The 144179-nt window shown below is 44.6% G+C and overlaps 1 protein-coding gene across 1 annotated transcript; it reads right to left on the minus strand.

Moving 5' to 3' along the window:
- Positions 1-1387: 1387 nt before the first annotated feature.
- On the minus strand, positions 1388-94712 carry LOC138527269 (galectin-1-like). The gene is made up of 6 exons (XM_069638364.1): positions 94646-94712; positions 90711-90734; positions 85839-85860; positions 76531-76607; positions 29477-29660; positions 1388-1804 (listed from the first exon to the last, which is right to left on the minus strand). Coding segments are annotated over exons 2-6 (444 nt in total). The 5' UTR covers positions 90713-90734; positions 94646-94712; the 3' UTR covers positions 1388-1645.
- Between the last annotated feature and the right edge of the window lie 49467 nt (positions 94713-144179).

A 144179-nucleotide genomic window follows, 5' to 3' on the forward strand; every position in this document is an offset into this window, starting at 1 on the left:
CCCTTCCCTCCTGCTTGCAACAACGACCTTATACATGCAGCAACCTGGTGTCAGGCAACTCCTGCTGAATGGGTGTGCTCCTTTGAAACCTGGGCCCAGGACAGATGCTTGCTGTGCGGCAGTCTCTGGGGGAGGGTGCTACTGGCCCTCACAAAGAGAATCAAAAAGAGGCTGAGTCGTCTGGGTTTCTGTCCTGCCGTGTGGCAGTGTCGACCTATCTGACTGAATACACATTCCCTTCCACAGCAAAGTGAGCTCACAGGGGCTGACACGTGTCCAATATCAAATGGGATGTGGGGGCCATGATCGCAAGTAACACCATACACTATGCCTAAAATTGGGATAGCTCATTCTTGGAGATTACCCTGCCACCAGCATGGCGTACTCCTGATCATTGTAGTTTTGTACAGGGGACATATCTTAAATGCCGCCCCTGTGCTGCAGTGACTTTGCTTTCGCTGCAGTGGTCGAGAGGGCGTCTTGTGACTGTGAAACCTGGTCTGCCCCACAAGCAGAGCTGGTACTGTGGATCAGGCTACTGATGCAGCAGGGCACACATACACAATGCTATTGGCATTGAGTTGCCAAATAGGGGGTCAGATTAGCAAATTACACCTTTGGAGAAGTAATTATCTGTGTCATTTTATGTACTAATAAAAATATAAAAAGCCAGGTCTTTGCACCCTTGCCAGATGGTATTTTCGCACAAGAACACTATGCTTCATCCCACAAATAAACAACTTGACAATTAGTGCAAGCTTGACATCAATGAACATATGCTGTTGCACCAACATCAGCAGATCTAATGAATGCACAGGTAATGTTGTGACTATACTGCTTTGACAACAGATACCAACTCCGCCCAACAAAGACTGACACAGCTGAAGCGATTAAGTGTTAAGTGAACAAGCCACATAAATCCTACCTACAGGCCTCTACGCTACTTCTCAGAAGAACAGCGGGCAAACTTCAAGATGTTGTTCCTTGTCCACGTGACACTTGTTCCCAAAGGTTCAAATACCTAAACAATGTGACTCATCTTTAAAAAGGGCAACTGCTCTACAGTGGAACCATTAACTAGAAGCCCTATGGTAGCAGAACACTGCACTGCCCCATAAGCACGACCACTTCAGGTTCAGCAGGAGGATAAAAGAGGCCCACTTCTACCAAGCATTTAGCATCTAAAGCACCTGAAACTGAGCAGTTATGAGAACAAAGGTGGCCGTTCTACAACAATACCTACTTCCTGCAATCGCTTACTCCCTGTTCTTGCACACAGCACCAGAGAAATAATATCATAAATAAAGAAATAAATAATTACCATTATTTGTACTCATTGATGCATAGATACAGACACACGACAGAACACTGTAAATTGGAGGACAAAACACAGCACTTTTTATTTTTTTCAGAAGCTTGTATGTTTATTGATGCAAATTTATTTCATTTAAGAGATCAGGTTTTTTCATTATTGAATTGGATCTCTTATCTTTATGAAACTTTAATGAAGCTTTTTGAAAAGAAAAAAGTGGAGGGGAATCTTTTTTATGTAACATTTTTCCAAATTAAAATCACAGCAATCATGTTCTCTCAACTTCCTCGATGAATATTGCACAGCCGGTCATCATTTTTAAGGGATGACAATTTAAAGCAACTTGACAACTTTAGCCATGCGAACCTCGGCTGTAAAAACTTCAAAATAGTGGATGTCTTGCATCGAAAATGGCGCACGACACTTAAATGTTATGTAGGGACTGTCATTAACAAAGACCACAAACTCGTTATCTCCAAATTCAAAGGCAACCTGAAATCATAATAACAGAGAAAAATATTGCTTTAAGTATATGCATGTTTGCAATTTGGTAGTTAGATATCATTGGTATTATAAATACACGATTCTTCCATTGTTAGTTATGCCATTTTACCACTTCAAGGTATCCAACAACACATTTTAAACAACTATGTACATATTTTAAACTGCAGCTATGTCTCCACATGATCATAACGTCACAACTTCTATTCCTGTCGTTGCCAGTTTGGAACAAGTTTTTACTTCACCTACTACAGGTTGTCAACTTACTTTCTTCATAATGTGCTCCTCCCACAAGTCATCACATCACACCCCTCAGATAATGACATTCTCCTTACAATCTCAGGCATTTATATATGCAAATGTAACTTAATGATTAGAAGAAACACCCTGTTAGCATGTGACCCATGGCATCCAAACAAGTACTCTGCTAGCCTGTGAATGCTCTGCTTGAATCTTGATTCTACTTCAAAGCTCGGATTATGCTTTACTCACAACTTTCCTTCTCTAGCATCAAACATTAAACAATAATATATACAGTAACAAAACATAAAAACTACAACTCCCATTTAGTTTGAGGTAGTTCATATATTGTTGGTCTTTCTCAAAAACACATGATCCTCATGACCAATCACCTCATCACTTGTCCCATAAACACTGACATCATCTTGTTCTTATAGTTAAGTAGACCTTTCATTATTATGGGGGTCATTACGACCTGTGCGCAAAGGGACACGGGGCAACGGTAATGACACCGGTGACAGTAATCCCTTTGCGCCCTATTCCGAGGTCCCTTTGAGGGTCCCTCCTTTAAGGCCTGGTTTTACCAGGCGTTAAGGACAGGACCCGCAAAGCGATACCGGGGTTAATGACGGTACCACAATTTACGGTACCGTTATTGACGCCTTCTCCCTTCCATTTGAGCCCTATGGGGGCTCAAATGGGAATGGGGAATGGCATTTCAAATGGGGACTTACTGGTCCCGCAATGGTCGGAATAGACCGGTAAGTCCCCATACCACCAAGTTGGTGGCGGTACCGGTATTGGTGCTATTCATGGCACTATTAGCGCCATGACTAGCACCAACCTCGGAATGAGGGCCTATGACTGTATTCCTTGTGTGTTTTAATACTTAATGTTTATTGTTTTATGATGAAAGCAGCACTCTCATAGGCAGGATCTGCGCGAGCGCAGCAGGTTCGTTATTGCGGTCACAACGGGGCTCATGCCCTGGCGTCCACAACATAACAGGTCAGCTGGTAGGGGGCGTAATGGTCACAGGAGGTGCTTGAAACGATGCAGGGTGTCGTAGTTCTGGCACTTTTTGGATCACACGTCCGTGACCGTTAGCGACCAGTGCGGGAGCAAGTGATTAAGAGTCTGAAATACAACAAATATATATTTATAAAAACGAACCTGTAGTCACACGTGGCAAGCGTGAGGCATAATACCTCAAGAAGACTGCCAGAAGCTTGCGCTATCGGCAGATCACCCCTGCTACCGATATGTGTGATTTATCATTAAACAGTGATGCGCACAGTCCACAGTAAAAACTGCAATCTAAGAACTCAGCAATACACTGACCCATTGATATACATTACACTGTTATAATATATGTTATTGGGAACAAGCCCAAGACTCCTGTGTTTAAAATTTCCCAATAATCACTGAGCAAAATGATTAGCACTAGTGACGAAGAAAGGGTTCATGTTAGCCAGAAAAAAATACATCCCAGCATGGGCCAAGTCATTGAAAAGGTCATATGGGCCAGTCTGGGACATGGGTCCCAACAATTCTCTCATGGAAGACTGGCTGAAATTCTCCCTCGGGGCATGGACGAGCTCAAGGGAGCAAGTGAACCTGGGAGGGAGAAAAGCGGAACGAAAAATGCCTGTAGGGTACGAGATGCCCAGAACTCCACTGGCACACCACAAAAGGTGAAAGGTGGCAAAAGAAAAGCAGTGAGGTCCAGGGTGAAGGAAAGCAGGTGGCAGGACATATCCTCAAGCAGCTTAGATGAGTAGGAAGATGAGGACTGTCAGGAGCAATCCATCAAGGATGAGGTGGAGATAATATCATTTTCCAGTGAGGGAAAACGCAGGAAAGCTCCCAAGAAAAGGAAAGCCATGGAGAATGAAGACGAGGACACAGATGACTTTTACCCAGGTTCCCTCATTTATCCACGGTCATCGGAGTGGGAGACTCAGACATAAATTGTTGAACTCAGGACACCTCTAGCAAAAGAAGCTAGAAGTAAGCTTAGAACAGAGTGTCCTAGAGCACATCTACCAGATGGGATTGCTAAAACCCCTGATATACATTAATGGATGGCCACCTTCAAAGACATAAAGAAGGGTCTGGATAGATCCTGGCGTTCATTTCAGGATAAAATGCTGGACATTGTGGGGCCGCTTACGAAAATCTTGCAGATGGCAGAAGATGCAAAAGAGAATAACGAGAGCATTGACTCTGTGGTTTTGATGGGGTGGGCTCAGAGGGCCATCTGCCTGTTGGGGAATGGCAGAAGTGCGATCACCGGAGAGAGGTGGAGATCCATCTTAGTTAAGATTGACCCGAAACTAAGCAAGCTGGCTACTTCAGAGACGGCTGCTGCGGCCAAAGGCAAACTTTTTGGAGATTCAATCATGCAGGAACTAATGAGGTTTTCCAACACCTACGCTGCCTTAGACAAGGCCAAGCATCCCTGAAGAGGGTCCTTGGGAAACATGTTTTCAGTTGTACTGGCAGAGGCAGGGGCCACTCTGCCAGCCGCTACGCATGTAGCAGGTCCTTCAATGACAGGTGGCAATGAAAGGAACAGGATGGCCGTAAGCGAAACCCATTCTTCCCCTCTAGGGGAAGAGGCAGAGGAAGAAGTTGGCGGCATGCAGTTCGACAACAGCATAGCACATGTGAGAGCATGCGCAAGGCAGCAAGCGCAAATAGTAAACAAAGTGATACACACAATAGGCGGGAGGCTTGCTCAATGAATAGAGAATTAGAGTCTCATATCCAGAGATTCTTAGGTACTAGACACAGTCCAATGGTTTCACATAGATTTCTATACCCTACCAGTGCAAGTAAAGCTACCAAGGACAATGGTGCAAAGAGAAGAATACCAGCAGTTGCTATACATGGAGGTAAGGGGGCAGAAGCGAAAGGCAACCATTGTTCAAGTAGCAGATACCGCAGCCAACTTTAGAAGCAATATGTTTCTGGTAAAAGGATAGTAAAATCTGAGGCCGGTTATCAATCTAAGGGAGTTGAACGGCTTCATTTTATAAAGACATTTCAAAATGGAGGGGATCCACCTCCTTAGAGACATCTTACAACAAGGGGACTGGTTGGCCCGGATAGAGATCAGGGATGCCTACATAACGGTTCCCATTGCAGTAGAACACCAGAGATATCTGAGGTTCCGCCGGAGGGAACAGACATGGGAGTTCACATGCCTACCATTTGGGCTGACATCGGCGCCGTGGTGCTTTACCAAATTGATGAAACCGGTGGTGAACAACCTGATAGAGCAAGGTATCCGATTGGTCATATATCTGGATGACATATGCATAATGTGCCAGGAGAAGAATTTGATCAGAGATCAAGTGAAAGTCACATTAGAACTGCTACAACATGTAGGGATTTTAAAGAATTGGGAGAAATCCCAGCCACAACCAGAGCAGACCATGGAGTTCCTGGGTTATGTGGTAGACATGAAACAGGGAGCATTAAGATTGCCTTTGAGCAAAGTGAACAGCATCAAAAAGAGATCAGGAACACACTGACAAAGAGGTGATGTCCTTGCAGGAGATAGCCAGACTGGTGGGGCGCTTGGCATCATCAATTTAGCTATATTCCCAGGACCACTAAATTACAGGGCCCTGCAGAGAATGAAGATTCAGCATCTAAGAAGGGGTATATCCTATGAGCAAACAGTTCTGATATTGCAAGAAGCGAGAGTGGAACTCGAGTGGTGGCTACAACTTATGGATGCCTGGAATGAGAGAGCAATAGTTGGCTCATCCCTGGACCTAGTAATAGAGTGCAATGCCAGCAGATAGGGCAGGAGTGCCGGGTGCAGAGAACTGACGACAGGAGGCAGATGGTCACAGCAACAATTGGAGTTGCACATACAATTGCTAGTGGGGTTGTTCATAGTGAGATGTTGGAACCAGAACAGTGCGCAATGTTGTGTGCCCCTCAGGATGGACAATGCGCCTGTTGGCAGATACATTAACAGACTGGACAGTACGAGATCCAAAATGCTGGCAGAGGTGGCAAAGGACTTTTGGCTAGGACCTCTCGCACCACAAGGTGAAAGTCCAAGCTGCGCCCTTCTAAGCCACCCCCCAACCAGCAGGCACCCTACCCAACCCACACAGCCTGCTCACCACAATGTACCACGCTCAGGGAGACGGACAGTAAAGAGAGCCACCGATAACAGCCAACTTTATAACCCTTACCACCTCCTTTACCCACCTAGGACAGCTACTGAACGAGTCCCCAACTCCAGCCGGAATACCACCTACAGGCAGAGCCCAAACTCGTAGCAGACACCCCTCACCCGCCACTACACCACAAGACCACAAGAGAACCAGACCAAAGCAGGACCAACTTGATGTCACCAAACGAAGGCTAAACAACACTCAATCTCACAATGCCGCGCAAATGACCCATCCCAAGGAAAAGACGAAGAGATAAAAGAACAAACACTTCAGAACAGCAACTTAGAACAACAACCATAGAGTGGACCCTCACAGATAAGAACACAAACCAAAGCAACTCTGAGCGAAGAGAAAAATCCCTCTACCTAACTCCATACCTCAAAGACAACCGGCCACCACGGCAACCCAATCCAACTCTAGAAGCAGCAACATCAAACAATATAACACAAGCAAGGAGAAGAAGGATGACCAACACAAACAACAAACAGACGACTGACGCAATAACCCCCTACATCACCAAAGCAAGAAAAACTTCCAATCAACAACCACAACTCCCGAAAGACGAACCCGATGAAAACACAAAGAACCCAAGACAAAACCTAGAAGAACTCTTCGAAGACGCTGACACCCTGAATCCCACAGCCCAACAAGTTACCGACCAGGAAGGAAACCTCAACACCGAGCAGAAGAAGACCGCGACAAAGCCCAAACCAAACAACACCTCCAAACTTCACTGCAATCTAATAAACTCAAGATCCATGTCAAAACACTCAACAGAGATCTTCGACCTACTCAATGACAACAGCATGGACATCCTGTTCATCACAGAAACATGGCTGGATGACAATTACAAAATCACACTCCAAAGCTGCCTTCCGACCGACTTAAAATGCCTACAAATAAACAGAAAAAACAAAAAAGGAGGAAGCATCGCTTTAGCATTCAAAGAACACCTGAAAATAAAAACTGACGAACCACTCAACATCCTCAACTGTGAAACCATGGTCATACACCTAACAGTGAGCCCGTAAACCAACATCACATTCATCCTGGTATACAGACCGCCAACATATGATGCAACATTCGTCGATAACTTCATAGAAGCCATAACCAACTTAGCCATCAACCACGAACACCTAATCATCCTGGGGGACTTCAACATCTGGTTTGAAGACAGCCACGCCAACTCCCAAAACTCACTAATTGAACAACTCAGCACCATGAAACTACGACAACTAGTCAAAGGAGCAAAGCACTCAGCAGGACACACCCTAGACGCAATTTTCGCCAAAGAAAAACACATCACCACGGCACCTCCTATACAAATACTGTGGAGCGACCATCTCATCATCCCATTCGTGATCACTCTGCCTATGCCTACCCAAGCCTACATTCAACATCTGAAACTCACAACCACCACAAAAAGAAACTGGAAACACGTCAAAGAAAGCAATCTATTCGAACAACTGGAATTAAAAAAACCCTCAACTACAGAACTGGAACTTGCGGACCTAGACGGGAAAGCAGAGATTCTCCACAAATGGATCACGGATACAATAGACAAGATCGCCCCAGAAAAAACGTTCACCCCATCAAAAAAAAGATCAACGGCAAAATGGTTCACCCCACTATTAAACGACATGAAAAAGGAAAACAAAAAGACGGAATTAGAATGGAGGAAAGAATACAACCCAAAAAAAAACTGTACCAGAAACAAATCCGTGCATACAAAAAGGAAATTCAAAAGGCAAAGAGAAGACATTATGATGACAAAATCAACAATGCCACCAACACTCAAAAAGAAATGTTTAGCATCATCGAAGAAATGAGAAACCCCCCAGGCAGCGATAACACCCCAAACCCCTCAGAAAAACTATGCAACGACCTGGCGGTCCACTTCAAAAAGAAAATCAATCACATCAGTCAAACCATATAAAAGCGACCAACCAACCACAACATACAACCCAACGAACCTAACACGGAACCACAGCACAAACTGCAAAGCTTTCCTGATATATCAGCAGAGGCATTCGCAATTATGGTAAAACAAAGCAAGAAAGCGGGATCACCCATGTCTCCCAGACATCTACAAATCGATCCTCGCGCTAGGATCGCTAGCAGAACACTACAGAAACCTTCTAAATCTATCACTATCAACAGGGACTGTACCAAAGATCTTCAAATCAGCATACATCAAGCCACTCTTGAAAAACACAAGTGGTGATGTAGATGACTTTTCCAACTACAGGCCGATCTCTAACATCCCCTACCCAGCAAAACTTCTAGAAACCTACGTATATAAACTAACCCAAGAACACATATAAAAACACCACCTCCTGGACCCAGCTCAAATCGGTTTCACACCAGAGAGAGGAACGGAAACAGCACTACTATCCATCTGGGACGACCTCAAAACTAACGCAAACTCGAACACTACCTCAGCCCTTATTCTGCTCGACCTCTCCGCAGCCTTTGACACAGTTAGCCACGACACCCTGACCAAAAGACTAGAAGACATAGGCATAACTGACACAGCACTACGCTGGACCAAATCATTCCTAGCAGACAGGACAGAAACCGTATGGGTCAAACCTTTCAAATCCACTCCACGAGTTAACGACGGTGGAGTGCCCCAAGGATCCTCACTATCCCCACTATATTTCAACATCTATCAGACTCCGGTCATCAGAATCTTCAAAAAATACATTACATGTTACAACTACGCGGACGACACTACGATCATCTACAAAATCGAAGACACCGATGCCGATCATTCAACCCTAATCGACTGTCTAAAAGAAGTCTTCATCTGGATGGATGCCAACAACCTGAAAATCAACCCAGGAAAGACAGAAATCATGATCGTATCTAAAGACCAAGAGAACGAAACCACCATCCCATGGCCTATGGAAATGGGAAACACACCAACACCATCGAAGGTAGTAAAAAATTTGGGAGTCCTAATGGACAATACTCTAACCCTGGAACCACAAATAAATGCAACAGTGAAGAAATGCTTTTTTCTCCTCCACACGGCAAGAAGAATTCTACCTTTCCTCTCCTTCACGCACAAAACACTCACTATTGTCGCCCTAATCATGTCAAAAATCAACTATGCAAACAGCCTCTACCTCGGAATACCAGAATACCTCCTAAAAAAAACTGTAACAGGTCCAAAATGCGGCAGCAAGACTACTCCTCAAACTATCCAGAAGAGACCACATCACTCCATCCCTAAAAACACTACACTGGCTCTCAGTAAAACAACGCATCACCTTCAAAACAATGTGCATAACGCATAGGGCAATCAGCGGACAAGGAGTGGAATTCCTATAAAGGAAAATAACATTCTGCAAACCAACAAGACCCCTCCGATCAAGCAACGAAACCCGCTTGGAACTAAAACCATACCTGAAGAAAAAACTTGGAGGCACCTCCTTCTACCACTTAGCCGCAAAAACTTGGAACAACATCCCAAAAGAAATAAGAAACACTGAAGATCACCTAAAATTCAGGAAATCACTAAAAACCTGGCTCTTCAACACCGTAGACTAAATCTGGAACCCAAAACCGGAAAAAGGATGACTAAGCCGGAAAGGACACGGACATCCCCGACCCGAGAGAGTAGCTCCCACAACACCTTAACGGGTGACTCCAGATAGATTGGAACACAAGCGGCACGCATAGAGACTGAGTGAACTATCCCAGACAATCCCACCAACACTTTCGCCCGCCCCCTTAGTTATCGACAGGTACCACAGTAGCGTGGAATTGTCAGATATTGGCTGTCACCACACTACCTGAGAGGCTGACATAGGCAGGTGCACTGGCCACAGGAGTAGGAAGGGAGGATAAGGGGAGCTATGAGAGAGCATGTTAGAGGTGCGGGCCAGAGGAGTAAGGAACCCTGCCTACCAATTGGACCCAGATCAGGACAGAGCCGCATCAGGGGAGACTACGCAAGCTGAGCGCCTCAATTCAGGATAGAGACGCAAACTAACCAACCCTACTAACAATCTTCCTTTCTGCATACACCTCTCAAACTCCAAACCAAACACAACCAAAACCTACAGCACAACAAACGGCACAAACTTTACTACATTGCAACAACAAAACAAAAACACATAGTCTTGCACAACAGTACACGACGACTGCCGGCTGCAAACACCCCAGGCCCAGCCAACGGACCCACCGGGCTGAGGCCGCCAACAGCACATCACTGCTCTCTTGCACTTTTCCTGCTTCCTCCCACTAACTCAACCTCCCCTCCTCTTTCAGAGCCGCCAGAGCACCAGGAGTCCACTCCGGTGGTGATAGTGTGCGGTACAAATGTCCTTTAACATTAACATTAACATTTATGCCTACAGAAGAAAGTGTCAGTGACAGCAGGATATCTGCGTGGTCAGCAGAATGAAGTGGCCAACTGGAACTCCAGGTTCTTCAGGGATGTTTGCGATTGGAAGCTTGACGTGAAAGTATTGCAAGAACTTGTGGCATGATGGGGCCTGTGCCGGACGGATGTGTTTGCTCGAGGTTGAACCAACAGTTACATTGCTTCTTCAGTTGGAGACCAGATCCAGAATCGTAAGCAACGGTTGTGTTTCTCCAATCCTGGGGCCATGGACAGAGAGTATGAATTCCCACCATTTTCAATGATAGCGATGACTTTGGCCCAGGTGAGGAGACAGAAGGTCCCTCTGATTCTCATCACTCCAGATTAGAAGGAACAGGCTTTGTTCCCCAATCTTTTGGACATGACTTACAACAACCCGAAAGCTCTCCCGATGGACAAATTCATCAAACGAAATCCCACAGTGGGCAGCCACCCGTTGGTATGAGCAGGCAGCCTCAACCTGAAGTATGGTTGATTTCAGGAGATCCTGGGCTAGGTTGGGATTATCGGGTGAGGCTGAGCGCATTATTAAAGAGTCCTGTGCTCCAGGGACAAGGAAAGCACATCGATCAGCATCTGGTGTATAGAGAGGAAAGTACGTTCCTCTGAAACAGATGTGGTACATATAACAAATTTCCTAGCACTAATGGGGGCACAAGGGAAAGCTTACAAGGACCATTAATACAGCACACTCAGAAATTTGTGTGTCACCCGCATGTCGAGGGGCAAGCTGTTGGAGAACATCCTTTAATATGCAGATTGCTGAATGAAATCAAAATGCTCAAGCCACCTACGGCGAGGTATTCTCAGATGTGGGATGTCAATATATTGAGGTTATTTTCAACATGACCTGACAACATGGATTTATCCAGAAAGGCACTGTCAGCCAAAGTATTTGATGTGAAAGTGTTAGAAGTTACCAGAAAATCGCTATCCCGAATGGGAGTGACATTCTATATCACAAACAGAAAAAAGACGCGTTTGAGGACAGTATTTTATGACTCATTCCTGAATCAACCTAAGCTATGTCCAGTTCGATGCTTAACTGCATACGAAAACATGACAAGAGACCTGCAGCACGCAGGAGTGTTGCAATTACTCATAGCATTACAGAGACCCTTTGGGTCGGTAACCCAGGCAACCCGGCGAGATCGGTGATGCAACAAGCGAGCATCAATGTAGAAAGCTATGGCGCACACTCAGTGAGAGGGGGGGATGGCCTCTAAGGCATGTAATTTAGGAGCTGATTTGGCGAATATTATGAAAGCAGCAGATTGGTGGAATGAGTCGACATTTACAACATTTTATTTCAAACCGATTGAAAAGATGCCAACGTTAGTGGTACGTAAGCTTTGAACAAGCGAGCCTCCAATTTTTGAAGTAGAATTCCGATTGTCAACACTAACGTTATAGAAAATCATAATTCTATTAAAGACAAAGACGAAAAAGATTATCCAACGCTAACAATCGTGATTATAAATATTCTGTTGATTACTTATGATGTTTATGTTACTGTATTGTTATGTAGTTGATGCTGTGTCACGATTACCCACTCCAATAGACCAGATTCCTGAGATGTGATTTTATGTTGTGGGTTCCAACGCAAATAATAAGCCGACAGGGACCTGAAGAGTTGGCTGGACTTATATTTTTCACTTCGTATTTATCTGTTTGGACGCAAAAGTTCAAGGAAGGATCAGCGAAAGAAAGATGATAAGAACAAGATGGTTTCAGTGTTTATGGGACTAGTGATGTGGTGATTGGTCATGTCAGAGCCACCACTGCCACAGCTGTAACCAGTGCGGGGTTTGGGTCCTGTAAGGGCCAGTGCAGGCGTAAACTATTCTAAACTATTGTATTATAGGACACTGTTATGTCCATATTGCAGGAAACAGGCTGAAGATAGCAGAAAACGCCATCTGGCAGCAAGAACTACAAATCCCAACACTTTCGCGCACTCGCGAGCAGAAGAACTACACGCCCGATGGTCTGCGCATGTACGCGGGGCACGCACGGATCCGCGCTTGCGCTAAAGGACAGGGATCGGAGTGGACACATCGGCTGAGGGCTCCTGCAGGTTGCGATCCGCGGGGCCACCCCCCGCCTGAGAATACTGCAGGCCCTGCGCCTCTCACAAGATAAGTGCATTTCTCTTCATACTCGTTTACGAGCAAGCGAATAGACAAGAGAAAACTACCTGTTTAACAATAGCTAGACTGCCAATGCATGCAACGTTGTGGGAGAAGTCTCCACAACTTTCGACGCTAAACATGTGCGCCGGACTGGGAAAAGTCCCGGTGACATTTGCTATTCAGACCAGGCCAAGTGGCCGGCTTATAAATCTGGTGTAACTAATTCCGTGTGCTGTGTGAAGCAACACGGCCCTTGCAGATACTTAGGGCAGATTGCCAGTGTTTGTGTGCTGTGTGAAGGAACGCTGTCTGTGGTCTGAGCTCATACTTGTTTTTGGTTCCTTTGTAGCGGCGCCCCGCTGTATTAGCAGCAAGAACTCAATTTGCCGCCGTCGTGTTACGGCAAGAACTGTGGCAGTCGCCTAGCACGCAACTCGGCAGCATCTAACAAAGCTAAGTGCTCATTCGATTATTCCAATATTGCGTTTGGTCGTAATGTTGGTGCTAACCTTGTGGGTTGGTTGTGATAAGAACAACAAAGCTAATGTTTGAAACAAGTGCGTGACAAGGACGCTTTTGCATATGGTGTAATGTGCTAATGCCATTAGAGGGTCTTGCATTTATGTCACAGTAATTTGGAGCCATATCTTGCATGAGTGTGTGGAAGTGTTCATGGGCGGAGTACCTTCGATCTCAGGAGCCCCAGCGGGGCACATCAAGGCGGACCTTTCCTCAAACCCTTTCCCTATCCATTACCCTTTTCTTACCCTTTACCCTAATTGCCGCTACCTATCCGATCCAATGGATCCTAACCCTCTTTCCCCGGCGGGTTTCGGTGGCCTGTGTTGTTTACCGAGCCAGGTGCCAAGACCCAACAGCGAGGTAGGTGTACATGCTACCTCTGCGCAAGATTGGGAGTCTGATAGTAATGCAAGCCCAAGGATAATCAAGTGCCTGGGTAGCACGACACCATGGAGGAGGTCCTGGCGGCATTGCAAGATTTAAAAGGGGAATTACAGGCTACCCGCCATACACTTACCCTGCCGAGCACCGCCCAGGCTACCCCCTTGCCCAGGGATCATGTTCCGCCCACCCCAGTTCAAGTACACGTGTCTACGGAACCTCCTTTGCCCTTATCAGCCCCAGAAAGGTATCATGGGACCCACAACGTTATAACCAGTTTATCATGCAGTGTCAATTGCACTTTATCACCAAGCCCAACATCTTCCGCAGGGCCCAATCCCGGACCGCGTTTGTTATATCATATTTGGGAGGGGATGCAGCGTCTTGGGCCACTCCACTGGTGACTAAGGATGATGCCATACTGTATAGTTGGGACACCTTTCTTGAGGAGTTTGGAAAGATCTTTAACCGTAAGGCAGCAACCTTAATTAAGGATAGATAGCTTCTCTCTCTAAGTCAGGGGGGAAAGGATTTGGTTAATTATGTAACCACGTTTAATCTATTAGCTGTGGAAACAGATTGGCCGGAAGAAAAACGTTTAGCCTTATTCTACCAAGGGCTACGTGATGAGATTAAAGATCTCATAGTGCAAGTGGATCCACCGCCTGAAAACTGCTCCTCCATGATAGATCTTGCATTACGATTGGACCAAAGGCAAAGCGAAAGAAGGCAGGACAAGAGGAAATGGGATTCAAGACCCGTAGCTAGGTTAGATCAACAACCCAAGTCAACAAAACCTGAAAAACCAGCCGAAGAACCTATGCAAATAGGAACAGTACGGGGACCACTAACTAAAGATGAAAAAGACAAAAGGCGTAGAGAACAACTTTGCCTGTATTGCGGTAAGGGGGGACACTTCGTTAAAGAATGTCCAAACAAACTCAAGAAGGAATTGCTGGGAAATGAGAGAGCTCGCCAGTGAGGGTGGCCCGGGCGAGCCAACTAGAAAATACCCTGAGACTTTTGGCAAACACCCATCATGTGCAGGTAGCTCATGTGACAATCTCAGGTCTTATTAGTTGGGCTAACCAGCAAGTACCAGTAACATTAATGGTAGACACCCGGAGCTACAGGAAATTTCATTGATCAAGATTTAGCATTGCAATTACGGATAGCTCATTGCGGCAAGGAGTGCCAAGAGGAAGTAAAATATGTGGAAGGGTCGCCACTCACGTCAGGTGTTATGACCAAACAAACCAGGTGGGTACATTTGGAATGCACCTCCGAACATCATGAGGACATAAGATTCAATGTAATTGCGGCACCCCAGTTTGGAATGATTTTAGGATTACCCTGGTTAAGAACCCATAATCCGGAAGTAAACTGGACTCGGGGCTCCTTACGTTTTGCATCCAATTACTGTTCAGAACATTGCCGTTGAAGTTCAGCGGAAATTCCAGAAGTACAACCTGTGCCAAGGCAAAGACATGTGATCGGGAGTACGGAAACCCTACTAGCTGTCTACCAAGCCTATAGGCATGTTTTCAGTAAGGCTGCAGCAGAAACCTTGCCACCTCACCGAACATTTGACTGCAGGTTAGATTTAGAACCTGGAGCAGCGTTACTGTGTAGTTGAATCTATGCTTTAACTGAATCTGAAAATGGACACTTACGGCATTACATAGAGACAAATCTAGCTAATGGTTTTATACGACATTCAAAGTCCCCAGTGTCGTAACCCTTATTATTCGTCCAGAAAAAGACTGGGGATTTAGGAACTTGTATAGACTATAGAGCGATAAATAAAATAACCATTAAGAATCGGTACCCACTGCCCTTAATACCCACCTTACTAGACCAGGTGAGAAATGCAAAGATTTATCCAAAACTTGACCTACGAGGGCCTTACCATTTGGTGCAGGTGCGTGAGGGGGACGAGTGGAAGACTGCCTTTAGAACCAAGTATGGGCTCTACGAATATCAAGTCATGCCATTTGGCCACTGCAACGCACCCGCCGCCTTTCTGCATTTCCTGGATTAGGTTCTGCAGGGTTATCTGGATCTCTTTGCTATCGTCTACATTGACGATATACTCATCTACTCCCAGAATCTAGAAGAACACCAAGGCCATGCAAAAGCCATACTACAGAGTTTGAGAGAACATAAATTATACGCTAAACTTGAGAAATGCGTGTTTCATCAAACAACGGTGGAATTTTTGGGGTTCATCCTCTCACCAGAAGGAGTGACCATGGACCAAAACAAGGTACGGGCTATAGTTGACTGGCCATCACCTGCAGCAGTTAAGGATGTGCAGACGGTACTGGGATTTGCAAACTTCTATCGCCGGTTTATCGATGGGTTTGCGAGAAAAGTACAACCAATTACTCGCCTGTTGAAGAAAGGAATAGTGTTCCAGTGGGATACAGCTGCAGAAGCAAGCTTTAAACCTTTAAAAAAGGCGTTCACAACAGCTCCAGTGTTACTGCATGCAGATCCAACCCATCCCTATGTCATAGAAACAGACGCCTCCAGTTATGCGCTCGGGGCCATTTTATCCCAACAAGACAATACCGGCCAACTGCAGACAGTGGCATACTACTCTCGCACCCTATTACTTGCAGAACCTAATTATGTTATAGCAGATAGGGAGTTGCTAGCCATTAAGGCGACGTTCATTGAGTGGCGTCACTATCTGATGGGGGGCTCAACATACTATAACGATTTTGACCGACCACAGAAATCTGCAATTCCTAAAAACCGCCAAGTCGCTTAGCCCTCGTCAACTTCGTTGGACCATGTATTTTGCTGACTTCGACTTTATAGTTACATTCCGCCCCGGAGTGGAAAATAGGAAGGCAGATGTTTTGTCCCGCTACCCAGAACTAGACTTAAAATGCAACAAAGTGGAAGAGCCAAAACCTATAGTATCACCAACTCGCATCATTGGAACTGTAGTAGTGGACAACATGCTTACAGAAATCAGGAAGGCATTGACTGCACAGGAATTGGCTCAGTGGAACGAACCAAGCAAGAAGAAAACCGTAAAGGATGGGCTACCCTTTTTTGGAACAGCTTTATACCTACCTACGCTTGCCATCCGTCAACAAGCCATCAAGTGGTGTCACGATTCTCCTTTCGTGGGACATCCCGGAAATGCCAAAACTTGCGAATTATTAACACAACATTTTTGGTGGCCCAGTCTAAAGCAGGATGTTCAACAGTATTTACGTACGTGTGAATGTTGTTTAAGGAACAAAGCAGCCCATCGAAAACCAGCTGGACAGTTACGTCTCTTACCCACTCCACCGGTACCCTGGCACACTATATCTTTAGATTTTATAGTGGATCTACCATTAAGTCAAGGTTACACCACCGTACTGGTGGTAGTGGATTCTTTGACTAAATTGGCACATTTCATTCCCTGTAAAGGGATCCCTACGGCCCAAGCTTTGGTTCACCTTTTCCTTCAAAATATTGTTTGTTTACACAGCATACAACTACATGTTATTTCGGATCGAGGAGCGCAGTTCACTTCACGCTTCTGGCAAGCCTTTCGTGCCAATATGGGTATGCGATTGAAACTATCCACCAGTTATCACCCCGAAACAGACGGGCAAACGGAAAGGGAGAATCAAACCTTAGAGCAGTACATGCGCTGCATGATGTATGACAATGAATCCACGTGGGCGGATGTCATCTGGTTGGCGGAGTTAGCATATAATAACACCATACATGCCTCCACTAAGGTGTCCCCTTTATATGGAATTTATGGCTATCATCCACGATTCCAGCCGGTGCCACATTCAGCCAATATTGAAGTACCTGCCATGACCCAATTTAAAACACATCTGGAGAGCGTCTGGCGTGGTATCATGACCAATTTGAACACTGCTAAGGCATCCTATAAGAAATACGCGGATGCACATAGGGAACCCGCTCCTACATATAGAGTCGGGGACAAAGTATGGTTGAACACGCAAAACCTGCATCTGATAGGCCCACGCAAGTTCCAACCCAGGTTTTTAGGCCCATTCCCTGTGGAAAAAATTATCAATCCGGTAGCAGTCCGTCTCACTTTACCAACACAAATGAAAATCCACCCTGTATTCCATGTGGCACTGCTCAAACCCACCCCAGCGTCCATTCACTCCAAAAGGCCTCCCCCGATAACTGTGAATGGGGTGCCTGAGTTCGAGGTGAAAGCGATTCTAGATTCACGCTTTCGTCTAGGACAGTTGTATTACCTGGTGGATTGGTTGGGTTATGGGCCTGAAGAAGGCTCATGGGAACCAGCATTCAATGTTCATACACCCCGACTAGTGCGCATGTTTCATAGGAACAACCCAGCGAAAGCTGGACCTGTTGGGAGGGGGAGTACTGTCAGAGCCACCAATGCCACAGCTGTAACCAGTGTGGGGTTTGGGTCCTGTAAGGGCCAGTGCAGGTGTAAACTATTGTATTATAGGACACTGTTATGTCCATATTCCAGGAAACAGGCTGAATATAGCAGAACACGCTATCTGCTAGCAAGAACTACAAATCCCAGCACACTCGCACGCTTGCGAGCAGAAGAATTACACGTGACAACGCCCGACAGTCTGCGCATGTGCGGGGTGCGCGCACGGATCCCCGCTTGCGCTAAAGGACATTGACCGGAGAAGACGCATCGGCTGAGGGCTCCTGCAGGCTGCGACATGCGGGGCCACCCCCCGCCTGAGAATACTGCAGGCCCGCGCCTCTCGCAAGATTGTTAGGGAGAATTCTCTGTTTAGGCTGAATTTCCTAACCTAGTGAGTCCCCCAGCAGCTTTGCTGGATTTTTGGGGTTTATTTTCTTCTCCTGCCAAGAGTGAGACTCTTTTACCCTCACTCTTGGACATGATTTGAGTGTATTCCTGTGACTTGTAATGTGCTTATGGGCTTTGGGGTATTTTTCCCCATAGGCTATCATTGGTTTTTGTATGTGTGTTACACAGCACCCTCAGTGCAGTAACACAGGGGTGTCATAGTGACCCCCAAACATAGACTCCATACCCTGGGACTGACTACTGTCTCCCTGGGCATGTAAAGTCACCATTGACTTTACTAGTCTTAAATTGTGAACAGAACCAGTACAAACCATCATACTGTGGAAGTACTGGTAGGGGCAATTAGATTGCCCCTGGGTCTGTTTGTCGAGGGGGTACTGTCCCGTCCTCCCTCGCCGAGTTTCTGGCTGGTGGCAGTGGATACCACGGAAATATTCCACCGGAATATTTCCCAATGGGATTTCCCATTGATTTTAATGCACCACTTTTTGGTGCAATGTTAAAGATACCGCCGGTTTATTTATTTAATATTAATTCACCGGTTGGGATTTTTTGCCAGAACTCGCCGCCAAAATGGCGTCTGGGTTCACTTAAGTAACCCTGAACCCGAGTCGAGCCTTTGTTCCAGTTTTGGCGGGCTTCTGCACAGAAGCCCTCCAAAGTGGTGCCACTGTGTCTCGGTCTACAGGATGTGTGGGAGGGGGATTTAGGCACCCTGGAATGAGTTGCCTTGGAAACTCAAGTCGCACTCTTGTGTGATTGGCCCAGTGGTGAGCCCCCCGGCTCACCACTTAGCATGTTTTGAGTGACAGCTAGGACTGGTGAATGGGGGTTTGCTGCATAAAAGCAGGGCTTTGGGGACTGGAACTTCAGAAGTCGTCACAGGACCTAAGAAGCCGAAAAGGGAGAAGCTGAGCCGACCTGCCACGACGACACCACCGGTGGAGCCCTGCGGAACCGTCTCACCACTTCCCAACGACAGAGGAGATCTCCAGTCCGGAGAGTCTTCTTCCCTTGACTGGTGGGGATAACCAGTTTTTGCCTTCTTTTCGCCTCCCTGAGCATCTCGTGGCTGCCTTGCCTGTGCCAAGCACCCCGGCAACCGGAATACCACTTTTTACTTCTACCGCGAAAGAGGGGTAACATCCTTTTAACCGGAAAACTCCACGGCTGGTTTCTTCCCTGGTAGTGCAACGACCTTCAGCCTTCCTCCACGTCGAGATCTTCTCTTCCTCTGGACGATGCCGCGACTTGCACCCACTACCAGGAACCACTGCCACTGCTGGAGGATCCTTTCCATTTTGAAGGTACTGTGTTCCGCCCGGCTTCCCTTGCCACCGATTGTACGAGGTAGATTTAGCCCTCGGCTCTCGAACCTGGGTTAGCCTGGGACACCCTAACTAAACTTTTCTAAGCTTAACAGAACTTTTCTACTCACCTGCAAAGACTTTTGAGACTTTGTGACATTGTGTGATCTTGGGCATATTTGGCCTGGCTCTCCCTAAAGTGGGCCTGGCACTGAACTTCCTTGCTCATCAATAGACTGCCTTCTCTAATACTTACTGTGGTTCTCTGAAAAGTGTTTTGCTGTATTGCTTTCTTAATTCTGCCTTTTCCCTCCCTTTTTAAACAACTTGTTGGAGTGCCATCTAACGTTAAGCGCTCACCTCTGTCTGGAAATAAGCGGTGTTAACTAAGACTTGTCCAACAAATAACTAGGGATGTACATATAGTAATTAGGACTGTGTTTTGAATTTACTTACCTTTTTCTGTGCTAGTGTAATTTACAAGTGTGTCTTTTAAATAAATAAGTATATACTTTTACACAAGCTCTGGTCACTGTTTGCTTGTGCTACTGTGCCTCTGTACCTATTATGTATGCTCTGTATACTGCCTAACTCTTCTTGAGGGAAGTCTGACTGCTCAGCCACAGCTACCAAGTGAATCTGTGTGGTACAGACTGCTACCAAGTGGGTTTACTGCCAAACACCTGTAGTCTTAAATCTTTTGCAGTGATCCCAGAGGGAACTGCACAGGTTTCTGCCTAACAAAGATAAGTGCATTTCTCTTCATACTCTGTTACGAGCAAGCGAATAGACAAGAGAAAACTACCTCTTTAACAATAGCTAGACTGCCAGTGCATGCAACGTTGTGGGAGAAGTCTCCACAACCTTCGATGCTAAACGTGTGCGCCGGACTGGGAGAAGTCCCGGTGACATTTGCTATTCAGACAAAGCCAAGTGGCCGGCTTATAAATCTGGTGTAACTAATTCCGTGTGCCGTGTGAAGCATCACGGCCCTTGCAGATACTTAGGGCAGATTGCCAGTGTTTGTGTGCTGTGTGAAGGAATGCTGTCCGTGGCCTGAGCTCATACTTGTTTTTCGGTCCTTTGTAGCGGCGCCCCGCTGTATTAGCAGCAAGAACTCGATTTGCCGCCGTAGCGTTACGCAAGAACTGTTGCAGTCACCTACCACGCAACTCGGCAGCATCTAACGAAGCTAAGTGCTCATTTGATTATTCCAATATTGCGTTTGGTAGTAATGTTGGTGCTAACCTTGTGGGTTGGTTGTGATAAGAACAACCAAGCTAATGTTTGAAACAAGAGCGTGACAAGAACGCTTTTGCATATGGTGTAATGTGCTAATGCCATTAGAGGGTCTTGCATTTATGTCACAGTAATTTGGAGCCATAGCTTGCATGAGTGTGTGGAAGTGTGCATGGGCGGAGTACCATCGATCTCAGGAGCTCCAGCGGGGCACATCAAGGCGGACCTTTCCTCAAACCCTTTCCCTATCCATTACCCTTTCGTTACCCTTTACCCGGTTACCCTAATTCCGCGTACCTATCCAATCCAACGGATCCTAACTTTCTTTCCCCGGCGGGTTGCGGTGGCCTGTGTGTTTTACCGAGCCAGGTGCCAAGACCCAACGCGGAGGAAGGTGTACGTGCTACCTCTGCGCAAGATTGGGAGTCTGATAGGTCATGAGGATCACATGTTTTTGAGAAAGATCAATAATATAGCAACTACCAAAAACTCAAACTAAATGGGAGTTGTAGTTTTTATGCTTTGCGACTGTATATATTATTGTTTAATATTTGTTGCTCGAGAAGTGAAGTTGAGAGTGAAGCATAATCCTTTGCCTACATGTCCTTAATAGAATTATGACTTTCTATAACGTTAGTGTTGAAAATCTGAATTCAAATCATTCATGGCTTGAACCATTTTGAATTATTTATAAACCTTCCGAGTTAGTTCATTATTAGATTCGAATTGACCCTTAACACGATTGGCATTTTCTGATCCTGGTTCAAGCAGATTCAAACCTTTATGAACCTGAGGCACTGATTGGTTTAAATTAGGTTGAATGGATTTGACTCTGAAAAAAGATCCAACACTAGAATACATTAAACACTAAATTAAACCCCAAAAATGTGAGAAATGAAATGAAAATGAAGTGAAGAGAAAAAGCTTCCAACATTTCCAGATAGGTCATTCCAACACGTACACATCCATCTCTTTGTGCTGCAGTATTCGGGGTTCAAATCATCTGAATAATTTTCGGCTTCAACGCCAAGTGTTTTGAACCATTCCAGTCGGTTTGTACCCCCTTTTTTTTTACATAGGTTTGACTGGGATTTAACGCGTTCTCCCATTCATAAAATCCAAACACTGAGGTTACAGAATGTTGCTGCAGTCTCTCACTGTGCATAATCGTATATTTGTGCAATCTGTTAAGCATCTAGAAGCCTAGATAAATGAACAGTGATGGCAACTCCTCTTAGAGTGTTTTTTTTAAAAAAAGTTATGCTTTTTTAAAGCGTTCTACGATCATAAAAGAGGATAGCTCAGGGGCAACACATTTGTCTTGGATGCAAGACAACACAGAGCAACTCAGGTCCGAATTTCGGTCCCACACTTAGAGACTGGTCTCCGATATTAAGTGCCTAACAAAAGATGAATTAATACAGAGCCCTAACACTTGTCACATGAACCAGAAGGATTGCAGATCTGGGTGCATTTCTTGTACAGCTACAGTCTACAGAGAGACAGTGGCCTGTCTTCTCCCTTAACATTTCACTGTTCAACCTGTGAGTCAAGAAGTCAAACCTTGGGTTCTGCAGATGCGTGAAGTATCTGAAATAGTAGGCTTGACTTGCCTCTAATTCTTTCTCCATTTCACTTTGTTTGCTGCATCAACACATTCGCCACTTTTTATTTTCAGTCTAGGAGTTAAACATTCACAAAGAATTACAGCTTAAAATCCTGCCCTTGTGGGAATTGTTATGTGTCTTTTACTGCCTTCAGCAAGAAAGATCCCACATGTTCCGGAGGTCTGGCAGGCAATAATCCCTTAATTGCACAAGGTGTGCACTATCACAGGTGTGCCACCCATGATGTTCTGCCTTGTGAACAAACATGGTCGGAGGGAGTGTGTCTTAGAAAAGCCTGTTTGTATTCCACAGCACACCATTCTCGTAGTGACAAAGGAGGTGAATTGGTACAGCACTAAACTCCATCAACATTGGAAACTTAACATTAACAATTAGAAACCTTTGCTTAAAAAAGATGTGAAGGTGGATTTAATAAAATAAGATATGGGAAAGCATCTTAAGGAACTAGAAAGCAAAAGAAAGGTAACTAAGTATGTGAAAGTGCAAAAGGTTTGCCACCAAATATGGAGTGCAAACTTTATGGCCGTGTTTTCCTTGGCTGGTCCACTCAACATATTCTACAACATTGATGCTTCTAATGTATCTCCCAAACCTACAAAGTGCTGCCTTTGCTGGACTGCCCCCATCCTAGCAGAGGTGACAAGGCAGCAGGGAGCATGTGCTTGTGCTGCTAAGCTGTTCATACATCATTCTCCATTAATGATAGCACTGGCAAAGAAGCAATCCCTACTTCTAGGATAAAGGAAATCGTGTGCATTGGGGCACAATGAGCAGAAGCTAACATGGGACACCCTTAGGGGGCACACTATACAGTATATGTATTTATTATTTCTACGTTTCTGCAGAATTTTGGAACTCCAGGAAAAGATATATAATTTCACTTGTTTTAAAGCCCAGACTACTTGGTGGGCAGCAGTGGTTTCACTTTTCATGTTGCCTTTTGCTGCCCATCAGCCTCTCCCTTCCTCCCAGTTGACACCTCTTACACTCGTGTATGCTGGAAAAGTGACTCACTAGGTTATTGGTGCTGCTGCAGACATCTTAATATAAATATCAGGTTTGCATCAAAATTCCTTCCCTCCAACCCTGATAACATTGCTCTATTAAAGTTGGGCAATAATATACCCTAATAGATTAGGGCGGGGTCTTTATTGCAAGATAATGACAGGCCACTAAATTAGGGTCTGAAGCAAAGACCAGGCCCATACATTGGGGAAGAGTCCTTATACTCCATTTAAATTTCAAACTTTGTAATTCTGCAGCAGGTTTAACACGAGCATGAAATAGTAGGTGCCATGTAAAAAGTAAATGGCTTCTCTTAATAAAAGAGAAAGCATTTCCAATGTTTAAGCTTCTCTTTGCTGTGTTTAATAGTTTGTTGCAAAATGGAGGTGTCTTGTTGAAATGAATCTTGCCTAAAAATGTAATGGCTGCCTGTTTCTTTTGAATTCAGAAAGTAGTTAATAGCAGTAGTTATTGACTGCACTCTAACCAATCTTATTTGGTGAGAGGAGGTCAATAACAATCTATATCTGCTAATAGCCCTTGCTATTTAAATTCCAAAAGACAATGCTTGTGTAATCTGCTACTTAAATGGTATGTTGTCTTATGATTTAATACAATTACTACGTTAAACTTGAATACTGTTATTTGCTATTTCCAGTTATTAAACTTTACTTTGTCATAGATGCAAATGCATAGAATGTGAAATTCTGAAATCCTGGCAAAAGCCTTACACTGCTTTCCATTCAGAGGACATTCTTTCCAATAGTTCTTAGTAAAGGAAAACTCTCCATAGGTAATTTGCCATAAGTAAGTGTCCTGCTGAGGTTCCTTAGTGTATGCACACCACTATAACAAAAGAAAGCATTCTCACTGTTGCCAAATGCATGCATTGTAATTGTTTCATCAAGTTACAGCTGCCAATGATAGGAAAGTTATCTTTAGGAAAATGAAAGGGCTTAATAGGACAGTACATGCCCTAGTTCATTCTACAATTGCTTACAACTGCACTCTTCTAAACATTGCATCTTATTCTATAAAATTGCATGTATGGTAAGGATGATCTTTCATTATGCATTGCAGGCTTAGAAACTACACTACGTATATCATATTCTACTCCTAACTCAGTTTGGAGGTTCATAAACATATATAATATCACTTTCATACTCCTATTATGTTCACTTAAAAGCATCCTCATACGACTACTCATTATGGGATTCTCTCAGGAAGACTATATTGCATGCAGATCCCTCTAGGGTTTCCAAATCTAATCTTCCTATCTTCTCTCATCATCCTTTCGTGTCAAAAACCTATTGTCCTGTACCACGTTTTATCACAACACGCCAACCATCTGACTAATCACACACTGTCCAGGAGGCTCTAATCTTGAACACGTATGTCATTATGTTGCACCACATTCCTCATACATACATATTTTGAAATGACGATACATTTTTCTCAACCAGTGATGCCACTAATCATCAGTTGTCCGTTTTCCTGGTAACAAATGATAATATTATTCATAAATGATAATCAATTTGAATTGTAGCAAGCAATGCTCAACATGACATGTTTCTGTTCTTATGCCCTTTATGCTGAACATTCTTCAGGAACAATACAGTCTTAGAGATTTGTATTCTAATCTTGGCAAAGGTTTACATATTCTTCGGAACAGCTATATAATAAGCGCAGTGTAATCATAAAGCCTGCACAGTTCCTCCTCACAGGAGCAATGTTCGTAAGATGTGCTGATTTCCAAAGACACAGGCTTGGTCTACATTGATCCCCATTATGGGGAGTAAACAGAGGTGTCTCATACATAATGGGTGACATGGTGCTGACCTGCCACCCATGATGCACCAGTAAAGCCAGCCCATTGAACACACTGAGCACTTCCCAAGCTGCAGCAAGCAGTTGAGGGAGAACACCTGGCCGGGCTTTAACTGTACCTGAAAACCTGGTTTCCCTTTGACAGTTGAGTACCCCAGAGCACATGCCCAATGGACCATGACGGGTCAGGGACGTTTTGCTTTGCATACCATATTGGGATGTAGGTTGGGTTACTGCAGGACTAAACAAGTCCAAAGGCTGCTCCTGCTTCTCCCTGCACATTCAGACACCCAGGGGCCATGAGCTGGAGCTTCTTGGGCTACACCGATCATGTGCAGGAACTAGTAAACTCTCCCTTTGTGCTGGTTCCTGTTACGTGCTACGCAGAAGTGGGAGGGCTGTTCTAGGAGCCCAAGGAGGGTATATTCTTAGTGTGGTGTGGCATTTTTTAATGACATCAAGGATAAAGCCAACATGATGAGTGCCTGCCCTTCTGAGACCATACTGTACTCCATTGTTGTAGCCAGTCTGGCCATATGTCCTTACTGTGGCATGGCATGGTTTGCTGACATCAAGGGTAAAGCCAACATGATGAGTGGTCTTATGTAGCCATGCTTGTCTACATTCGTTCATTCAGTATGGACATGTTTTAAAAATGTCTAGCCGGGCTGCACCAATGTTGGCAAATATGGCCATGGAAGAACTTTTTCTTACTGTTTTGTAGCATTTGTTAATGGCATATAGGGGTAAAGCCAACATGAGTGTTTTTATGTGGCTATACTGGACTACATTAGTGCAGGCCATAAGGAGATATTTTCCTATTGTGGCAGGACTTTTCCTACTGGCATAAAGGATGAAGACAACATGATGAGTGTTCTTACGTGGCCATACTTGTCCAAATGTGTGTGTCTACTCTAGACATGTTCTAAACATGTCTAGCCAGGCTGCACCGATGTTAGCAAGTATGGCCATGTAGGAACATGTTCTTACTGTGGTGTGGCATTTGTTAATGGCATGTAAGGTAAAGACACCATAGTGACTGTTCTTACATGGCTATACAGGACTACATTAGTGCAGACAATATGGGAATAATTGTGTTACTGCAGCATGGCATTTGTACAACCTTCAAAGTTAAAGACATCTTGATGAGCCTTATTACGTGACTATTGCTGCATACATTTGTACATCCAGTCTAAACATATCTTCTTACTGTGGCGTGGCATTTTTACTGACATCAAGTGTATAGCCAACATGAGGAGTGCCCTTATGTGGCTTTCCTCACCAATTTTGTTTTCTTACTGTAGCATAGCATTTACTACTGGAACCAAGAGGAATGCCAACATGAGTTTCTTATGTGCCCATGCTGACGTACATGTTTGCAGTCACTCTGGGCATATTTTCTTACTGTGGTATGCACATTTTTACTGGCAGGAAAGTCAACACGAGGAGTGCTCTTAAGTGGTCATACTAGCCTACTGTGGTGCAGCCAGTCTGGACATGTTTTCCTGCTGTAGAATGGCATTTGTTTTTTGGCAACAAAACCAACAGGAGTATGTTCTTACATGGGGATACTGCCATTTATAATGGTATGCTTTCATATAGTATAATTGCTGGCATTATGAGCAAAACAAACATGAATATGTTCTTATGTGGGAATATATTTGTGCAGACAGCAATGAATTGTATGGCACAGCCAGTTTGAAAATGTTTTTATACTGACACATATTGTTGGCAAGGCATCATGAAACTGCATTGGGATATGCTCCTGTGCACTGTTGGTGACTTGGCATCTAATGGATTTTTCTCATGTGTTGCTCTACAAAGCTGATTCCAAACTGTGTGGCTTTTAAACCCAATTTCTCATTAAAGGTGTGCTGTAAAATACACCATTTTACCCATTAGTTGTAAAATTTGCTGCTTGGGGGGAGATCCGGCATTCCTCCTCAATCTCACTTGGTTGGTTCGGTCTGCTTCACAAAGCTCGGTCACTACTTCATATTTGTGGTAAACATTTATGCCCTTTCAATTAAAAAATTCACCTTCCACTACTAGCAAAAAGTACAGAAACCCAGCTTTCCTTGCTTTATCTATTGTCTACACAACATAATGCAAACAACCGAAATTGCACTGAGGGGTCTGCACGTACAGCAGTGCACTCATATGAAGTTCCCTCAGTGGAATCAATGGGACAATCCAAAATGAACCCATAAGCATCTGTAGGGGGGAAAAAAAGCATTATTCTAATTAACTTTTTAATTAGCTGTGTGTGCAATTTCTCAACAATTATCTTCTTGAGATCTGGATCAATGTAATGCATTCATGGAGATGTATTTTAATGTTGTTCTATATATTAAATACATGTAAGCCTCTCTACCAAGTTTCCCAGTTTCTTGCAGCGACCTCGCGCCAGTCCTGTTTTTTGCTTCCAATTACATGCTGGAATTTGTAGTTTCTTTTTCCCATTGCAAGGGGGGGGCCTACAAGTCCCAGCATGCAGTGCGGCGAAAAAAACAGGAATGGCTCAAGGATTCAGCATGGAACTTAAAATCTTGGAAGCTATGTGTAAGTGAATATAATTAAGACCTCAAAAGTATGGGTGTATAATCATTTTGTAACTTTAGAACTATGTATTTAAGTTTCATTTAATAAAGCAAATAATGCTATAAAGACATTTTATGATGCAATAAACTGTGCTCTGAGGATGCTCTGGCAGGCATCTGGCTAAATGGGACAGAGAGCAGGTCTCCAGCAAGAGTTGTCAGAATTTGCCTCGACAGGAATTAAGTAACTTGGGAGATGAGCAGGAATCTTTAGCATAACTGTGATCATATCCTTCAAAGAACATCATGCGAACATACCAGTCACAGCCAAATTCCAAAGAAGAGACGCCAGTGGTACAAGGCTAAATCCTTTAGGTTTGGGGCAGCACTCCTTCCAAGAGTACTTACTGCTAAAACGTATATGAATTGGAAAGGTGATGAAGCGAACATTTGCAAGAAAATTACAGTGAGGCGCTTTGGAAACATTTTTGGTAAATATTTATTGCCATTACAACCTTGTCCTCCCTTCATGCCAACCCTATGCTGAATATGCATATTGTTGAATTTTGTCACAACCAATTGAGAAATATGCATTCTTATATCAAGCACCTCCTGATGTCAAACTGATCACTCCTTATGTTCACTATAGAAGTTGACTTTCATCTTATTACAGAAATTGACTTAAGCATAGAGTCAAAATATATATAAAATCGCATTGACTCTGGCCCAGAGCGATAATGCACAATCGTGATGTCTTCATCGTAACCAAATTACAACACTTGTGCACTAGCTAACTTTACAGATAATGAGTGTGAATGATTACTATGTGATTAATTTGATGGTCATTTTGAAGAGACCCAACTCTACTGTTCGGGGAGTCAACAAGCACAGCCCTGGGGATGGCTTGCCTCTTTCACAGTCACAGGGCACATATTACAATCCTACGTCGATAGAAGACACAGGGGAAAACATCAGCAAAGTGCATCAAAATGAAAATATTGCTCACCGTCATGAATCCCCCTCCCTGCCCCTTTTAAGTGGATTGTGAATTGAGAGGGCTCCCCTTTGTAGGAATAAATAATGTAGGATACCTTTGACATATTTACTGTTGAGACTCATTATTAGTGTGTAGGTGACGGTAAAAAACAAGCTATTTTAAACTTCTCCCATTGTAAAAAGGCAATCTAATTATGAGTTGGCATTGCAAGGGATACATATCCCAACAAGTGCCTTCCATGTTGGGTATCCAAGGCAGCAAACATCCCATGCAATCCTAGCGTATCATTGGGTGCTATCTTAAATACTGCAACCTTTTGAAATGCCACATGTTTTAAGGTTACCACCATGCTTACAATGAAAGTTTAATTGCCCTGCAGCAATTTTCAAGCATAACATTATGACTGAAATATTGACCAATGAAAGAGATGCAGTTTTAATTACCGTATAATGTCTTCCAGGAGTGAATGGAAATGGATGTTCATCACCAGCAAAGCGATCCTCTATTCCCCATTCGCCATTTTGCATTATGTTGCACACGAGGAGACTTTGGCAGGTGCCATAGTTAAAGCGTGGATCAAAGTGGAACAGAATATTGTTTTCATCTTTGTGGAAATTTATTGTGAATCTGTAAAAGACGAAGATGCCATAAGTTGATGGTTGTGCAAGATTTTGAATGCAAACAGCAGACAAATACACATGCATTTTCTTTTGTATATTCAAATATCAATTGCATACCAGATACCAATCCATCAGCCTCATCATCAACAGCAATGCAATAGCTGAATGAGATAGCTAAGAACACCTAAAAAATTCTATAAAACAGCTCACACTATTAAAAACAAACTATTCCAGACCACCAGGGGGCGTGAAAGAAGATGGCCTGCGTGAGAGAGGAGCTCAGCGCTTGGCCTTGAAAAGAAGTAATATAGGGGACCCGACATGACTTGGTTGGACGCCTGGAATATGCCCGGAGTGTTGCAGTGTCTAGCCCCTACCCACAGATCCCACATTGCAGTGCGAGCGATGATGGACAGATCGGGTCCTGGGCCCTGCAGTGCTGTCGTTTTAGGAGTGCGAATCATGAAGCGGAGTGACACTAAGGCACGCCACGATCCACAGAAATGTCCACGGAGGTGGTGCAGGGAAGACTGGAGCTGGGGGAGAACTGCAACCCCCCCCCCCCAGTGGAAGCCTAATTGACAAGAAGCACCGGAACCGTTGATCAGCCGACAGAGAGGGTGACAGGGAGAGGACCTGGTGGAGGAGGTGCCGCCCCCCAATATAACACAGCAGATGGTGGGAGAGTGTAGTGGTGGGCCGGATACGCCCGCGCCTGGTGGTGGCCCTCAGCCCGTAGCAGCCTTTGGTGAAGGATCGGGGAGTGCGGCCTGGACCAAGATGTGTATACCCTGGGGAGAACCGGGAAGAGCACACAGGCAGGGGCCTTTGAGAGGTGAGACGGTGGGAAAGTGCAGCAGTGGCCCAGACACGACCCAAGCCCGGTGGGGGCCCCAGACCCACAGCACCCTGTGGCGTAGGAGTGGGAGGAGTGGCCCGGTTCCAACAGGATAGCCCCCCGACCCCCCAGCAACATTGCAGCAAAGGCAGCCATACCCTGGTGAAGCCCTGGGAGAGCACACAGGCCCACAGAGGACTTGTAAGAGGAGAAGAGTTGTCCGCCTAGGGGGGCCACAGAAAGGACTTGGTTGGAGTGGCCTTACCACCCTGAGGAGTGAGAAATCCCCACATACCTGACAAGGCAGAGCAAGAGGGAGGGAAGGGCATAAAGACAGGCCTCACCAGAAAGGGCACTATGGCAGGGGTAGATGGAGCCAGACATGAGATTGGGGCCCTGGATGGCATACACCAGGATATCCAGGCTGTCCTTATGGAGTAAAAAGCATTTCGGGCAGAGGGCCAGGGTTCGTTAGGGGACCCTCACGGAAAGAGTCATAAAGGTGGAGGTCCACATGGAGGCACTGGAGCACACGCAACGCTCAACAGACATGGTGGACATTGAGGTAGAGATGAGGCTAAAGGAGCTCAACGCAGGGACAGAGAGGTCTGTTGCAAGGTGGATGACTTTGAAAACAGGGAAAAGGGGAGCAACCTGTGCATTCTGGGGCTCCCCAGCAGAGACACAGAAATGCCACAAGACATGGAAAAGTATGTGCAGTGGATGCTACGCCAGCTACTGAGGGCCCCAGCAGAGAGAGAGACATCAAATTTGATAAGTTCCACCAGGGCGCAGGTTCTGGCAAGGGACCGCGGTGAGTGTTGGCAAAGTGCCACTATACAGCAACAAGGAAGAGGTCCTGCAAAAGGCGCGTGAGCTGGACGCGATAGAATGGGAAGGAGTCCAGGTAACAATGTATGAAGACATATCGGTGTATACCCTGGACCAACGCTGTAAATGTATAGCCCTGATGAAATGGCTCCAGGAAAAGAGGGTGAGATATCGCTGGTGCTTCCTTTTTTCCCTGGCATTCGAGTTTAAGGGGGAGAATATTGTCTTACACCAGGGAGAAGAAGTGGATAACCTCCTTGAGAAATCGCAGAGTGAAGAAGCACAGCCAGAAAGGGAAAGTCAGTGGCAGCTGAGGGAATGTTTCAATAGTGCATTTGCCCAGCCTAAGGAGCACAGGAAGGAGGGGAGGTCAAGAGGAACAAGAAAGTCCAGGGTGCGGCAGTCACTGCCACCGAAATGAACGGGTGAGGATGAAAATATGAGTCAGTGGTGGGGTCATGAACAAGACTGTTGTCCCCTGCCTACCAGTCAGGGTAGAGGAGGCGAGGCCCACCACTAGCCTCCACATACCCTGGCAACCTGGAGATATCCAGGTGTCTCTACTTAGTAGGGCTATATGCAATTTGATTGTGGTAGTTTTTTCATAGGATAGAGTGGGTGGACAGGGTGGGGGGAGAGGAGAAAGGGAGGGCAAAGGACAGGCATCCAGCAAACATAGAGGGGAGCATTGGGGGCCCCACACAGGGCAGAGGTTTCTCGTATAGGAACATTTCCCAGAAAAGGAAATGGTCGAGCTAAAAATGCCAACCCTTAACCTCAAGGCTCTTGACTTCCCAAACAAACGGTCACTGACATATAAGCCTCCAGTTATTTGTCTTGTTTCTGCAGGAAATGCACTTTAGGTAGGGGGTGGGGTGGCCATTGAGGAGGGGGGTGGTGGGGCTAATGTTTTGGGCTTCTTATAAAGACCCTACAAAGGAAGGGGTGGGAATTGTGTTGGCAAGATCCTTCCAGATAAAAGGGCACCAGAAGGTTAAGAGGGAGTTTGGGGGAAGATTCCACACCCTCAAGGAACAGGTACATTAAGTAATGTTCATCCTGGTCACGGTATACGTACTGAATGTGCACCAGCTCCCTTTCTTAAGAAGTATCTTTGTAGCATTAGAAGAATAGGGGGAGGGACATATGCTAGTAGGGGTGGATTTTAACCTAGTGGGCGACCCGAGTTTGGAATTGGTGGTCAGCGAGAGGTTTTACGACCAAGCAAATGGGGAAAGAGAATAGGGGCTTTGCTAGCCTCCTAGAAGACCACTTCTGGGTTGACGTTTGGAGGGCCTCCGACCCTCAGGCTGGTGGTTACACTTTCTTTTTGCCACGCCACATGACCTATACTAAGATCGATCTCCTGCTCATCCTGAAAGAGCAGAAGAGGGACATTACCTGCCCTAAGGTATAAACAGTCACATGGTCGGATCACAAGATGGTCATGGCTTCAAGGCAGTTCAACACTAAATGGAGGGCCACCCAAGGAAGGCGCTGTCATGACGTCCTGCTTAGAAACCCAATTTTCAGGGAATTTCTGGGGAAGGAGATCCACTCGTTATTCGAGACAAATAGCACAGGGGAAGTCCAGCCCAATCTGGTGTGGGTTGCCACCAAGGCTACAAATAGGGGGACTGCTGATTGTGGATGGGGCACGGAAAAAGCCACAAAGGGGACTCATTGAAAACAGATTACCAAGGGAAATCTGGGGGTTTAGGGCAAGGCTTACTGGGAGATCCGGTGACAAGACAGCCCTATTGAAAGATATTTTAGATAAGAGACAGTCATTACATGCCACACTAATGGGAGAGGTAGTCAAGAAAATGAGATGTGCCATGCAATGGTAATAAGAACAAGGCGATCGTGGGGGGTCACTGCTGGCCAACAGCGTCTGGGGAAATAGAGGGCACAGGCATGTGGAAAAGATCAGGGACAAAGATGGGGGATTGGTTTGACCGCAGGAAGGAATCCCTGGATGCTTTGCGGATTACTATGAGGCTCCAGAAAGACTCCAGATCCTGGGGAAGATTCAGTTAGGACATAGCTGGAAAGCCTGGCAATCCTAAAGATCTTCATTGAAGCTATTGCTGTTTTGGAAGCCAAGATTACAGCAGAAAAATTAGTGACAGCAATAGGGAAATTGAAGGCCGGGAAATCCCCGGAGGAAGATGGGTATATAATTTCAAGAATTGCCTGCAGGACAGCTGGCAAAGGTCTTCAATGCCATTAGTGAGAGCAGTAAGTTTCCCCCTTCATATTTAGAAGCAAGAATAGTAGTAATACCGAAACCGGGGAAAGACCCGATGTATTGTTAGGCATACATATTGTCATGCCTAGCAACTGCTCTTCGTTTGGCCTATAGGCAGTGAGGGGCACCGGTAGGCAGAAGCCGGCCTCCACGCCTAAGGCCCACAAGCACAAGGCCCTCCCTATCTGTGGCACAGTGCATCAGCTAGGGCTGGCTGAGAACACGGCCGGAGTTGAGGGATCAGCTCTCCCTCCACCCGACGTCCCTGTCTACTGCAGGAGCAGCTAGACTTTGAATCCTCCTGCCTGCTAATATCGCCCACAACCAGCCGTCGTTCAAGCTAACGCCTACCCTGATCATCCCACGTCAGGAGACCCATCACTGGATGATAACTTGATTTCACCAGGCCAGGCTACCTGGCTGACCAGCACGCCCCACATGGAGCTGCTGCTCCTTGAGTTTTTCACCTAAGAAGGCTTCTTCAAGCTCTTTTTGTTTACTTGGTTGCCTAGCAACCGCTCTTCGTTTGGCTTATAGGCAGTGAAGGGCACCAGTAGGCAGAAGCCGGCCCGCCACACCTAAGGCCCACAAGCACAAGACATTCCATGCATGTGCCTGTCCGTGCCGCTGTGCCAGACTCCCACCCGCATGCCCCGCTGATTGACCAAGTGCTACACCACTGTGTCTACTATAATCGCGAGTACCTTCATTTACTTCCAAACTTTGTGCCCACCTGTCAGCCTTGCCTTCCAGCACACATTGCCTCCGCAAGGTCTATACTGCACCCCCCATTAACAGGGAAGGGTGAAAAAGAATGTGCCCGATACCCCGTTTGCTCCTTCCCCAACACTCCTGCCCGAACTAGCCTACCCTGCTGGCCGAATCCCATGGCACACTCCAGAGCGCAGTACACTGGCCATGTAGGGGCTCGCTCACTGTAATATCAAACTGCATCCCGCAAACTGTTAGAAATGATATCTGCAAACTGCTTCTTTTAAACTGTGACTATTTGTAAATGCAAATGGTATCCTCCAAACTGTTATTATTTATTTGGATATGAAAAAATGCATTTTTTAAACTGTTAGTAATTGTATCCTGCAAACAATTTTTAATAACCTCCGGCCAAAGCCACCTAGCTAGGCTGCTGCACTGCCCACATTTAGCCACAATTCGCTAGAACTAGGTACTGCTCGGCTCACTAGAACTGTGTTACCTGGTAGCTGCATCCTCCAAACTGTTATTACTCATATGTATGTGAAAAATTCATTCTGTAAACTATTAGTAATTGTAGGGGAAAACTACATCCTACAAATTGTTTATAACTACATATTGCTCAGTTCATGAGAACTACATTGTCTCATTGAAATTGTGTGCTGTGTGACACGTTAGAACAGTGCACTAGAAGTATGTACCCCACAGCACCTGCCCTTGCTATGGAAGCCGGCGCTGGCCACGCCCATCTACGCATCATGACACGAGCAGACACCTACACAACTTCCACCAGCCAAGCACTCTCTTCCACCAAACCCTTCGGACATTCCCCCCACACCTTTTCTACCATCCTTCCTCAGTAAGCCCATGCCTACCTCACCCAGCAACAGCTCACTACCCATCTCCCCATTAACTTCCTAGCTGATAGATTAGCTAGGTTAAGATGCTGCACTGAACCCCAGCAGCACCCAAGTTACCCGAGACCTTCACCCATTAGGAACCACTTTCTAGGCACATGCTCCAATTACGCACCTACTAACACTAAACCTAAGCGGACAGAACAACCCCAGCACTCCGCCAAACCCATCCCTTCTATGGCACCCATCGCCAAAATTGCCCCATGGGCAACTAAACCAACTCCAAGCCACAAAAAAAGCCTGTCCACCCCACTTCACTGTGACGTAATAAATTTACGCTCTCTCGCAGCCCACGCCACAGAGATACATGACTTGATCACCAACCTAGACTTGGATGCCCTTGCCATCACAGAAACATGGCTCCATAAAGCATCAGGCCCAGCCATTGCACTAGCTTTGCCACCAGGATACACCAACTTCCGACAAGATAGACCCATCACCAAAGGAGGAGGAGTAGCCCTGATCGTCAAGGAATCCCTATCAGTCAGCCAAACTAACTCACCACTAGGTGGTAACGCTGACGTTCTATCTGTTAAACTCTCCCTCTCACCTAACTGTACCATGGCTATCCATGTCATATACCGCCCTCCAGGCTACCTACTCAACTTCAATGGAAGCCTACTCCATATGCTAGGAGATAACTTGAAAAACACCTCAAAATCCATCCAACTTGTGGATCTCAATTTGGGTTTCATTGACCCGAAAGATAAACAAGCAAAGTCCCTGGCCACAGCACTCCAGGACATGGGCTTCATCCAAAACATCACAGACCCTACCCACACCAAAAGACGTATCATGGACTGGGTAGCTGACCACAACTGTGCAGCAGACATCAGCTCAAACACTCCCTGCCCCTGGACAGACCACCACCACATCCGCTTCTCCATCCCAACCACCACCTCTATCCTCCAAACCAACTCTCCCGCCCCACCAGCACTAGCTAGATGTTCAGGTAATTTGACTATGGATATGATCCTCCCACTTCTTGAAGTGCAGGCCCTCAAGCCTCCTTTCTCCAACAACCCCCTGGTGTTCGTTGAACAACATAACAACACAATTAAAACAGCCAACAACACCATTGCCCCCCTAGAGAGCAAGAAAGCGAAAAGAAAAAAATCACACAAACTCCTGGTTCACTAAGGATCTCCAAGAACTATGCTCCCACAAGCGCAAGGCGCTCTCCATTTGGTAAACTAACTCACAAATATCCACGCTAGAGGCGTACAAAACAATTACTGTAGAATAATAAAAAAGCCATCATCCTAGCTAAATCATCAGCCTTTAATTCCAGAATCTGTAACACCAAATCTGAGTCGAAAGAGCTTTTCGTCACCTTCAAAGAACTGGCCATAACTGCCACCTCTACACAAGATCTGGTGAAAGATGAGGACTGGTGCAGCAGAGTGCAAAAAGCCATTCTCGAATAAATAGATCTTCTGCAGAAGAAAATTAAAACCCACTTTAATGCATTACCGTGTGCCAACAGGCCCACATCTCCCACGATGAACCATATCACTGAAGACTTAACACTGTTCTTCTTTAGGGTAGTAACTGAGACTGAAGTACTAAACATCATCAAACAAACCAAACCATCCAAATGCAAGGGTGATATCTGCTCAGCTAATCTCATTCAAGACTGCACAGTAACACTAGTCCCATTCATGACAGCCTTTATTAATGCACATTTGCCGCTGGCACCATCCCCACCTGTCTCAAAGAGGCCTGGGTCCGCCCCCTCTTGAAAAAAAACAACCTAGACCCAAACTCACCGAATAACTACAGACCCATCACCACCGTTCCCTATCTGCTGACAATTCTGGACAAAGCCGCTTATTTACAAATCCAACACTTCCTCGAAGTGAACAATATCCTTGGCAAAAGGCATTTGGGATTTCGCCCACGCCATTGTACTGAGTCGGCCCTTTTGTACCCCAAGAATCAACTAGAGGAAATTATTGACAAGAGGAAGCCTGCGCTGCTCCTTGATCTATCGGCAGCATTTGACCTTGTTGATCACAAGACACTCTGCAATCAACTCGAAAACTCAGCACACATCTCCCCTGATGCTAAAAGCTGGGTCATCTCCTTCCATGAAGGAAGACTCACGAGAGCCTGAGCCCCACCAACCACCATTCACTGCAGAGTCCCTCAAGGCTCAAGCACATCACCCACCCTTTACAATATTTTCACTCTACCTCTTTTCAATGACTTGGATAATAGCAGCATAGCCTACACAAACTATGCCGACGACACCCAAGTCGTCCACCCACTCACTGGCTCCTACGAACAGGACACTGCTGCATGCTGTAAAATCTATGCCTACATCCAGGCATGGATGGCAGCTAATGGACTGTGTCTCAATGGGGACAAAACCGAAATCCTCCTGGTTAGGTCCAAGGAAACCCTGAACAAGCTAGACACTAAACACCGCTCCTTCAACATTGAGAATACCCCTCTCACTGTATCACCAGCCGTGAAAACCCTAGGAGTCTACATTGTCTCCTCTCTCTCCATGACCCGCCAGGTGAGTGCCATTGCCTCCTCAGCAGCACTCACCACCAAAATCATTGACGCTGTCAAAACCTACCTATCAGCAAAAAACTGCCTCAATATACCCAGAGCCACTATTGGGGCCAAACTGGACTATTTCAATGTTCTGTTTGTAGGCATGTTTGCCAAAAACCTGAACAGGCTACAAATCACACAAAACAATGCCCTCAGAGCAGCGCTAAGCATTCTAAAAAGGGACCACATCTCAAAGGCAAGAAGAGATGCCCACTGGCTCCCAGTTAAAGAGCACATTTGGTTTAAAACGCTAGCAATCACTCACAAGTGCCTTGCCCTCACGGCCCCTCTGTATCTTTCAAAAAATCTGTTAGTGCCACTGCCACCAGACCAAAGCAGCCCCATCTCACCAACATGCCCTCTGTACCTACCTACAACAGAGCCAAAGCGGGAGGATCCAGCTTCCTCTGTCCAGCTCCAAAAAACTGGAATGCATTTCTGGCATCTGTAAGGAAGGAGGGATCGTTTTGCCTACCCGTACATACAATACAAAGGAGATCATCTGCTCTTGCAATAGTGGGGGGACACCTTCCTTGCCATTCCCTGGTCCCAGTGGCAGAGATCCCTGGCATCAATGGAAGAGGGGCTACTGCAAGATACATTTGGCCTCCATCTTGGACACCCCAGGCTCCATTTTGAGACTAGACCGCATTCAAGTTAGTGTGAAGCTTCCTCTCCTCTCAACAGTGCCGCGAAACGCGAGCAATCATAGCCCCTCGTCCCCCTCCCGTGTCCTTCGCGAATTGTTGCAAGCAAGCAGTGTATTCTTTTATCCTTCCTCTGAGCTCACTGCCCTGTGTGTGACCGGGGCGAATCCTGATTTGTAGCTCATCCATCTCCAGAAACCTGTTCTTGCTCTAGTCACCCCCACCTTTGGAAAAGTTATTGCCTGTACAACCCTGTGCGCCTCCATTCTCCACTTTGATGTAACAGAAGTGTGACCCTTCCCCACTGACCACTTCTAACTGCCCCCACATATAACTAGTTTCATGTCATTATATATTACTCTTAAAACCAACACACATCAATCTGCCCATCCTAGCTCTGTGGCGCTTTGAGAGTAAATCTCAAACCAAACCCTCAGATAACGCACATGGGGGTGAGACCCTCACCCCTGTCTACCTCTACAAAGGCCTAAAGCAGAAATGTGTTTGCAATGTATTGGTAAACCCACATTCTAGAATGATGTTTCATGTCCTACATTGTTCATCATGTGTCAGAAATGTTATATAGTTTAGTTAGACAGGGTGAACCCCTCCTGCGGAGTCAACCTGACCTTCACACCAAACTGATGTGCCTGGCCGACCGACATGTCACACGAAGCAGCACATCTGAACCAGCCCATCCCATGGAGCCGGCCCTTATGTCGCTGTAATGTCATTGTATTCTCCACCAATCCTGATGTAACCTTGTGTCCCTCTAGGGAGACCCCAATGGTGAAGTTTCCAGTCCATATAATGTATGATTTTTGTAATGTTTGCCAGAGCGCTCTCAAGGCAGCAGAGTTCTCTGGATGCTGAATTACATAAACCTTTATTTCACTAACAACCAATCTCTTGGTCTCATTCCCTACTGGGGTGTGTCCTCATTATTTATCTACTATTGCATTTTGGGGAGTGAGCACCTTCACTTGGTGGCCCCGGCTACGCGATCGTGGGTGCTCCGAAGAGGCCCCCGTGTCATGTGGTGAGATCCGGAATGCACCCAGCAAAACCATCACCACCTGTGGCTTACCAGTGAGCATACACACCAAAAGAGGTTCCAAGAGTCCCGGCCATTGCAAATACCCGACTGTTTGCCATGCCGGGTCATGGCTTGGTTGGGGGCAGTGCCCTGATTGTGGATAGACCGTGAACCGAGGCTCTCGGATCACCTCGGACATTTGAGTATTGGTTGTGAGCAACTTAAAGGAGGGGAAGTTAACAGGGTAAAAAAAGAAATACAAGTTTTAAGGTGAAGGAACTGCCTGGGAGTCGGGTTAAGTTTGTATGGGAGGGCGAGAGTAATGATAAGTGAGCTTTTCTTTCTCTGTTCTTATATGACCATTAGGTGTTTTGGAAGAGATAACGGTTTAAAAGGAGAATACAGGAACCTAGCTCCGAAAGGGGGTGGAAGGAAGCGCTGCATGGTATTGTCTCGACCAGTGCAGGATATAAGTGGAAGTAAAAAAGGAAAAAACGTAGGAGTCTTGTATATTAAGGAGACTCAAGAGATCTTGCTAAAACTCTTTTTCTTGTGTGCAGATATTTGTAGAAGTAAGCCCAGAAGGGTCCCATGGAGAGGTGAATGTAAAGACTGAATGTAGAGAGAGAACCCAATAGGTTTTTAACAGTGAGGGAGTAAAAGCACAGTGTTGTTGATATTTGATATTGGTTCATTGTTGTTAGTAAAGTACGTCCGCTTATGTATATGTCTACACACACACACACACACACCCCCACACACCCCCCCACATCCCCCCCCATGGGGACAAATACCTCCTTAATGCACATTTGTAAGCACCTCCCTCTTTACAGCAAGAAAATAAAGACGTATCATGACCGGTGGCTCACTGAGATTAAGGGGGAAGGGACGTCCCAAGTATGGCCAGAAGGAGGATCGTTTGACAAAAGGATATTCGACCTTGTTTCAACCTATTTGCTAGCAAAGTGTAAGGGGAAACAGCTCCAAAATAGTAGGGAGGTCTTTGATCTCTGGAGAATGTTTCAAGAAACACCTCCTGTTACTGAGAAGGGGAAGGAAGTGTCCCCCGAGGTGGGATCTGTGATAACAGGAGGAGGGGGAGAAAGTGAGAAAGGAGTCTCAACAAAATTGTACCCTCTATTAATGACCTGTCCTACCTGCACCAGCCAAGCACGCCACCCACAACTGCAGCAGCACCCCCACGCCCTTGTGATCCCAGAGATCTGTATGACCCTACATGCGCGCCACCAGTAAACATTGCAACGTTAACTAGGGATCTAGAAAGACAACTGATCATCACACAAGCAGAATTAACTCGGCTAGGAACACTGTGTGATAGGAGCCAAATGTTGCCAGGAGGCAGGGAAAGTCCATCGCCAGCCACGTCTAAAAACACCTCCAGTTTAGTGCTACGTGTAGATCAAGGAAGTGACAAAGCAAGTGATGAGCAAGGTAGTGTAGCACCTGGCAGGGAAGTAGAAATAGATGAGTGTTGGAGTGACTTAGATGAGTATGAGGAAGGACTGGCCACAGCTGGCCAACCACTGCCACTGCGAAACGAGCCGGAAGATGGGGAACCGGTGAGGGAGAGATGGCAAGGGACACTCAGGAGTAGGGTAGGGAACATGGTAGTGACGAAAAAGAAAGGAGTAAAGGTAAGTAAAACAAAAGGAAAGACGAAATTATAGATGCCCCTCATTCACAAGGGAGCAGGGAGGCCCCACTATGTACCCTGGGCACCGATGGATAAAACAAACCTACTGAAAGCATTACCACCGCTCTCGGGAGAGGCCGGGAAATGGATATACGCGTTCACGAAAAACACTGCAGGGGTTCCACTGGCCATAGGGGATGTTAAGAGCTTGCTGATGTCTGCCATGGGTGATCAAGCAGACGGGGGTGTGGGTGAAGGCAGGTTTTCGGGGAGTAACAATTGATTGTTACCGTCATGATGGGTCATCCTTCAGTAATGTAAGGGCTCAAGTATGGGATGCATTGCGGAGAACCTTCCCTGACACCCGTGATTTACACTTAGGGATGCAATGCCCCATGGGGGATGAGGAAGATGCTGCGCAATACATTAATTGGGTGTCGGACATGTGGAGACGGGCACAGTTTGAGACAAGTCGACCTCCCTTTTTTACTTCATTATGAAAAGAGAACTCCCAAAGGAGGTACAGAACGCCCTAGAAAAAATTGCCGGGATAGAGGCCAAATGCTGGCCTGAAATACAGAGTATCATAGTGCACCATTGTAGGAGGATCAAAGAAAGAGAAAAATAAATTGCATAGAGAAGGTTGGCAGATGAGGCAAAACTTGTGCAAAATAAACTGGTGAAGGTCACGGCGGTAACAGCTGCCCCACCCTCTGAGAGGCGAGGGAGGGAGAGGAAGGGGACAAGGAACATGTTGGACATGTGGTAGGTGGGGCCATTTTTCAAGGTAATGTCGCCCGCCCCATGTGGTATTATCAAAATACACAACGTTTCGGGGATGAGCAACAGTTTGGTCACCCCCAACCAGGCAGCCCATATGGACTGCCAATGGGAGTGTATGGACAGCGGGAAGAATATGATAACGGGTACCAACAAGGACCCCAGCCACCACAGCAGGGGCCACAAACACCACAACAAGAGAGGACAACAGCAAATTAAATGTCAAAATATAATAGGAAACACACACTCAAACCTTTTTGTCACTACCGCAAATGACGCACCAGCACTATTTCACAGAACAGCAGTTGTGGGGGAAAGCGTTTTCTCATTTTCAGGTACAAATATACATCCTGATTAGGACAACCCACAGAGAACACTTGCGTGTCTAGTCCTGTCAACTACCCTACGTCCACACAAGGAACCACTGTTCATCTTTATGCTGGACTCGGGGGCTGAAAAATCATGCCTCGTGGAAAGCCGGTTTCCGCTGTCGGGCAAGATTTTGGAAACCCAGGGATTCTCTGGGGCAATTTTAGAGGTTCCCTACACAAAAGATTTGGATGTGACAGTGGGAGGAAAGACAGTGTGAGCACCCGTACTATGTCACGAAGACTCGCCAATGAACCTGCTTGGAAAGGACCTCCTAAGTAAGCTCAACATGACAATTTCTTTTACCGAGAGGGGGCATGTATGTTCAACTCCAGGAGCATGCCCACTTCGAGCAATGCTTATGATCCACACCCTGACAAACAAAGTATCAGTAAGGGGGGTGCCCACTAATGCAGATACGTTTATCTATGGCATACAGGTTCTAGCGAGGGTGGTGCCAGAAATAATGTGAAAGGAAAAGGGAGTCCCCCAGTGGCAGCCCCAGAAATTGTGCCTGGTTCGGTCCTCTCTATAGATTTACAGGGAGTACAAGTATTAGCTAAACGTATTGTGGCAATAGAACTGGACATCCATGGATGTGAATGGAGAACAGTTTTGTGCATAGACCCAAATTTAGCACTGTGAGATTTAACTGAGGAGGAGCTGTTTACTGACGATGTCAATGATAGGAAAATTATAATGGAAATGTACATGCGATGTGAAATAATGATCCAAAACAGACGAATAGCCAACCCCCTCATGGCCACCGTCGATGCACCGCCGTCAATATTTGACAAAGATATGCAACAGGTACCCATGAATTTGTGGACCACAGGCCCCATGACGTAGGGCTCCTAAAAGAGTTGACACCAGTAAAAATAAAACTCAAACCAGGAGCAGTACTGCCAAGGGTTAAACAGTACCCCCTGTCCAGGGAAGCAGAGGTGGGAATAAAAGAAACCATACATGCACTGCTGCAGAAAGGTATCATTGTACCATCAAATTCACCTTATAACACAGCGATTTATCCAATCCAAAAAGCGAGGGGCGGGGCTTGGAGGATGATACAGGACCTCTGCCCACTTAATGATGTCATACAGAAGGAGTTTCCCCTTGTCTCGAACTCAGCATACATCTTGTGCAGTATTCCAAAAGAAGCCACATGTTTCACAGTGGTGGATTTGAAAAATGCATTTTTCTCGATACCGCTTGACCCCAGTACCTAAAACTTGACAGTCTTTACCATGGGGGGGGGGAAAGAAATTAACATTGCAGAATACCACAGGGTTATTGTGAAAACCCAAGCCTATTCAACAGGATATTGCATGAAGATCTTGTCAATATTGATGTCAAAAGTATGATAATTCAGGATGTAGATGACCTCCTAGTTTGCAGTGAAAGTGAAGAACAGTGCAGAGTCCATAGCCTTGATGAACCTGTAAGCACAGAAGAGGTACAAGGTATACAAAGGAAAATTGCAATATTGCCTAGCTGAGGTTTTGTATCTGAGACAACTTATATCTAAGGATGGGAAGAGAATAATCCCAGACAGGACTGCAGCAATGCGTGCAACACGGATGCCCAAAAGTGTGAAGGATATGCAACAGTTCCTCGGCATATGTAATTATTGCTGAGCCTGGATATTGGATTATGCAGCATACACATGTCCCCTGCTTCAAGCACTCAAAGAAGCACATTAAGAGAGTGCAGCACTAAACTGGACACAGGAGATGATCACAGCGTTTTTGCATTTGAAAGATCTCATTTCCACAGCACCCGTCCTGGCGACCCCCGATTATGATCGGGAATTCTATTTGTTCTCACACTGTAATGGCACACTCATGACAGCAGTACTAACACAGAAAACACACAGAAAACATCCTTAGGCCACAAGCCATTGGCCTCCTACAGCGGCACACTAGACTCTGTGATGCAAGGACATTTTGTGTGCGAACAAGCTCTCGCAGCCGCCACCTGTGCAATAGAGAAGAGTGCTACAATAGTGATGGGATGATCAGTGACTCTATTTCTTGAGCACTCCTTATTCGCAATACTTGAACAATCAAAATCAACTCTCACCAAACAGCGGGCAAATGCATATGAGATAATAATCTCAAGCTCAAATATATATGTAGTACGCTGCAAAACTGTTAACCCAGCTACCTTTATCACAGAGCCATGCACAGTGGCAGATATGCAAGAACATGATTGTGCCACCTATGAAGGAGAGGGTGACGATATTTCCAAAGCTAGTGAAAACACCCTGGGGGAAGGTGAAGTGTACTTTGTGGACGGGTCAGCATCTATCGACCCAGAGACAGGTGACAAACATGTAGGTGCAGCAGTAGTAAGGTTGGAGGGAGAGGAATATGAGATTATAGTGCAGAAAAGACTTTCCTCATATTATTCTGCACAAGCAGCAGAGTTGATAGCACTCATTGAGGCGCTATACACAGCAAAAGGATGCGCAGTAACAATCTACTCAGATTCAGCATACATGACAACAACGGTGCATCCCGGGTTGTCACAATGGCGAAGGGGAGGTTTCAGAAGGGCGGATGGGTCCCCAGTACAGCATGCCCAGCTACTGAACGACCTGATAGAAGCGTTAGCTGAACCTCAGTGATTGTTTTAGTGAAATGCCAGGCCCATACAAACAACAATGACGTCATCTCATTAGGAAACGAGGTAGCCGACACAGCTTTAAAGCAGGCAGCATACTTCCACAAACGCCAAACAGCAGAATGCATACTAAAAAATAACGCAACTGAAGAGAGGGAGGAAGGATACAACTTGTTGCCCATCTAACAGATAATAGATCTTCAACAACGAGTACTGAACAATGAGCAAGACATTTGGGTAAAAAGAGATTGCAGCCACCAACAGTTCTTATCTGGCGGCAGGAAATAACTGGGAAAGTAGTAATGCCTGTAGAATTACTACACATAGGGTTCCAACAGCTCTACTTCCCAGCATACACTTCTAAGCAAAAGATGACTGCAGATATACAAGAACAATGGTTCGTTCGGAACCTTCAAGAACACCGGACAAAAATAACAATAGAATGCATCACTTGCCAAATATATAACTCAGCAATTACACTCAGAACACTGCGAGGAACACTGCCCCGCCCTGTTGGACACTTCAGAGAGCTGCATATAGATTATGCAGACGTGGGTGAAAGATGCAATAGAGCAAGATACCTTATAGTAGTAGTGTGCCCCTTTTCTCGCTGGGTGGAAGCAGGTCCTTGTGCACACCCAGACATGAAATGTGCAGCCATATTTATGGTAAGAGAGGTGTTTCCACAGTGGGGCATTTGTGATGTCATAAGGTCTGACAACGGGACCCACTTTGTAAATGACCTTTTCAAAGAAGTAGCATCGCTGTTAGGAATAAAACATAACTGTGTTCGATTTACCACCTGCAAGCGAATGGGGGGGTCGCGAAAAAAAGGCCTCCTTAAAAGCAGACTGTCTAAACTATGCCACACCCTAAAAAAGAATTGGGTGTACTGCTTGCCCCTAGCACTGTTCCAGCTCAGAACTCAACCAAACAAGTACCAACATTGGTCCCTGCACAAAATACTGACGGGTAGACATATTCAGACACTGTTATCCCCAATAAGAAGAGCATCTGATGCTCACAGAGCTGCCACAGTGCAAAGAATATCTGACACAACTCATAAGGACAGTACGAAGCATAGCCAGACAGATAGCACCTCCATTTACAAGGGAGGAAGAAACAGGCACGAACACGCCAGCAACAGACAGCCCCACCTCTCTGTTAATGCCCGGGGAATGGGTGTATATGCACAGTTTTGGACGGAGATGGGACTCTCCAAGATTTCATGGCCCTTATGAAGTAATATATTGCACACCTTCCGCAGTGAAGGTTAAGGGCCTGAAGTACTGGATACATCTATCTGATGTAAGGAAAGCACATGGTAGCATGGTAACAGAAGAGGGACAGCAACAAGAACACGAGGTAGCTGTACCCTAATGGGGAAAATGATATTGAGGTAAAATCAGATGTATATAACAGCATAGAAGACAAGTGTAAAATGTATTATCAAAAGTAGTTGCTAAAAGTATAATATGTTAAAGAGTGATTAAAAACGTAAAATATATATCCCTCCTTCTCTTTCTCTTCTTCTCCCCACCTCTCTTTCTCCTCTTCTCTCCTTCTCTAGTTTCTCTTCTTCTCTCCTTCTTTCCTTCTCTCCTTCTGTAGTTCTCTCTGTCTCTTTTCCTTCGTAATTAAAATATGCGATTTTATGATAATTAGGTGTGTACTTAATCCATTGTATCACCCTCTTCAGGTTCAAACATGGCAGAAACGAGGGCCCTCACTGACAATGTCACAGATGTAGATAGCAATAGGGGAAGTCTTAGTGGTACTAGAACATATTCATATGACTGCAGGCTTTATTGTGTGGCCATTGTATTCTCCACAATGTTATTTTGCATGGGGCTCTACTGGAGTATATGCTTTATATTGGGTTATATAAAGCAAGGGGGGGCACTCTTGTACAAGAAGGAATCCAATTGATATGGGACGGGGTAAAGCTAATGTGGGATCACAATGCTCCTACCAACATGACCTTGTTACACAAGAACCGCACAATTAAAGCACCGTGGTCTGAAATATCGAAAGTAACCAATGCCACAAATCAGTTTTTTGTTTATTATGATGATAATGCAATTGTTGATGTAACAGCACCGTCATATATGTATATGCCAGCAACTAATGAAGCTACTTCAAATGACGAGTACATGCACTTTATGTCCCCAACAACCGCCCCACAAATATATTCTATCGCACAACCTTGGGAGTGCAATATTGAAGACAATGATGAAGTATAGTCAGGCATTTTTCCAATTAGGTACCAAACATTAATGAAGTTACAAAGTGTTGTAGGGGGAACAGAAGGCAGAGAAGGGGGGTGGAGCGTAAGAGATATGACGCATATCATGGCCTGGGATTAGACGTAGTAGAGGATCCCTGCCACCCTGATCAATCCAATAAATGGTACTCTGAAATGAGTGCAATGGCTAAGCAGACAACAAGCGAAAGTTTTTATGCCTGTTCCCTGATACCCCATGCCTCCGGAACGCCCAAAGTCCTCATACCCCAAGAAGCACCTTTGTCGGACGCCCAATGTCTAGTTCATCTAGCCCTTTGTAGAATTTGGAGTACCTTCCAGGCACATAAAGTAACGTTACAGCTGCTACAAAATTTAAAATCCTGCCACAGCAAACTGCAGGGAGTACTCTGCATCAAGGAGCAATTTTTTATCATAAAAGGGACAATGTTCACAGCAAACAGGTGGCAAGACGAAACAGTAATGTGCAAAGCAGACACACTGCGCAGACTGTCTGATGTGAAATTCCAATGGGTCAAAAAAGCATGCACTCCATCTTGGTCACAACACATTGCCAAACTGACATGGGTAACAGCTCTTGAAAAACCCATCAAGATCCAGCGTCAGCTCCAATATGAAGTTTGCTTCCATGGAGAAGGAAAAGTGCCTATGGAATCAAACAAACACTGCAACAAAACGATCATTCTCCCTGACATGAAGTAAGGCACAGCAGCAATAATGGACACTTACTTGGTATGTGGCAAACAAGCTTACTTGCATCTCCCATCATCATGGACAGGCACCTGTGCCCTGGCCACGCTCCACTCAGCTCTAATGGTAATTCCAGAGAGCCATGTCCAGGGGGAGAGGGTGCCCGTCAGACCATCCCCGGCACCCCAGTCAACAACCGAAGAACCCCCTGCCTATGATATCCTATCGAAAGATGAGATGCTGGAGAGGGAGTCGCGCAAAAGGAGAGCATCAAATTACCTCTCCAAGGAATCCTCAGAACTCCTGGAACAGATACCCGATCAATATAAACTTTTCAACTCAGCAGACATATTTTTCGCATCACTCGTACCAAGCATCCAGGCTCGAGTAGACGCCAAGGGGCTCCAGATTGTCCAGTGGGAGCTGATCCAGTTGTCCAATGACACTGAAGAAGGGTTCAACGTCATCAAAGTGGAACTTAGAGCCCTGCGGTTAATGACCATACAGAACCGCTACATCCTAGAGCTCCTCACAGCAATGGACGGTGGTGTTTGCTGAAAAATCGGGGGAGCATGTTGCACATTTGTGCCTTTGTTGACACCGACACATGTGATAACCGCCACCGACATGTGGCAGTCGATAACCATGGGAAGCATGAAGAAAGAAGGGGGAATAGAGCCAACCGATTGGTTTGACTTCCTTTTTGACTGGATCCAATCCTGGTTTGGAACTGTTATGAAAATACTTATCCCTCTCACAGTTTTCCTGTTACTGATTTTTAGTGTTTACCAGGTAGGTGTTCAATGCTGTGCAAAATCAGTGCCTTGTACCACAATGATGATGGTAACCATGGGCAGCCCGACAAACATGCAAACAATGAAAGACGCGCAAATACAAACTGGGGAGAATAAGGAACCCAAATTTCGTATGACAGCAGTATATTGCAATCCAGGGGACAGGGTGGACAGTTTGTATCATACAACTATTAAAGAACCCTGGGAGCTGGAATGGTATAAAGAGGCCTGGGTGGACCTGAATGGGGATGGGGGAATATACATGACATGCACTCAGGATGAATATGCTAGAAGGGGTCAGAGTTTATGAGGTTTTTGTAGGTTTTTGTAGGGCACGGATGCCCATAAAAGGTACTCCAGCATGGGACGAGGCAGTATTGGAGGCAGAACACTACAGGGATGTTAGTAATACTAATTAATAATGTGTTACTTAAATGCAACGAAAGGGGGAATGTAAGGAAGGAGGGGTCATTTTGGACCCCTGTACATTCGATACGAAGGAGATCAACAGCTCTTGTAATAGTGGGGGGAAGCCTTCCTTGCCCTTTCCTGGTCCCAGTGGAAGAGATCCCTGGTACCAATGGAAGAGGGGATACGGCAAGATACATTTGGACTCCATCTTGGACACCACAGACTCTATTTTGAGACTAGGCTGCATTCAAGTAAGTGTGAAGCCTCCTCTCCCCTCAGCAGTGCCGTGCACAGAGATCAGTGATAGCCCCCACCTCCCGCTCCTGTGTCCGTGCGGCCCAAGCTCATGTTCTCACTGATGTTCTGGCACAAATTGTTGCAAGCAAACAGTGTATTCTTTTATCCTTCCTCTGAGCTCACTGCTCTGTGGGTGACCGGGCCGAATACTGATTTGTAGCTCATTCATCTCAGCAAACCTGCTCTTGCTCTAGTCACCCCCACCTTTGGAAAAGTTATTGCCTGCACAACCCTGTGCCGCTCCATTCTCCCTTTTGATGTAACAGAAGTGTGACCCTTCACCACTGACCACTCCTAAGTGCCCCCCATATAACTGGTTTCATGTCATTATATATTATACTTATAACCAACATACATCAATCTGCCCATCCGAGCTCTGTGGCGCCTTGACAGTAAATCTCAGACCAAACCCTCAGATAACGCACCTGGGGGGCGAGACCCTCACCCATACTCTACTGCTACAAAGTCCCAAAATGTCACAATCCTACTCACCTGCCACCCAGCACTGCTACATGCACACATTCAGAGACTCTGTTTATGGTATACTTGCAGAGTTAAAACCTTAAAACTGCCCCTGCATTTATTTACTTGTTTTATTGCTGCAGTTTTGGACCAATCTAATTGCATGCTCCATTCCGGCTTTTGGGTTAAACCAGCAGATGCATTCTGGTACATGTATGCTGTCCAAAAGGCAGAGGGCTGGAGGAGGCATACTAAATACATTTGTTTGCAGTAAACTACTAAGAGCTGCAGAGGACCTGATTGCATTCACTTGTCCCAAGCTAGTTTAATTAGAAACCACTGCTGCAGGCTACTGAAGCCAGGGCTGGGCTTAATTGAACACAGCTGCCTGAGACTGCAATCGGCTCCACTGTGTTGGCCTGCTGGCAGGGAGGGCCTTTATAAACTCACTTTGAACAGAAGCAGTTGTCAGTCAACTGCTTCCACTGGGAGTTTGTGCTTGTGCTCCTGTTACCAGTTTTTGACCTTTCCTGAAAATCCTCATTTTGGCTTTTGAATCATGTTGCTGTTGCTGCCTGCAGCACCCTCTCCAGTCTGCTTTTGCCTTCTGCCCTGCTCCTCTGGGCTCCCTGCCTGGCAGCCCTGCCACTCTCCTCTGTCATCCACCCTGCTCCTTCGGGCTCCCTGCCTGGCAGCCCTGCCACTCTCCTCTGCCTTCTGCCCTGCTCATCTGGGCTCCCTGTCTTGCAGCCTGCCTGTTATTCAACCTTTCCTTGAATTCCAGCTATTGACTTCTGACACCTTTTGAGACAGTCAGTTCTTAACTGATATCTTTTCTGCCTTTCTGACTTTCTGTAAACGCCCTGTTTTCTGTAAGCATTTCTGCTTCACAGATTTGTCCTGTTTCTGCCTTGCGCCTTGCTTTTCTCCCTTTCCTTCTGCAAACCCAACCTTTTGAAGTTTTCCTGGTTGTTCCTTGCCCCTGATATTTACCGACTTCAGTCAATAGTTCTAGTGCCTGTTCTTAAGTACTCTCTGAGTTTCCTGAATCCCTCGTGTTCGCTGTGTTGGAAGCGATCTATCTTGCCTTAGTCTTTTGCCTTGAGTATACTGATATTCCAGTCTATGCTTTGCACTTTGTTTCTCTATCCAGTCCTGTACCTGGTTATTTCTTTCAACGCTGCTTTCTACCTGTGTTACATCTTGGTCCGCTGTTGTGCCTCCACTTTGAATCTGTTTACAGTGTGTCCCCTGGGTTGGTCTCCGTTCAGATTAGATAAGGGAAAGACTTCTGTTGCCTTCCCCTAGTCCGTTGAAGTCTTACCTGCTTCAGTATATGGTCTCCAGTTTTACCCTTGCACCAAGTACAACAGTTTCTTCGGCATGCCTAACTCATTATGCTGCTGTATGACCATTGTTAAGAGTAATCTGCTGGTACCGATCCCAAGGTCTTTCCTTATTCACTGGAGACCCCTTATCATATTCCAGTACACCCTTAATTCTGATCAATCTGTGTTGCCCAGTGTATTTGCTTGCTTTGCTTTCTCTCTGTCTCTTTGTTTGCAGCCAGCTTCTGCCCCTGCAGTTCCTGTGAATACCTGTTTCAATTCAGATCAGCTTGGTATGTACCCTGTTTCTGTTATATGCTAGCATTGCCTCCGGAATCTCCCCTAATCCGCAGTGCATACTGTGAGATATAACCTTTGCCCGGTGCTCCCCGGCCAAACATCTGACACAAAGCAGAACGGTGTTTATATGTGTTTGCAATTTATTGGTAACCCCACATTCTAGAATGTTGTTTCATCTCCTACATTGATCATCATGTGTCAGAAAATATTATGTAGTTTAGTTAGACAGGGTGACCCCCCTCCTGCGGAGATAACCTGACCTTCACGCCGCCCAGATGAACCTGGCCGACCAACGTGTCACACGAAGCAGCAGATCTGAACCAGCCTATCCCATGGAGACGGCCCTTATGTCGCTATAATGTAGTTGTATTCTCCACCAATCCTGATGTAACCCTATATCCCTATAGGGAGACGTCAATAGTATGTTTCCAGTCCATATAATGTATGATTTTTGTAATGTTTGCCAGAGCGCTCTCAAGGCAGCAGAGGTCTCTGGATGCTGAATTACATAAACCTTTATTTCACTAACAACCAATCTCTTGGTCTCATTCCCTACTGGGGTGTGTCCTCATTATTTATCTACTATTGCATGTTGGGAATTGAGCACCTTCCCATCTCTCAGAAATGTAACATCCTATGCTGCCTTCCACAAGGGTCTGAAAACCAAGCTATTAAACTAAACATGAGCCTCAGATACACACCACAAGCTTCAACTTGTTCCACGGAATCATTAAGTTGACAGCTCTCCTCTCTGCGTCTCTTTCAAATAGTATTTCAAATCTGTAACTTTGCACTGTTCTGTGTTTTTTCCTGTCTACTGTCACGCTCATGTAACTAAGCAAGCCCTAATGCAACAGTGCCACGATGCCCCAGGGCCGCCTTGTGTGCTTTACAAATGTAAAAAATAAATACAGGCCCATCCCGCTCCTCAATGTGGATGCCAAGCTTTTTGCAGGGGTTTTGGCAACAGGGTTGGAAAGATACCTCCTAAAGATGATCCTCCCTGATCAGACGGGTTTTATCAGGAATAAGGCAGGGGGCAGACAACATCAGTAAAACCATCCATGTGCTGCACTCGCCTAGGGTCAAGGAGCATTGATATTATCGTTCCATGCCGAAAAGGCCTTTGACCGTGTTAGCTGGTCGTTCCTGCGGGGGGTTTTGGAGTTGGCAGGAATAGTAGAAATATGGGCGAACTGGGTTTCGGCCCTATATTCTAGGCCCAGGGTGAAAATAGTAGTAAATGGGTCAGAATCACAACCGTTCGTGTTGGGAAGAGGCACTCGACAGGGCTGATGCTGGTCGCATCCCCTATATGTACTGGTAATGAAACCATAGGCGTTAGCCAGATCCATGGGGTCTGGGTGAGTGGGATGGAAAATAAACAGTCTTTACGCGGATGATGCCCTCCGAGGTCTATGGGCAACTATCCGGTTTCACAGAGAATCTCAATAAATCAGTGGCCCACCTGGTGGGATCTGAGAGGGACCACATTGGAGAGTACACAAAGGGAGTGAGGTTTAATGTTAGAAGCGATGGGTTTCAGTACCTAGGGATGACGATTCTGAGGGACCTTGGTAATCTGTTCAGTAAAAACTCCCCCCCCCACCCCATGGGATGAAGTTAAAACAGATCTCGACCGATGGTCCAGTCTTAACCTGTCCTGGATGGCTAAACTTAATTATATGAGATGGTAGTCCGCCCGAAATTCCTCTTCCTGTTCCAAATGCGGTGGTGTTTCCCCTGGCTTTCTTAGAGACGGTCAAATGCAGACTCCTGAAGTTCTTGTGGGCAGGGAAAATGCTCAGGATAGCATATCAAGGATGAGGGAGGGGTCGGGCTTCTGGACTTGAAGACCTACTATAAGGTGGGCCAGCTACAGATACTCATTGACCAATTAGAGACGCAACCGCAATCTGAAAAGCAATGGGTGGCCATGGACAATTCGATTCTCAGCACGGTCTCCCTGGGTAAATGGCTGTGGGTGCCCCAGAAGGAGATTTTCCAAATAGTGTTGCAGCATCCCCTGCTAGAGGTGATGTGGTCGATTTGAAAGGAAGGAAGTAGTATGAGATGGTTCACAATGTGGCCCTCCCCACTGAGCTGCATCTGGGCCCCCCATTAAGGAATCTGATAGCGGAACCCCTGCAATTTCAGAAATGGTATGAGGCGGGCCTCAGTAGAGCGGGTCAGATTTGGGAGAATGGGGAGTTCCTACCTATGGAGGCACTGGAGAACTGTCTCCAGATAGGTCGACTCTCCCCATTCGCTATTTGCAGTTGAAGGGTGCTCTTCACGACATAAAATGGGTGAACAATTTGCGGAAGGACCTCACGACTTTATAATTATTACTTTTACAGGGCAGAGACACAAAGGGTTGTTTAGTGAGCCCCACTAAAGCATTAAGGGCGGACACCCTACAGGGCCCAGTGACCAGGGGACGATGGGCCAGGGATTTTCAGCAGGAGGTACCTGATGATTTATGGTTGACTATGTGCAAAAGCATCACACACTCCACAGCCTCCCTCCAATATAGAATGCAGGCGATTTAAAATCCTTCATCAGTGGCACCACCTGCCCACCCTCTTGGCTAAATTGTACCCAGGTGTAGACTCACAGTGTTAGAGATGCGACACCGCGGTGCATATTACTACCACATGGTGGGGTTGTTCCCATATTAAGATTAATTGCGGGGAGGTTCTCTCATGGATCAAGGGGATTGATGGGATTTCATGACAGCTGTCCCAATGGGGGCTCTTGTGTGAGGTATGGGATGAAAATGAAGTGTAAGACCTGGGAAATCACATGACCCGCACCATGATAGTGTAGAAACGGAACAGAACCCCTACGGAAAAGGAATGGTAGCGGAAAGTAAGAGGGATTTATGAAATGGAATATTTGACACATATCCTCAATGAGCCCAGGGTAAAGATTGGAGAGATGTGGTTACCCTTTTTTGCTAAATATGGCAGCTAACTGGGTGGACAGACCGAATTAGGGAGGAAAAGCAAGGGAAATGAAGCTGCCTCTACCATTGGTAGTTTCATGTTGTTCTAGGGGCTGGTGCTGACGGGTGAGGGTGGGGAGAATTCATATTGGTGGTCTCGACTAGCGATCTGTTGTTAATGTTGTTAATTTCTGCATTGTCCTTCTCCATGTTATAAAATGCTAATAAAAATTGATTTTCAAAAAAACAAAAAGACAATTCTTAGACCAAAAAAGTAGCAGGGAAGAATTGTGAGAGTCTCCGATCTTTCAGAAAACAGGAAAGAAATGTGAGACTTAGAACTTCAAAACTTATAGTAGGCAACCCTGCACTGCGTAAACCCCAGTGGCCTCAGAAGAGGAATTAAATAGTTCCACCTGGTGTTAGTATACCAAGGGCAGAAGAACATGGCAAGTATGTTGGTTTTGAACAGTATTTTGTCATAAAGGCATCTAGAATCACCGAAAGGTTCCCACAACATCCTATTTGCTGCCAAAGGAAGCTGGTTGGAGCTTAAGCTTGTTGTGAGCTTCCTGGCGTGTGTGTTATAAACACAGGACAAGCAAACCTCATTGCTGAATTGTTACTGCATGCAAGTCAGAAAGGCCTGTACAGTTCTTGTAAGGATCTCATTTACACCATCATGTTTAACTTGGTTCCTCCTAAACGGTGTGACATTCATTTCCTTTGACTAAGAGACACAGAATGTGGATTTATACCGAACTTGGAAAAATAGAAGGTGCAGTATTTTAATGAATTAATCGATCCAACTAGATCGCTTGTCTATTATCAAGGCAAACATATCACATACAACAATGTTGCTCAAATTAGCCTTGACTTTAGTACAAATGAAGAGCCATAAGGTTATAGGGCTATATTTTAATTGGTTGACTAGTGGTGTAATAACAGTTTCAAGAAAATGAGCTTTGGCAGCTGTTGCCGGGGAGACACCCAACAATGAGCACAGAAATGTATGCACAATCACTGGAATTTCTGGTGAAGGTGTAAACCCCCAAATGCCAGTACCATTGCGTGCAAACCCTCTGTAATCTGCCAGGTATGCCTTAACGAAGGGCAAACTGCACATATTCCAGAAGTGACATAGAAGCTCAGAATCTCAGCATTGGATTGGTTAAGTAGTTTCATTGTTTTTAACATGTATGCCCACCATTTGTTATTTTTCAGAAACCTTATGCCTAGCTAATCAATGGTCTCACCCATTATACTTTTGTACTACCCAGTATGATATGATATGGCATTTATAACCCGCCTGTACACAACTGTTTATAGTCGCCACAAGACAAGTGAGGGAAGGCATGGGGAGGACAAGATAAATGATCCTACTAGGCCTTGTGTCATTTGGATCTTGCAAGTGTGACAATAGAAGTGCACAGAGAAGGTGAGCGGGAAGTGCAAAGGAAAGGAAAGGAAAGGGGGAAGTGCGATCAGGGCAGCATGGCTATGAGTGAGTGCAGCCAGGGCATCACAGCTCTGGGTAAGTGCAGGAAGGCAGGCGGTGTATAGAGGTTACATTTACAGCCCCTAAGTGTGAGCTAGGCTAGGAGGCAAAGGAAGACTGGTCGTGGAGGAGCCTGGTACCCAGCGAGAGGCTGAGAGAACCAAGCAACCAGTCGGCGTAGCAGACAGTTTAGTTAGCAAGGGAGTGAGAGAGAGAAAGCAGAAGAGAAAAGTAGGGTCTTAAGCTGCTTCTGGAACTTCAGGTGCTCTGGTGAAAAGTCTGAGGGTGGCAGGGAGGCTGTTGCAGAGTGAGGCACCTGCAGAGGAGAGAGATCCCCACTTTCTACCTGGAGAAGTGTGTCGCGCTCAGAGAGTTGGTGGTAGCTGAGCAAAGGTCTCTAGAAGCGAGGTATTTCGGAAGAGCGAGTTGGTGTAGTGCGAGCCCCGGCCCCAGAAAGCCCTGTGGTCGATGCAGAGGGTTTTGAGCTTGATCCTTGCCGTGACCGGGAGCTAGTGGCCATAGAAAGGATTAGCCTGTGTATTCCTATTGTGCACCATAAGGAACTATTCACTTTCATTCGTTTGGATTCCATAAAATCAAGATAGGAGTTGACTGAAGTTTGAAGGGCTTTGGGTGTTCTGACTAATATAGCTCTGCATCATCCATATATGCTAACCGTGGGGTTTAAGCCCCAGGAAAGTGGGAACATCAGCAAAGCAGACTTGAAGATGTTCTTCCAAGGCATCAGTGTACAGATTGAATAATAGAGGAGCCACAAAGTCAATCCTAATTACTATTTCACTCTGCTATTCTCCTAAACAGAGGTCAAACTGGATCCAAGGTTACACATTGTTCAATGTAACAACAGAATTGCAAAGTAAACTAATGTTTACAACATTCTGCTTTCAGCTTTTGCTGGGTACACGGAATGAGAAAATTAGCGTAGTCCAAAACAAATCTGATGGGTGACGTGTTGCTGCGTTTGCTTGGTGATTGCAATATGGTTTAGCATGGTTTACTTGAAACCAATAATTTAACTCTACTATCTACAGATGGTACCTGGCAGGCAAGTCAGAAAGCGCTTTCGGGTGAACTAGATTAACCCTTCCGCCCACAAGTTTGACTTGTCTTCTTCAAAAGAGCTGAACTTTGCATAAATAATAATGAATACACCAGCCTCTAATAATTATGCAACGTACAGGCCCATTTATGTGTTCAAGGATCAGATAACGTTCTATAAATGAAGGGCTTAATCAAAAAGGCTTTTGCGAGTGCATATTGATTTGCATCTGTAAAAAAGACAGAGAGTGTGATCCTTCCAGAGTCTTTGGATGGAGATGGGAGACATGTCTGCAGACTTTATTTTGTTGCATTTTCTGATTTAAAGTCCCGCCGAGAAGGTCACTTTTTGTGAGAGGTAATCACTTGATTTCTAAGCATGCCTCTTATTTAATGCATAGGGTTTTAAAATGGATCCTGGCTGGGAGAAGCAGCCAGTTACAATCCTTTCGAATGGTGGTAACATGGTCACGTGTGTGGGTGTTTGACTTGGTGAACTGGCCACGGAAAGGGCAGAAAATAGAAACAGGGCAACTAGAATAAGGGTCCAGGTCACCACAACCATCCCTCAAGGTCTGGTTTACACCGCAACCAGTCACCAGGGTCCAGGACACACCAAAAATAGCCCCCATCATCTAAGTCGTGACAGAATCAGTTCTCCGGGTCCATGTCAAACCACAGCCAGCCCATAGGATCCAGTCCTACCTGGATATATATATATATCTCCATTAAAGTCAAAATCACACCTCATCCTGTTCTCACAGAACTACCAGCTCTTTCCCAAAATCAGAAACAATGGTGTGCTACCTCCAACCCTAAGGTCACCCACATACTGCTTGTCCTCCCCTGGACCAGGCTCATGACACCTCTCAACACTGCTCCTCTTCCGGGGTACTCAGTGGCTGAATAGCAGACAGGCCTGTGAGAAAGATCAACAGAACATGCACAATTCAGGTGTGGGTTCAATCAAAGTTTATTTGTAATGTGGATCTTCTTTTCTGATAAGAATGTATGCAACAAAAGGATCACGATGGTTAAAACTCAATGGCCTGTCAATGGTAATACCGATCTTCTCCTGATTCCCTATTCTAAGAGGCAGTCTCATGATTCAAGCTTACAGTCTCGGGGATACAACTCCTAATCAACACCCAGCAGTCTCAGTCCTAGGGATATAGTGTCCTGCTCCCTTCTTGGTGTTCTTAGTCCTAGGGGCCTAGCAGGCTGCACATTTCTTCTCAATTCCTTACCAGCTAATACTCTCTTACATAGGATCATTGTCAAATCTAGATGTCCTCATAATCGAGTTGTGAGTCAACCTTTTCAGCCTTTTTATCCACAACCATCAATGGGAGGAGTTTGTCCATGGCTAACCCACTGTATATGAAAAAACCCTCATCCACGGCTATTGGAAAGCCACTCACCCATCACCACTTACTCGTCCATGAAGGAACCCTCGTCCACGACTGAACAGTCAATGGAAAACACATTAATGAGAAGACTACTCTGCCGTTCATGGGAAAAAACTGTAAATCCCCTACCTAGCCCATCCACGGAGCACAATGATGAGTGGAGCACAGTGATAAACACACCATGCCTCTGTCACAGGTCTCAGTGGCTAATGTTAACCTGTCCCCTGTCTAGAAATGATTAAACCTACAGACATCATTTTACAAGAGGAATTATCTGACATAGGAGACGACATGCCACAGTTTGTGCCCAAGGAGCACAGCCCTGCATGGCACTTGCCCTCGGCAGATACTTTAGACCCCTTTTAAGCCTGTTGATACAGTCAATTGAATGAAGAATCCTGGACAAATTTCAGAGGAGGCAAGGGTCTCGCTTCGCTAAGAAGCTCATATTGTTCCAACTAGGAGTCCCATAATCATCTCCCCACCTCGGGGACGGATGGACACTTCACTACCATGAAGGCAAAAGAGCATCTTGCTCTGCCACAGTTCATAAGCGCACCCTTATTACTGTCTCTGACCTACTGACAAGATCTCGCTGATGACCCCTACAAGGTTTTTTCAGAGCTGGACTTATAAGCATAATCCCACAACACTCACTGCAACAAGATACTGACAAATGCGAGGAGTACGTTGGTCAGTAGCAAAAGAGGCTTGACTCCCCTGGAAGCTCTTCACTGCCAGACCACATCACTTCCTTCCATATAATCATTGCACCAACAATGTTCAATCTCCAAGTATTTTGCACAGAAAAGAAGTCATCGATCTATGAGCATAGGGACAAGATAAGGGGGATGGCCACGGCCATACCCTTTCTAGACACTATATGGGAAGCATGCGAGAAGACCCTGGCCAATCCACTTTCTATTCGTTCCACAACAGCTAGGCCAGGAAAGAAATACAAGGCCCCACAAAACCTGTCTCAGTCATCACTGTGGCCACCAGGAAGAAACTTGTGAATCCTGCTTCATCACTAACGCCCCGCCAGACAAAGAAGGCAGGAAACTCCAAGCTGTAGGCAGGAAAATTTCGGCTTCGTCATAATTCTCTATTAGGACATCCAATGTCCTCACCATGACAGTGCAATATGACAGGAAATTGTGCCACAATAGGTTCAAGTTTGTCTTCCACCTTCTAGCCGGACTGTAAAACGAAGCAAGGGCCATCATTAGAGATGGAGTAGCAACATCTGACCACATGATTAACTCAGCTGTGGAGGCCGCAGAGTCCGGGTCAGGCAGATGGCTCATGGACTGGTCTTCAGGGGCCAATCATGCATGAAGCCAACTTCAGACCTGAAATGCAGCTGCAGATCCTTGATATACCATTCGAAGGACAAAACTCCTTTGGCAAAACCTTTGACGATCACCTGACAGGTATTGTGATGAGTCCTCACAAAGACCCTACCTAAAGTCTCCTCCCAGGTGCCCAGGGGAAGGCAGCTGCTTCCTGATCCTGACCTTGGGGGTGGTATTAGCCTGGAGGATCACCTGGGAAGAGAAGGGCCCCAAGGGAACAGGAGGACTCTGTTGGGTGAGACGCAGTATTTGTCTTCTTCGAAGGATGAAATATCAGGGATACCGTTATATGTAATGAATTGCTGTCAGAGAGAGTTATTATTTCCAAAAGCTAACTATCGTAATGCTGTTGAAAACTATCATAAGGAGTCATATATTAGGAATAATAAACCCCCTCTCAAAGTCATTCACATTCATAGAGGTGAAAGCTCCTGTAGTCAACAAGGGAATGTCAACCGTGAATCTTCCAATGTTAACATCTCAGATTTTGAAATCCCTAAAACTCCTGCACAAACAAACTACTCATTAAATCCTTATAATATTTATTTAGAAAGTGTAAGTAAGGATAGAAATTAAAGTGACAACGATAGTCCCTGTTAAAGAAAGATGGGAACCTTGGGCACTCCAAGTCCCACAATGCCCAAAGTACTGAGACGAAGAAGAGGGCTGCAGAGGCACGAGGCTGCAAGTTGCAGCCTAATAGGATTAATGACCCACACCTGAGGGAAACTGGGAGGCTTAAAAGGCCCCCTCAGGTGCAGGACATAGACAGCAGTAGTAGAAGTTGGAGTGAACATTGTAGCAACATGTTGTTGTGTAAGCAGAAGCTGGAGGAGAGCAGAAACGCTGGGGCCACCGTTGTTTGCCGAACGGATCCCTGTCCTCAGAGGGTCACTACTGTCAGAGACCTTGATTGGAGAGGTTGCGCGGTTGAAAGCATTAGCTTTGGAAGCTTTCCCTTGTAGACCATAGCTGCAGAGGTCACATGGCAGGAAGCGGGTAGTTTGAAAACGTTCCCCTTAGCAAGTCAGGCTCCGGTGGCAGGCGAGCACCGGAGAGCCTTTGGTCAGAGGAGTGCACCTTTTCTGACTGGCACCGGCCATAGAAACCAAGAGAAAGCAGGTTCCTGGGCCGAGTAGAGTGGAAGAAGCAGAGGACCTGGAATCAGCAGAGGGAGCAGATGCACACACCAGACCAGGTGAGTTCACTAGTGTATTGTGACATCGGAGCGCGCTGTGATCACCCGATGGCCAAGAGTGGGGTTACGAATACCGAATTAAAGGCAGAATAATGATCCTTTTGAAAACCAAGCTGGTACAAAGAGGACAAAGTGGCAGAATAAGAAATGGGGAAGCCATTGTATTTATGTGGGTCAGAATAATTGCCAGCAACAAAAGAGGTCAATACTACGAGAAGCCAACACAAATTATTATTTCCCAAAGAGAACTTTTGCAAGGCAAGTTTAAAAGAAGCAACATTGCCAAAGCAAAGAGAGGGCAATAAAGAATGAAGGTGATTGTAAAACCTATCACCAGAGTGTGAAAAAAAAGCAATAGGGGAAACGGACCTCAACAAGCATTGCTTGAGCCAAACAAGAGTAAGAGTGAGAGAAAACTAGTATCAGCATTTGGTTAATACAAGAGTGAGAAGACCAGAGTGGCAGGAAAGCTGCGCTTTTGACAGAAGCTATTTATGGGAACTTTGTTGCAAGACGGGATTTCCTTATCCTTTTGAACTGTTGCTTGAAATCCTGTTGGAATCTGGGGAAGGGGATTCAACCAGGTTATAAGGAGAAACCGTTGTCAGAATTTGAAAATAAGTTTTATGTCTGTTATATTTGAATTGTCATACAATACCTTGTTAATTTTGTTTTATGTATAAGTATGAGGGACAGAATACTTGTTTTCCTTTAGTTTATTTTGATAGGCATGGAAGTTCTCCCCAGGGTAAGGCAGTGAGGCGTTTATTAAATCTTTTGAATTAATAAAATAGCATCTTTTGAAAAACATTTGCAAAGTTGTCCGCCTCACATGTCTGACCCCTCACAGTATTAATTTGGACACTGATACAGACCGGGCCATCAGTTCACTGAGAGACAACTGCAAAGAAAGCTGCACATTTTGTGATGGATCAGGGATGTTTTGTTCAAGCGAAAAGCCATAATCCACACAAAAGGGCTAGGTCAACAAATGAATCTGCGACAGATATTAGCCGTCATCCAGATACACGATACAGAGAGGCAGACATGGGACGGGCCAGACAAGGGCTCAGTCGTCCAAGCAAAATGTACAGGAAGCACCATCCCCTGCCACATCACACCCCCATTGGCGGCCAGATCAACCACCACCGGCATCAATGGCAAAAGATCACATCAGACAAGTAGGTGCTACAAATAATAAACGATGGACAAAACATCAAGTTCCTCACCTGGCCACCAGCCATACCCCCACGTGCACGCAATACATGCCACCGGGCCCTGCTCAAGCTAGAAGGGGACACATTTCTACAAAAAGCCACTTTAAAGGCTATTCTTCACAATGAAGGAGGGATGAGATTCTATATACGCCGTTCAAAATGACCACACCCAAACAGGGCCTTCCTTGGCTTCAGAAGGCGATCTTCTAGCTACAATCCACCTACAGGATGTATATTTCCACATACCCATTCATCCAACGCACAAGCACTACCTGGGTTTACAGTAGGAGACAAGTATTATCAGTTCCGGGTGCTTTGGCCTAAGGTGAATACCAAAGATCTTTACCAAATGTCTTGCCCCGGTGGCAGTACACCTAACAAGAGCAGGTGTACAAGTCTTTCTGTACCTTGGCAATTAGCTCATTAAAGCAACCTGAAAGGTACAGAAAACCAGAGTGGTCCATCAGACGAAAGAGACCATCAGAAATCTAGTTTTTCTCCATCAATCACAAAAGGTCAGTAGTTATGCTGGCGTAGAACGCCCTTTTCCTAAGCACAGAATTAGACACCCACATTCTGCAAGTCAGACCTTTATCCAAGAGCAGAGCAGCTCTCCCATCCGGTCAATGGGTTCTTAAAAACACTCACGTGCGTCACTACAAATCCCTGCTGGGCATTTTGTTATCATGTATATTTCTAGTTCCTACTTGCAGGTTGAGAATGAGAGCAATCCAGGAAGAACACGACCGACAATGGATTCAAGCATCGGGCTCGTGGGAAGAAATTGTACATTGGTCACACACTTTCCACCATACTCTACATTCCTGGTGGGTGGACAAAAAACCTAGAGCAAATCATGCCTTTTTCAGGCCCCCACTTCCAAGCTTCTTCTCGGGACAGATACGTCAATGTCAGGATGGGGAGCCCATCTTGCGCACTTGCAGGCCAAGGGCACATGGTCCACCCAAGAGTCAGAATTGTACATCAATATCCTTGAATTAAGAGCCATTCAATGGGTTCCGGAACACTTTCAACCGGTCCTCACAGCGAAGGTGGTCACCGTACAGATGGACAACAGAACCTCAACGCATGACACCAACAAGCAAGAAGGTATCATATCTGCACTGTGGTCTGCAGGGACACAGCAATATTCTGACAGATCAACTGAACAGGGACTTTCACCACATCCCACAAATGGCAATTTGTATGGGTTGAGGTCCAATGAATTTTCAAAAGATGGGGACTCCCCCACACTGATCTGTTTGCCACCAGGCACAAAAGCGAATGCCCTCTCTTCGAATTCATTTACCTAGAAGAGGACTCATTGGGGGTTGTCTTCTCCCTAGCATGGACTGGCAAGTCCCCAGATGCCTTCCTGACGATGACCTGGTTAGTCAGGGCACTGAGGCAAGCAGGAAAACAACCCTGCAGTATGATTTTAATAAAACTGGCATGGGCACAGCAAGTATGGTATCCAATTCTCCTGCACACGGCGAGTCCCACACCCACCCATATCAGAGTGCACCAAGCGCTAGTATTGCAAGACAACAAGCAAATCCTTAACCACGCCGGCGCGTTTCTCTCTCTCAGAACTTGCTTGTTGAACTACAAAAACACACCAACCTAACGTTGGCAGGCAAATATTGCGATATTATTTGAGAATCCAGGGTGCCCCATGCATGCCATATGGAAAGGAAGAAAACCAGTTTACAACCTGTGGTGGGACACAACAGCTGGACCCTTCATCTGCCATAGTAAGCAAATTGCTGCCCGACCTGATTCACTTGGCTACAGCTGTCCGGTCACAGGATTCTGTCAAGGTTAATGTCCCAGACATCATGCCTTAATCCTGAGGTCCTGGAGTTACATCCTCTGTCTCAAACCCTGCAGTTAAAACCTTCATAAAGGGTTTGCCAGCGACCTTCCCAGACGTGCCACCTATATATATATATATATATATATATATATTACACGGCCACAGTAGTGGCTGTGTAGTTATGGTTAAGTTGCGGTTTCCATAGGAAGAGCACTTTGTGGGCGGATTATAACTTTGCTCCCCCTGGACGAACCCTCACCAACCTTTGCAAAGGAAGTATGTGTGCCACTCTGAACTTGTTTGCAAAGTTTGGAGATGTTTGGTCCAGGGGGCAAAAGTTATAGGGCGGGTCCCAAAACGTCTTTTTTTCCCATAGACTGAATGGGGGAAAAAACTTTGTGCACGGCTACAGTTCAAACCGCTGGACGGATTTTCACAAAATCTGCAGCAGGTACAGGGGCTTGGTCCACAATGCATGCTTTTGTAAATTTGGTGACCTGCCGTGCTGTACTTTTCTTTTAAATTATCAAAAAGTAGGTCTGAAAAAATTAGTGATATCCATGTCCGCTTCGCGGTCACACTTACCTGTTCATTCCACAGACAAGATACCGATTGGCTAAGGGGCTGGCGTCATGACCGCGGACACGCGACGTCTCTGCCCATTGGCTGCTGCAAGACGTGTTTTGCGTCAGATTGTTTGGATGCGGCCGACATCTTGATCCGCTGAAAGCGGAGCAAGAACCATCGTACACATGCTCTATTTATAAAACTGTTTTGCTGTGTCACAGACCGTTGGGAAAGGTTCAGACAGTAAGACATGGGTGATCAATGAATTTGTTATGGGGGTCGGTCTTCATGATGTTCTTTCCATGGACAGCTTGTACGCACAGAAAATGAGGGGTGTAATAATGATAGCTTTTCAGTCCATGCAGTGGACAGGAAACTTCTAACTGTTGAAAGCACACGCATAGTGGTAGCCAACATTGAAATTGACAACATGCCGTGATTGCATTACTTTTCCCGATGCCTATTATTATATTCATTAGTGCGCCGCCATGGGTGTCACATGCAACAGTGGTTGTGGCCAGGGCCTAGAGTCTTGGATGCATGGCCGTCGGCAAAGGCCGAAGGCCTTACTTCCAAGACTGTTTAGGCCCTGGCCACAACCACCGTAGCATGTCACACCCATGGATACACCTGTAGTATTGCGTTTCAATTGGCAAGTTGTGGGGTGTGCGTGCAATCTTGGGTGCAATGCCGAAGGCAATGCACCCAAGAACAAAGTTATAAGTACTAGACATGGAAGCCACTGCACAGCCATCCCATGTAAAATCTATGGATATACAGCTAGGAGTGAAGCCTCTGGCCAGAAGCACTGAAGGACACCAGTCCTATAGCAAAACCCCTACTCCCACACATCACTGAGGTGGTTGTGGAGAGACCCTGCAACCAATAACACAGCTATGATCTCTTCATGATGTATTTCCTATGCCCACCTTGTATGCACAGAAAATGAGGGGTCCAATAAGGACAGTATTTTAGTCCATGCAGTGGACAGGAAACTTCTAACTGTTGAAAGCACACGCGTAGTGGTAGGCAACATTGAAATTGACAACATGCCGTGATTGCATTACTTTTCCCCGATGGTTATTATTATTATAATCATTAGTACGCCGCCATGGGTGTCACATGCTACAGTGGTTGTGGCAAGGGCCTAGAGTCTTGGATGCATGGCCGTCGGCCGAAGGCCAAAGGCCTTACTTCCAAAACTCTAGGCCCTGGCCACCAATACTTCAGCATGTCACACCCATGGATACCCCCTTACTAATGCGTATCGATTGCCTGGTTGTGGGGAGTGTGTGTACTCTTGGGTGCAAGGCTGAAGGCCATGCCCCCAACAACAACACTATAACCTCTTCACTTACAAGTCCACATGGGTTTCATGTAGTGCGGTGGTTGTGGACAAGATGTGTACTTTTGGATGCATGGTTGGAGGCTGTATGCCATACACCCAAGCATGTACCCAACAGGAAACTTGTAAGCACTGCAGTTATAAGACACTTCACAACCATATATTGAAATGTATGGCCATACACCTACAATGTTAGGCCCCTCGCACAAACAGTGCAGCATTTCAGAGCTACAGAGACACCCCTAGTATTGAACATCAGTCAGGTGGCTGTGGGGAGAGTCCGCAGTCATGAGTGCATGGGCGCAGGCCATGCACCCAACAGCACAGTTATATGCAGTGTACTTACAAGGCACAATGGGTACGATATGGTGTGGTAGTACATCACTCTGGCGGCTATGGGGAGGGGCTGCAATCATGGGTGCATGGCCAAAGGCCATGCCCACAAAAGTAGATTTGTTCGTAGTGTACTTATATGCCACAATGGATGTCATATGGTGTGGTAGTAGTGGCCAGAATGCAGAGTATTTGAACAAAGTAATAAGCACTGCAGTTGTAAGTAACTACGCATTTTAAATACTGTATACCCATACATTCATAATGCTATGGCTTCAAACTCACCTCTGTAGCCTGTGGCTACAAACTACTGCATCATATCACAGCTATTGGTACACTTGTACTATGCAACATCATTAAGATGGTTGTGGGGAGTGCGTAGCGTTTTGGGAGCATGGTCAAAGGCCATGCTCCCAAAACCAAGTTTGTACATAGTACAATGACAAGGCACAATGGTTCTGATATGCTGTGGTGTTTCTAGCCAGGACCCAGACTCTTGATTGCTTGCCCAAAGGCCATGCACCCAAGACTGAAGTCATAAGCAGTGGGGTTACAAGTGAATATGGGTGTGGTGTAATGCGCTTGTTGTGTTTGGCGCCCTAGTGTCTTGCCTGCATGGCTGCAGACGCTGGTCCGAACAGTAAATTTATAAGTAGCTAATTTACAAGGACCATGATTTTGATATGCAGCAATGGTTGTGGCTAGGACCTATACTCCTTGTACCTTGGTCGTAAGACGTACATGGTAGGTTACACACCAGAGATGCAAGGGCCAGCCTACAGGCACTGCAGCATATTAGTACCATAGATCAGACGTGTAGATTTGCATGTGTAGAAAATGATTGCCAATATACTTACTCCTTACTTTGTTCAGAATCCACATACAATTTTTAAATGGTTATTGTACTGGTATGTTAGTCTTTGCATTTTTTGAAAATTTACTACATTTCTTAATAGACAGTTTACCTTTTGTTTACCATCATATTTAGTTTACAAACCAGTGTACTGTGCATTGCGCTCAGTTTCTGTGTTTGCTTTTCCAATGCTTGGGTCTGGGGAAAAAAAATCCTTGTTGGATTAAAAAAACCTTCATTTACTATGGTAGTAACTACTTCCTTGTTTCCTTTGAGTGTTTCCTTCATCTTTCTGATTAATGTTATGTTTGTTGCCTTCCTGCCGATTTTTACCAACAGTTAGATACCTGTAAGCGTATTCTAACTGTGCATTTGTTCCTACAGCTTCATGATATTCATTCATTTGTGTCGTTGTTATATCCTGTTTCCTTCATCTTTTCCATTAATGTAATATTTGTTGTCTTCCTGCCGATTTTTACCAACAGTTAGATACCTGTAGGCGTATTCTACCTGTGCATGTGTTTCCAACGATCTGTGATATTCATTTCTTTGTGTCATTCTTCCAACCTCTTGGGTAGTTAGATACCTGTTGGCATATTCTAACTGTTTGTAGTCTTTCCCATAATTCTTTTTTTAAATCTTGAAGTACACATTATTTCATACATTTTGGCATTAAGAACATTAAATACGCATTTGTAAGATTAACTGGCAATCTCTGCTTTAGAGTAATGGTGCTATCCTTACATTCAAACCATCCACAATTCTTTTTAATGTATGCAGTGTAGTGACCTGCATTGGTTGTAGCTCCTGCATGGTAGATTATACCTACTGTTGTAAAGGTTTTCTTTCCAAGTGACACTTGACAGTGTGTGAATCCAATCAGTTTGCAATTGTTTTTGGTGCCATCTGGATTACAACGTAGAAGCATAAGTATTATGTAGGCACTATGTGATTGTATCAGTAAGGTGGAGCGATTGTCTGAATTGCAAAGAGTACATAATCTGCCATGGTTTGTTTTTTTGTACAAGTTGCTGAAATGGAATGCTCTCACAATTTGGTATGTAAACATACACAAATCGCTCATTTGGGATTTCTTCCTGTATCATTTTGCTACAGAGAGTGCATGTGTGTTTCCACATGTACGAAATCTGGAAAATTTTATTTACAGATATGCTTTTGTTTTCCAACACTAACAGTATGTACATTAGAAATTCTTGTGGATCTTCTTGTGAGTTCATAGTCATTCTCACCACTCCAGCACAGTTGTCCAATTGCTGCCTCACACCATGAACACTGTATGTGTTGTCAGGATTCCTTGTTGCATTTCTATGCAGCACTAACATTTTCAAACACAACTGGTCTGTACTGTGGAGGTAAATATTGTTAACAATCGGTGGCAATTGAAATAGAATATCATTTTCTTCATTTGCATAGCAACTTACCCCACTTTCGTTTGCAAATTTGAATGGTCCAGCAAGTTCTGTATCTGAGGGCATTTTTCGGAATTTCTGTTGCTTCTTTGCCGACGTCCCTGGTTTACATTCCATAGTAGGTTCTTCTATGTTTGCAGTAATTGATGAAAGTTTAGCTTCTTTTCTTTTCTTTCCGGAATTTGCTGTTGGATTCTGTTGCATTTCTGTTTCATTTAGTTTTCTTTTACCGCGTTTTACTTTAACTGAAACGGGGTATTGTTTCAGATGAGGGGTGTACAGTGAACACAATCTATTGTATTCTACAATGCAAGGAATATCAGCTTTGACTTTACTTGCATCAAAGTTCATTAGCAATAGACCGTCAAGTGTACGTAAGCGTGATAATGCTATGTAGCTCATGCCTTCCTTAAAGACTGTGTTTCCTATATCTATCAATGCTTTGTCTAGGGTAAGACCTTGGGATTTATGAATGGTAACTGCATATGCAAGAGTTAGAGAAAATTGCTCTCTACCTACATACATGTCTTTGAAGAGAAGGAATCAAGCAATTGAGCCCCCTAACCTTTTCACTTCTGAAAGTTTATCAAAGCGAATATTGACAAACTGAATGTTGCTATCACATGGGTATGACTGAAAGCCAACAACTGTGCCCAGTGCTCCATTAACTAGCCCTTGCGCTACGTCAAGGTTACATTTAAGCATTACTCTACAATTTAAGGATAATTTCAATATTTTCTCCAACCCAGCTATGTTGGAGATTGAATTTTTTAAACTATTTAGTCTTGTTGTGGTTTGCTCACACATGGGTACTGTCATACCATGTACGTCTAGTTTGTCTGTGGCACTAATTTCCAGTATTGGTTGCTTCTTGCGATAATACTCCAACTCTACTACTCTTTAAGATGTTGGCATAAGTGAGATCTGCAGATTGCTGCATGTTCTCAGTTAATTCTCTATATTGGAAATGTTGCCAAAGGTTAACATTACCTATGCTACCAACAGTTTTCCGGCAGAGTTTGTGGCCTAAGGTTTTAAAAAGTGGTTCACCTTTCACTGGTGTCAATTGTAGAAGATCTCTGAAAATGATAATGTGTTTCCCTGCAAAGAGTTCTTTGTTGTTACTTTTAAGTACTTCTTGCAATCTGAGATGAATCAAAGCCAACATTAGGTTGGAGATCATGCTCACTTCATCTATTAGTAGCATTTTCATTTGTTTCAATACTCTGCGTAATTCCATTGCAGCTTCTGCAGAAAGTTTGCAGTAGTCTAATTTATTTTGATGTTCTACTGGAAGCAGTAGCAATCGGTGTAAAGTGACACCGACTATGTTGTAGGCAGCTAGACCTTTGGGGGCCGTAGCAACAGCTGGCAGTTTGTTGTTTGTCAATTGTTGAATGAACTTGCTGATGATTTTGATTAAGAATGTTTTCCCTGATCCAGCTTCACCACTGACGTACAGCAGTATAGTTTTCTATTTTTGGCAGGTACATTCTTTATTTTCATGTTGTACACCATGTACAATTAGTTTTGTTACATCTTCAAAAATGGTGCACTGATCGTTGTTAAGTTTTGCTTGTTGTACAGTTAAGTCTTCTGTATCTTCTTGATACTGATACATGGTGTTTTTTACTTCTGCCATAGTTACTTCAGCCTCATTTGCTATTAGTGGTTGTCCTAGTGGTTCTTGACTTCCTGTTACAGAAGGTTGACTATTGTTGGAAGAGCCCTTATCTAGTTGGGCCTGAAGTAGTTCTTCCTGTTGCTGCTCATTGTGTAACATTGTTTTATACTGTGTAAAGTTCACATTGATGATAGCGCTTTCATTTGCTTTGAAAGCATCTTCATAGTAGTCATAGTCATCTAGTATGTCTTCCTCTTTTCTCCATGGTTTGAAAAGTTGTAACAGAGACATGTAATATACTTCTTTCTGTTGAGGACTTTTTAATTACAATTTTACATGATTAATTAAGCTTCGTTTGGTTAGTTTCACTAAGCTCCCTTCACAATCGGTCACTCTATATCTACTTTTACTTTAATCCGGTTTTACATTATTTTTGTATGCAAAGCTTTGAGCTATGTGGTATAGACATGTGCTTTCCAGAGTGCTACTCCTGTTTGAATAGTATGTGTCCAGTAAATTGTTTTTCAGAATGTCTTGGCTGTTGGGATCATTTCTGGCAATTGTTTCTATATCCTCATATGATTTTAGCACTCTTTTTCTAGATGTTGCAGGACCAAGACTGAGCCATACTATGTTGTCTGATTTTCCATACAAAGCAATACTGGTTAAATGATCTGCTGCTTCATAGGTGCCACATTCTCTATGAGAGAGCATTTTTATGCCTAGGCTGTACAATTTCTGTGGTAATGTTTTGTCTGATGCTAGGTCATCCCAGAGGTTTTGAAGCTCTGTTTTTCTGCTTTTGTTAAGTAGGCTGTAACATATCGTGCAACAGCAGTGAAATTGTCTGCAATGTACTGCATATCCATGTTTGCATTCCATAAGAGGGCAATGATTACATTGAAATCATTGATATATTTTGATTCTTCCCTTCTTTTTATGTAATTCGTGTTCTTAGGTGATTTACCTTTAACACTCTGTCGAACTGAAGACATGAAGTTGTTTACTTCACCTGTTTCTGTAACTGGTCTAGGGAAACCAAAGCGGCATTTGGTGTAGTATTTACCTTTGTGTTTGTATTTGCGGCAACAATATTTGCCACATGTGTGTCTTTGAAATTGTAAAATCTGCCCATGCAGCTCACTATGTGTCTGTTCAGAAGGGATTTCACAAGTGACATATTTTTGGATAAACTGCAAAACAGTGCTGTCACTGTCGTGACCACATTTCGGTGCACCTTTGATCCATAACAGCATGTGAATATGTGGTGCTCCTCTCGCTTGATATTCTTTTCTCCAAAAGAAGTGCTGCACTTCTCCAAGGGGAGGAACAGTTTTATTGCAAATAAAGTGTAGCATGGCAGTGAAACGATGATGGAAATATCTTGACACATTAACTGGATCTAGAGAGCAAAGTTCTCCAGGTGTTACTATATCTATGTTGTTTTTGTTGCTGTTTGGTATGCGTAGGAACTCATGTAAATCTTTCCCTGCATATTCGGCACAACTTAGCGTAACAAACCAAGTCGGTGGTCCTAGGTTTCTGATCATACAACGCACGTCTATGTGCCGTCGGAACCAGTATTCCTTTGTACCATGCATGTTTGCAAACAAATTTGTTATACTTGATTGTAAAACCTCATCTTTTTCCTGTACTTTTTGTATTAACTGTGTAGCTGACATATTTTGAAAGTGGGTACCAGATTTAAGAATGTGTGCAACTCCGTAACATAGTGCTGCTAATTCACTTTCATAGAGTAGGTGGAATATGTATTCCACATTTTGTCTAAATCTGGGATCTTGCGAATACATTTGTAATGAACAGTATTCTGATGCCCCAATCTGAGTGGGTCTATCATCGTGTCTTCCACCTTTGCCAGTAGGAAATAGCAGTAGAAAGGCACGTGCTTCTATACTTTTTTCCCATATACTCATTGGTGACCCTTTGGTTTGTCGCATGTGGTAAGTATCTAGTGCATCATCTATGCTTTCATTGGAATGCAATGGATGAATTGTGTAATGGTCCAAAAGAGTGGATACTGTAGCAGGATCCAGAAGTTCGAATTGTCCAGTTTCCGATGGCTCTTGAATTATTTCAGTTGTTTCCCTTAAGCTTTCATCAATATTTATTTCCTTGTAGTACTCATTATTTTCTTTTAGCTATTGCAATGCTTGTCTAACTTTGTGTAAGTCTACAAATTGTTGCCAAATTTTTTTGTCCTTTGTTGGTACTCCATTTACCAAGACTATTAAAGAATGCTCTATTGAACGTTTCACTCCTAGAGTGTGTACATTTTCCATTAGATCTAATGGCAAATACACTACTTTGCCACGAATGCCTTTCATCAATTCAGAGGAAGGTAAATTTGCTGTTTTTGGATGAAGGCGTATAATTGCTTGAAATGCGTGAACTGTTTGAATTATTATGCTCTCATACAAATTGAGCTGCTGCCAGATTTTTGGTAATGGAAACAATTCTAAATTATTTGTAATAGCATGTGAAGGAGTGTGGTTGTTGTCTAATTTTGTAGTAGAGTAACTGCAAAATATTAGGTGTTCAGTTAGCTCATATTTGTTTTCTGCTAAAAGATAGAGAGCTCATTCAAACCATTTAGAATCTTCATTGTCTTCTATTTTGTATGCTATGTCCACATTTTTTGTGTTCCTTTTGTAAAACTTTCTGCAGCAACACACACACATGGTTTGGTACTTCAGCCGATGACCTTTTAAATTTTACTATTTCTTTTCTGTATGTGTGTAGTAGAAGGTTGGTATGTGCAGAATTGTTGCTACTATGTTCTAAAACTGTTGCATTTTGTAAGTGGCTCTCACTTCCAAAATACTTTCTCTGAATACGGTCAATTTCTTCTTGTAAGTATTTGGGTGTACCATGCAGAAGAGTGGTATTTAAGTTGCCTAATTCTGAAGCTGGACTTTTTGCATAGTATATTTTATACACTAGATTTTTTACATTGGAATGATGTATTGATATCCTTTTGATAGCATGAAAGTTGCTTTTGAAAATAGGTCCAGAAATGCAGGCTAATGAATGTCTTTTTAGTCCTGTGTATTTCCACACTGGACAAATATCCATATTTTGCAGCACTTTCATTTTACTTCTCTCTTTACCTTTTACATATTGATTAAGGAACTGACATAAAGATTTGAACGCTTTGTTTGGAATGGTACACATTGATGTGCACAGCCATTTGTATACTGCATGGTGTGGTTCTGCTGAATCGAGAGGTAATTCCGAGTTTTCAGGGAATACATTTGTAAGCAGTGTTTCTTGTTCCATGATGGTAGTATTGATTTTCTCATACCCTCGTCCACTGCTATGGATGGCAATTGTGTTTTTTTGCTTTTGTTTGTATGCTTCTTCATTAAAATATGGTTCTGTGGTTGTTGTGTGACTCCATTCACAACCACAAACATGTAAGAAATTATTTTTGTTCACATTCTGTTTATTGCTCAGTTTCTTTTGTAGTTTAGTACTTAGTTTTGTTAGTGCTTTCATCCTATTTAACACTAATATAAACAACTTTCTTTTGAGAAGGATTTCACTGTCCACAAGACCTTGTAGGATTAACTGTCTACGGTAGGTTTTAAGGGGTGAGGATGATTTCGGTCCTCTTCTTAGTAGATTCTGAAGGACTCTGTGACAAAACATTTTTGATAAAATACTTTTTTTACTATGCGTTCTTGTTACACTATCAGGATTATTAGGAGCATTGTTAACTGTAACTTATTTTTGTGCATTGAAAAATGTATCCCTGGTGGTTTTATTCACTGACAATCACAATATAAAAATGGAATGTTTCGCCCACATGTATGTTTCGATGCGCGTCTCTGTGAGTGTGACTCACTGTATGTGCAAGTGCATAGGGACATTATTACGCTCATCTGGTATCCACAAGGACGCCACCCAGCCGGGTTACTTGCTAATATACTTCTCAGTGGTGCCCAGATGTGGTCTGCAGGGAAGGTTCCGCCTAAAAATATAGGAGGACTGTGTTCAGGACTGGCCGACCGGGGTAAGTATCCTCCCTCCACCCCGGTATGATTTCAGCTGCTCTGGGGCCCTCTCCTCACCTTGTGGTAGAGTTAGACGTGCTCTCCGTCCTGCCTTCTTGCAGGGGCGCGTTGTCTTTCGTGGGCGTGTGAGGTCCAGTTACTTCACTGACGCCGCCCTGTTTGATATCGTTCAGGTAGGTCTTATTGCTGTTCTTTAGTATTGTTGCTATCCTGCATGCCTTTCTTTGTTTAATAATGTCTCTTTTTCTCCCTTAGGTATGCAGAGCTTCAGCGTGGCGAACTGGCTTGGTTGAGCCTCGCTGGTAAATGATGGCGCATTAAGAGTGCTATGATGTGGTAAGCGCTATGCGCAGCGCTACGATGTCTTGCCTTTGCTAACCTGTTTTTTCCTTCTTTCCTTGTAGGTTGCGGTGTTCTTCAGCGGGTGTGGAATTTCCAGAGTGGTGCCAGCCGAGAGGCGACCAGCCAGGTAAGCCTTTAGAGCAGTTCATAATTTGCAATGTCTCGTATGCTTTCTTTAATGTTGCCTCTATCTTCCTCTTTCAGGTCGTTCAATCCGGGAGGCGTACAGATTCAAGGAAGCTGTTCTCAGGAGCTGCGAGTAGCTAAAGATGAAGACTGCAGGTAAGATGCTGCTGCTAATGATGTTCCTTTTGTCTCCTTGCAGGTTCTGCTTCTCTGAGGTTCGTGGGTATAGCTGGACACAGTGAGCGTCATGTTGCAAACTGCAAAGCAACGCGAAGCGTGTTGTCTTGCTCGGGTGTGGTGGAAATAGCCCCAACAAAATAGTCCAGGTAAAGTAGTCCCTAGGCTACCACACCCAAAACACTGTACCGCATGGCTTAATTCCTAGGAACCAAGTTATGTGGATGCCTCCGTGTTGGCTGACAAACACAATAAAGTAGTTCCCAAGCACATGTTTTTCATGGTGTATGAGCCTTTCGCCATAGGTGCCAGGACTGGCCCCAGGAGGGATTTTGAAGAGGATGCCAGGCTCTAGAAGCCCGAGTCCTGACTCCACCTGGCCAATGGGTTTGCCAGAGGGGGTTTTGGGCGAGGGTCGTGACAGGCATCCCCTTTGTTTCATGGTGAGCAATATTTCACCAGCATTGTGGAAGTGAAATAAAGTGACATATTTTGGGTGCATCTTCAAGAAAGTACACTAGGAATGCTGACACATTTTTTTGATAGCAACATCATTAAAGTGATTAATTGTGAAAATGCCCGCATATTTGGTTTTCGCAGCATCATGGAAGTGATTTACAATTGTAGTGCTGGCATGTGTTTTGGACACTGTATTATGAATGTGATTTACAGTTTCAATACTGGCATATGTTGCAGGGGCAACATCATAAAAGTGATTTACAATATGAATACCGACATACATTGTGGCCACAGAAAAGTTATATACAGTGCCAATACTAGCATAAATTATGGGTGCTATATCATGGAATTGATTCACAGTGGCAATGCCACAATACCTTGTGGTTACAGCTTTGTGAAATAGATATACCTTGGCAATGCTGGCATGTATAGCGGGTGCAACATCTTGTAAGTCATTTACAGTGCCAATACCAGCATACATTATGGGGGAAGCTTTATAAAAATGATTTACCCTAGCAATGATGGCATAAATCGTTGTGCCACAGCTCCATGAAACGATTTACTTTAATAAAACCAGCATTTATTGTGGGAGAATCATAATGAAAGTGATTTACAGTGGCATTGCTGGTATACATTGTGCTTCAGCATCATGAAAGTGATTTACTGTGGCAATGCTGGAATGTATTCTCGGCGGATGCACCATCCTGACCCTGATCATTGTGATATGTTGTGAATGCTGCTTCTTGAAAGTTATTTGTAGTAGCAATGTTTGCATATATTTGTTAGCACAGCATCATGAAAGGGATTTACAATGGTAATGCTGGCATATATTGTGGGCAGAGCATCATAAAATGCTTTTTAACTGTTGGTTACCTGGCATGTATTAGCATTGCTTTTACCCCATTTTTCTCAGACAGAAATTGTGCTTTAATTGCACCATTTCAACTCATTATTTCAAAAAATGATCTTGAGTGGAGAAGCCCCCTCACCCATAATTTATGTTGTGCTACCTTACTAGGCTCAGTCACGCACACTAATTTTGGAAGCTATTTAGCCCATGCATTGCAAATATTCATCGGCTAAACTGATTGTTATTAATTAGAACGCTTGTGCCCCCTAGGAAGGCAGTCCCCTGCCTCATCAGCACCAGAAACTGCCTTATCCACTGCTTACATTCATGTTCTCAACCTCATTTAAGTACTGGGTAATGAAAGAGGGACAAAGTGGTGATGCTAATCTGTGCATATTGCACATTACAAATCGCTACTAAATCAGTACATGTTCTGCACAACAAACACTCATCAATAGATTTGGGTACATACCTCTCTACATCAGCTGGTACATTGAAGTCCACTATCAATCGTTTCATAGGTTGCAAAGGACCACATAAATCACGGTGCTGTGGAAGAAAGCATATCATTAATACAAATGTGTATTCATGATACCCACCATTTTTTCTTCAAAATGTTTATGATGTTTCAACACCTATTTTTGCTCACAAAAGTTCATTAAAGTTGGCACATCGAAAATTCCACCTGATCACACCTGCATATTACTATATGATAAAAGGCCAGATATGTTTGTCCGAAGCAGGCATGCGCCTGCTTCGCCTGTTACCACCAATAGAGGGAGCTGTTGCCTTACGCATACAACAATATAACTTCATGTTGCACAGTAGAGACTGCCTGCTTCACCTATTATCACCGCTACAGGGAGCTGTTGCCTTATGCATAAAATAATAAGACTTCAAGTTGCATACATTAAGAAAATATATACATTAAAAAAAACATATAAACACAAATTCATTATATTAAACACTATTTCTCCAACAAAATAAATTACTTTTTTCCCCATCCAGAGAGCTTTCTGTAAATACAATTAGTTTCACCATATCACTCTGCCACAATGTCTCTGTTCACACTCTGAAAATGTCTTTCCTCACACACTTTGGCCCGTGTACATGGGCTGTTCCACATGTAAAGATTATATTCTGTAACTGGGATAAAAAAACAGAAATATGCAAGAAAATAATAAAGTAGTTACTAAAGCTTAATTTAAGAAGGCAGTGTCAGTGCTCACAAATAGATTAAATAAACACTCACAGTTCACATAATGCACTCATTACAGTTAAAAAATGATCATGTTTAATCTGCTTTCAGAATAGCAGAACAGCTGAATAGAAGGTGCCGAGGCAGAACTTCCATTTACAATCCATACATCCCCAGAAAATTCACAGGGAAGCTGTGCATTTCAATTATAAATGGTACCCCATGAAGGGTGTGTCAAGCTTAACACTACTGCTGCTGAGTCAAATACACTACCTGACAAGGAAATCCATCTACGCATGTAAAGTGAGGTAGGCAAAATGTGCAACTGTGATGACATACAAATTGCACATGGATGGGGATTCACAAAGGACCCCTTATGCACAAGGCACAATTTGCACCTATTGTATGTTACATGGACCTTATTCATAAAAAAGAGAACATTACCAGGCACAAGTCTGAAGAGTGGGTCCCAGGAATGGCCCTTATGACCCCTACGTGAATGTCAGCTCGCAGGATAAGGAATGATGTCACCGACTACCCCACAGATATAAGAAGCGCTACTCACTCAGACAACCATTTAAACCATATCCAGTTGATGATTTCAAGCAAACAGAGGTCTCATCAATAGACCAGGTCAACTGACAATAAGGCCAGATATCGATGGCGTCATTATTGACATAGCTGCATTAGTCATGATGCATATATGCAACCATGCATGAAGCTACACAAACATGCACTAGTGTATTTCTTATAGACATGAAAAACATACTTATGACTCCGGTAGGTAAAGGATGGATACATTTACAAAACGCTGAGAACCTTTCATTTCTTCAACAAAGTGGAAAAAGCAAGATGCCGAACACACGTGGACCACGCTTTCTCATGCTTTATTGCAACTAACCATTAGAAGCCATGGAGACACATAAGGAGCCTACAGGGTGACTTCAGTGAATCAGGAAGGAAACAGAGGCCTCAGATACATGGAAGGGGAGAAGACATTATCCCTGCCACAGGTGCAGAGCATCTGTTCACATCACAGGACAAGGGCAGGTGGAAAGTTCATGGTTCCCAAGGCAACAAGCCACCTGCAAGAATTAAGACTAAAAATCCTAATAATTACCGATGGAAAGGCTTTATTTTGCCGTCCTCTCACACATGACCCAGCAGAGCAGGACAATGCTCACTCACTCGTGGTGGGAATGGAGCCGTTCCCAGCAAGACGGGGAGTGGAATGATACAAGTGTTGCTCCCAATAACTGTAATCTGCAGGCACTCTCTCAGGCTAGATGAGCAACAGTGGCAACAATATGGAACACACAGCCCTCAATGTTCCTTCCCATCACCTTCAAAAAGGTACACTGAGCTCTGTGACCAGACAGGGTCCCAGACCTGGGAGACCCTGCTTTAGCCAATCCAGAGGCCCTCTTCATGAGATGCTATAAAATGGTGCATGGGCCAATGGTCTTCCTGCAACTCTGCAACAGTATAGGTTGCAACATTTTTTTGGGTGGTAGTAGATGGAGCTACGTTCTTGCGGTGCAGAGTCTTTAATGTGCCCAAGTGTCTCCGCTATTTACCGGAAAAAATACAGTGAGTTCTCCACATGCCAGTCCACAAAGCTGGCAGTAGAGGATGGTTGCTACGTCTGGGTGGCAAGAAGCTGTCTTGTCCTGCTGCATGCCTGGAGGGCTGTAAGGTGACCGGCAGAAATTGAGTCACATGGCAGGTGCACACCGTGAAGAGGTCCTCAAGAACCACCTTGGAGAAATTCCTGCCCACTTTCCGTGGGACGCCCAGCAGACTGGAAATGCAGAGCAGCAGGTTAGGGCAGAGTCGCTGTCCAAGCGACATCAGCGGATCACAGAATCTAAGTATAGACTTTTGCTATGTGGCAAAAGGAGAGGGTTTTCAAAGGATTCACTTCATGGTTGTGTTGGGGTTTTGGTCTAGCAGGGAGTGTTGTTGTTGAATTTTTGTTCTTAGTTAGGGAACATTCAGTCTTGGGTCAATCGGTTTTGGCAGTCAGCTTAGACGATTGACTTCAGGGTACGTATGACAAAATACATGTAAATATCATATTGCTTGTGGGTTGAGCGTTGTAGCTTGCGTCATGGATGATGGTATTTCTGTGTATAGGGGTTAGTAGAGGAAGCTAGCTTGTGTCACGGAAGGTGCTCTCCTGGTTAAGTCTCGCAGAGATGTTTTATCTATAATGTGACGCTATAGGTACAGGATCACATGAATTATTGGTATTCCCTGTTGGTTAGGCAGGGAAGTGGCCTTGTATATGTTATTTATGTTCTTTCAGGTTTAGCATTGTGCTCGGGGGACTGTATAGGCAGACAGATTCAAAGGGGCGGGGGATGATGATTTCTTCTTCTTTGTAGAGGTGATGTCACCAACAAGGTTTTTGTGTAGGACTTCAGGTACACTGGAGGTGCGCAGCTTTAGGTGGATAAAAACTACAATTGAGGTTCGAAACAGTGGCCGCACCTTTGGGGCCATGCATGGAAAGCACATGAGCAGGGTTGTTAGGTGAGACTTTGGGGCGCAGGGCTGCAGATGGGCGTGCGTGGAGCACACCCATGGTAATGGGTTTAAGCCAGAGAGGCTGAGGTTAAAGTGGTGATTTAATGGTCATTAGTGGTACCGGTTAAGTGGTATTGAGGTGAAAAACTGAATAAAAGTACTCCAGTAAGTGGAGGTGACGACATCCCGATTTGCGGTCAAGTAAGTATTGACAAATGTATCCAGGTAACACCCCTACAGCATATGTGCAAGTCCCTCCCACAATAAAAGGACAAAATCTGTAAGTATAGCACATAATGGACTTGGGGTATAGAAGGCAAATTGGCAAAGCAATGGCCTAAGGAGAGCTTTTCCAAATGTGTGCAGCAACAATTACACACTTACTTACATACATCTTACAAGGGGAAAAGGTTAAGCAAGGGAATGGCCATAATGGAGTTGTGGAAAATGTTTCAGGACGAGGAAGAGGACGTGGCGAGGTGACAATGGATGCTGAGCCAGCGAGAGGTGGGAGGTGATTTACCCTTGGCTCCCCATCCTCCTCCTCAAATGGTGGGTGAAGGAACAGCAGCGAAAAGTCATGGATTATACCCTACGGGGGAATTAAAAGCAACAGCGGGATGCACCGCCAGAGTATAGTAAGGATAAGGGGCAAAGCAAGGCAGGACAGGTTACCAAGTAAGTGCAGAATGCTGGGAGAGAAGGCAAGGAGCTTAGCGAGATCCAGGCAAGGTTGACGAAGAATGACCTGGAGTAAGAGGGAGTTAATGAGGGGCAAGAGGCAATAGTCCTGAATGAATGGGTAGGTGGACAGATATTGCTTAAACTGGATGGGAAGAGAGCAGGAGATTTAATGTGCTTGAGCAGAGAAGTCACGGGTAACAAGGACGCAGAAGAAGTACAAAGATGGGAGCGAGAACAAAGGGAAGAGAGAAAAAGGGCACATAGAGAGAAAGGAAGAGCAGATGCACAAGAGAGAGAGGAAAGGGAAAAGAGGAGACAGAGAGAGCTTGTGCCCATAAGCCTCGGGTCCCTAGGTGGATGGTATAAATATATGAAGTAAAAGTTGAGGATATAGCCAAAAGAAGGCAGAAGAAGAGCAGGAGAGGCAAGCGCAAATTAATAAGAACAAAGGTAAGTTGAAACTTGGACTCCTCAGGGAGCGGTGGGGCAGTGAAGACGAGGGACGCTGTTTAAGGGTGACAGAAATCAAGTTGGATTTTGCACATTTTAGTGATGGCGAGGACAAGGAGACACAATGGAGGAGTGAACCAGACAGAAGCAGGATAAATAGCAGGGCTACTGCATGGGTGGATAGAAAGGAGGCTGAGTACTCAATGAGAGGGGAATGCAGAAATATCAGCTAAGCAGGAGGAAAGCAGCAGGGAGATGTAGTATTGAGGAGGCTTAGAGTTGAAAAGGACAGTGACAGTGCCAACGGGACCACTGGGTCATACAACGATTCATTGGGGAGTGAGGATGACGTAGAGGAGAGAGCCTCTCATCGCTCCAGAGATGTAAACCCAGACAGAGACTAAGGGCCTCATTACACGGATGGCGGTAAGGGTTTACCGGTACCGGTATTTTACTGGTACCGGTAAATCCGTACCGCCTTACTACGAGGCCCATTTGCGGGTTGGGGAATTTAACACCTGCTTTTTGCAGGCGGTAAAAACCAACCCGCAAAGGGACGACCAGGGAGCTAATTACGGTACCGCGATTTGCGGTACCGTAATTAGCACCTTCCCTATTCCCATAGAGCCCTATGGGGCAAAAATGGGAATGGGGAAGGGCAATGGTGGAAGGGGGAATTACCGTCCCGCCAACCTTGGAATAGGGCAGTTATTCCCCTTTCCACCAAGGCGGTGCCTGTATTTTACCGGCATGATCCATGGCGCTAACAGTGCCATGGTTTACCGCCATCCGTGTAATGATGCCCAAAGTGTGGGGAGACGATAGAGACATGGACAGACAAAGGGAAGTTGTGGGAGAATGGCTGCCACGTCCTAAGGGTATATCGCGCAGCGCAGGCAATATTAACCCACATGCGCAGAAGCTTAGGGCCCTGTCGAGGTGGAGGAAAGGAGAAATGACAAGGGCTTTCCCCACCACCAAGCCCATGGGGAAACAAAGCAGAGGGATAGGACAGACACAGTGTCCACTGTTAGAGGAGGGAGGAGGGAGACCTCAATACATACCATGGCAGAAGATGGAAAAAGACAATTTGAGATGCAAGTTACCTTTGTTGACTGCTGGGGCTGGGAAATGGATTTATGAACTAGAGAGACTGGCGGCAGGAACAAAATTGGTGGTTAGGGGACATGAAGAGTTTACTTTTTACAATTCTCGCGGAAGTAGCAGATGATTTATGGAAAAGAGCTGGATACCCTGGAGTGACAGTACAAAACACGGCACACAATAGTGCGCCTTTCAATAATTGCCAAACGACTGTATGGCATGCTCTAAGGGTGCAATACCCAGACACATCAGACATCGGCACAATTATGGCATGAAAGATGAGGGAGGACGAGGATTCACTTCAATATATTCAATCTATTCAAGAGAAATGGCATTTGAAGACATGGAAACCGTGGGATAAAACTGTGGGGTTATTTTATCATATATTGTGTCAGGGGTTGCCTGACCAGGTACAAAAGCAGCTCAAGAAACTAGTGGGGATGGGGGCCAAATCCTGGTCAGAAATTCAGCTATAGTGCACTATTCAGACTAATGCAAGAGAACGCAAGAAAGAAGTGTGAGGAGAGAAAATAAGAGGAAGCCAGGCTAGTGCAGAAGAAATTATCAAAATACACAATGGAAGGAGCAGTCTCTACCAGTGGGGAAAGTGCCAGTAAGCCGCAGGCACAGCACAGACCGCCAACGATGGGAGGAGGCTTCGCCAGGCGAGGAGACGTACACCACAGGTTTAGAGGGTCATGGAGAAGCGCCCAGTGGAAGAGGATGTGGACATCAAATGCAACTAGGGAAAGAGAGGTTTCAGGAGGGCTATCAGAGACCAATGGGGGGACCACCCCAGTGTTGGGTGTGCAGACAAGACAGGTAGGGCACATTTAGAGCAGATGTGGGAGGTAACAGAATGGGGGATGCCGCACCATCCCACATACCAGTGTGAAAAACCAGAGAGTTTTTCACTGCATGGACCCCAGTGATCCATTACTTAGGTGTCTATTTGATTCGGGTATGGCCTGCACACCTAATTTTTGGACATGGAGCTATTAGAGGAAATTAATAATTAGAAGATTGAACTAAGCATTTTAGATTTTAGGGTGCACTGGAGAAAAAACATGGCTCGGGGGCGGTGGCAGACAATGTTTTTTAGATGTTCACCACTGTGAAGGGATCTTTGAAGCTTCTAACTAGTCAATTCACATTATTTTTATTGATTTATTTTTTACTGAAAAATGGGAGTCCCACACACCTCCCTCAATTACTGTCTCGCACTAATTTCTTTACACCAAACCGCAACTGATCATCTATATTTTAAAATACATTTAAAAAGGTGGTTAATAATGCAGCACAATGTAATTCAACCAGCTTGATAGTCAAACAAAATGTGGAATATACCTTTTGGTGATGTCTCTGAGATGCAATTCTGAGAACTAAATGGGTGTGATTGAAAAGTGCAGAGGATTTTCGTTTTTCATTTGGGCCCATTGATGAAATTCTCAAAAATGACCTGCACATTTCCACAGGGGTTGGGACGGGCTGAACAGTAGCACAAAGATGTGCTGGCCAGCCACCTTGCATACATTAGTGTTGGGAGCCTTTCCTGTCACTGTCAAAGGTGGTAAGAAAGAGAAATGCATTTCTTTATTTTATTTATTTATCCATTGGTCACTTATTAGGCGCTTATGCAGTTAGCAAAACTGTTTCAAAGCGCCCACAGGGCAGACAGGATGGGGACAGGGTAAGACAATGTAGTACAAAATAATGAGAGTAAGGGAAGGGGAGACAAACCTACTATGCTTGTAAGTGTTCATAATGTGCAGGTGCAAAGTGGGGAGGGGAAAGGGATAAGGTGCTTTGAAGCTCATGGATAAGTGCTCCGGGTAAGTGCTAAGAGGAGGAGAAAGTAAGTGCAACCACCGATTCGTGTGTGAGCCAAGTAAGTGCAGTAGAAAGACAGTGGCTGGGATAAGAGATGTGGGGGGTCAAGGCCCTGAGGACACATAAGGGCCCTGCACATCAGTCACACAGCTGTAATATTAGCAGAGAAGAAGGAGGTAAAGAAAAAGGTCTTCAGGCTTTTTCAGAACTTAAGGAGGTTTTGCTCAAGATGCAGAGGGAGAGGGAGGCTGTTCCACAGGAGGGAGCCAGTCGAGGAAAGTGATCTCCCACCAGCTCAGGGGTTGCAGCGTGGAGGAAGGAATATTAAGGAGGGGGCTATTGCAGTAGTCTAGCCTGGAGAGAACCAGAGCACGGGTGACATTGAGTCTCTGAGGGAAGGTGAGGAAGGGTAGAGGCCCTTTGAGAAGAGTTGAAAGTAGGACTTCTTGACAATGTCCTAAATATGAGGGATGAAGGAAAGGGAGGAGTTGAAGGTGACTCTGAGATTCCTGGCCTACAGTGGAGGGGATTTGGTGGGGAGGGGTCTGCATGGAGGAATGCCATGGAAGAAGTATGGTGCAGGGGACACAATAGGGAGAATTTCTGTTTTGCTGGCCTTGAGGCAGATGCATTCCGTTTCAAAAGATGAAAACGTAGGTGAAAGAATAGCAGATCAGACCGCTGCTCTAACACTTCGAAGAAAATGCATGAAAGGTTCAGAAAGGAGCATCTCCTATATTGGGCCTGCCTGTGTGGCTAGTCCAAACAGGTGCAACCGACGCCTTTGGTTTTTGCTGCATTTCAAAGTGCACTGCATTGCTGAACTTGTTATATGCATTGACATGCGCAGAAACACTGTCCTATTTGCACAAAAGTGCAAAGGGAATGAGCAATGGCATCTGAATGTGCACACCCGAGATGCACACATTCAATTGCCCTTTGTGGATTGGGGCGCACCTTTCCTTTGGTCAAAATAGATGTGCTAGCCCCAAAAAGTTTTGATTGCCCTATTTAGTTTACAATGGTGCAAAGACATGAACACATCCATGTTGGGCAATTCGTGCTGCTTGAGTAATATACGCCTCAGAGAATGGTGGCTAATGTGGAAGGTGGGATCTGCAGGGTAAGCTCCAGATCTGGCCAGGTCTTTAAGTGCATAATGTGTTGTACCACGGTGAATAAAAACATGTGAGCAAACTTATGTTGTGCTGCCCTTGCTCCACTTTCACATTTCTGTGATTCTGTCCATCCTTGCCTTGGGATTGGACCCCTTTCTGAGCTTTGGATTTCTCTATCGTTCTCTCTATAAGGGCCTTTATGAAGAACATATGGACAACCACCGACCCTAGCGCCTCAGGCTCAGGTGTTTTCCAAAGTATTTGAATCCCTCTCTATGGGTTCTACCTCATTTCAAAAGTCTTGAAGAGGCTTCGGGTGGTATAAACGAGTTGGGACAGAAATGAGCTCACTCCATTTCTTGTTAGGCCTACATAGGAGGTGAGATTGTGCCTCAGAGAACTAATGCATCCACTACACGCGCCTGCGTTTTACCTCATGGTCACAGGTTCAAATCCAGGTAGGTCCCCTCAGCCCTTCATCCTTCCGAGGTCAATAAAATGAGTACCATTAAGTTGGGTAACAATAAACATGCCTTATGAGCGCCAAGAGGCCCCATGCGGGTGAAGTGTGCTTTAAAAATACGCCTGTTGCGTTATAGTGCAACATGCTTTGTCTTGGTTTTATTCTTACTGAACACACGTGTACTTGGTATTGAAGCAAAACCTCTTCAATGCACAAGCACTGAATGTGACATGGCAGGCCCACTCCAACTCCTAGCAGATTGGCCTAAACATCACATTCTAATTGCAAAAAAAGGAATGTTTATAAGAAGCAAAGAATCCAATGATGCTCAGGGGTCCATTGGATTTATATTTTTAACAAATCAAGGAACATACATGGAACAATATACATAAATGTAAACTTACAAATACACCTTCGGCGCTGCACCTAAAACCAAAATAAATTAAAACAAAAAGGTTATGTTGTGAAATATTGTCCACGAAGAGCATTACTTTAAAATATTAAAAAGTAAATTACTAAAACGTATGTTGACCAGACCTCACATACATGCAGTGTACATGAAGCAATATGTACAGTAGCAGGCACATAGTAGCTTCTTGCGCCACTATAAATACCACTGGCAGCTGAGACCACACAGTGCAACTTTGAAAAATCTCTACTTGAAATGATTGTAGTCCTATTTCTGCTTCCGTTGCTTACCTCTAGAAACATATCTTTTCCAAAGGCAGCATTGCCCTGCTGTTCACTGAACAGTACAAAAAGTGTTTTTCCGGCAATTAATTGGGGTACTGTGGGGCACACTGGATTGGTGGATCTCTTTGAACCGGGAACAATATTCATGCTGTAATCATTTCACTTTATATCATTAATGTCCATTTTTTTATCTGTCAGCATTGACTCTGTTTGTGAAGTGTATCTTTGTACTGATTTACACCAGCTAGCGCAGTTTGTGCTCACCTGGACCCCGAACATTTTGCAGGTTCGGATTGTGTTAAAGTTTCTAAATCTGTCAATGCTCTGAAAATACTATGAGCCAATCACAGAGAAGAACTGTGGCACCTTGTCATTCATGACTTCAAATGACACAATTATGTGAGGGTGGGATCCACTCTTTTCAGGGGAAGTTCTCATGTGTTAAAAGCTTCATAATAAAGTGAAAACGTATTAGCAGGACAAGCACTACAACAGAGGACACTTATGCCATCATATGCCCGACACACAATCCTCTCTTCTATTCTTCTTGGCCTTTATGTAGCTTTTGACACTATCAACCATCTACTTCTTCTTTCTACTCCTCCATTGTTTTTTTCTGTGTCTGTTCTTAGGTGGGTTCACTCATATATTTCTAATCGTTCTTACTCGCTGGGCCAAACCTCTCCTCCCTGTACCCCTCTTTATGGGGTCCATCAAGGGTCTATCATTGCTCGTCATTCTCCATTTACACAATCCCACTCGCTACGCTTATCTCCTATGCTCATCTCTCTTTTCATCTCTAAATCGTTTTCTCTTTCTCCTCTTTTTCAGACACATCCCACTCTACTGTGTCTAACTGCTTGCCTGCGGTTCAACCCTAGATATCGTCCCATTTTCAATACCTCTATTCCTGAATATCTGAGGTCCTTTTCTTTCCTGCTACTTTGATTCTTTCCCCTTTTCCTCCTGCCTCGCTTTCTTTTCCCCCTCCTGCCTCTCTTGTTCCCCCTTTCAGCTTGCAGCCTAGGTGTCATCTTTGCCCCTCTTTCTTTTTCCAGCTGTATTTCGTCCACTGCTCGCTCTTGCCGCTGTGCTCTTTTTAATGTTTGCAGCGCCCGTCCTTGTCTTTCTTTTCATGCCTCTACGATGCTTCTTTCCTGCCTGGTCTTCTCTCACATCGACTATTGCTTTGCCCTTTTCTTGCTCTTCCTGCCTCTCCTCTCGCCCCTCTTCGCTCTGTATGTAATTAATCCATTCATGTTCTCTTCTCTCTCCCTCCTTGTTACTCTATTTCTTCCTCTTTGCTTTCTAAATCCTGCCTTCCCTTTGAGTCTTGTCTCCTTTCTATTGTTCACTATTGTGTCCATGGCCTTGCTCCCCTCTATTTTTCCTCACTAATCGCTCACTGCTCCCCCACCCGTGTCTTGTGCTCTCAGAACCACCTCCTACTTTCTGTCCTCAAGCCGCCAAGCGCATCGTCCCTTTTCCACTCCTTCGCCTTGCTTGCCCCCAACTCTCCACCTCTGTCTGTTCAAACTCTTCTCTGCGTATCTTTCAAACCAATCTAAAAACACATCTCTTACTTGCTCTCGCAAATAACTGATTATACTTTTTGACTGTTCATATGTTTGGAATGTATTACTCATTTTGATTGTACTGTTTTTTAAAATATATATTCTTCTGTTCAACTCTTTGGCGGAGGCGCTATACAAATAAATAAAAAGTATGAAATAAAATAACATTAACTATTATCTGGAGTGGTTGCACGCTTTTTTGTCAATATTATGCTGAGTTTCTCTGTGCTGCTGTCAGCCTCTTCATGATTGTGCTGGAGAATCTGGCAGAGAGTACCCAACCGCATCCTCCTCCATGGCCAAAGCTTAGTTTAGGAGATTCCCAAGATTGCCCCCCTGGATTACTTACACACACAGAAATCCCACTGGAGCAGGGGTTTCTACTGGAGCTGGGGTTTCCGTGCCTTTTTCTGCATCAGGCAAATAATCTGAATTGATCAGCAATGGGGCCCAAATCAATGGTTTATGGTAAATGGAGTTTTGGAAATGATCTTGAATTCCCTGCAATACTTTTAATACTCACTAAGTATTCATATTTCACTTAGTTATATTTTGCTCAGTACAATCCACCTTAGCTCCTAGGATCCGCCTAAAAAGTTATAAGTGATGTTAATTATGTGATCACGCAGGAGATCTGATGTGGGTTATATGCCTCTGGATCATTCCTGTTTTTCTATTCTAATATTTCCTTCAGATACTTAGCCTCCTGTTTGTCTTTTTCAAGTGCATAGTGCATCGTTCTTAAAGTGACTTCAGTGAACATATTTAGCCGGGCCATCACATTTTAGGGTTTTGACTCCCTGAGACCGGATTATTTCCACTTTGCTCTCTAAATCATCTAATTCTGCTATCGTTGTGCTTGTACATGGGGACCCTTCATTTCATGCTGAGCTTGGTTGAAACTTTGTAAATTTCCAATCACTTTTTTCAATATAGGTATGCCCACTGTGCTTTCCAGATGCTGGGTAATCTATTTCCCAAGCTTCCTTCACCTTGAATCTTGAGTTTTTTTTGGATAATACTCTCATTTTAGGACAGTTTGATAGTTCTTTCACCAGACTGTTGCGACTCTACATTCGCCCGTGCATCTTCTCCACTGCTGCCTCAATCTCCTTCGCCTTTCTGGTGGATCCTCGTTGATATACCCGAGTAGAATTGGTAACCATCGTAAATGTTGTAATCATTGGCCAATTGCTGTTTCTGTCATTGTGGTTCTGTGTTGACTGAGGGGGGATTGAAGAATTCAAGGAACTAAAAGTGGTGGAACCCACCAGAAACTACACTCATGGGGGTCGTATAAATTATGTGTGGAAAAAGACTGAAGAAGAAAAGAACAATGAAAGGGAAGTAACAGGCAAGCCGCCCACAACAGCTTCTTCTCCCCCTCTCAACCACATTATTCTTAATCCCAGGGTCTCCAGCACAGCTCACAGGAAGGCAGGTCTTGTTGCACTCACTTTGGTACCAAAAGAAGTAGTTACCCTTAACTTCCCTGCCTCAGAACTGCCAAGTCCAGCGTACGTCTGTAGGCATTCATGCTCTGGCCCCCAAAACCTATCAGCATGCAGATATTTCAACATTATCAGACAGCAGAGGCGGGATGCATGCTGAGGTGGGCACCCCCACTTTAGACCCCTGTCTGCCTGAGGTGAATACCCCGAGGAACACTTAGGGGATGAAGGAAGTGGAGGAGAGGGTCCCATCACAATAGTGATTTACAAGATGGAGGTTACAGCAAAACAGTGATGCAGGACCACCTGGCGGGGTCCTTTTCATGAAGCACACAGCACACCATATTATTTCTAACACGCATCATTGACGCTCCATGATGTGAAATGACACAAATTATGATAGGAATTACTACGGTTTTTAAAATCTCGGTAGGTTAAGTCACAGCGGCTCTCATTTCCCTGGATTTTATTAATAAATATTATACAGTATCATACGGATTTTCAGTGTTTGCAAAAGAGCGAGTCAGGGAGTTCATTTATATTGTGGGCACTGCATAACTAAATGTCCTCTTTGCAATGTATTGCACCGCAGAGAGAGGGGTGCAGGATAAAAGCTTCGAACACGCAATCCAGAGCAACGCAAGCTATAGCTTGAGCAGGCATTGAGACACTTTCTTATAGTCTGTACATCCACTCTAAGCACTCGCTACTGCATCTATTCCCTCCCTGCCCCTGTTACTGCACCTATCCCCCTGCTACTTCACCTAACCTCCTCGCTACTGCATCTATTCCCTCCCTGCCCCTGCTACTGCACCTATCCCCCCTCGCTACTGCATCTATTCCCTCCCTGCCCCTGCACCTATCCCCCTGCTACTTCACCTAACCTCCTCCCTCCTGCATCTATTCCCTCCCTGCCCCTGCTACTGCACCTATCCCCCCTGCTACTGCACCTATCCCCCCTCGCTACTGCATCTATTCCCTCCCTGCCCCTGTTACTGCACCCATCCCCCCTGCTACTTCACTTAACCTCCTCGCTACTGCATCTATTCCCTCCCTGCCCCTGCTACTGCACCTATCCCTCCTCGCTACTGCATCTATTCCCTCCCTGCCCCTGCTACAGCACCTATCCCCCTGCTACTTCACCTAACCTCCTCGCTCCTGCATCTATTCCCTCCCTGCCCCTGCACCTATCCCCTCTGCTACTGCACCTATCCCCCCTCGCTACTGCATCTATTCCCTCCCTGCCCCTGCTACAGCACCTACCCCTCTCAGGCCTTTACCACCTTGGTGAGATGTCGGATTGCTTGACTGTGAAGCCCTCCTTCCCGTGGGGATGCGCCCCTCCCCCCTGAGAATATAGGGTTCTCATCAACGTCCACCTTGTTTTTGTACATGTACTATTTGCCATATTGTGGAGGGCATGTGCCCCCTTCTTCCTACCATGCCCCCCAGCCCAGTGAGAGAGAGTTTTGTGTGTGTGTAGAATACAAATATTTGTATTTCTTAAAATAGTAAATGCATCCATGAAACAAAAGGTTTGTATGTAAATTGTACTTACATTGTGATAAGAAGGCAGGAGCACCTGGCAGATAAAAGCAAACATGCATTCATTATCTATCCATAGCAATGTGCTATTTGTGCCCCATCTATAGTGCTGCTCTACATTTCCATACTCCCAAAACTGACATGTACTTTATGCAACCAGCGCAGATTTTACACTTCTATTTAATAGATGAATGTTTAGAAATGCACATGTAATGAATATTTCATAGTTCTAAAGTAAATTAATAATTCCACTTGCACCTCCAGATGAATATACTTTGGAGCCATAAACCATGACATGTTGATCTGAAAAGGTGCATTTCTTGAAGTGTGAAACACAGACTTCACCCTTAGAGGCTGTGGGACATAAAGCGTTAGGCACTCACTGCATTCAAAACCTCCCATCCAACACTGTTCAGTTTTGCACAAGTCATTCTAAGTGTGTTGGACGTGCCGAGGCTTGGAGTGAGAAGATCCCCCACGCGCCACCTCTTTGATAAGGTAGGTGAGGCAATGCTGTACTCATGCCCAATTGGCACACTTTTTCTGGGCTGGCCATTTTAAACTGGACATTGTATAACGTGGCAATCAAGTAACCAATATCTTTGAAGGGGGGCGCATGAGCACCGCACTAGTGTCTGTGGTGTCGGATTGTGTTCGCAGGAGGGAAACCGTACTTCAGAATTGTGATGAGACACTGATGTTTCACTTGAAAAACTGTTTACGTGCTGTGTGCCTCAAGCCTCAGTATCTACAATGGGTGAATTCTAAGAGCCCAGAAAAAGTGTGTTAACTGGGCGTGAGTACAGCATTGCCTCACCTACTAGCCCCCACTCTACGGTTTTATTTTTTATGAGTGTGTTGTATTCATGTAACTGTTTTAATTTTTTTATTTAATTGAATTAAGTGAATGCAGTTGTGTGCGAAGGTTTGAATGAAATACTAAACACATTTTGGTGTGCAGAGCTTTGTAGGAGAAGCTGTGGATGTATGAAAAAGTTAGGAGTGTATTATTATTTTTTTTATTACTCTCACATAGGAGTTGTGTTTTTACACTGTTAGTTTTTCCAGAGGTTCGGAAGTACAAATACTGGGCCCCACTGATGTTTATGGTAAATCTGCCAAAACACCTCATGTAGTCCTACGGACTCTAAGAAAGGGACTTACACTGCCATATCACCACTCATAATCCTGCTGTAATGCCATGGGACTGAGTGTGATAGAAATCGACATTTTTATTTCACCTGTTGAAGACCAGCTAGAAAAATGTGACTGAAACAGGTTTGACAGCTTGGCATGCTGATGATCACCTTAAGGGAACAAGCACACCCAATTGTGCAGTAGCGTTACTGTGTGTTTCTTTAAACTCTTGCAAAAATGTATAATATTTGAACAACTGATTAGGGCAATTGCACGTTGAACCTGCTGCTAGGTCTGCTAAAGATCCGGGGCTATGCTAATGTCGGGACTGTTGGGACTCGGGCTGGCTAGCCTTTTGGTTGTAGCCCCTGAGCTTCTATCCGGGGCTACACGCAAAAGACCAGGGGCTATAGCCCCCTCAGCCACCCCCTGGCAACACCTCTGCGTTGAACACATGCAAAACTGATAAAATTGAGAGTTTCTTTTGTATCTGTTACCCTTTTCATAAGCTAAAATTATTTGCAAACATTATCATTTTTGAACCTAAACAATCTTCTGCAAATGTCAAAGTAATGATTTCTAATGAATGGAACCTGGGAGAAATTGCTTGAACATCATCTATTTCCCTTCTCTGTGCCCACTATGCCATTGCAATATTTAAAACTGTAACCACTGATCCAGTATGATATTCCACCTCCTTATATCCCATTATATTCCCATGAGAATTTAATGTTTGCCATCAAAGAATACCTACTGCAACTGAGTAAGTGCATTAAAACTTACACACATCCATCATTATATGTTCTGGACTAAGTAAAATGTGCCGTTGTGGCTTTCCAAAAGGCCTCTGGGCTCCACGCCAGAAGCCTCCCTACTTCTCCCACCTTTGTACTAACAGAATGGTTCTGTGTGTAGTGGCAAAGTAGTGCTGGGCTGCAGGTGTCAGGAGGACCTGGCCTTCTGAGGTGGACAGCTCTGGAGCACGCCTCCTTCTGGTATTCATGCAGCATGGGCTGGATGATTGGGGTTCACCCTCTGTCCCGATCCACTAGTGAGATATTGTAATGCCACTCGCCCCCAACACTAGGAACCACTTACTTGCTAGTTGTTACCAAGCATGTAGTCCTGTGGCAGCCCAAATGCTGGAGACCTCTTGCTGTAATGAACTACTTATGAATGATTTAACCTGGGCTCCTTAATGCACCTTTTACCGCTCTTGCTGAGAAGAAATTTAGCAAAGGTTAAATATTGGGGGACATTCAGAGGCCCAAAGCGCCCGAGGGAGAGGTTTGCCAAAATCAATGCCAACCATCAATCACCCTGCCAGTGCTGCCCTTTGTTAAAGGATGACCTGTGTCCATTTCCTCAAAAATGGATCTTCTTCAAAATCATAAGATTTAAAATATCCTCCTCCATCTGTCAGATACTGGAACAACTGCATTTAGCACTTACAAAAGTGTTTCTCTTAAAACAAAACTAGAACATTTCTTTAAACAGCTGTGGGCTTTTTTTATTTTTTAAGTTTTCTTAACTCAATACAAGCAAGCGTGCAATCATGCAAAAACGGGTGCGGGCCTAATGCACACTAATTGCACTGGAACAAAACCGGGAATGATGACCTGAGCATGGCATACTTGGTCCTGCTACATGGCATTATTGGTCCTGCTACATGGCATACTTGCTCTTGCTACATGGCATTCTTGCTCCTACATGGCATACTTGCTCCTGCTACATGGCATATTTGCTCCTGCTACATGGCATATTTGCTCCTGCTAAATGGCATACTTGCTCCTACCACTTTATACTTGATTGTCAAAGACTAAACCTGGAGTAGATCTGGCGGTGACTGGAGAATCTCTGAGACGCACTTGAGCAAATCTTTGCTAATCGTGTTTACACTGAAGCGTCTCTGGGATTCTTCAGGCATCTGCAGCTTTCCTCCGGTGGAGAACTTTTAAAATCAGGTTTAATGTAGATGGTGCAAAGCTGAGTGGTCCACAGTGCAAACCTGTGTGCATTGGTCTCTGTGCATCTTTAGAGTGCTAGGTTCTGACAGTGCAAATGAACTTCAGGTTTTCTGCAGCACAACACGACCAGCTTTCGAACCGTAAATTCTTGACATATACATCTGTTTAAATTAAAATATTGCAATAACATTTGGAGGGCAACAGTGCACTATTGTGTGGCCATTGTAATATTATAATTTAATTTAAATAGAGATGCCATGGCTGGAAGAGGATGTTTGCACTAGTGCAGTTGTATGGACATATATGTTCTCGCCATTGAAAATGAGCCCCTAGACAAAAGATGCAGTGATTAGCAAAAGTTTTTTTTCTTAAATAAATTAGCTGAGTTATTTTGTTATTCTGTTAAAAAGAGACATACATGTAAAAGTCAAGGATAAAATATCAGAAAATAAATGTTCATTGTCTTCAAAATACATTTTACAAACCTGAGTAAAAGGATCTGTTCCTGGCTCCCTCCCCCCTAGTCCCTCCCCCCACTCCTCCTCTCGCTGGAAGCCCAGCACAGCTGTAACCTTTGCTACTTCTAGCTGCAATCTCTGCTCTTTCTCCAGCAAGGTGAAACACCCTTAAAAAAGCCCTGATGTGCTCTATAAATCGACAAATATTAAGCATGGTGCGATATATGATTTATTTCATAAACAATAGCTTTCTACACTTACATTTTAGCAAATGGAGTTATGTTTCTTAAGCAAATAGTACAGCCCACAGAAACATTTACAAATTAAATAAAAATTTCAAGATTTCAGTAGTTTTAATATTTCCTAGTCAGAAATAGAATAATTACCCAAGCAGGTCGTGCAGTCTCTGATTTGTTCTGCTAGCGAGTGGTGCTCTGCTGAAAAGGTGCTCTGTCGTTCCCAGAACTCACTCTTTTAAAGCCCTCAACCAGCAGTCCCGCCTCCCACCTCCTGCTTTCGTTTGCCAAATGCTTTGCTCAGCAAAACTCAGACTAACGTTTGCATTTTATAATTAATTATGAGAAGCAGATAAAGGCATGCCCTAGGGCAAGCGTTGTCATATTTTCCCAGATAGCATTTTAATGTTTAAAGAATATAAACTCACACAGGAATCATGTTTTAACCCCATAGAACCTTTTAAAAAATAAATACACCTGAACTAAGCCCAATAGTGAATTGCTTCGTTATTAGATTCTGTTAATTTATATTCCTCAATTATAGCAAGTATGTCAAGAACTTAGGCTGGTCTAGAGCGAGAATACTAATGCTCCCCAATCACCGTTCCCACCGGGGAAGGGAGCTCAACCAATCAGGTGGCTGGAAACACTAGAGGCAACTGCTAGCGACCACCAGCATTCCACCAGCCTCCATATTTTTTTCTGGTGTCTCTGGACCTTGCCCCCAGTCCATCCCACACGTCCCTTCCCTGCCCCCTTTGTGCACATCTCATCCCCAAACCCGCTTTTGATCCTCTAATTTACCTGCAGGCTGACTACGGCTGCTAAGCACTTTCCCATTGTCTGCGCCAGGATGCTGCAATCAAAACAGAAAAGGGACTTAGCCCCTTTCTATTTTCTATGGTGGCGGCCATCTCCTTTTGTGAGAGATTGGGCACTTAAAATGTGTGCAGCCTGTTTGCTGCCAATAAAAACCATTTAAAATATTGGCACCCGGGACAGAGCCCTGCGGTGCAAATAGCTAACATTTTTAAAAGAAATGTATTTGTAAAGTGCCTAAATGCAGGCCCGTAGGCATACGGATGCTAGCACAAACATATACACAAATAGTATACAGAATAATACCAAAACATGCAACAGCAACGCCATAAACCAGAAAAAAGAAGAGAAACATCATCGTACCTAGGCTCGAGCTGGCAGTTCATGCTTGGCCTTCCATGCCTCTAGACCTCAGTGCGATAGCTATGATCTGTGCCTTGATCCAGTTCTTGAGGAGACTGCCAGTGGCCCATGCCGCAGTTCAATGGCAAGGAGGTCTTTGAAAACAATGAAGAACCCAGTGCTGGAGGATGTATGGAGTTAAAATAATCCCACGAGCAGAGATTAAACTTTTGTACTCTGATGCATAGGACACATTTTCTAGGATAAAAGATGTTTTAATATCCCAGAACCAACTAATAAATCTGCTTCACACTGATGCTCTGCTAAGGAACACAATCTGTACACTCAAAACTACCCTGCTCTCTGTTGATAGCCAACGAAATCAGATACTTGTGAGAGATTAATGTAAAAAGTGTCGATCAGGTGTAGTTTATGGGAATCATTTAAAGGGCACCTCAGGAGCAGTTATATGTCCTACTCAAAAGAAAAACGGAGAGCGAGGACTGTAAGACTGAAATGCACAGGAACAAAAATAGAAATCTGTGAAGATTTCAATATGATTTATGTGAATTGAATCTCTGTGAACTGCTGGCTGTCAAATAAGAATGAAATCATGAGCACCCACCTGCCATGCAGAATGGGCATGAGTCATAATTATTGGGAATCCACAGAAAAGGCATTCATACTGCTAGCATACACACTAAGAACTTGACGGATGCACAGATAAGCAAGATGTGTACTTCTCTGGGAAAATAAACAAGGAATAAACCGATTTCTGCAACAACCTTTACCAGGAGAACAGCGAGTTGGGTGATGCTGAAATTGATGAATTTATGAGAAAGGAAAACCTGCCAAGATTCTCACAACATGAAGCAGAAGCCTTGGTTCAACTGTTGGAGGAATGTAAGGTAAAAAGTGTGATCAAGGGCTTGTACTCTGGAAAGATGCCTGATCTTGACATATATATACAGCAGAATTGCTTAAACTGTTTGAAAACAGGCTAGCTAATCTGTTGCCAAAATGTTTAGAGAATCGAAACAAAATATACCCCACCAGCAATGAGCCAGGAAATTATAACAGCTCTCCATAAAGAAGGCAACGGCAAACACAGTTGCCCCAGCTAAAGGCACATCCCATTGATTAACAATGATGCAAAGATATATGGAGATGTGGAGGTAAACAGACCGAGTATGGTGTTGCTGAAAATCATAGACAAAAATCGCATAGCTTAATAACTGGAAGAGAGGGCAAACCTAATACTCTTCTTTTGTTGGACATTCAGAATATGGCAAGCAGTTTGAAATGTACCCTGTCAGCAATAAGAATAGATGCAGGCATTTGATCGGGTCAAGTTGAACTTCATGTTCAATGCACTGGATTTGTTTGGGTTGGATGCAGTATTTACATGTGTTTCTGTGAATGGCCGTAATTCAGCAAGTTTGAAACTAGAAAGTGGTTCAAGGCTAAGATGCCCTCTAACCTACTTATATTTTATCATCATGCCTAGAACCACCAACTGAGACTATAGGTGAGTCGAAGAAAATAAAGGCAATATGGCCAGATGGCAAGTAGGTCCTAGTGTCTAACACAGATTATGATGGCTATTTCCTAGGGTAAAAAGTGAATATAAACTAGTCAGAGGCTTTCTTTCTTTCAGTGGGCAGTTTCCAAGGCCACCTGGTGAACTAGAGGATGGAATCGTTGGCAGAGCATTTTTAATAGCTGGGTATCGAATTCTCAAGAAAGTCCTATGTAATTAAAGCTAATCTTTAGAGCCTGATAGGGGATATTGAAACAGACATGGCAAGATTGACTAAACTAAACTTTTCAATAAGGGGTTATATGTGTGAAAAGGAAGGTGCTGCGCCAAATCCTGTTTACATTTAAAGTGTTGTTTATCCTCGTACCACAGGATTAATGTAGGCTGTGAAAACTACATCACAACTTCATATGGTGAGCAGGAAAGAACCCATGGATGTCTCTGCAAAGGATGTGTCAGACCCTTTTAATATTTCAGCTTAATCAGTGATTGACGTTTCAACTGCTGAACAGATTCCACTTGTACACCTATTGGTGTAGGTCTTGTGGATTGACTGGCTGTGGTTGTGACTATAACTAATGGCGTGGGTGACTGTGCTGCCACATCTCCAACAGATGGATTAAGTACTTTGTTCTCCATTTTGGTTGATTACTTTTCTGGTAACCATGTATGGAGTGGTCTGTTTTAATTTTGTTTTTAATGCAACTTCTATGTTCAATCATGTGTTTTGACTTTTCACACTGTTTTCTCACACCTTTATCGCTAGCCAGAGAAGTTAATCAATTTTTAAGCATTAGTACCCGGCACGCACGGCGCAAAGGGAATACTGTGTGGTGATTAGCTCATTTGCGAGCCATACCACATGGTATTACTAGTTACGCCGTGAGTGCCGGCTACTCTGTTCCCGGCGAGGGGCGTGGCAGCCCCTCAGCCAATGAGGAGGCTCGAAACGGGGCCATCCCCGCTCCAAGCCTCCCTGCAGCTGAGAGGCTGACTTCGCCCCCCGCTGGGGTAAGTCTTTTTTTTTTTAATTCCCTTCCCTCCCACCGCCTCCCCAACTTACTTTCTTGGTCCTGCGTCCCCAATGGGGGACGAGGGAAGCCTCCGGCCATGTGGAGACTCGGAGTGGGGCCATCCCCGCTCTGCGCCTCCACACGGCTGGGGGCTTCCCTCGTCCCCTGTCGGGGATGCAGGTATGTTTTATTTTTGTTTTTTTTCCCTCTCCCGCCCTCCCAAACCCACTTATCTTTTTTTTAATCCTTTTCGGGAGCGGACGCGCTGGGATCAGTTATGTTCCCAGCGCGTCCGCTCCCGATGGCCGCAATGGAAAGGGAAAACGGACTCCGTTTTCCCTTTCTATGGCGGCGGCCATTTTCTTGGTCATATGACCGAGTCACGTGAAAAAAACGTGACATATTGTGAATAAAGGTGTTTAAACACGTGACTATAAAAAGTCACGTGGCCAAGTCATGTGGCTTAAGTATGTGACCGCATTACTCGTTTCCACAGAAACACAACCCAACTCAAAATATAAGTATTCCTGTCAAACGGCAAGAACATACAAACGTAGATGTCACACTTCAGAAAAACAGGGATATACATTATTCAAGACAACTCTGTGAGTTAAAATTCTAATTCTAATCTAGTCTGATCCGATGCGGAAATGCGTTCGTCACAGAACTAATATGTAAATCCAGTAAAAAAAATGAAAAAAATGTCCCATATAAAGCCGCAGCGAGTGCGCATAAGTGTAAACCAGAACAAAGTACCGGGCCATATCTTATTGCCATGGAGGCGGAATCGTGGTCCCTATCTCGAGCGGGCACCACATATAAGCAGTGATTGCTAACAGCAACTGTTAAATGTGGAATCAAGTTACTTGAACTCTTTAATAAAGTCAAGTATAAACGGAGTCCAATAAAGACTAATTAATTAAAAAAAGTAAAATATGCTCAAAATATTCAAATATCTATTACACATTAATGGTTATTCGAAATAAAATCCCCAGAACCTAATAAACGAAAGGAGATGGGGCAATGAAGAAAAATTCAAAAGTAATAGAATTAAACGAATACTAATGAGGAAAAGCAAACACAAACTAAATAAATAAGCAAAAAATGTAGAGTAAAACTAGCTTAAGACAGGAGTCAAACAGATCAAGTGAAAAATAATAAAAAATGAAAAAAGTAAAAACCAGAGATAAAAACAATTGTCCCAAAAGAGGACAATGCACATGTGCGTGGGGATTCATACAAAACAGTTGAGGGAGAACTCTTCATTGAGCCATCTAGGTGAAATAGTATCCAAGGTGTCTATCCAGAACATTTCCCTTTGTGATAACGTCCTCATATAATCACCTCCCCTAGTGGGTCGTCTAACAACTTCCAAAATGGTGAATCTGATCTGGGTTATTGTATGACGTGCGGCTGAAAAATGTCTTGCAACCGGTGATTTAACATTATTACATCTGATGTTTGATTTATGTTCAGTCCACCTTTCTCGGGCAGACCTTGCAGTCTGCCCGATATACATTAGTCCACACGGACACTTAATACTGTAAATAACTCCAGTTGAACGACAGGTTGCAAAATGTCTCAATTTAATTTTTTGCCCTGTATGGGGACGCATGATATAATCACCCTTGGAGACATTATTACAGTGGCTACAAGATAGACAGGGAAAAGTTCCCCTCTTCTTGGTGGCCAATGTCAATTGCATATCTTTAGGTACTCGTTCAGCCTTAACCAACCTATCACGGATGTTTGTGCCCCGTATATAAACCATCATTGGAGGTTCAGGGAGCAATTCAAGCAAGGAAGGATCATAATGCAAAATTGGCCAATGTTTTTGAAAAATTATTTTGATGTGGAATGATTGTCTTGAATATTTAGAAATATGAAGAATGAGAACATTACCTTTTTTATGTTTAGGAGTTAATAGCTGTTCCCTCGAGATGGGAAGTGTCCTGACATGAGCACCTTCTACTATTTCATTAGGATACCCTCTTGAGGTGAATTCTTTGGACAGAGTAATACATTCATCATTTAGGACCTAACTGTCTGTAATTATTATTTTTAGGTGTAACATTTGACTGTATGGTAAACTAGACTTCATTGGATTGGGATGGAAACTCGCATAGTGTAATAGGCTATTCACATCGGTAGGTTTGTGATATATAGATGTTTTAATTTGGTTCTCAAAAATCTCCAATTGAACATCCAGGAAGTGAAGTGTGGGTTCCCCCATTTCTAAGGTAAACTTGATCCGAGAGTGTACTGAATTGAGGTAGTTCAAAAAATCTTCCAATTCTTGTTTAGAGCCACACCACACACCAAAAATATCGTCTATATACATTTTCCACATAATAATTTTAGAAGACCATTCCAAATTATCCAATACAAACAATTTTTCAAACCAGTACATGTATATATTTGCATATGCTGGGGCCATTGCTGACCCCATTGATGTACCAGATGTTTGTGAGTAATACTCTCGTTGATATCGAAAAAAAAAACTATTATGTAGGATAATAGTGATAAATTGTGGATCACATTGTACAGAATTTGATTGTAATAGCAGCCACTCAATAGCTTCAATACCCTCCTGATGTGGGATTGAGGTATATAGACTGCATATATCCATTGAAAAAAGTATACAATCTGATGACAGACAAGTAAATTCATTCACATTCAAAAGAAAATCTGTAGCGTCTCTTAGATACGTGGGTATTGATTGTACCAATGGTTGATGGACTCTATCTACATATTTAGATAAGGGGTCTAGAATACTTTCTGTACCAGCAACGATCGGTCTTAATGGGGGGTGATTTCGATCTTTGTGTATTTTAGGAAGGCCATATAGAACAGGCATGATTGGATATTTCTTCAATAAAAAGGACCTAATTTTCACAGTAATCCAGTCATTATCCAAAGCCTCATTAACACAATCTTCAATTATTTCCCTAATTTGGGGTGTAGGATCGCCATTCAACCTTAGATATGTGGTGGTGTCATCCAGCATAGATCTACACTGGGCGTGGTAGAATGCAGAATCCATTACTACCACTGCCCCACCCTTATCGGCCGGTTTTATGGTCAATTCAAGATCTTTAGCCAATGTTTCCAACTCCTTCAATTGAAAATCTTTCAAATTCACTGAATTCCTTAAGTGAAAATTGATCTTCTTTAAATCATTCTCAACTTTCAACTTAAACATATTAATTACAGGATTGTCAATCGATGGATCAAACGTACTTTTAGGCTTCATCTCTAGTTGATCATCCAAACCTTCAAATACTGGTTTCTCGGCTTGTGATGCAAAAAACTATCTAAGTTTGATTTTACGAAGTAAAAGATGGAGATTAACCTTTTCTTCGAAAAGACTCAAGTTGGAAGTAGGAACAAAGGAAAGTCCCTTGTTCAAAATGTCCAATTGGCTATCTGATAAGGTTTTACTGGAAATGTTTAGAACAATTGACTATATCACTTGTTTTTCTTTCTTGCTCTTGTGCCCACGTCGGGTCTTTTTTCTAAAAAAAGGTAGAGAGGTTCCTGAAGTGTTTGGAGCTGATCCACTGACTGATAAATTGTGGATGGGATCTGAAGGTTGATGTGGTGGTACTTTTTTACCTGGTATGGGGTCACCTATACTGCGGCATCACTGGTGATATGCCGCAATCCCGTAGCTCCAATGCAGTCCTGCACTGCGTGTCCCTGCTTCTGAGCGCCACTATCAGAGGAGTTCCTGCAGCATCCCCCAGCTGTACAGGCTCTCCTCCCCTCAGCCACAGCACTAAGTAAACTTCCAAGCCTGCCATCTTGTCGGCACCAGGTGCAAGCATGCCACCTACTTTGCAGAGGCTCCAGGCGGCGCCGCCGATTGCCAGATTTTGCACAAGGCATGTGATTCGCTTCAGGAACGCTCCAGTTTGTAGATCAGGACGGATACTGGATCCTTCACACCACAGAAAGGATCAACTTCAGGATCAGAGCAGGAGCTCACACCAGACACATCCTCGCAGCTTGGACCTTGGCCACGCCCCCATGGACATGTCACCTATATCGACATAACAAGAAAGTTAGTGGTGGTGTTTGTGCCTAAATCACATAGGAAGTTGCCAAGATCTGTCACTCGCTATGTTGCTCTCCACAGAAACCAAAAGCTGCAATCAACCCCAGGAACTTGAAACATCACTAATTTTAGTAATTTCAAACTCTTTGCCGCAATCTATGAACACTAAAGGACGGCTAATAAGATCTTGTCCAAAAGGATCTTGATCCATAGGAATCAGTAGGGACACATTAAATAATGGATGGGATATCCAACTGACAAGGTAGTTGAACACAGAGTAACAGGATTAACAATATACTGAACCATAAAATGCCCCACAACTGTGGAGAAACACTCAGAGACAGGAAGACATTATAAGAACAACACATACAAATTACCCAGAGAATGTGAATATGTAATCTTCCAAATGTGAAGTTCAGGTTGCTTGTACTGCTTTAGGCAAGGGTAGTTCCAAAAGAAAATCAGTTGATACATGAATTTGGCTAAAGTCATTTATTTGCAAGCCTTTGTGGTCTTGAGCGCTTCCTCATGCAGAGATGGAATGAAGCATTTCAAAAGCATAATGGCTTAATTAACCCCTTCTGGGATTTTTGATTCCTGCCTGTAGGCCTGATTTGTAGATTGTTCAGAGAGGCATGCATTACAGATTTTCAAAACCGCAAAAACATTGCAGTCTTCTGCTTTTTGAATGGCACAATGTGTTATTACGTGGTTCAGGGGCAAAGGAAAAGTGAAGAAAAACACACAAAAACACAACCCTCCCTGTTGCAGTGCTCTCTGGAAGGCAGGAGGGGATGTGATACTGTCAGTCCTGTTCATGCTCTTGTGTATGTCAGGCCACTCCCTTTGCAACACTAGTGGTGGCACTATATTGCACATGCCACGATTATGCCATTAGAAGACCGGTACGGAGGAGGCACAAGCAGTCATGGCTAGGGGTGTCACAGATTAGTTTTATGACGGTACGATAACCTTCTTGCCAAATGACGATATATCATGGTTATTGCAGTATAGCAGGTGGAGTTAACTAATCTTAACAAATATTTTCTAAAAGGTCATAAACTGTCAGATTTATCAACACAAACAAAACCAGGCACCCAGCGCCAGAATTGGGCTTTTCAACATACTTTCCACTGAAATGCCACCCCTTGCTTCCACCAAACACAAACGCATGTGTGGAGAGGAGGAGGAGGGGGGGGGGTAGGGAGCCCTGCTGCGACTGGCAAAGCAAACTGAATAGCTTTTCTTAAGTGGTCATTTAGGCTTTTAGCTCCCCCACTGGCTACTGGTGAAGATGAACATGTTGCCATCTTGATAACCTGCATGCCACAGATCAATGGAGGCTGATGGTAGTATACGCTTGTGAGCATACACACACACGCACTCTCTCTTTACGTTACAGCCTTTAGTTTACTTGCGGGCCAAAAGGTGTTCAGTAATCACGGACATGTTACCCTTTGGTATGGCAGCAGGGAATACCCACAGAGATGAGTGAATTTTGCAGTGTGACTTATATGTAAATTCGATGATAGAGGCAGGGAAATCCCCCATTGTCATATGTTTAGCAAACATTATCCATTATAAATATATAAACCCCAAAGCCACCAACCCAAAGTAAACCCTTTTCCTTCTTGGCACTGTATTTATTCTTCCTGTTGCTAGCATTGATTTTGTGTCAGGCATGTGTGGTTTATGGAATGGCATTGAAAACTGCTCCAACTGAAACTACTTTGCAGACGACACATCCAACAGTGCAAGACCAATGCTGCACAGAACTTTCTTACTGCAGCCTTTACAAATCAGATTGAAACGCACACTTAACAGTATACCGGTATAAACAATGTGACGGTTATTATTGTTCAATTAAGTGGTTCACGGTATCTTTAACGGTATACCGTTAAATCCCTAGTCATGGCCCAATCCACTTAGATCTGAATCCTCCTTCCACGCTTTCAAGAATAAAGCTAAAATGTGGCTCATAGCGCAGGACACTCAAATCCTCCACCTGTCTCAACAATCTCAATAACCCACACTGCTCTCTGCTACTTAACGTTGCTAGGCTCTGCCTCATTGCCTAATCACCTTGTAATTACTGCGTAATTATCTTGTAATATCCTGTAATTTTTCTTGTAAATATCTTGCAAGTGCTCTTAAAATTATTTCGGTGTTCTCGTTTGAGCAGATTGAAAGGTCACCTGTGGAACCCTGACTGCTACTGGAACACAAAGTCTTTTTAATCTTCTGCACCTTCAATGTAAATTATGATCGCTTGCCTTGGTCGGTCAAGTGGCACGTACATCTTCAAACATAAGCCATGCCTGGCTGTGGCATGGTTACTGCTAAGGACACCCAATTATGCATCCACAGCAGTTTGAAATTACAACAGTGTCAGCTCTGTGAGCAGGGCCAGCTATAACAGGAGTGATGTATTTTGGTATCTAGGCTGACTGTCACTATAGCTCCTATGTGGCACAATAGCAAGGAAGCTCCATGCTGCTTCTCCTCCAGGAAGGATAGTACCTTTCCTCAGGAATAGAAGCATCCCCAGCAGGTCTTTTTGGGAATGGTGCTTCGGGGGTAGCACTGACAAAGCAAAGCCAGCATCACACCAGGGTCTTGTCCACTGGAGTCTCTTTGAAGTCAGCAGGCATGAAAAGAGGGTAAGGTTAGAATAGCCAGATATGGAAGTTCTGTCTGGGAAGGGGTCCCACCATCTTGGTTTTTGTTTAGGACTCTCTTACTTTTTCATGCCCCCATCCATTTCCTACAAGCAAAGCAGTCTGGGTTTGATGCCATAAGGCAAAGGGCACTCATTACAACAAAAGAGATTAGACACCTGAACCAGGTTTGCTTTGGACCAATCCCCGGTGACATTTTGTCTTTATAAGACGAGGGGAACCTTATCATTTTTTGATTCATCTTTGGACCCTCAAGAGAACCAAAAGAAGCACTTTTGGTCCTCTGTTGGGAGTGCCGTCAATACCAAATTCTTCTGGGTACAGATGAAGACAGAAGGCATCCACTGTAGATGAGAGCTCTGTCCCCTAACCATCCCGGGGGACAGTGTGGCGATTGCTGCGAGACCAAAGACACTCTCTGCTGGCTGCAATGGAGCCAGGCTCCTGCCACTGGAGGTGAACGAACCCCTGTGGCTAACAGTGTAGCTCCCTTGAGTGGGAATGCATCAGAAAGACTCGCTATTCCCTGGATCCCATGGATTGTGACTCCCAGCAACCTAGATGGCCAAGAGCAACTTCAGTCCTGTTTTACTGCCTCAAGACATCTTCAAGCCGATTCAAACATGTTCAACGCCCTCTGAGCTGATGCAGGACCCACGGTGCTGCTTTTTGCACTCTAGAAACTTCAAACTGCTTACCCATTTACTCAAGCCCTCAGTGGCATCTCACACCAGTGAAGAGCACCGCTATAGTGACTCGCACATCGGTTCACGGTGTGGAAGCATAAACATGTGACTTGCACTATCTCGAGCAGTGCATCGACCCAACAGAAACATGTCGTCCCCTGACTCAACCCCAGGCTCGAACCGCTGGAAGCCATCATGTCATAGCCAATTCAACCAAACAGAAGCATTGTTTCAACCTGACCCAACCGCTGACTCATAGATGTTGACAATCATTGACCCATTTTGTCTCGAGCACTGACTCACTCCACACAGAGCCTGTCTCCTAAATGATTTGACACTGAATCACTGCTGCATCAGCGCACTCCGCCCAGTCTCGACACCGGCTCGAACACAGGAAAATGTATAGAAACCTAGCTTGTTGCTGTTGAGCACCCAAGACAAAGAAATTGGGTACTGTGAAGGGTCCCTGGTCCACCTTTTGGGACCTTAGTGACTCCTTCTCTGCCTTTGTCTTGTAAGACATTCCTGAACATTGACATTATACTAATTAAAAGCTTGATCACCCCGGCTCATCTACCCCGCACTGTACAAAAGTCAGCATTTTCCGTTTTATTTAAAGAGGTGGGATTTTGTTCGTTTTTTTAGTTAGTTGATTGCATTTGTATTGTTTAAAAAGTATATATTTGTATAGAACCTTGATTGGACATTATTTTATTTTGTAGTCTAAGTACTATCGTTGTTATGGTTGCTACGATTACCAGCTCACAGCCCTCCTGAGGATAGTGTGCCCCCTACCTGGACTACAGCATAAGGACTGTGCCTGCTTCACCTTTATAATTGGGATCACTGCTGGTTTAGCAATAGTGTGGGGCTCAGTAGACAGTTTAGCCACTACTCATCGCTGTACTCAGACAGAGCAGCAGCAATTTTGTCAGAGTATAGAAGTGCCAAATTGCATTAGATTCATTAAAAGAAATGGTGACAAGGTCCGTTTTGTCTACATTGCATAGTATAGCCCAGTTAGTACAGCATTGCCCCATTTCAGGATGCACACATAGCATGCTAAGCCTAGATTTAAGGAAGCATGTTCGCAGAGCAAGGGCGCATCCCTGTGTGGTAATATTGCACAATAAGGTAGGATTCCACAAAGGCACTATTGTGCAGTAAGGACATAGTTATGTATGGCCAGTTGACATAACATAGCAGATTGCAGAAGTCCAATAAGCACAGGGAGGGCAAATTCCATTTGTAGGCACTGGATCTCAGTGTGTCTACTGGTCAGAGTACAGGCAGAGTACAGATCCCCAGCTAACACTACAGAGTACGATTTAAGCATGCCTGGTTCACATAGTACGTCCACATTTCAGTATACCGAGTTACCGAGTTAGCACAAGGACATTTACCCGCTTAAACCCCATTCCACTCATAATTCCTGCTTCCCACACGCAATCTTTGAAGTGTATCCATTTTTCATTTTGCAGGCGAAATGGCTATTGTAAACCTATTGCAGTTGTAAACCGAAAACTATGTGTTAGTGGAGCACACATTTTTCGGGTTTTGTGAGGCGCTTATCTGTCCAGAAGTAATTTTCCACATAATGGGAGAGCCGAATTATACAGTGAAATGTGCTAATTTTGGTTCACCCTATCGAATGTTTCCCACCCCTAGTTAGCACAATAAGGTCCCATTTCAGTATATCAAGTTAGGGCTGCAAGCACATATTATACAGTATGACAAGCTAACACAAAAAGGTCCCGTTTCAGTATATCAAGTTAGGGCTGCAAGCACATATTATACAGTATGACAAGCTAACACAAAAAGGTCCCGTTTCAGTATATCAAGTTAGGGCTGCAAGCACATATTATACAGTATGTCAAGCTAACACAATAAGGTCCCATTTCAGTATATCATGTTAGGGCTGCAAGCACATATTATACAGTATGACAAGCTAACACAATAAGGTCCCATTTCAGTATATCAAGTTAGGGCTGCAAGCACATATTATACAGTATGACAAGCTAACACAATAAGGTCCCATTTCAGTATATCAAGTTAGGGCTGCAAGCACATATTATACAGTATGACAAGCTAACTCAATAAGGTCCCATTTCAGTATATCAAGGTAGGGCTGCAAGCACATATTATACAGTATGACAAGCTAACACAAAAAGGTCCCATTTCAGTATATCAAGTTAGGGCTGCAAGCACATATTATACAGTATGACAAGCTAACACAAAAAGGTCCCATTTCAGTATATCAATTTAGGGCTGCAAGCACATATTATACAGTATGACAAGCTAACACAATAAGGTCCCATTTCAGTATATCAAGTTAGGGCTGCAAGCACATATTATACAGTATGACAAGCTAACTCAATAAGGTCCCATTTCAGTATATCAAGGTAGGGCTGCAAGCACATATTATACAGTATGACAAGCTAACACAATAAGGTCCCATTTCAGTATATCAAGTTAGGGCTGCAAGCACATATTATACAGTATGACAAGCTAACTCAATAAGGTCCCATTTCAGTATATCAAGGTAGGGCTGCAAGCACATATTATACAGTATGACAAGCTAACACAATAAGGTCCCATTTCAGTATATCAAGTTAGGGGTGCAAGCACATATTACAGTATGGGACGTTAGCACAGTACGGTACATTTCCTTCATGCCCAATGAAAGCAGTGAGGGAAGCTGCCACCCTGTCTACTAGTTGGTATAGGAGAGCCATTTATTGCCCGATTAGCACAGTGAGGCCAAATTGCAGTATACCAAACGACCTGGTTGGACCAGATTATAGTTTGACCAACTAACATAGCATGGAGAGATAACAGTATGCCTCCTTAGCAGATTATGTAGGCCTAGTTTCCGGAGTATGACCGACTCCAGAGGTCCAGTTAGCACAGATTAACATGTGCTCAGCTAGCACAATAAATGCAGATGGAAGTATGCAAAGTTAGGTAGGCAGGTCCAGATTCTAGGAAGCACAGTACGGGTAGATTCCAGCATGACTGCTTAGCATACTGAAGCAAATCTACTTAGGGCCGGTTATCACAATGAAGCCAGATTCTAATAGACCCAGTTAGCAAAGTAAGGCCAGTGACCAGCTGTAGAGTAGATAGAGGTGAGGCCTATGGAGTGGATCTCTGTTTGGCAGGAGGGATATGTGGTGGTGGGGTCTTAAAGACCACAGTTCTTTTTCCCAACATGTTATCCAACCAAATCAAGGTTGACATGAGCCCTGTCCCTTCTGTCGAACATAGTCTGGGAGTGACAGCGGAGGTGGCAACATGGCTCTGTTTCATAGAACAGGTGGGTGCGTTTGGGAGTTTCTATCCCCATAAACCCTCCTCTGCCTTCTGCCGTACACACTCTGAATTTTACAGAATGGACTGGGAATTCTCTCTGGAGAGGCAAAGTGCAAGTACAGCAAGTGTCAGGGGGTTTTATGTGGATTGGGTGTGTTTTTTTTATATGACCTTAACTCAAGGGGCAACGGAATTGGTGGGGGCAGAGGCAAGTTTCCATTTTGTTAACAGAGTAGTTAGGTAAGCTGGAACCTGCTTGCAGGAGCATCTCTTTTTATAAAATTGTGCGCATGTGACCAGGAAGGGAGACCAGAGATAATGAAGGGCTGGACATCTCGGGTAAACCCTAGTCAGGGGGAGGGTGGCACTGTCTCTTTCATGCTACTGTTAGCAGGAGAAGGCAACCTTGCCAAGGGGGTTACCTTTATTTCCATAAAAGAGGGACTTCTTAAAAGGTTAGGCCAAACCTGTAACTTCTATCGACAGAATTAAGGGCCATTAGATTAAACCCCGGCAAAACCCCTCTCGAATTGCGCGAACAAATTAAGTACACGGTATCCCTTTGGATTAACAACAAGACCATGGAAGAATTGGTAGTAACGATCACTCTGGAACAATTCTCCAATTCTTTGCCTCCTTTTACAGAAAGCAGTATTGCAGCTAGACCGACCCACCCTAGCCATGTATATTGAGACTTCCCAAAAGCACTCAGGCACAGTAAAATACTTTCACTCTGTACAGAGAAGCGAGTAGCGGAAAGATCACAAAACCCCTTACTGCCCCCAATCCGAGGTACCAGATAAGGGGGGAGGGCTCTCTAAACCAAAAGAGTGGATCCTGAAAGATGGAATAGAAGTCAAGACGAGACCCAAAGGGTTGAGAGGAAAGCAGGAGAGAAGAACTTAAAGGAATTAAGAGTCCACTCCTATTTGTTTTTGGCCCGACATTGCCCTAAAAATCTAAAAGAAGAACCTATGGAAACAGGGTGCTAAGACAGGACGAGTGGGAGGAAACAGAGGCAGATCTAAGAAACTTCAGCATATGTCTATGCCAGTCTTTAACTGACTTTACATTTGAAAAACCCCAGGTGAATGGAAGACCTGTGAAGGCGCTAATTGATTCAGGCAGCAAGCAGACCACCATAAGAGCCGATTTGGTTACAACAACAACAGACCTAGAGAATGCGACTCTAGTTAGAGTCACATGTGTACACAGATATAACAACGTCTATCCCTGTGAAGTGAATGGAAGTGGTCCGGCAACGGTTTAAGCCAAACCCATCGCACATTTGAAAGTCTTCCATTTTTTTTATAAAGAGGAAAATGTAGAAAGTGAGATTACACGGTCCGAGTCTGAATGAGGGAGATCAATTGTGAACATTGCGCTAAAGGGGTCCAAACCTGAATGAGGGAGATCATGGTCCGATGGAGGGAGACGAATTGTGATCATTTTTTAGAAAAGGGGCCCGAGCCTGAAGGAAGGGGAGACTCATGATGAACACTGGAGGTGAGAACTTGTGAATGTGAAAATCCTGATAAGAAAGGAACTTTGGTGCTTGTTTGTTACGACAGGCCCTCTTCAGTGAGAGACTGTTATTGGGAAAGATGCTTTGACAGAAAGCCCTGATACATATGCTTTGAACTGCATCCTCATGGCAGAGAAGCTAGAGTGTGTGCAAGGCTCAAACATGCTACCTTGACCTTTGCTGAAAACGTGGGGAAGGTAAGCCAACTGCTCAACTATCCTGACATATTATTTCTTTAACACTTTTCTTTTTGCATACACTATTGCCGCACACCATTTGAATATCCACATGTTGTAAATTTTATTACAAACCTGTCCTGCATGCTTCAACAACTGTTTTTTCACGCCTTGAACCACTTTGTATTTTGTTTAGGCATTGGAAAGGTACTTGCCAGGCACTGCCTTAGTGGTATTAACTGGCCATTGATGGTATCATGTGCAAAATGGTGCTAGTACCCACGCATCTAATAACATACCTGGCCAATACCAAATACTTATACACAAGCCAAAACGGTTGGCTTTGCCCTTGTTTTTTTTAACTGGACTTTACCGAATGACAAAGTGCTTATACTTATAAATCGAGTGGCTGATGGCACATCTGGCTAAGACATTTCTTTACATCAGTAGTGCATTTACAGCTACAATTATGGTATTAAATCTCAGAGGACTGCTTTGAAAAAAACACTGGCCGGCACTTGATTGCAAAGTTTTATGGTAAGGTTTAATTAAAGCAAGCTCAGAGTCCCTGTAAGGAGGATTTTTGTGCGGGGAGGGGCAGGAACTTGGTGGGAACGGCCATAGGTATTAGCATGGCCATGGGCAGTCAATGGGTGGGCAAATAACCAAACAACACCTGTAAGATTTGTGTCTCTCTTCATATTCCATGTCTCCCTATCTGAACTGATGCAGTAGTTGTGCCTTATAGGTGGCGAAAAGCACCACCACATAGCCCAAACTAAAAAAAGACATCACTGAGTAGAAATGACTCTGTTAGGAGGTTTGATGCGGGTGAGCTTTGCACTACTTCAGTGTTCAAACGCGATTTAGTTCGATAAAATTATATAACTTGTAAAGTTTGGGGTGCAAACCCACTGGAAAGAGTGCCTCACTGATGTAGCATTCTTTCATTGTGCCTTAGAGCGTGTGGTGGAGCGTGCAGAGACGTGTGATAGAGGCAGTCTCTCTCCCTGTTCGCTGTTCACTGGAGACTAACGAGGTGCGGCTTGACACATGTATTCCCACTGGATACGCTGCGCCGTGTTACGTTGACCGAGGGTCTGTTGCTCTGATCATTGGATCGCCTTGAGCTGGGCTGAATGAGCCGAGCGGCTACAGCGTGAGTCGAGAGGCCGTATCGGAGCGGCTGGAGCGGTGACGCCCCATCATTTGGGGCTGCCGGAGGGGCTCGGAGGCGATTGACAGCAACCCCAGCGACCACTGCAGAGCGTTGTGCTACTGTGCCTTCTGGTGCAAGTCCTGCCCCACCATTACTGTCATCTTATATTTGGCATACATTCCTACATGCGGAGAAGGTGAGCCATACGCTAGTTGTCTTTTGACACCGGGCTGAGGCGAGATGTGGTGTTGGAGTGGTTGGAGCGGTGACGCCCCATCTTTGGTGTTGCTGGAGGGGCTAGGAGGCGATTGAAAACAACCACTGCAACCACTGCAGAGTGCTGTGCTATTGTGCCTTTTAGTGCAAGCACGGCCTTTTGGTGCAAGTACGGCCCAGCCTCTACTGTTATCTCACATCTGGCATACAGTCTTATATGCGGAGTAGGTGAGCCATGTGCTAGTTGTCTCTGACACCGGGTTGAGAGGCTGCCTAGTGTACCAGTGTCAGACACTGTGGCTGGCACCCTGTAGTGTTTACCTGTGTTTTTGTATTCGCTCTGAGTTAGTAACACCAAGAGCATTTGTAGAACACATAAGACACTACTGAAGTGAGCAGGAGACTATGGGGAGAGTTACCCTTTGATCCTGCTTGCTTCATTTATCTACGGTTTGCTAGGATACATAGCTGCCTGTAAAATAGGGGGACTCCTGGAGTATCAAGGGGCGGTGGCATCAGGACTCCCTCTGAGTGATCTCCTTCAAGCTGAGTTCTTTTGTTGGAGATACTGGGTTAAAAGATAATTTAATGACTGCAGTGCTGTAGGACAGTAACGGCCCTAACTCTCTGGAACTGCGAACTACAGAGTTGATCTTCCTTTTGTCTGAGTGTTTTCCTATTTTGGCAACTACTAGCGCCTAGTGGTGCAAGCACTCCATACTAAAGTACACACTGAATTGTATTTGATCTCAAATCAATTAAAGGGATCAGCAATACAAAATTTTCATTGAAATCTTGAGTTGGATAATACGAAATGCCAGCAACAAAGAAGATTACCCAGCCTAAATATAATTGAAGGAAAAAGAAAGCACAAGCTAAAGAACTCTCGGAGGAGGAACCTAAAGGAGAGAGAATTAACGCAAAAAAGAATCTTAAGAGGACGGTCCCGCCAGAGCAGGGTGTAATCACCGGCTTTTTTCCCTTAGTGGAAATTAATTCTACTGCCATGGAGGAAACTACTGGCCTAGAGGACAACGCTCCTAGTTTGGTGAATTCCATGAACTTTGAAGACATCGACAATAATTCATTATTGGAATTATGCCTGAATATTCAGAGGGGCATGACACCACAAATTCCAGCGAGTCTGGGGACCACGAGCATGCTGTTGACGGAAAGTCGATTAGAGATCCAGTAGTACCAGTTAGCCCTGTGGGGGGTATGGATAGACTATCACACTCCCCCAATTTAGTCATAGACACTTCGCTTGATACTAAATGGAAAGAGCTGTGGGTGCTTACCCTGGGGCGGTGGAAATTGCTGAGCTCCAATCATCAGTGGCATCTTTACAATTTGCTCTTAAAATATTTCTTCAAATGTCAGGACGTATCCTGGCGAACACAAATCTACTGGCAATAGAAAGGTACAAAGAAGGAAAGCCGAGGTTGATACGGATTGTAATTTGTCGGAGGCTATCCAGATTGCGGAGGATATACAGAAGCTGCAGGACTTACCCCAGGAATCGGAAAACTCAGAAGATACTGAGGCACTTTTTTCCTGTAAACAGCAAAGATTGGCCAGAAGAGTGAGACCGAATACTCTGGCCTCACCATTAGCAGACTCTGGGGCAGTCCCCTTTCGCTCTAAAAAAGCTAAAAAAAAAGAGCAGCCATAGCTAAGAAAAGGGATGCACTGGGCGGGGGTCGTCTGACTAGTTGGCTGATACCTGAACAGGAGACCATCCAGGAGTTGGCGAAAGACCTGGACGCTGCGATCATAAAGTCTCAGATAGATGACGACCTTACTCCGTCTAGAGAGCTTAATGCTCCCAGTCCTCATGAGGGATCACCCTCAAGCGAAGACAAGAAAGAAGTCTGGGGTAATCGTATCTGCCTGATTAAAAACCTTTACCAAAGTAGTGATCTTAAATGGCTCTCGCCCTCAGAATTTATGACAAGATTGTACTCAGTCCTGCAATTACAAGTATTGCAATCAGATAATTTCCAGTTTGTGGAACCATTAAGTGGACCTAACCCAAAGGTTTCAGCATTGCATTGTAAATTTCTGTCTACAGCTCAAATGTTGAGGACCTACAAAGATGAAATGTTAGCAGTAGATGTGGAGATAGAGGCTGACTTGAATCAAGCAGACCCTGATTGCGTAGAAACGGATACCACGGCACCAGCCACAAATACATCCTGCCCTTTTTTACCCACTGACAAGAAGGCGGAAATAACAGACATTCAACAGATCTTAAAGTGGCTGGCAGACTCATTGCCTACGATGATCTTAAAGCAATGAGATTTTTCCATTTTGTCATGGAACTGTCGAGGCTTTACCCATTTATTATCACCTAAGGGATCTACGGACCACATAGCCATGCACAGTTGCTTATGTCTACAAGAGACATTGGCTATGGATAACTTGTTTCTTGATGGCTTCAAGGTGTATCAGGCCTTTGCCAAGAGAGGAGAAAGAGGCCGACCTTATGGGGGATTACTAATAGGGGTAACAAATGCCCTGAACTCTAGGCAAATTAATTTGCTTCAGGAAGACAATATAATAGCAATTGAAATAGAGTATGTATGCAAGGGAATCTGCGAAAGACTGCTGTTAGTGAACCTCTATAACCCCCCTGGGGCAGTACTGAGAGATACTATCCAGGATGCCTTGCATGACCTATTGGCAAACTGGTTGATGTTCCAAAAGAATGTAGCAGTATGCATTGCTGACGATTTCAACTGCCATATGGTGGGGGTAGGGGGGAGATTAAACAACGTGAAACTAAAATCTGATTGTGTGACGGTCCATGGAAAGTTTGACATTGAGGGATTGGGATGGTCACAATTTTTTGAAAATTGGGAGTTTTAAATGATCAGTGGAAGAATGAGCAGTGACCACCCGGGCAGACACACATGGAGAAATGGTACAAAGGTTAGCACTCTAGACTACATGTTTGTCTGCCCAACAATGGTGCAGCATGTCGAAGACATGACCATTGAATTTAATAAGCGGAGTGATCACGCCACCTTAGCATGCACATTCTCTGTTTCAGTCGGGAACAAGGAATCTGGAGTTATAGGAAACATAAATGTAAATCATGCAGAGACAAGAATTTGTTGGTTGGATAAGAATGTGCAGTTAGCGAAGGAGGCACTGTCAGTGCAAGAATACCCTGATTTCTCGGAATTCCACTTGATGTCTGTAAATGCGATTGAAAACTGGATTTCTGCATTTGCGGGTAAACATACATTCACTCCAGTTAAAGCCATGATTTGTGACTGGGGGAAACAACCTCCCATTGACAGACAGATACGAGACGCTAAGAGAGTAATGACGGCCGAGCTCCGGCAGGCTAAGAAACTCTGCATGCCTTTAGGGTCTTATCTGATGACGATCAGGAAAATTAAGAATAGATATCGTGCTATGATTAAGGCCAAGTGAAGTGATGAACGAATTAGATCTTGTCAAAAGCTGCTCCAAAAGGTCACGGGATATCTGGACGTAAGGTTTCTTGAACATCGTAATGCTACTACCTCCCTAGAGGAAACAATACCTATGGGGAAGGTTCCACTTAAAACCACAATTGATATTTCACACGCTATACTTCGGACCAAGATCAAATTATTGAAATCTTCTAGAGCTCCTGGGCCCAATGGACAGGCCAACATTGTTATGAAATCTCAGCCCGAATTTTGGGCTTCATTGTTAACATCCTGTTTAAAAAAATCTTAGCCGAAGGTAAAATTCTGTACACCTGGCAAACAGTGATTTTAATCCCGGTATTTAAAAAGGGAAACCGCCTTGATACAAATAATTACAAGCTGCTCTCTATGCTAGAGACGAAAGGAAAATTATTTGCTTCTCTAATTCTTAAAAAATTGCCGGTAAGGGTGGACCAGACTAACATCCTCTCGCAGTTTCAATGTGGATTTAGAAAGGGATATTCCACTGTACATAACCTTTTAGGTATGGACATTATGCGAACTAGAGCTCGGAAAAGCGGGTATCCTCCTCTATATCTAATGTACAATGATTTTAAGGCCGCATTTGATTCCATCCCAAGGTCTAAACTGTGGCGTAAGTTAAAGTTGATGGGCTGTCCCGATGACCTCCTCTTCTACCTCAGATTGTTACATCACAACACAACTGTGAGATTGAAGTTAGATCAGTAAGGTCATATGACTGAAGAAGTCCCGCAGACTAGAGGGGTTAAACAGGGGTGCATGACTGCCCCACTGGTGTACAATCTATATGTCCATGACATACCTGCAGTATATCTTTAGCTAACAAGTGTCCTCCTAGTATCGGCAAAGTTCATTGTTTGGTTTTAGCTCACACCATCAGTGGGTTACGTAGATCTGCTCTTGCACTCTCGGAGTACTCCGAAAGAAATGGTCTTAGTATTAATTTGGAGAAAACTCAAGCCATAAGATATACCAGTAAAAAAATGGCACGTGTTAAGTTACTTGTTGGCAATGCTGAAATCTTGAACGTACCGTCCTATAGATATCTCGGAATTGATTTTGAACTTAGTGATAATTTTAACATACGTAATCAAAATCGCGCCATCAAAGCAGCCCAGCTTACTGCATTGTTTAAAAGCTTTACTATAAAGCAGGGAGGCTACACACTGTGGGGACCCCGCCAACTATTCAAGTATTTTCCCCCATGATGATATATGGCCTGGAAGCGTTAAGCCAAATTGATCTGGACTGGCTGCAGGTGATCGAGGGGAAATTCTGGAGGAGGATGTTAGGCCTCCCAGCTTGTATTCCTATGGTCCTTATAAGGCTTGAACTAGGATTGATCTCCCTTAAAGCACTTGTAATGAAAAAGAGGGCTGGGCTATATCTAAAAATGACTTGTGGATTAGATAATGCACTACTTACTACAGTGCATCAAGAATTGAGTAAAGAAAGTACCACCTGTCCAATGAACAGACATATGGACATTTTTTTGAAAGAGATAGGTTGGTACCAATGAACAGGGGATTACTCAGAGATAATGTTTAATGCCTTAGGGAGAAGGGTAGAACTATGGGACTGGCTGGAGAATTTCAAACATCTCCAAAGGTTAAAAAAGTATCAATTTATACAGCACAGGCTTTATACATTTAAGAGCCCACAGAAATACCTGAACTTATGTCCCTCTAAGAGACTAAGAAGATTTAGTCTCCTTCTAAGTTTGGAACAGCTTCCCACTAAAGTAAACACGGGGTAATAGATAAAGTCCCATTGGAACACAGTTATTGCCGTCTTTGCAACATCCAGGATATCCTTGAGATGGCCAAACATGTGCTGACTGAATGCCACACCATGGCGGAGGTAATTAAAAATCATGTTGGCAAATATGTACACAACAAGGATACGATTGGGGAGAGTCCCTTTTGGATATATTGTACTAATACTGAGAATATGCGTTTGTTAACTGCCCTTTATAATATCTAGTTGAAGGTAGAAACAAAACCGGGTATTTCATTGTAAGCATTGGGGGTATCACTAACCTATGAATAGACCATTAAGAGACTTCTGAAGCTACCCCTGTATTATTTATAAAATGCTCTGCAGGATGTGTAGAATGTAATACTGTAATGTGTTATGTTGTAAATATACAAAGATGTGATCTAAATCGTAGACAGAAAATGAAGTGATTAAGTTTTACTCTGGCTTTAAACACAGGTGGAATTGTGATTGCCATATTTCCATAGTTTTGGTTGGTATTGTATGTTTTTATATTTGTTTTTGCTTTCACCATTTATTGTATATTTTATATTGTACATATTGTTATATTTTTCTAGTTTCTATATTTTTTATTATGTGTAAAGTTTATTATGTAAACTAAACCACATTAAAGAATTTATTTATTTATTTATTTACTGCATAAATAATGGAAAAGGACCTTGGCTGTGAGGCCAGCGCTGTGGGCTGCACACCCTAGAACCACACTCAGGTGGTATAATAAAGTAATTCTTGTTCCACAAAAGTAAATATTGTTTTTGAAAGACATTTTTATTTCCACTAGTTAATTCAAAAGTTTTTTTTAGTTTAATATTCAATGTAATTTTAAATGGCTGGTATGTCACATTGTAGGTCTATGCATTTCGGGGATTCATGCCCTTCCTCAGGGCCTGTGATCATATATCTTTTATCTAACATGTGGTCAAATGAGTTGTTTCTTATGAAGCATCCATTATCACTTCCTTAGTAGATATACACCAGCTGTGTTTTTATTATATATTTAAACATTTTTATTTTGGTTATTTCTCATTTGGTATTCTTTGCGTTATATTTTTTATTTTTTTATTTCAATTTTTATATCTATTTTTCCAATCAGGTAACTCTAGGTAGGGGATCCACACTTTAGGGTCACTTGATTGTATACTCACATTTATGTATTATCTTTCCGCAGACTCAGTACTTCCAATCTTTCCACACTTTCAGCTTGTTCTACTATTTTACATTATCATACAATAATTTTGTTTGAATATTGTCTCATTCATCATGATTACTTATTTTTAATCCTTCACCATTCACTTGTATCTCTCATACATACTCACATAGTGCGTCATTTACATCCACAACATACTTTTATAGCCAGCTTGTTAGTTTTTTACTATCTGGAACCATTTTAAGATGGCTACATGCATTACTATAGCTGATCTTACACCAACATAACGTTTACATCTAGATGAGTAACTGAGTAACATGGTCGCCACTCATTCACTACGGTCGCCTGGGCAACCGTAAACAACTTAGTTAGAGGAACGCTGTGAACGCACTTGACAGCGTTCTACAGCCGCATTGTTAGAAGCACTTCTCAACAGGTGTCAGGGCCTCGTTTGTCCAGGCGCAGGAGTGGCACGAACCAACCACCCCCTCCGTGGTCTAGGTGCCTGCAAGTTACAACTTACACAGACCTCTGAGACCCCGGCGGGGAAAGAGGGTTAGGGAATCGTTGGTTGGACAGGAACTGGTTTCAGGGTAACCGGAAAGAGGGTGAGGAGAGGGGAGCTGGACAGGCAAGGCGAATGTGGGTAAACACAATGCTAACAAATAAACATGGTCATTTCACAATTCACACATATTGCATGTTCATAAGACTCCCTGTCTTATCAGTGAGGTAATGAGAACAAAAGAAAACGTATCTCTGGGTTTGAGTGCTGGCCTCCTACCTGCGCACTCTCAGGTCCGGTATCCGGAGCAGTAAATGCTGCAAAGAGAGTTTTGAGTTATTACCTTGTGGGTGTTTCCTCACACACACAACACGATGCAATCAGTGGGTTAGTAACACTTCCCCATGCAGACCCACGTGACTCAGACTGGGTGCGTATTAGTGTACATGCCCCCAGAAAACGAGTTTTACACCGTAATGCGGGCTAATGCCGCACGTGGCTCCACTGTACCATTTATCCACGTGTTAAAAGGCACACGTAGATTGAGTTGTGAATGTGCTGCTTAGCCGCACGTGGTGTGGTGCGACTTCAATACAAGTCACGCCGTTTTGCAAGTCGGGGCTTCCTTAGAAGGCGCACATGGCTAATTATGCATGCTAAGTATATGCACTGCTCACTGGGTCGCTGCGCCTCTGAATTCCCCTTGTGCAGTTTTAAATACAGGGATGAATGCTACTGCGTGCTGAACTTATCTTCTCAAGAGCAGGGGGACTCAAGAGTATGGGCGGTGCCCCCTGCGTATGCCCAGGTTCCTGTGGAAGGCTCCCTGCTGACTGTCTCCTCAGCGCGGCTTCACTATTGCAGGCGGGGCTTTGCTGTAGCAGGCGCGGCTTCCCCCACGTGTGCCCTGGCTCCCCTACGCTTGCAGTACTTAACTCTGGCTTGCGAGGGGCCTGGATGAAGGTTGACTGGGGTGTGGCCCCTCGTCTGCGTCCCCTTCCTCGAAGCTCTGGTTCACACGTGCACTTCACTCGGATGTCAAAGCACAAGTCCCGTGCCTTTGCATGCGCGCGCAACCGCGAGCGTGCCCCACCCTACGTGGGTGGAGATTTGTAGTTCCTGTCCCAGGTTCCTCTGGGTATTGTAGTTTGCAGGTTCTTTTTCCTGCAGAGGGGGCACAAAAGCCTTCTGTAAGGCTGGATTCTTTTTTGTAGGTGTTTTTTGTTGATGTTTGTTTGTGGGCCATGTCTGTAGCCTGCACCGGGCCCTTTACTACACAAGCTCAAGGTCTGTACCCTGACAACAGGTAAGCGAAAGATCTTAGTTTAGGTCCAACATAGAAAGATCCAACACAATTCCGAATCGAGTAATCAGTATAGGCTTCCATGTATGTCTTTTGTAGACTAAGACGCCGATCCACGAGAACAACACGGCAATTACAAGCAACGCTTCTCGCCACTATCAGTAGTACAGCACGAACGCTACCAGCAGGTCAGTAAGACTGGCACATTTCCTTACGCACATGCACACATGAATATGGTGCTTCTTACGAAGTACAGTAAACAAAGCCTAACGGTTACATATCTCGCTCACTATTTCTCTTACATTTTCTTTCCCCTTTTCTTCTTATTTCTTGTATCCCTGACGATGCTTCATTTAATTACTCATCACATGACATGATACTCGGTAATGTATATGATAATGCTGATGTGATATTTGTATATTTTGGAAATCTATTCTATGCGCACGAATGTTATTATTTTGCAATGTTATTTCTTCTAACTGTTGATGCAGAAAAACGACGCATGCATATGCAATGTTCTTTCATGTACGAATCTGGATGGAATACTTTGTCATCAAATGGTTTGTTTGATTATGGACTATATAATTCATGCATCTACGTTGATTTGACCACATGTTAGATAAAAGATATATGATCACAGGCCCCGAGGAAGGGCATGAATCCCCGAAATGCATAGGCCTACAATGTGACATACCTGCCATTTAAAATTACATTGAATATTAACCTAAAAAAACACTTTTGAATTAATTAGTGGAAATAAAAATGTCTTTCAAAAACAATATTTACTTTTGTGGAACAAGAATTACTTTATTATACCACCTGAGTGTGGTTCTAGGGTGTGCATCCCACACTGCTGGGCTCACGGCCAAGGTCCTTTTTCTGTTATGAGGTTGTCATTTTGTTGTATCTTCCACCGTTTGAGCTGCCATTTTAGCTCCTTGCTTCTAAGCTGAGAAATATGCTTGCATTAGGGATATCGTTTTTATGCTGAGAAAAAAAACATAACGAACATTGGGGAATGGAATCATGTAAGAACGCTTCTGAACAAGCGGCAGGCCTTGTTTGTCAGCACACAAGATACGGGAGGGAAGTTTCTCTGCACGAATAGTCCTAGTTTGTTCTGTGTTCTGGAAACAAAGCCCGTCCGAGGTTCTTCTAGATAGCAAGTCGAACACAATGACTTTTGCCTATCCTTGCACATTTTTGTTTGTGGTCTGCACCGATAAAAGCAGATGGGACAATAAACTTCTGAAAGATGATGGTGTTTGTAGTCAGTTTACTTAGCAAGCAATTACCCTTCTCCCCAATCCCGTCAAGAAGCGAGGGAGATAAGAAGAGTCAGACCAAACAGGTTGGCCGCCTGTGATCTCAGATCTTGTGCTAAGGGCCGACAGCCTGGCTGTAAAGGAGTGATAAGCAAGGAAGCCATACACCGACATCGGTGGTAAGTGTCACATTTTGCTCCTTCCCCAATGTTACTGTATGCACCTTATTTAAATTATACCTTGCTGTCCTCTTTAAACACAACACAACTCTCACTTTGAATGGGATGCCCAGCCCTGAAAAGGAGAAGCTTTTCAGTTACTTAATGATGTTTTAGGTTTGTATTGTTTGTTGTCTTGTTTTTTTGTTGGGACGTTGTCGCCACCCCTCTCCCTTTGTTGTTTCTGGGCTATTGTTGACACTTTTTGCCACTCCTCTCCGTTGTTCTCTCTGGGGCGATTATTGCCAGTTCCTTCCCTTAAGAATGGGTAACACCTGGTGGTGTTGAATATGCAGCTGACACACCTACAGTCCCCCCCCTACAGTCAAAATGGAGGAAGCCTATGATGCAGAGTTAGTGAAATGTGTGGTTAAGTGGCATAAATGTACTTCTGACAGGCAGGGATTAAGGAATTTTCACAAACGGGGTCCTTTGATCAAGGGAAGTTGATTTTGTTCATGTCCGGCTGGACGCTAAGGGATATACAGCTCGCCCAAAGGAATGGTCACCCTTTGCACTTTGGAATAAAGAATCATCACATAAGGCAGAGGCACTTTTACAAAAACACAGAAAAGAAAAGGTAAAGTTAAAAAAGAACTTGCATGATAAAATAAAAACTGATAAAAATGAGCATGCTCTTTACCCAGTCCTCACACCCATAAGTGCAACGCCTACCAATGATAACGATCCTACACCTATCAGTTATCCCTCAGCGGCACGACAAAACCAGGAACTTCCCTCAGCCCCATCTCAATCTCCACCTGCACCATCTACTCACACACCAGGGGTATCAACTGACAGCACTACTCCTGAGCTTTCCGGCAACTCAGCCCAAGTGCCACGTGCAGTACAAGAATACAGAATAATTTACAGAGACTGGATAGGGCTGTCTCTCTTTCCGCAAAGACCCCTCAAGAGTTAAGGGAGTACAGGAAAACTAGGGGGATGGTTTCAATAGATATAATGGATTTGAAGGAGACCTAAGAGAAGTCATGTTATACACAGGTATAAATATTGATAGAAACAATGGAGAATTACTACACTATGTTTTAAATTGATTGGAGAAAGTTGATGGGTTAGGTGCACCACCACTGAAGCCGGAAAACATACCACAGCTGCAGGGGGCAGTCATTGAAGAACATGAGCACCCAGTCAGAAAAATATCAGCACCCAAAGGGTTCCAAACTGTTCCATAACACGTAGCACAGACACCAGATCAAATATGGTCTTTCCAGGATGCATTTCGCCACCATAACCAAATCTAAAGAAGTTTGTCAGGGAGCATGAAAGCATTATGGATTCCCACAACCCTACTACCACAGATTTAGCAGGATTACCTAAAGAAATCCTCACCCCAGAGCAGGAACACACAGTTAGAGAACAGGCCCCAATACTTTACAGATCTATTGATTGGGAATCAGGCTGGGACTGATCAAACACTGGTAATGAGAAGACCTGAGACAAAAAGGGGTGCCATATTAAAGGCGGTAAGAGACATAGCAAAGACAAAGGCTGATTGGTCAAAAGTGGTTTCTTTAAGGCAGGATAAAACAGAACACCCTCAGGATTTCTTAGCAAGAGTTATTGCCACATTAGAAGATCATTCTAATATAGATGATGTTACTCACATAGTCCCTAAGCTTGTAACAAAATATTTTGTTGGGAGGCCTTCTCCCAGGAATTAAAAGTGCTGAAAAGGCAGTTAGTGATTGGAAGTGTAAGGAGATGTTAGAAATAATGCCAATTGTTGTGCACATGTAAAGTTTGCATTTAGAAAGGAAAACCCAGAAGACAGAAAAGCAGCTTACTCTTAAATTGGCTCAGTTTGACCGACCTCAAATACATGACCCTGTGGGACAACCCAGTATCGTAGGGCTCAGCACCAGTGGGAGAGCAGAGGGGGGCCCAACCGACCTCAGAGAAATGTTGCCCCATTCAGACCCACCCATTCCAGCCCCCACAGGGTTCACATGTCATAGCTGTCAAGGGGTTGGACACTGTAAAGCAGAATAGGTTTACACCATCCCATGAAACAAGCCCCTCCGAATGCAGATGAATAGACAAGCACAACTCAACCATCATCCTGGTACCCAAGGCCACTAATACTGCAGAAACAGCAACAAGGACCACGTAACACTACTAATATGCAAAGGCAGCCCCAAAATCAGATGAGTCAATTGAACCCACAAGCACCTCCCTTCCCAACGGGATATTCAGATTTCTCATGTTGACATAGGATGCCCCAGGATCAGGCATTATTGCGCACATATACAAATTGGACATATCCAGTCCTTTATTGCCAGCTGGAAAAGAGGGGCTTCACACAAACCTGATAGTAGACACAGGAGCTTCAGAAAGTAACCTTAAAGCAAAAAACTTTCCCTTACCACATTTAGTGAAAGCTATAGTTACCATGGCAGTGGTGGGTGTCTACCGCCTACCTTTAATCACCCCAACCACCTTAACCCGGGGGCCCCTCAACACTACCCAGACATTCCTGCTCAGCCCAATTACCCCTAGAGATCTTTTGGGCATGCAGTGCCTCAGCAACATGGGCGCAACAATTTGATGCAGACCACGCGGCTCATACATTCATTTACCTGAAGATGCCGCCTTGGCAGTAGATTTCCCCACAGCAGTAGGACCATATACTCTAGCAACACATACTGAGGTGCTTGTTACTTCATAGGCACTTTTGCCCGAATGGCTTCAGGATGTTCCAAAACAAGTATAGGCCACCGGTACAAATGATGCAGGACTCATTACTTCTTGTGATCGAGTACTGATCCCTTTAAAAGAGAATGTCGCCTTCCCTAAAGTAAAACAATACCCCTTATGCCCCAGGCAATACAAGGGGTTGAACCTATTATCCACAACCTATTGACACAAGATATACTTGTTTATAATGTATCTCCCTGCAATACCCCTATTTTCCCAGTGCGGTAGGGCGGGGCAACTGTGGCGGTAAGATGGTTTTATACTTTTGTTACCGGCAAGTATATAACAAAGAGGATACTCAAAATGGACGAGTATGTTAACTACCACTGTCACGGATGCTGCCAAAAATCACCCTTCTGCTTCCGATCCCTTCCCTTGCAGGATGTTGGAAGGTCTATGGCTCCAGGGAAACCCTCTACTGGGAAGAAATCCCTGTAGCGTGGTTCATGGAGTTGGAGGAACGCTTTCGCTGGACCCCACAGGGAAATATTTTTTCTTACAGGTACAGTCCTTTGTGAGCCAACGTGCTGAGGGGCCCAGAAAGCTGCAACAGGATGAATAGGGATTATTTCAGTTCTGCGGCGGGTAACCCTAATGCCATACAAATGTGATTTCAGAGGCGTACCATGATCTCGGGTCTACAGGCAGGAAGGCGAGCAGGCAGCAGAGAAGGAGGAAGCGCAGGAGAGGGAACAAATCTGATTAAGGAAGCAACATATTAGAGGAAGTATAGATGAGGGGAGGTATGATATGATATGGCATTTATAACGCGACTATACACAAGTGTTTCAAGGCGCGACGAGGCAAGGGAGGGGAAACAAAGGGAGGACGGACAACAATCCTACTAGGCCAGGTGTTATTCAGATTGTGCAAGTGCGTGTGAAGGGGGCAGGGACAGTGCAGTACATGGGAATAGATAATAACAGTAAGTAAGCAACGGCCAACATGTGGCAAGTGCATGGATAAGTGCATATTTCAGGTGTCAAGGGCTGGTGGGGGACTAATGGGATACAGAAACAGAACACAAGTGCAGGGATTGCCAGGTGGGCAGTGCAGGTGTGTGACGCTGGTGGGGGAGAGACCTGGGCCCGAGATCAGAGGGTGTCCAGGTAGCCAGTGCAGTTCTGGTTACAGCCAGGAGGTTAGCAGAGGAGAGGAGGAGAAAAAGCAGAAGCAAAGAGAAAGGTTTTGAGGTGTTTCCGGAACCAGAGATGGTTCTCCTCAAGTTTAAGGGAGGCAGGGAGAATGTTCCAGAGGGAGGACCCAGCTGAAGAAAGAGATCTACCACCAACTCGTTGCTTGTAGAAGCGACTGACCCTGAGGGAGTTGGAGGCGAATGAGCAAAGAGCTTGAGAAGTAAGATATTTAGGAAGAGAGAATTGAAGATATTGAGGCCCCACGCCCCAGGAGGCCTTGTGGACGATGCAGAGGGTTTTGAACTTAATCCTCGCAGCCACTGGGAGCCAGTGCAGAGATTTCAGTCCTGGAGAGATACGATTCCTGGGCTTGAGGCCAAGGACAAGTCTCGCAGTCCTGTTCTGGATAAATTGCAGAGGGCGGAGAGTAGAAGCAGGCAGATTTAGAAAGAGGCTGTTGCAATAGTCCAGCCTAGAGAGAACCAGAGCTCTGGAAACAGTGTGCTTCTGGGGGAAGGAGAGGAAAGGAAGAATACCTCTGAAGAGGTGCAGCTGGTAGTGTGAATTCTTAGAGACGTCAGAGATGTGAGGGAGGGAACATATCAGAAAGGCAGTAAGAGGCTACACCGAACTTATAAGCATCTCTGCTAGAAGTAGCAACACACTGATGCTCCCACATCCGAAGCACAAATACTCTCTGGACTCCATGCTGTGATGTTACGAGAGTGCCGTCCTCCTTCTGGCATGCCTCCTGTGGGGGAACTAGAATGGTGCATGGCACTGCAGCTGCCATGTTGGAGGGACACATTCTGACATACACAGAGGAAATCCTCCTCCACCTGGCCCAAAAAGAACGTCAGTGAAACCGAGACATAACAGATGGAGGGTAGTTCAGGACTTGAGGGCAATTCATGAAATTGTGCCACTGCAGCCCCAATGGTGCCCAACCCACTTACGATGCTATCAGCAATTCCATCAAGCACCACTGTTTACAGTGTAGTTGACTTATGTTCAGCTTTTTTTTCTCACTGCCTGTTGCACCCTAGTCTCAGTTCCTATGTGCCTTCTCCTTCCAGGGGGGATACCAGGATTCTCAAATCACTTGGACTAGGCTTCCCCAGGCATTTATACACTCCCCTACAGGGACCGAAATTGAGGGCCACTGAGTGCTATTTAGCTCCTAACATAAATAATAGTGCTCCAGGTAATCGCTTTGACAGTCCAAGGCAGGAGCTGGTTTCAGCTCCTGATGAATTAGCCTCCTGGGAACATGCATACATCACCCCTGTCATCCTCACCGTGAGCTAAGACAAAAGTTGCTTCTAAATAAAACAGAGCAAGTGTGCCTCCAGACCCCATTCCTAAAGATTCCCACACCAAGAAAATATATAAATTATAGAAACAGCTCGTGCACAAGTGACACTTGCCTCTCTAGCATTGTACAATTTCAAGTCTTTCTCCTTCAGCTGTGCTTTGGAAAGAAAGTAAGTCAGTTTCAGGCCTTGATATTTTTTCTAACGCCTTTCTTTTGGAAGGCCTAATAACATATTTTCTTGCAACACTTAAAGGCTGCAAAATGATATTATAAACTGCTACACAAGGCCATTTAATTGCTTACTGCAGGAATCCCCACTGTGTTTCTTTGTTAAAGTGTGAACGGACTATAGCTCTAAATGGAGAATACAGATTTAAAAAAGCACCTATGTAGGTTTTGCTTGCAAATCTTTCCACTTACACGCTGACTTTTACATTATTGTAATGCTCTGTAAGGTAGAGATAATGCCAGTTACAAAATAGTTACACGCTATGCCTGCAATTACAGCTGGACAGTTGCCTTAATGAGACCTTTCACTGTAACAATAAACAGAGTTTATTGATGAAGTCGTCTAACCTTTGTCATTTTGTTAAACAAAGTGTTCTTTCTGAAAAACGTCCTGCTGCTGTAAAATGCATTTTGCCATAAATGTCCTGTTTCCTTCTTATCTGTCCAAAATAGCATTAAGTCTCGTACACGTCAAGAAAAGCCACATAATAAATTGGGCGAGTTGCCTTTACTAAATTACTGTTCACTAATGTTTTGGTGTCGAATCCCCCCAAACTCCTATAAACATTTATAATTCAACCTCGTGAATCTCAATTCCCTTCCCAGGCTATACGTCCCCACCCAGGTAATGCAGGACAATTTTCCAATACCCTGCACGCCCTCCGCCCTCCCCTTCTCAATATAATAGCTCCTCCAAATTCAGTCTTAATCCTACATTTTGGTGGCCTTGTCCTGACCAGCAATGAGTCGTCCTGCCATAATGTATCCACAGTGTGTGGCCCCCAACAAGTGCCCTACTCAACCTGGGTTGATAGGAGTCAAGTGGGGGCTGCATTTCTGCTTCCCTTACTTCTTCCTTTTGGACGCAGATGACCCATCTTCCACCTCTCCCTCTGAGGAAGGGGCGCGCTGCTGGCAAAGCGTCCTCCGGGACTCCCTCCTCTCCACTGGCACCATGCTCTCTGTCCCCCTCCATCAGATTGGCAGCCTCCTCCTCCTCCCTTTAGATGGTATATGATGGACCTTTTCCATTCAAAACTCACACCGCACGGAAACACCCAGCGATATCGTATGTCCTTGAACTTCTAACTAGCCAGTTACCATTCAAAGTCGTTTCCGCTTATGCAAAATTGTCTGGGCCTAATACTCGTAGAGTGCCAATGACGTATCTCGGAACCAGACCGGCTCTTGTTTTCACATGCAAGATGATCACCGTCACCTGATACAGATGGACTGTGGTCGGGACATCTGGGGCCAGGTTCTTATTTACCTGATATGAAGAATGTACTCGGTGGGTACAGTCCAGGACAATCTCTCGTTTGGCAGAAGAGTCCAGCAGATGTTGAAACAACGCCACCAGGTATTCCCGCAGAGCCAAATCCTTTATTGACTTGGGGATCCCACGAATGTGGATATTATTCTGCCGGGGTCTATTCTCTGCATCTTACTGCTTAGCCAGAACCTGCTCCATCTGTTGTTTCACAAAATCCATTTTCTGCGCAAGCTCCTCTTGTGCATGCCCCTGTTCACATATTGAAGTTTCTCCTTCGTCCACTATTCTTTCCACTGCAAGAACATTTTTGTTAAGGTCTGCTATGGCCTTGGTGAGATCGGCAACACTGTCGTTAATGTCTTTTTTAATTTTTTGCAGCATGGCCATTAAGTCCAATCTCCTACTAGGCGGATCATCTGCCTCTGTATGAGAGAGGGGATGCAAGTGTACCTGCGCTGCAGTCAGTTGTTGCAGGCGCTTCTGAGTCTCAGACCCTTGTATGAGAGCTTTTACATCCCCCGACATGGGCCCCTAGTGTTTCACTATTTTTTTTTAAATGCTGTCTCGCTGGGACCTCTTGTTCCCCCCGCGACTGGCCTTTATGGAAATGTAGGCCTTTTAGAAGTATGCTATTCCTTCCCCTCCCACCTCCAGGCAGGCCGTGTCTCCATCCGACGCACACCCCATGATCGGGTCAGCTCTATTTCCTCGCTGCCTGTCTCGATTGCTGCCGCCCTAGCTTTGTTCCTCAACACAGAGTCCGCCCTGGGCTCCCTGCCTGCGAGGAGAGAAATCAGCCACGACAGCAGGAAGCACTGTGTTCTTGCCATCCTATTTCAAGGGTATGCTGGCACCATGCAGCTCCCCCCTGATGCCTTGTCCGTTAGGTTAGCATATGGGCAGCGGGCTCCTCAGATTTATTCCTTCACCTAACAGTAATGCCCAGGATACGCCATGATGCACAAGTTTCTCCTCCCCTGCTTCTGATAAGCTTCAGGTTTTCACCCCAGGGTGTGCGCCAGCCACAGCAAATGCTTCATCAGAGGGTCAGATTTTGCCTGTGGATATGTGTGTCCATTTGAGTGCCAGTTAAGCAGATGTTCTGCTTTAGTGCTCACACCTGGGTCAGTGGACCCAACTCTTTACCATGTTGCAATAGCTGAATTCCATATGCTGCAGGCCACCTACCAGGTGTACATCACTGCGGTGTTCGGACGCACTAGTACCGGTCTCCCCTGCTGCCTGGAGAGCTGTAACGAGCAGGGGCTAGATCCAACTCATTCAAATGACGAAGGCATGCACCGCAGCACATCCATGCCCCCTTTTCCTGCCGGTGAGCCTCTGCCGTCAAGCCGAACCCTCCACCTCATCTCGTTGCATACCCACAGGCCCTCCAGCATCTCACACCAGGCGGCAGCCCCAGAGCCCAGCATCCGCCCAGGAACATCTGGTATCAGCAGCCCCGTCAGGCTCTCCAGTCCGCCTCCAATGTCGGGAGTCGTAGCAGGGCTGCCAGTCTCCCCTCATTCCACTGGACCTCTGCCAGCACCACTAGGCCACAGGGCCCATGTTCGGCCACAGTCTCCCAAGTGCGGCATTGCAGCCGTTACACCTCGCAGTGGAGTTCGGCCACCATTTTACTTTCTTCAGGCTGTACGGTTTCGGTCATCGGCTCTCATCAATCCGCTGGCCAAATTGCTCCAGATTTTAGGTGATATTCACACATTACTTTGGATCGCTCTCCTCCGCTTTCCAGCCCATTTTGTGCATTTCTAGGGGGTGTGCAGGCAGGAGAAATGATACCGGGTATCAGAGCTCCCTGGAGAAGAATCTTATGGCTTCCACAGCTGGCCACGCCCCCTCAACAGACAGGCATTCTTTATAACTCCTAGGTTTTTCCTCTTCACAGTACTAAGCTGATACTTTTCTTCTGGCATAATGTTAAAATAACATATATATGAGGAGTCATTTCTCTGTCACTTAATAGGGTTGTACTAGGTTTTGGTGGATAGTGAGAAGGGAGTTCTTCAACGGAAAGGGTGTCCATATCATGTAACAAACCCACGGGTATTCTCACTTTTTTCCCCCTGGATCCTCTGCTCAGGTGGCCGGGGCACGGGCCTTCACCTTTGGATCCAGACCCTGGCCGTGGACAAGTGGGGGAGGATCACCTGGGTGGAGGGAAATTGGTAGTGTTTCCCTTTCCCTAATTAACAAACATCCGATCCTTTTCCAACCCTAGCAGGATATTGTGAATCTTACCCTGTCTCCCCCTCCCAAATGTCGAAAACCACTGGGACGAAGAAGAAGAGGAACAGAGCTATGAAGATTGCCCATAGGAACCAACGTACAATGGATCCCTATGGGTAGTCACCATCTTGTCCCATTACTGAGGACAGGCAGAGTCATGCCTTCCTTTTCAACCACCCACACACGAAACTGGTTAAACCTCCCTACCAGTATAGAAAGCAGAGCACAGGAACACACTCTGAGCGAGCTGAGGATACTGCAGGGTGCAGAGAATCCAGAGGGAGACCAATCAAGCTGGAGAGAACCTGGAATGCCTGGAGGAGGAAGAACTGCCTAGACACTGGACCTGTGAGTGCAGGGGAGGCTGCAGTGTAGAGTGGGAGCTGTGCCTCCAGGGAGCCAAACCAGGGGCAGCTGGGGTTCCCTGCCGGTACCCACTTCAAAGCTCCTCCCTTGGGTGAAACTGGAGAGCCCAGGCCTTTGAGGGGCAGGTGGCAGGACCCTGATCTCAGTCAAACACCCCCTTGTGCTCCTGTTGCTCCCAAACCGCGAGAATGTCGTTTTCAGGGAGCTGGTGAAGTGGGAGCAAAATACAAGGAACTGCATTCTCAGACTGCAAGTCCAAAACCATTTCTTTTTGAAAACTGAGATGGGTCAGAGCCCGGCTGAGGGGGACCCATGTGTGAACATTAAGAAGGGGTCTGAGAACCCAAAGAGCTTTTAGGAAGAAGTCGAGAGCAAAGAGAGGACCCGGAAGGGCAATGTGCAGAAAGAAGCCATGAGAGACTGGAGGGGAATGTGAAGCCGAGATGCCGACTCAGTGCTGGAGAGAGGCTGTGGCATGGCTAGGGTGAAGTATCTCCAGGAAACCGGGAAAAGGCAGGCTCCAAGCTATTGGTGATGCACTGAATGAAAGCGAAGTACAGAAGAACTGTGAACACAGCAACCAGTGAGTTTCTGAGAACAGAAGAAACCCGGTGCATGGAAATGTCGAAGGAATGAATGTGAAATACATCGAAGTGGTCATGCGCAGGTCAAGTAAAGGCTTTGCACAGTTGAAAGTCTTCGATTATCTAAGCGAGGAGAAATTGTGAACAACATGTCCGAGCACGGCTGATGGACATCTGTAAATGTATGAATAAGGGGTCCAAGCCCAAACAAGGGAGACCAATTGAGAACACTGTGCTTGAGGGGCCCAAGCCAGAACGAGGGAGCCAAATTGTGAACATTGTGCTTGAGGGGTCTGAGCCCGAACGAGGGAGACTAATTGTGAACATTGTGCTAAAGGGGTCTGAGCCCGAACGAGGGAGCTCCATGGTCCAAGCCCATTCGCGGGAGACCTATTGGGAACTTGTTTTTGAAAGGGTCCTAGCTCGGCTGAGGGAGACCCGGGGTCCAAGCCCAGCTGAGGGAGATCCACTGGAAACCGTAACCCATTAAAAAACTTGGGAACTTCGAAAAAACCTGAAGAAGAGAAGGAACTTTGTTTTGTATGTTTCCAGACATCCTGCGACCAAGAGACTTTATTTTGGGGGAAAATACTTTGTCGCAGAAAACCTTGATCTATGTCCTGAACTGCATCTTCAAGCCACAGAATCCAGAGTGTGTTCGAAGCTCAAGTGTGCCACCTTGTCCCATGCTGAAAACTTGGGCAAGGGAACAGATTTACTCAGTCTTTCTGACCTATTATTTTCAGAACGCTCTTTCTTTTGCATACTTAATTTCACACACCATTTGTATTTAGAAATGAGGTTTGGCAATAGGTTTATAGGTATAGGCCCTTTTTATTTTGACAATACTCCACTAGGACTGTGTTATTTTAACTTTGATGGTTGTATCTTGCACCCATCCTTAGATTTAGGGCTAGATAGGCATTCATCCAACCCTATGAAGATCAATAAACACCCTTGAACTGTCATCATGTGTGTCCGTCTTCACTGTTTGATACCATGCCTTCCGTACAATCCCCAAGGGGTCTGGGGAGGTTTTCTCCCTGTGAGGTTCTGCATACTGCCCCCCCTAGGGGAAATGGTGCATAGCGGGCTCACCTACCTGGCCACATGGGAAGGGCCTCCCCTCTTGTTGAAACGTGAGTGAATCCCCCGATTCATCACAATGCTTGCATTCACTGTCAGGGGAGGGAAGGAGCCTAACCCCCAAAACACCTGCGAGGTGCCAGTGTGAGGACAGCCCCTTCCCAGCCCTTTGTTACCTTCGTTTATGGCGGCGTGGGAGCTGCAACAGAGAGTTTGTTGCGGTACGAAAATTCCACTGAGACAATAGCCCTTTGTTTAAATACCACCGGCAAAATGAATATACAAACACCCTGACCCGAGGTATTAAGTGAAAAGATAGGAACCAGGAAAGGAGATGAACACCCTGTGGAAGCCTCCAAAACAGACAGCAAGAAAGGCCAAGAGTATGATAGTCACTGGTGGGATACACAAGTCCTTATGTAGGCTTACATGCGATACAGCAAAACCATTTTGTGGGACCAAAACAAGACGTCTCCAACTGAGGGAACAACAGGTAGTCATCGACCAGGCAACTGCCGGACGATTTCCAAGCTGGACGCTACTGCTGCAAGGAAGTACAGGATACAAAGTCTGCAAGGACCTGACCCGCTGAACCCAGTTTGCATGAAGGAAGGAACAGGTTCTACAGTCCAGTCCAGACCGGCAACTGAGACGGATGTCAGCCGCCGCACGTCACCTTGTCACGCTTACCGCTTAATCACTTCTTGGCAAGACAGCACTGCAGGCGCAGGCGAGACTTCCCAGCAGGATTTAGTAGCTCCCACACACCTATCAGGGAATGTGAGTTCCCAGGAGGACCGTAACTCACCCCACTCACTGATTAAAATGTTTGCCCGCGGCGGATTACAGCAGGCCGCCATGGCAGTTCTGCTGCTCTGCACTCGCTCTGTCAGAGTAAAGGACCTCAAAGGTCACACCAAACATCAATCCGCAGTGAACCCGGGCGTTACACAGCGTAACAGCGCAACAATGTCAGCCGCTTACAACAATCAGTGTCTATAATTTTTTTTTACATTTAAAAACAATACATATTTTGCCAAATGCTGGAACAAAGGGTTGGGAATGGCTCCAGAGAGTGATCCCAAAAACAAAGTTTAACCAGTGAAGCTGTGCAGTCCTAAATTGGAATACCAGGGGCTTCAACCATTGGTTACATATGGGATGTTCTCGGGACTTACTAATAAGTCACAAAATCTTTGTGCTACAAGAGACATGGTTCACCTTTAACATTGAGGTAAATGGTTATGTTATACATCAAACAGTGGCTGCTAAGGGGAATGTGGGTCGCCCTGCGGGGGGGTTATTGATTGGTGTTAGAAATGATCTTAACCCCAAATTAATTTTTTCAGGCCCGCCTGGTGGTAATATACTGGCAGTAGAGGTGTCTGGCAGCAGTGGTGGATTGGAACAATATGATATGCTAATAGTAAACATCTACAATCCTCCAGGTACTGGTACCACAGAAGCTATGTTTGATAACTTGGACCATATTGTGTTACAATGGGGGGACTTAGCGGCAACTAACCCGATTGTCCTCTGTGGCGAATGGAATGCTATATGTGTGGACAGGACAGGTGGAGCAGAGTATAAAAATGTGGCCGCATATTGTACCATCTTGCACCAAAACTCTAACCCCAAGGGTAAGTAGTGGCTCAGCTATCTCCAGAAATGGAGCCTGTCCTTACTAAAAGGGCGGACTACAGGGGACCGTCATGGTGGTCCAACTTGGTCTGCAGGAATAAAAAAGGATCCCCTGGATTACTTTGCCAGTAACAATTGTTAGCTGCAACAGTGCTTCAATCACTGAAGATGGCCTTTTATGAATGTAGTGACCATGCAATGCTTACCCTGGTTATTTAAGCTAATATTAGTGATGTGGAGGTACATATGTGCAGTGTTCTGATGCCTAACCATGCGGGAAACTGCGTTGGTTGGAACCAGATAAAAATAACAAAGAAATGCACCACTGTCTTTTCTCAACGGTGATTTTATTGGAAAAGGCTCAAAGGCAAACATTCAGATGAAATTGAAGAATGACTCTACCTGTTGGCACATGCCGCAGGGGAATGTCAAAGGAAACCTCCATTAACCAATAATACTAAATCACGTAACACATTCGATATAGAGATTTGTGATCGTGAGCATAGGAAACGAAGGGCCATTCAGGCTTTAATAGTGCATGGTAGGCCCCATGGCCCCTTGTTGACAGTGCAACGCGCGATCACAGTCATAAAAAGAGACTATCCAACTTGGTTAAAACGTCACCAACTACTTATTCTAAGGACTGAATTACAGCAATTTTTCCAAGCTTTAAAATCACAAGACACTGGGGAAATATGGAAACTCTTGGCCACAGTTCAGGGTGTAAAGCTAAATAAGATCATAAACCCTATATCTGGGGCCAAATGTTTTGATCCTGGAGCGCCCAAGGGGACTGCAAGATCAGAAGTGTCTTAGCCGCTGCCGATGAGTAGGAACATTCTTTTGACTGTCATTATAAAACTTAAGACTTCTAAGGCACCTGGCCCGAATGGCTTAGTGAACATAGTTCTAAAGAGGGATCCAGAAAACTGGTCTCAGGTGCTGCTTGTACTGTTCTTGTGAGTATGTCGAGAAATATGGATATCAACCTCAGGGCAGCAGTCTGTTTTGATACCCGTCTACAAGAAAGGAGAGCAGTCAAATGTTAACAACTACAGATTGCTGTCCATATTGGATGTCACAGGTAAAATCTTTTCTACGTTAGTACTAAGAGAGCTGCAGAACTGGGTGGACGCCAACAACATACTCCACCCAGCTCAGACTGGCATTCGGCCTGGATATGGCACTACCTATAACATCAGAGCTTTAGATCATTTTACACAGACTACTCGTAGTAAGACGGACACCACATTGTATCTTGCATTTGTGGGCTTCAGAAGTGCTTTTGAACAAGTGAATAGGGATACACTTTGGTCTAAACCTAGGAAATTGGGATGTCCCGATTGGCTTATGCATATTTTGATCCTTCTCCAAAGCGATAATAGAGCAAGAGTGTGGTAGGATAATGAAGGAACGGTCACAACAGATATATCCCTAAACACAGGAGTCAAACAAGGGTGTGTAGTGGCTCCCTGGCTGTTTAACATATACCTGGCCGACCTCCTATCACACCTGCTCAGTAAAGCAAATTGTCCCCGTAAGATAGGTGACCAACCAATGGTGGGTCAGTTGTATGTGAACAATCTGGTTCTGTTTGCCTGCACTTAAACTGGCATGAAGAATTTGTTAAAGGAACTTGCAATTTATGCCTAACAACATGACTTGACCATAAACTTAGAGAAGACCAGGATAATGGTGGTGTCAAGGAAAAAGGTTAAGAGGACAAGGATGAATACCTTGGTTGGGACTAGAGATACATGCTACTCTTGATTACTACCATATAAATAACAACAAAAGTAGAAGAGCAAAGCAATTAACTCTCCAGGCATGTAAGTTTGCAAAAATCCACGCTGGATACTGTGAGAAACCTGAGGGTATTCTCCCTGGTAGAACTCGAGAATCCCTTATTCAGGTGCTCTCAGATCCCAGGCCTGGGGGTGGATGAGCAAGGCAGGTTCACCTAGGTAGGGGAGCCCGGGGTTATGCTTAGTGAATTGCCCCAGGTGAGACACGGTATTGTACAAGGGTAGATGGAGAGAAGGACGATATACCTGAGGCCTTTGTAGGCTATAATACGTTTACCCCCCTTCCTCCCGTTGAATCCATCTTACCCAAACATACCATCCCTCCGTATGTAACAAATCCCCTAGGATCCCAGACCCGGTTGCATTCAGAAACCATTGCTCTCAGAATCCCTGCTTTCCTGTTCCCTATCTGAATACTCCCAATCCTTCTTCTTCACGTCTCTCTGGTTATTTTGTCCCGAACACCCAGTATACACCATTAATACACTGCCATGCCCACAACCACACTGTTAAGATCACAATAAAAACTCTGGTCATTCTTGTTTATTCCACAACCCCTACCAACCGCCTAGTAAGAGAAATATAATCCTGTATAACAGCTTTTCTACATCCTACCCCGTAGGTTACTCAGGAACTCTACAACCCCCAGTTTCCAAGATGAACATTTCTTTACCTTGTAACAGACAACGGACTTCTAATAAAACTGTTTACCTTACGTGTCCTGACGCAAGGGTCAGGCAAAGTCAGGCAATGGACTTAAATCGCACACACCTGACGGCCCTACCTTTCCCCATAGGGATAAAAGGTGGAGGAAGAGAGCACAGTATGAGCAAGGCAGACCGCACGATGAGGCAGCTATCCAGAAATGGCAGTTCACGAGGAGATGAAAGCCGGCGAATATAGAGAGGCTGACAAGGAGAGACACAGCCTTGCCTTTTTAGATGCAGTCCCGCAAAACCTCCGCGGAGAGAAACATAAGACCGAGGACAATAGCCCAAGTGTCCTGCAACAGATGTCAACGGTACACCAAACGTATCAATGCTGATAAGCCCGAGTGAGGGAGACTCCTACTTCCCTGGTAACGGCCTTGACGCCAGTTAAGAGGAAAGCCAAGCGGTTCATCACAGCCGGTGAGTCGAAAGGGGAACCAATAAGAACGGGGATGTGGTGAGTGAAAAACACAAAGTGGCAAAGTAAAGAGAAATTCAAAGAACTGTGCAATTTTAAAGGGGAGACCAGCTGCACTAGGGGACCGGCACCACGTGGGTGCTGTTCCGAGAAACTCTGGTCAATCCCCGTCTGAGTGAAACTACAGAAACCAGAAGGTCGTAGGAGAGCTGCCAAGATAGGCCAAAGTGGTCATACAGGAGGTCTAGCAAAATCCATGTGCAGTCGAAAGTCTTTGACCTAAGAACTATAAAGAAAGCAAGGGAAGTGAATCCCATGAACATTGAAAGTAAATGTAAATGTGAAGTTGGCTAGAGTGAACCCGGGAGATGGATGTTGACGAGAAGGGGGCAAGTATAAAGTCCCAAGTAACAGTGTGTTGACAAGAGTGAACTCGACCTCGGGATGTGCCCTGGATCTGTTTAAAAAGACATTGAGATTTGTGAAAAGAAAATCCATAGTGAACCCGGTGGATGGAGGCTGAAAGCAAAGAGGGTCTGCGCCTGGAGGAGGGGGAGCCAGGGGTGATTCTGTCACCCAGGAAATACGTAGAACAGAACTTTGTATTGTTTCATTATTTTGTAAACCTATCAGGCCGTCAGAACCAGAAGACACAACCACTGAACGCCTTTATATCTAGAGGAACAAGGGTCAGCGCCCGGAAGAGGGGGACTGAGGGGTGAAGAATCCTCACCCTAAGTAAAAGTAGGAAACTAACTTTCATTTTGTTGAAGGAACTTTTGTTATTTGAATACTTCAGACCCTCGAAGGCAAGAGACTTTGAAAGTAAAAGAGACTTGGCCATCGAGGCTCCTGATAAATTGGAACAGAACTGCAGACTTGTACTGGGAAAGCTCGAGTGTGTGCTGTGCTCCAAGATCCCAGTTTACCCCGTGCTCAAGACGTGGGGAAGGGACACCCAAACTACCACATCCTGACATATTATTTGTGAACACTTCTTTCTGTTCTTGAAAAGCATCCCACACCTTTTTGTATTAGTTGTAAGGTTTGGCAATAGGTTTCTTAGAATAGCCCCTTTTTACTTTGACACAACGCCACAAGGACTGCATTATTCTCATTTGATGGTCGACGCATGCTCCCATTTTAGATTTAGGTTTAGAAACAAACCACACTGCGCAATTACAAGATAATTTATTATTTCAATAAACAGGAATGAATATAGCTGAAACGTGTTTCGACCATCCGGTCTTCTTCCAGGCTAATATTCACAAAGTAACATATTCAGTATTCACATGCAAAGTCAAGAGGTACATAGTTTAAACCAATATATAACATTCATACAGTTACGTAAAAGCAGGTCCATCCAGAGGCAATGCAGGGAAATTACTGTTCAAATCCAATATAAGAGTGGTAGGCGGGGCCGTAATCCCCATAGAGCAATACAAAGGTAGAAACATACACAGAGATCACAAATGTTAAAAGGATACAAGATGTCATCCCGGTCATATAGGAATAGCCACAGGTTCAGAGACGAGAAGAGATATCATTATAATAGCCGTTCGGCAATGACACTTGTAAATAAAAGGTGAAAAATGCACACCACTCTAAAAGCAGTGAGTTTGTGCAGTGCATGTCCAACTAATATAAACCAACACAGCCCATGCCGCCGCTGTGCCTAAATTATAATTGTGAACGTTACAAATATGCTAAATGTATAAGGCCACGAGTGTGTTTAGTGCCTAGATTTCATAAATTAATGTTATTATGCTTCTTAGTGTGTTAAGCTGTGCGTTAGATCACCCTAAAGTCGAGTAAGGCTTAAGTTATCCATTGCACCCATTCACTGGTTGGTGTGTCCCATGGATTTGCATATAGATAAAGCATACCTGTGAATGTTCTAATTAGGCACCCTCAATAGGGGAAGAAGCTAAGAGAGTTTGAGTTGCCTTTCAGCCCAACAGTTATTTTGAAAAAGTACACCTGAGTCAGACAAACGACCCACTTGAGGCGGTCGCTTACCTGATTGAATGTATTCAAACTGCAGGTGTGCACGGACAATCTGAAATCATAGTAATATTGTGAATCAATCATTAACAACCCAATATGGTTATCAGTATGGAAAAGGCAAACACAGTTTACTTCTGGGAGTACGAAATATAGCATACCTTAGTATGTTCCAATTTACAAACCGTGAGTGCCGCGTACCATACTGTGATCCACGTACACGTGATGAAAGCCGACGAAGGTGTCCTAAGAAAAAAATAGTTGCACAAGAACAGACTGTTAGTCCTTGTATCAGGCTCCTCGTTCGTAATCAAGGCTGCCCAATAGCCATGTTCATGGTAGGGGTACTCACCTATAGTCTTAATGCTTTTCAGCGGCACAAGTATAAGGTCTAACCGAGCCTGCTCTCAGCGTTGGCTTTTATGCTGTCAACACTAGTAAGGTTCACAAAACGAATCTATGTGCACACAGGTCCGTGATCTTGCTTGTAGAGACCACACACTTAAATATCAACAAAATTAAGTTTGTCCCTCATAATAATCCAATTTATGGGGTGCATGTATCAGTGTCTTGACCTATCGTACCAATGCTTTTCCACTATGTAAATAACCAATCCTGACCGCCTATACTCTCATGCTGGCTGACTTACTGCCAGCACTACAGTGGTTCGCAGCGCTCTCCGATGGCCAAACAGGTCCGCCATCTCAATCGTAAAAACCTCACTAGAATATGAATGCAATCTTTAGTTAATACTCATATTTTGACAAATTACAGAATACTAATTAAAACATCTTCCTTAACCAAACCAATTACAGAAGGGAAAGGGAACGAATATTAGTGTTAGTCGATTTTCTTGGTTGTAATAGAGTGAGCCCCACTTAGTACGATCAATTACTGAGGGTTTTAAAGCACAGGCAACACTTGCCTTGTCCTTTTTACCAATAGATATATAGAATATCAGGCTCAGTTGCATAACTAACTGAAAGAATTACTCTATGCACAACCGCAGCACCATCCATGGTGCAACAGGTCAGCAGACATGCGCACAAACTCTGTAACAATATATTGAGATATTCAGGTGCCCACTTACACAATCAAATCCAATTTGTAATGTTTACATAAATCATGGACATCCATCCTTCATTGGATATTGCTGACTGTAAATGCAGATCAAGAATTGGATTACAAAAAAACAGACAATTTGTGGTCCGTATTGAGCCCGCTATATGCCGTCCTATGCTTGCAAATAAGCCGTGCCTCCAGTTAGGTTTAGATTAGGCGTTTTTCCAACCTGCATACCATTTAATAAACACCCTTGAACTGTGTGATAACTTGTTTCTGTCTTTACTGTTGCCACCATGAGTTCCTTACAATGCTCCATAGTTGGCATAATCATGCTTTATAGTCAGTGCTTTGTACCTTCGGTACTCTATGGCCTTGACGCCCTCACCTTGCAGTGCTGCTCCTGGTTGAATAAACTAGAGGGCTCCTTCTGGCGTGCGGTACTTGGATTGGGCCCCTCATTTTCAATAGAATATATAATCCTGGAACTTGGGCTGACTTCACTGAGGGCAAAAGCGTTACGTGCTAGAGGCTGTTTGTACATTAAATCTAGATCCTGCACTGCCTGTAAGCTATTGACAGGTTTGGGGTACATATTTGATGGGGAAGCCATACTTAGGGCCTCCAATTATAAGTTGCTGAACAAAGCCACCTTTAATATTAACTGGATTCCAGACTTCACCAAACGCACACCTTACATACACATGAAAAAGTCTTTTGAGAGGCAATTTAACAAATGGGCCTGGTGCAATAACTAAGCCCACCTTTAAAAATTAAAGGATTACGAGGCCGTGGCCCACCTGGTCCATCGTTATGGGAGGACACAGCCCTATTTGTTGTTGTGCCCAGACCCTGCGATAAGCAAATTCTTTTTGCAGCTACGGACAAACCAGTTACCAGTATTGGCTCTCTGCGGACCTCAGATGGGCATAGTCGTGCAGGACCGCTTTTGTCGCATCTGTAGGCTGTCAGACAAAGCCGAAACTGCTAGGCATGTGCTGTCTCAATGTATGCAAATGGGAACTATATACATGTGTAATCTTGAGAGCCTCGTTCACAAGTATGAGGCTATTTTATTCGAATCCTTTTGGGATTATTGCCTAAATATGGACAATATTTCCTCGCAAATTGCATTATATTGGGTTTGGATACAGGTGAAAAAATTATTGCTACCATTGTTGCCTGACAAGGCAATTATTGCAGAGCGAGGAAGCGGTAAGGGAAGTCATCCTTAAATATATCCCTAAAAATACTTAAAATATTTAAGGATTTAAATCACTTTACAAGTGAATAAATGGCTGTGTTATAACTGAATTTGACCCAAATAAGTTTGAGGTGTTTGGATGTGTTTTTAGATAAACTGTTTTAAATTAATTGTTTTAGATGAATTGTAAAAAAGCGAAATTGATTGTATGGAATTGCTGCTGTATTAGATGTTGTTGGTGTATAAAGGTTGAAGTCTTCAATGAATTCTATTGTTTTACGGAATCTTATGCAATGTTTGTTATTTTGTAATAATTTGAATGAATTTTATGAAATGCTTTTTCCACTTGTGTAAAGGTCAATTTGAACTAATCACAATAAAATATATTATTATTAATCCTGAACTGGTGGGTACAGTTGATGACCAAATGGTTTGAGCTCCTCCTCTGTCCCCTCGTTCCGCAGTACGGGACTTAAAGGAGGTTGTGGGAGCCATGTTACTGAAACATGCTGGTAATCTGATCCAGGTCTTAACTAGAGTAGAAGACAACATCCAGGAGATGGTCTTTGGTGACAGGGGTCCTGGAGTGGACTTGGTTTCGGATGTATCCATGTAGGCTCTGGTAGTTTCTCATGAGCTGGGGAAACCAGTTTGGTTGTCATTGGACTTTAAATCTAACCAATGGCCAATCCCGGATCCCCTGTTAATTCACACGTGTTTAAGGAAATCATTTTACACCAACCTGACACATTCTTGGCAGGGGGTGCTGATGTAGCCTGCTTCACTCTGACAAAAATCCTGGGGGGAGTGGACCAGGGGAGAATTTGGGTATTGTATTACCTGAGGAGGGGCCGGATACTGTGTTGTGGGGAAAGGGGACACAGTACCTAGCGGGCCTAGTAGTCCATCGAAAGGCGAATCCCGAGGGGTGAAGTCCTGTAGATCCGGGCCAGATACGACAGTCATAGATGAACTGTCCTTTCCCAGTCCGGGCCAGGTTGCTGGACTCTATGGATAGGGGCTATGAGTCCTTGGACTTTGAGCTTCGTGAGGTAAGATAGGTGCTGAAGGACCTTGATGGGAAAGGTAAACATTTGAGGTTTTCATTGTAGCATAGACTAGAATGTCTCCAAGCATGTTGTGTGAAGCCTAAGGATCTGATTTCTCCTAAAGGCTTTAGTGAAAATGTGTTGATGCATCCGGAGAGCCCAAAATAATATGCTTTGCCCTCAGTTTCATGTCTAGGGAAGGGAAGAGGGTAGAGGTGCACAGACAATCCTAAGTAGTAGTCTGTCATGACCCATAGAACCTGCCCCTTCTGGACTTCCTGGTCCTTATCGCGCCGGGGCTTGTATTCTTTGTTGCTCCCAATATGGCCGCAACAAGCGACTTGCCTCGCACCAGCTTTTACGTCGCACACGGCATGTTCTATAAATTGGCCACGCCCCCGCGGCCCGCGCATCTCGACGCTATCATTAGGTAGTGACTTGACGTGTGTGTGCTGTTCGACGAATCCACTATTCCTTTTTCCTGGTTCCTTCTTCCTTCCTTTCACCCTTCCCTTTAATTTGCTCCTGGAATCCTAATTCCTAGCGACCGCTACCTTTTTCCTGGACATCCTGGAACAGCGGCCTTCCTGGAACTCTGAACGCGCTCTGCAGCCAGACGAGCACCGAGCGAGCCTATACAAGACCCGATACGTCCACAAGAGGAATCCTCCCACGGAACAGAGCAAGAAGCGATCTCAGGTGAGACGGGGGGGAGATTTACGACAGTTTGAGTCATTGTCTATCTGGATGACATATTGATTTTTTCCAAGTATCCTCTAAAACATGAAGAACATGTAAAGGCAAGGCAGTACTACAACGACTTTGTGAACACAATTTGTTAGCCAAACCCGAAAAATGCTTGTTTCACGTTACTTCTGTTCACTACCTAGGATTCATCCTTAGCCCAGAAGGGATTGGTATAGACCCTTCAAAGGTAAAGGCCATACCGGCTTGGCCCACTCCCACATCTGTGAAACAAGTGCAATCCTTCCTGGGGCTCGCCAACTTCTACCGGAAGTTTATTTCTACCTTTTCCGAGATCGTTCAGCCGATCGTTGCTCTATTGAAGAAAGACACCCCCTTTATCTGGTCTACGCCGCAAGATAAAGCATTTCAATGTTTGAAGACAGAGTTCACACAAGCCCCTATCCTGACCCAGCCCAACATAAATCGCCCATTCCTAGTGGAAACGGATGCCTCTAACTATGCCATAGGGGCGGTTTTGAAACAGGAACTTGACGATGGACTGGAACACCCCATTGCTTACCTTTCCCGAACCCTGACCCCCAGTGAGACACACTATTCCGTCCAAGAGAAGGAACTCTTGGCCATTCGCCAAGCCTTCACTGAATGGCGACACCTGCTTCTGGGTGCTAGATATCCAGTTCAGGTCCGCACAGACCATCGGAATCTCCAAATCCTACAGTCATTGGAGTGCAGGAACAGTCGTCAGGCCCGTTGGGCCCACTTCTTTGCCCAGTACCAGTTTCAAATCACTCATGTTCCTGGATCACAAAACATGATTGATGATGCCTTATCTGGATGACCTGACTATGCAGTGACTGAGGACAAGGCCTATCCTAAGATGTTTCCCCAAACTTTCTTTGTAGCTCAAGCAATCAACCTCCTGGAAG

The sequence above is a fragment of the Ambystoma mexicanum genome, chromosome 14 (genome assembly GCF_040938575.1).
Source record: "Ambystoma mexicanum isolate Mex_15411 chromosome 14, UKY_AmexF1_1, whole genome shotgun sequence".
NCBI classification, from domain to species: domain Eukaryota; kingdom Metazoa; phylum Chordata; class Amphibia; order Caudata; family Ambystomatidae; genus Ambystoma; species Ambystoma mexicanum.

What these genes read in the sequence shown, in the direction of transcription:
- LOC138527269 (XM_069638364.1), bottom strand. An exon ending in GTACCAGCTGATGTAGAGAG is followed by an intron (nt 29,661 to 76,530) that starts GTATGTACCCAA and finishes CGTCTTTTACAG; the next exon opens with ATTCACAATAAATTTCCACA. An exon ending in CTCCTGGAAGACATTATACG is followed by an intron (nt 1,805 to 29,476) that starts GTAATTAAAACT and finishes TTATGATTTCAG; the next exon opens with GTTGCCTTTGAATTTGGAGA.